This window comes from Chenopodium quinoa, unplaced genomic scaffold (assembly GCF_001683475.1).
Source record: "Chenopodium quinoa cultivar QQ74 unplaced genomic scaffold, ASM168347v1, whole genome shotgun sequence".
Classification (NCBI taxonomy): domain Eukaryota; kingdom Viridiplantae; phylum Streptophyta; class Magnoliopsida; order Caryophyllales; family Amaranthaceae; genus Chenopodium; species Chenopodium quinoa.
Genome location: NW_018745291.1, coordinates 822358 through 937882, shown reverse-complemented (window position 1 = coordinate 937882; position 115525 = coordinate 822358). Strand labels below are relative to the sequence as shown.

At 35.8% G+C, this 115525-nt stretch overlaps 8 protein-coding genes and 1 pseudogene across 9 annotated transcripts; 6 read left to right on the top strand and 3 right to left on the bottom strand.

Annotated features, from left to right (window-relative positions):
• Positions 1-1190: 1190 nt before the first annotated feature.
• On the top strand, positions 1191-12513 carry LOC110712210 (putative disease resistance protein RGA4). The gene is made up of 3 exons (XM_021890670.1): positions 1191-1832; positions 5692-5795; positions 9847-12513. The coding sequence occupies exons 1-3, from the start codon at positions 1577-1579 to the stop codon at positions 12352-12354; spliced, it is 2868 nt and encodes a 955-aa protein (XP_021746362.1). The 5' UTR covers positions 1191-1576; the 3' UTR covers positions 12355-12513.
• Positions 12514-15562: 3049 nt separating this feature from the next.
• On the bottom strand, positions 15563-30470 carry LOC110712209. Its single transcript, XM_021890669.1, has 2 exons — positions 29166-30470; positions 15563-17433 (listed from the first exon to the last, which is right to left on the bottom strand). The coding sequence occupies exons 1-2, from the start codon at positions 29779-29781 to the stop codon at positions 15827-15829; spliced, it is 2223 nt and encodes a 740-aa protein (XP_021746361.1). The 5' UTR covers positions 29782-30470; the 3' UTR covers positions 15563-15826.
• An 8344-nt stretch (positions 30471-38814) lies between these two features.
• Positions 38815-47686, top strand: LOC110712185 (putative disease resistance protein RGA3). The gene is made up of 4 exons (XM_021890638.1): positions 38815-42476; positions 42841-42938; positions 44448-44579; positions 44688-47686. Exons 1-2 carry the CDS (start codon positions 39056-39058, stop codon positions 42858-42860), a joined length of 3441 nt encoding a protein of 1146 aa, XP_021746330.1. The 5' UTR covers positions 38815-39055; the 3' UTR covers positions 42861-42938; positions 44448-44579; positions 44688-47686.
• Positions 47687-61063: 13377 nt separating this feature from the next.
• Positions 61064-65116, bottom strand: LOC110712211 (two-on-two hemoglobin-3-like). Its single transcript, XM_021890671.1, has 4 exons — positions 64454-65116; positions 64031-64161; positions 61530-61674; positions 61064-61451 (listed from the first exon to the last, which is right to left on the bottom strand). Exons 1-4 carry the CDS (start codon positions 64588-64590, stop codon positions 61355-61357), a joined length of 510 nt encoding a protein of 169 aa, XP_021746363.1. The 5' UTR covers positions 64591-65116; the 3' UTR covers positions 61064-61354.
• A 775-nt stretch (positions 65117-65891) lies between these two features.
• Positions 65892-70070, top strand: LOC110712224 (putative pentatricopeptide repeat-containing protein At3g15130). The gene is made up of 3 exons (XM_021890684.1): positions 65892-68658; positions 69454-69747; positions 69942-70070. The coding sequence occupies exon 1, from the start codon at positions 66248-66250 to the stop codon at positions 68330-68332; it is 2085 nt and encodes a 694-aa protein (XP_021746376.1). The 5' UTR covers positions 65892-66247; the 3' UTR covers positions 68333-68658; positions 69454-69747; positions 69942-70070.
• A 169-nt stretch (positions 70071-70239) lies between these two features.
• LOC110712256 (putative disease resistance protein RGA3) lies at positions 70240-72692 on the top strand. The gene is made up of 4 exons (XM_021890717.1): positions 70240-70786; positions 70840-71002; positions 71168-72305; positions 72357-72692. The coding sequence occupies exons 1-4, from the start codon at positions 70240-70242 to the stop codon at positions 72690-72692; spliced, it is 2184 nt and encodes a 727-aa protein (XP_021746409.1).
• A 14893-nt stretch (positions 72693-87585) lies between these two features.
• Positions 87586-91337, top strand: LOC110712255 (annotated as a pseudogene).
• An 878-nt stretch (positions 91338-92215) lies between these two features.
• On the bottom strand, positions 92216-97943 carry LOC110712141 (acetyl-CoA acetyltransferase, cytosolic 1). Of its 2 annotated transcripts, XM_021890571.1 has the most exons (16): positions 97786-97943; positions 97499-97681; positions 96798-96856; positions 95750-95848; positions 95457-95630; positions 95266-95371; positions 94781-94919; positions 94474-94551; positions 94329-94394; positions 93795-93880; positions 93578-93677; positions 93306-93416; positions 93184-93225; positions 92903-92989; positions 92559-92663; positions 92216-92339 (listed from the first exon to the last, which is right to left on the bottom strand). In XM_021890571.1, the coding sequence occupies exons 3-15, from the start codon at positions 96835-96837 to the stop codon at positions 92574-92576; spliced, it is 1218 nt and encodes a 405-aa protein (XP_021746263.1). In that variant the 5' UTR covers positions 96838-96856; positions 97499-97681; positions 97786-97943; the 3' UTR covers positions 92216-92339; positions 92559-92573. The 2 variants fall into 2 exon arrangements, with proteins under 2 accessions (XP_021746263.1, XP_021746262.1); XM_021890570.1 differs by having other exon boundaries at positions 97499-97943.
• Positions 97944-103160: 5217 nt separating this feature from the next.
• Positions 103161-107728, top strand: LOC110712254 (transmembrane emp24 domain-containing protein p24beta2-like). Its single transcript, XM_021890715.1, is given in 5 exon segments — positions 103161-103166; positions 106313-106499; positions 106591-106600; positions 106602-106696; positions 107482-107728. Coding segments are annotated over 5 exon segments (432 nt in total). The 3' UTR covers positions 107616-107728.
• Positions 107729-115525: the final 7797 nt, after the last annotated feature.

The following is a 115525-nucleotide window of genomic DNA, read 5'->3' as shown; positions in this document are numbered from 1 at the left end:
TAAACTACATGGCACATTGTGATTGGCTTGAATTTTACATATCATAATTTTTAATTTTATTTTGAAATGATAGAATGTAATAAACATCATCTTTCTAATTCGTTCATCAATTCGTCCTTGATTCCATGTTATATTCAACCAATCCATTTTGTTCTTCAATTCATAAAAATCATTTTTTTTTTTTTTTGTTTTTACAAAAAACTTTGATAATTAGGGAAAAGTTCTTCAAAATTTCATGAACAACGGATGAATTATCCTTGGTTAAGGAAGAATAAGCCGCACAATATTTCGTGGAGGCCGGAAATACAAAGAATAAGACTCCAATAATGGTGGATTTTGAACTGGGCAATCAAAAAATATACTACTCCGTACGTAATAACGTAACCATTATTCTTCTTTTTTTTGCATTTGAATATTTTATCCATAAATTTGTTTTTAGTTTTTGTGAACATAATGTTTTTCTTTAAGGTAATGACTTAAATAACTTTAGGTCATTCTTGAGCAAAACAATTTACTTTAAGGGTGTGTTTTATTCATCTGATTTTCACTTATTTGAACTTAATTGAATTTCTTACTTTGTATTTTGGTTGTAATTTGTACTTGAGTTCCCTTTATTAAAATTTATTTTTCTTGAACTTAACCATACTTATTGTGTTTTTTTTTTTTTTTTGACAAGAACTTATCTTAATTTATTAGACCTGAAATAAGTGAAAATAAAGTGAACTGAACAGACGTTAAGGGTGCGTTCTATTCACCTGATTTTTACTTATTTGAACTTATCCGAACTTATCTGATCTTATCTAAACTTAATTGAACTTATTTGATCTTATCTGAACTTATCTAAACTAATTAGCCCTTATTAGAATTTATTGTTAGTTATTAATTGAACTTGGCTAGCCTTGATTAACTTTTATCACAACTTATCTGAATTTATTTCTGTGAACTTATCTCATTTGAACTTATTTTTCTTGAAATAAGGTGAATAGAACAGGGCCAAATACTTCTTTCTCATATTCTAGACTTGACCAATTAATTTTTTTTTTTTTTTTTTTTTTTTTTTTTGGAAAAACTAGACTTGACCAATTATTTTAATATGTTGTCTTTTGGGTTTATTATTTTTTACTAATTTTAATGCAAAGTGTAAGATAATTTAATTTTACAAACATTAGTCAAAGTAGGTTAAAAAAAATAATGCAAAAAGTACAAATGGAGTAAGTAATAAAGTACGAACAAAGTAATAGAATGCCAAACATGGTTAACATTTTTTAATTTTTGATTAAGGCAATAACTTTATAAAACGAGGATGATATGCAGGTAGAGGTAGCCATTTTTTTTTTTTTTAATTCCAATAGGATTTATCAGATTTAATAAGTTCTGGGTAAATAAGATAAAGGGAACGTACCCTTAGGTTTATTGGCATGTAATGTTTGAAAAGGAAAATTAAACCACAAGCAACATACCATGCCTACCAAGCCTATATAAAGTGAACAGATTAGAAGATACATCGAGCAATAGAAACTCACCTTAGAATTTAACCCCCGACAAAAATAAAGAATTAAAAAAAAAAAAAATAAGAATGGAAGATTTGGTGCAAAAAAACCACATTATTCTTAGGGAAAATAAGGAGAAAATATCATTTTATAACGGGAGTGTAGCTTCTAGATTTGAGGGTGGTATGACTGGTATCGATGTGAATAGGAAGTTGAAAATGCTGGATTTTGTGGAAGCTAAGCTTAATATTGCGGATTCTACATTAAAACCAGGCGGTTCTCTTCACAAAAGGCTAGAAGAAAGGGTTAAACATGTGCTCTCTCATTTGGAATCCTCTCAAGGTAAGCTAACAAACAATAATTTATGATTATTTTTACTTCTATTTGAAACTTTGTTATTGAATGATTTTTTATTTTTTCAGGAATACTGAATGATTTTATTCTAGATTTAATGTTTAAGAATTTTCCTTAATTTATGTAGATTTACTTGTTAAAATAAAAGCCATTTATGTGTTCTTTTATAGGGAAATGCTAATAAACGTCCAAAAAGTGATCTTTTAATCATGGAAGTTAGCAATAAATTGATAAAGCTAAATGTAGAGCAATTTGAACTTCATTCAAGCACGTTAGGAAAATTTAACATAAACAGACAAACCTTTGGGCGGTCCTCTCATATTAGACTAACCTTTAAATCTACCCATATCAGACACAAGTTTAACATTTTTCTCCCAAAATGAACCCAAATGACCCGTGATCTATACAACAGGTCAGTTTTTTAATTTTCTTTGAATTAATTTTTTTTTTTGATTAAAAACCTTTAATTAATTTTTCAAATTAAAAAAATACAATTTTAAAAAAATAAAAAAAAAAAACACTTTCCCCTCACCCCACTGCCAACCACCCCCTCCTCTACCTCTCCTCCCTTTCCAGCCACCACTCCCCCTCCCCCTTCACCTCCCATTTTTGACAATCTCCTCCCACTGCATCTTTCGACCATACCCCACTCCCCATGAAACCCCTAAACCGAAAAAAAAAAAGTGAGAAATTGATGTAGAAAGAAATTAAAGAAGAATTGGAAGATTGAGAAATTAAGGGAAGATGGGATGATTTCGGAGGAAAGGTGGGTGGTGGTTATGGGGTGGTGTGGGGTAGCTTCACGGTGTGGACGCGAGTTAGGTGGGGTGGAATTCGGATCTTGGTGGTGGTGGTGAGAGGATGGTTATGGCAGGTTTCGGGTACGGTTTTTTTGGATGGTTTTGGTGGGTTGGTTGGTGGTTGGTATGGTGTTTTTCTGTCTTCGGTGGGTTGGTATGGTGGTTTCGATGTTTTTGGTGGGTTGGTATGGTGGTTCGGTTGGTAGGTATGGTGATTTCGGTGGTTTTGGTTGTTAGTATGGTGGTTTCTGTGGTGGTTGTTGCTGGTGGTGTACATAGGTGGTGGTGCAGTGGGTGGAAGTGGTGGTGGTGAAGGTTAAGGTGTAGGTGGCGATAATTCCAGCGGCGTTGAAGGTCGCCGACGCCGAGGGAATTGGTTGGCCGCTGGTAGGGGAGGAGGCTGGCTGTGGTGGGAAGGGTGGTTTTGGTTTTTTTTTTTTTTTTTTTGTAAAAATTATCAAAATTTAAAAATTTAAAAAAAAAAAAAAAAAAAAAAAAACTTCACCAACGATTTAATGACAAGTGGAATTTTACCTGGTATAACAGGTAAGGTAACTTGTTTGGTCCATTTTGGGAGAAAAATGTTAAACTTGTGTCTAATATGGGCAGATTTAAAGGTTAGTCCAATATGGGAGAACCGCCCAAAGGTTTGTCTATTTATGTTAAATTTTCCTTTTATTTATTGTTTCATTATTCTTGTATCTCATATTTTACTAAGTTTCATTCGTATCATTATCAATTTGATTTTATATATATATAAAAAAAAAAAACATAAAAAAAAATCATAAGTTGGTTAAATTACAGAAATATTTTACTCAAAATTAACTTAATTGCTATTCCTTTATAATATTTCAAATCAATATCATGAAGATAAATATTTTTTTTCCAACAAACGGAATGCTACTACTTTTTTATTTTTTGAGGACAATGTATGTCAATATTGTACAACTGTAATTACTGTAATGGTAATTATAATGTTAACTTTGTATGCAAGTCCAATTATTTTACAATCTCCATCATATTTTTCCATGTTTCTGAATCATAGCTTATTTCTGCTGTAATTAAAAGGTTGTAAAATCTTTGTGACTATAAGAGGTGATCATGGGCTGGGTTTTGCCAAAAATAACTGGCTCATTTTATGTTAATGCGCTAGGCCCAACTTCAGGTTCGAAAAGTCATGCTCAAACCTTAATGAGATATCATATACAGTACAATATTATGTTTGATATGCTCAAACCTGCTTCGCATAAAAAACAGAGGGTTTTTGGGCTGCCCAAATTTGTGGTTTTTTTGGATATTGTGCTGGGAAATTCGGGCCCAAAATCTGTTAGTTTGGTTGGGGGGGAGGGGGGGGGGGGCTTGGGGGTATGTATTGGTTATATACTTATATACGAGTATTAAACTTAAACCCTCTGTTTTTTGTGTAAAGCAGGTTTGGTTAAATAATTAAATAGTTTATAACTTAAATAATTAAATAATTAAACAAATAACCAATACATACACACATTAAATAGTTTGGTTAAGTTAAATAACATTTCTAATTAAATTTTACATTTTAAGTTTAATTAACATTATCATAGAAAATTTATTTTAAAAACATTACTAAAAATATAAATTTTGGAAAGTTTCAAATAATGTGTAGTGAATGTTTTTAGTAAAAGTTGCAATTAATATGAAACATAGGTATTACAATTAAATATTAGTTGTTAACTATTTCAGATCCGTGCATGCACGAATATTACGTTACAAAAAATTACTTTTACAACTAATTCAAAATATATATTATTGTATAATTATTTTCTTGCAGTTTTCAATAAGCCTACAAGGTACTAATAATGATGATGCATCTGCTTGTACAAGATAGAAGCATTAAGCGACACGTTATTAGTGCCATCGTGGCCGATTTGAGGATTGCAATGCCTCACGTCTAAAAAAGAGCATTTCGTGCAACTCGCTTCTAACTTAATTTAGGCGTTAGGGAGCAGACAAAGAAGGAATGTTGGTTCCTAGTGCTCACTGAGCCGGTACGGGGTTGCCAATTAAACAATTGATATATGATCACATTTTTTGCCTGAAATAAATAAGAATAAGTGAATAAGTAATTTTGTACACATAAGTAGAGATGTACATGTTTCGATTAATATAAAATGTTAAAATTTGAAATGAAAAAAAAAAAAAAAACTAACGGAAAAACTTTTTACCAAAGAATGACATGTGTTATTCAAGGTTTCGCCTTTAATATAAATGTTTAGGAAAAATTGCATTTATTAATCCCAACTTTGCACGATTTCATTTTATTAATCCCAACTTTGGAATATTCTGCAATAATCCCAACTTTGAGGTGTGTTTTCATTCTTCATACCCAAACCGGTCAACAAAAGTCAACAACCTTCTATTGTAGGTTGCTGGACACGTGTCGTCACGTGAGTGGTCCTTTTTTTTTTTTTTTTTACTGAACCAAATTATTTTTTTTAAAAAAAAACAGAAAATTATTTTTTTTTTTTAAAAAAAAAAACAGAAAATTAATTTATTTTTTAAATAAAAAAACAGAAATTTATTTTTTTTTAAAAAAAAAACAGAAAATGGGTCTTTTAAAAAAACAGAAAATTATTTTTTTTTTTTTTAAAAAAAAAAAAAAGAAAATTATTTTTTTAAAAAAAAAAAAAGAAAACAGAAAATGGGTCTTTGGGTTTTTTTTTTTTTTTTTTTTAATTAATTTATTTTTATTTTGTTAAACCAATTAGCATGCAACACGTGTCAAATAAATGGATTTAAATTTTTTTTAACCCTTTCTTCAAGTAACCGGTAATCCGGATCGAAGAATGAAAACACACCTCAAAGTTGGGATTATTGCAGAATATTCCAAAGTTGGGATTAATAAAATGAAATCGTGCAAAGTTGGGATTAATAACTGCAATTTTTCCTAAATGTTTATAGATAGATACTTGTGTCACATTTCTCGTAACTTGTGATATGATATCGAGTATAATGTGTGTATGTATTGGTTATTTATTAAATTATTTATTTTAATTCACTTTCGTCCATAGGTGATCAAATCAAAGGAAAGGCCAAGGAATCCGAATATGAAAGTCATGAAGAGAACCATGAGAATATCGGCTTGGAACGATTGTTCATGCTTTTAGAAGAAGAGGTGAGTGATGATAACATTTCTTTTCCAAATAATATCTTACAGATTATTATGCATGCTTCCCTACCTTATAAAATGTATATATAAGATAACTGTTACGCATAGCGTGCTACCGACTATACCAAATGTGTACACAAATTTGTACAAAATGTATATTTACATTTTTACCCTCATTAATATGTTTACCATTATTAATATATTAAATATTTTTTTAATTAAACATATCATTAATTAATTCAAGGGAATTTCTCATTGGTAGCCATAAAGAATTGCACATTATCTGGTAACAATTTTTTTTACAAATTCTCCAAAATAGCATTACTTTTATTAAGTTTCCCTAACATGACAATATTTTTGTATTTAACAACTAATTAACTTAATTAAACAATAATTAACCTAATAATTCACCAAAAAAAAAACCGGCCACCCCATCTTCCCTGCCCCCACCCCCGCCACCCTATTCCCCACGTCGACCACCCCCTGCCGGCGTGTATTACCCTTGAAAATTGTGCGCCGACACCGGCAACACCTCACCTCGACCCCACAACACACTACAACCACCATTCAACCGCTACAACCACCAATTCACCAACAACACACAACAGCGCGCAACCTCTCTTCACACCGGTCAGCACCAACCCCCCCCCCCCCCCCCCCAAGGCTCCGGCGAACACGATTTGCCCCACCCAAGTTGTCTCCACTTCGTTCATTCCTCCCCTTAAACTATCACTCGAAACAATTAAACCCCGAATAAAAAAAAATCTAGGGTTTCGATTTGCCACCGATCGTACTTTAAACTTCATACAATGAGGAATTCTTTGATTGAAAGATTGAAAATCGCGATTCACAGGAGAATTGGAAGATAGACGAAGATCTTTGACGGATTTTTGAGAGAGCGGATATTAGGATTTTTCAGATTAGTGATGATGAATGAGGAGCAAGCACGTGGTTCAAGGGTCGAGGGTCAGTGTCAGGGTCTAGGTAAGGTATAGTCGACGCCGGCGCGCGGTTCCATGGATAATACGCGTCGGCGTGCGGTGGCTGGGGTGGGAGCAAGGTGGCGGGGGTGGGGATAGGGTGGCTGGGTATTTTTGTTTTATATTTTTATTTTTAATTATTAGGTTAATTCTTTTTTAATTAAGCTTATTAGTTTCTAATTGTAAAAATATTGCTATGTTTGAGAAATTTATAAAAAGTAATGCTATTTAAGAGAATTTGCCAAGTATTTTGTTCCCATTGAGAATGTGCAAAACTACATAGCTACTATTGAGAATTTCCCTTAATTCAAAGTTTTTTTTTAACAAAAACTTGTAATGCTTTTTTTTTTTTTTTTTTGAATAAAAAGACTTCTAATGCTTTATACTTCATATGTTATTATTAATATTATTTAAAAAGAAAAAAAATTTAATCTACGAAGAGACGTTTTATTACTAAAAGACTGTTAATTTTTACTCCTTCGTGGTTGCTCTTCTTATTTACAATCTTGTCGTCCTTTAATTACAACTATTGTTTAGGTTTATTAGCTTTTAGTGATGTTTGAGCAGATGTTATCAAGAGATTTAAAGAAATTAAATATCCTAAAATCAAGGGAAATTGATGATAGAAAAAAATTGGTATTATGGGAGAGAAAATGAAGGAATATAAGAGGAAAAATATAACTAAGTCGTTATTGCTTTAGTAATGTTTTAGCTGCAGTATTTCACATATTACTACTACGTATGACCTAAACTCACAAAAAAATCATCTAAAGAAAACCACGCTAGAAATATTATACTAAGTATTATTGAAACATGCAAATCAATTAAGAGTTCTAAACTATTATTGCCCCTTAAGATATGAAGAAATGCAAATCAATTAAATATTATTTAATAATAATTTTTAAATAATACTGTCAAACTTTAGAGAATTTTAAAAAAATACTGTCATAAAAGATTTTGTTGGATTTCAAACGCATATAAATCCAATAGAACATATTATAAGTACCACCCGAACCAAAGGTGTAAACACACGCCAATACAACTTCTCTGCAAGAGCTAGCCTCTTTGCGCGCATCGCGCACGTTGGCTACCCTAGTAATTACGAAATGTTTTTATAGGTTATTTGCCATAGAGTTATAATAGCCTCTTGCTCAAGTTGTTGTATTTTAGTGGTCTCTTAAAGAAAATAAATCCACATGAAATCTTTTTATAGTTAAATTCCATATAAAATAGTGGAAAAACAAATCAGTAATATCACCTTTGTAAATTACTAGTTGTTTCGGCAAAAATTGGACTAACTGGACCTTGGAGCACTGCTTGTGGACCTCGAATTTGGGCCTTGAATGGTCCCGCAAATGAACCCTGAGCTCCGAGGGTTGACCCCGGGGCGGAGCCTTCGACGCCCAAGTTAGATGCCAAACAATGCATGTTTTGAGAGGGTTTTAGGGGAGAGAGAGAGGAGGAGGATAATCATCTTAGAGTAAGATTGACCTCTTTTTACCTTTGGCCCCTTGAGGGGTATTTATAGTAATGCATGAGTGGGTATTGTTAACGCTAGTAGTTCATATACGGGCAATTATGGGCCATATTAGTGCAGTTGGCTTATTTGAGGCCTTTTAGGCCTTTTTATGCCCTTTAGGCTTATATGAGTAGGATTAACCTTGACTAAAATGGGTATGACCATTTTAGCACCCAAACACTAGTAGTAACGGGTTCCAGAGTAATTAAGATGATCTTTCAGTGGCCATAATGATCAAGTAAGGTTGTATGGTTGAAGAGTTGATAGTTAAAGATAAACTTAGTCAAAAAAAATTTGCATTGCCATACGTGTTTAAGGGAAACATTTCCCTAAAAAAATGAAGGGAGTACACTTTTAACTTTATAAAGTAATTACTCCGTAATAATTATTCTTTTATCAAAATGAAACACTTGTGCATAACTAGGCTAATGTTTAAAGTCTCAATAGTAAGCCTATTGCTTATTCGCTGTATTCAATGATTATATTATTATCAGTTTTTATTACCATTAGGATCTAGGCTAAATTAGAAAATAACACCCAATAAAAACCCCGATTTTGATAATAACACTTCTAAAAAAAAATGTTTTATTATAACACCACAAAAAATCCCAAAATTTTGGTTTCACCACCCACTAACGAATTTTTGGATGGAAACCGTTAGTGGGGTCCACTAGGGACACGTGTCAGTTGTTTATTGGTTTTAAAAAAAGAAAATTAAAAAAAAGGAAAACCCCTAAACCCTAATCCAGCCACCAGCCCCACCACCGGCGGCTGTGACTCCACCATCGAAGAATCCCACTGCCGCCAGAAACCCTTCCTTCACCGGCGGAATCACCGGCCATCACCCCCACCGACATTAGCCCCCCCCCCCCCCCGCAAATCCCATTCCCCCTTCCCTCTGCCCGAAAAATCACCCCCACCCACCACAGCTGCCCCCCCGCAAAAACCACCTAGCCCGTTCAATTCTCCCCCTCGCCGAAAACCACCCTTGGAATTACCCCTCACCTTCAAACCGGTTGAAATCGACCTTAGAAGCCCCAGATCTATCGATTTCGCGGTGGAGGCGAATGGAATTGGTTGTTTTCGCCGGTTTGTGGTGGTGGTTTCCACTGATTGGTGGGATCTGTGGGGGGGGGGGGCTGATGTCGGTGGGGGTGATGGCTGGTGATTTCGCAGGTGAAGGAAGGGGTTCCGGCGGCAGTGGGGGTCTTCGGCGGTGGAGTGACGGCCGCCGGTGGTGGGGCTGGTGGCTGGGTTAGGGTTTAGTGTTTTTTTTTTTAATTTTACTTTTTATTTTTATTTATCTTTTTTTTAAGCCAATACCTTATTGACACGTGTCCCTAGTGGCCCCACTAACGGTTTCCATCCAAAAATCCGTTAGTGGGTGGTGAAACCAAAATTTTGGGATTTTTGGTGGTGTTATAATAAAACTTTTTTTTTGAGATGTGTTATTATCAAAATCGGATTTTTATTGGGTGTTATTTTCTAATTTAGCCTTACCCTTATGCTATTGTTTCGTTAAACATAACAACGATAACAATTTATTTTATTTTAACAGATACCCATGGAAAAGGATCAAGCTATAGAACAAGCACAAAACGAGTTGACTCTATTCATAAACAAAGCGTTCATCGATGAGCCAATCGATAATAAGATTTTGTCGGAGATTGCAACAGAATTTTTTAACAAGTATCATCATGATCCAACCCTCCTTGAGAGCATAGCTGCTCTTTTTTCGTCGAAACATACGGCAAAGGAATGGGAGGATTGTTGTGATATTGTGTTAAGAATCATTAGAAATGCATCGAAAACCAATCTGTTTAACTTGAAACTTGGTAGCTATGAGCAACTATTGTCTGAAATTCAGAAGTGTGTGCATTATTGTTCGTTGTTTCCGAAGGATTATATATTCAACAAGACTGATCTGATAAATCTGTGGGCTTCACAAGAGAACTTATTAACTACACCAGAAAGTCCAGAGTCTGTTGGCAACGAATATTTTGGGAAATTATTAAAAGAAGGGTATTTCTTTGAAATCTTTCAAGGAGAAGATACTAGTGACATAGTTGGTTACAAGATGCACTTCTTAGTGAGCGAGTTCCTTAAGGAAATAGCAAAACCCGAGTTTTGTTTAGTTGATGAGTCTCAGGGGGAAATTGATGTTGCCAATATTTTGCATTTAAGTTTTGTTGTTGACTCTTCATGGAAAGCACCATCATCGATGTTTTCTGCTAAGAAGCTGCAATCTCTTTTATTCTTGCCAAGAAAATCAGATGAAGATTCTATAGAAGTTTCGGCGATGGATGATATCTTGACAAGTTTAACATGCTTACGAGCATTAGATTTGAAAGCGGTGAATTGTGAAAATCTTCGGAGTTCCTTAAGAGAGCTGAAGGATTTAAGGTACCTCAAATTAGGTGTCTCCTTTGAATCTCTTCCTGAAAGCGTCACTAGGTTGGAGAATTTGCAGACATTGGATCTTCGGCACTCTAGTGTAATGCAATTGCCAAGAGATTTTCCCACACTAAGGAATTTGAGGCACTTGTATGTTGGAAGAAGATTGGTTGATATGCCATTTGAAATTTCAAAATTGGAATTCCTCAACATATTAGATGTGTTTGTAGTTGGAGAATATAATAGGTTAGATGCACGAGGTAGCTTGAAGCTTGTTGGGGAGCTGACAGTTCGTTTTGATAAGGAATATGACCATAACGAAGCATTGAAGGATAACGAACAAATAACGTGCTTGTCGTTGATATGGTCGACTTCGTATGGAGGACAAACCACTGATGATGATACGCATTGTTTCTTGCAGCTGCCTCGAAGCCTTAAAAGCCTAGCAGTTCGCAGTTTTAAGGGTGGAAGTTTCGGTAGTTTCTCTATCCTCAAGAACCTTGTTACGATATGTATTGAAGACTGCAACAACTGCAAATATCTTCCACACTTGAGTAGTTTTCCTTATCTGAGGTCCCTTCAACTTCGTGATCTTAAAGCCTTGGAGTACATAGAAGATAATGATGATAATAGTAAAGATTCTAATTCATACTTCCCATCCTTGAAGTATCTTTCGTTGGTTGATTTACAACAACTCAAGGGTTGGTCGAGTCGAACGCAGGAAGAAGAAATCAGTTCTGATTGTGTTCAACTTAGAATAAAAGGTTGCCCAAAGATGATGTCAGTGCCTCAAATTCCAAATCTCGAGTCTTTTGAAACACGTAACATCCATGAGACACTGCTGAAATTTCTCTTATGTACATCTTCAGTTTCCTCCATTAATTGGTCAAGGCGAGTCCCCATCCCACCATTCAAGCTACAACAGTCCACCTACAATGGGTGGATTCGGTTAGGACCATCATCATGGTCGCCACCTCTAACTTCCAGGCTACAGAATGTGGAAATTACCTCAATTTTTGAGCTTGGTTCGACTCTCTCATTCAATATTATCATGAAGTCTTTGACAATCAAGCAATGCCCAAAATTGAAAAAATTAGACTTCAAACCTAATATGGTTTCGCTCCAACAACTTATCATTCATGATTGCAATGGGTTGCAGGATATCACTAGCGCACTTTACCTTTCTGCCCTACAAAAATTGGAAATCAAGCGCTGTAAGAAGTTGAGTTTGGGGGACGACAACATGAGAGAAGCATGGGAAGGTCTCCAGAGCCTCCATACCTTGAAACTCATAGGTATCTCCAACCTGGCGTCCCTCGAAAACGGCCTTATGGCCCTTAAAAGCCTCGAGGAACTCTCTCTCCATTCATTTTATGAATTGAAAACCCTCCCGGAGTGGATTGGGAAACTCACCAAGCTTCAACGCCTCGCCATTCGAAATTGGCCGTACTTAATTACACTTCCTGAATCACTTGGTGACCTATCTGCTTTACAAGAGCTTCAAATTCAATGTTGCCCACTACTCAAACAAATTCCCGATTCTTTTGCTCGCCTAAACTCTTTACAACAGCTTAAGATTCAACAATGTCCAAAGTTGTTTGAAAGATACCAGAATACGAGTGATCCAGACAATCCTCTCAAATCACACACTCATCTCATTCGTTTAAAGTGATGTGATGGCCTTTTGTATGTTATGCCTTTTATGTTCTGATCTTTTACTTTGTATTATTGTACAATCCTTGCCTGAATAAAGTTGTTATATTACTGTTTACTAATCATTCCCTCTGTTTCTGAAAAATGTATTATTGTATTTGTTATGGGGTGTTTTTATTTGATACTCATATCTACATTACTCTATTTTGGCTAAGCTAATTTTTCAGAACACCATATCTTACTTTATTCGAGGCCAGTATAATATATTTTTGTTTTAATGACAGATTGGACATTGATGGTTTTAGTACATCAAATGACTAAATGAAAAACTACACACCTGTTAAAAAAAGAAAAGTTTGTTCAAAAGGACCAACACAAAAGTTGTTTAAAAGGACCACAAAACACACTTTGGGTTGTTGAGGGAACCACTTGTTATTTTCAGGCAGGTCAACGCCGGAGTCCGGCATTGACCGTCACGTTCCAAGTACGTGACTTAATAAGTTGAGTCTAACTTTTTTTCTCAGTTTTTTTTTCACGATTTTCACCCAATATTTCCGATCACCCCCAAATTTCTTCTTTCTCTATCCTCAAAGCATAAACCCTAGATTGACTGGAACATGCAATTGCGCCCTCTTTTTTCCTAACAAATTCATCCACAGTGCAATTAAGGACAAGTCGCAGAGGTTAAGCATTGTGAATTTTTATCGAATTTGTCAGAAATCTGCAATTTTGGTTGATGTTGTTCGTTTTTGTGTTTTGTTCAAAATTGGATTTACAGCAAAATGAATCTGGAAATGAAATAACTAAGGGTAGCTGAATATCAAGTCGTTGAAAATTGTGCGTTTTTTGCCCTTTCCCTTTCCTTTCTCCATTGATAAGGTCGAAAACAAAAAAAAAAATTGAATAAAAATGGTGAGGAAACACTCCAAAACAAGAAAAGAAAGTGACAGGGAGAGAGAGTAAATCGAAAAAGAATGGTAGACTTTAGTAAATGCAATGAACAATGCTTCGAGGAGAGAGAAAGAAGAAGAAATAGAAAATTTGGGGGAAATTGGGAAATTTTTTTTTTTTTTGGGTGGGGGGGGGGAATCGTGAAAAGTGGGGATAAATGAGAAGAATAAAAATTGACTCAACTTAATAATTCACGTGATGGTCAACATTGGAGTTTAGCGTTGATCTGCTAGGACTTGGTCCCCTCATCAACCCAAATAGTGTTTTGTGGTTCTTTTAAATAACCTTTTACTTAATTGGTTCTCTACTCCTTCTAAACAAAAGAGACCTTTTAAGTGTTGCTTTTAAACAAATTTACCTTAAAAAAAGTAGTGAAGCATATTAGCTAGAATTCGCGGCCTAGATATCTAGCAAAAATTAACAAGTAAATCATATCTTGTGTGTTTATCCTTGTACGATACTACCTATTTTCATTCATAATATCATTGAGCGTACTTAGTTAAATCTTTTCCATTGTAGATTAAGAAACTGCCATTGCATATGCAAATCGATCATTAAGCTTAGCCAACATCTACGTGTTAAAATTGAAACTAGCAGCCACCATATCAAACCCCTGTCATGAACAAAACTATTTTGTAAATCAAGAATAATATTTGGGAAGTGTGCACTATAATATGCTCATGTAAGTATTGTTTATTCAGGAAATTTTGATACTTATCACCTATTATTGTTATTGTTTTAGCAATTATCACCGACTGTGTATTTTTTTTTTTTTTTAATTTACCACCAACTATTTTTTAAAACACTAAAAATTTCCACCTAGTTGGTCTATGATGTCATGTGGGCCCACAAAATAACATCCCTCCCTTTTTCCAAATCTTTCTTTCTTTCTCACTCGAATTCTTACTCCATATTTGTACCAAACATTGTAAAAATTCCAAATTTGTACCTCATTCCAAACTTTTCAGAAAATTTACTCTCAGTGTCTTGCTCGTAGAATTGGCAAGCTTAAAATCTTCTCTCGGGATTTTGCTTAGTCCATGAAGTGAAATTTGAAGCCGGATATCCACACTTGCAGATGTGAAAGCTTGTCTGCACAAAATCAAACCTTGACTTAGGTGTAACTACTTGTAAGTTATAGAACCAGATAATAATTTACAAATTCCTCTTAATTAATTCACGAATTGAAGACCTTAACCCCTAATTTCAATTGAAAATCCTAATTTGAACCACATTAATTAAATCCCCAAATTGAAAATCCTAAACCCTAAACCGAATTGAAAGCCCCAAAATTATGATGAACAACATACCTTTCTTCGTGGAATCGTTGTCATGTTGCAGCAAGAGCAATGTTGTTCCTTAATTTACTTTGCCAAAATCAATTACAAGTTTTTGCCTAATTTTAAGAGAAGAAGGGAGACAGGGGAGTGAAGATTCAAGTGAGAAAGAAAGGGAGGGAAGGTATTTTGTGGGGCCCACATGACGTCATAGACCCAACTAGGTGGGAACTTTTGGTATTTTAAAAAATAGTTGATAAATTTCATTTTAAAAAAAACTATAGATGATAATTGCTAAAACAGCAATAATAATAGGTGTTAAGTGTCAAAATTTCTGTTTATTTATTATCATGTATCATATACACAAGCCATCAAAGATTGACTTCAATCACAATTTTGCTAGTAACCCAGTAACACTCTATAGGAAGACTTAAAGTAACAAACTTGATTAATAAAAAGTTTTTGGACATGTGAATTTGTGAGATTTAACCCCTTCCCTAACTATTTTGAAAACCGGTTATATGAGTTGCATTCACGGATCGAGTGTAGGATAAGGGGAATCCATAATAAATTAGCACAGGAATAGAAATTCCAATCAATAATTAACATATGAACAAGCTAAGTACTAGTTCCCTAACTTTTGCACTATTTTGAGACATCTTTATGTTTTACGAGTAACATGTAATGCTATCATCATGATTCATGAATCATGTATATTTTAACTTTAATTTTAAGATATAATCAGTTTGCTATCACTGTTCCTTCGAAAAAAGCTTACAAAGAATGATAAAGTGGTAGAATTATTAAAGTTTTGACGTACTAGTACTAAACTTGCCAACTGTCTTATGTGTCGTGCACAAAAAATGACTAGCCCCGTCTCCATCAATCTAAAAGTGTAGGATCTATATATCCCACAGCAATATTTTACTACGGGTACTACTCTGTATACGTCTATACCAGTATTTTGTAAATATCGTGTGATGTAAAATTAAAGAGATGGTCAATTTTCCTTTTACATTTTTGCAATAGTCTAACTTTGTACTTCTTCGATGTTTTATTAATCGCAATACAAGGCCATAAGAGGATGTACAATTTTCTTAAAAGTGACACGGATTAACTACCTGTCAAATGATGTAATGTTACAACTTATGTTAAGCTAAAAATTAGTTGACAAGGTAAGTTAAATGCCATGACTAAAACTATCTAGAAAAGTAGTTAAGAATTACACCAGCATCTAATATGTTCTACATTTACAATCAGTTTTCATTTATGAATAATCAGTTTAGTCCATCCAAACCCCTGATTTTGAAGGAAACGTTCTCCTAAACCAAGATGAGCCATCAACAGCCATACCAATGTGATGAGCTCACCACCTTTACTCAATTGCGCGACATGGGACTTGGGTGAGCAACGCGTAGCAGCATAGCACAGCAGCTCTACCCAAACCTTGCTTGTTATCTCCCATTGAATGTCACCGAATGTCTTTAGTTGCTTCGCGAGAAGACAAGCATCCAGCAGCACAGATTTGCTCTTTTCACACTTATTAGTTGTCATAGGCAGAACCTCTGCTTGCATCTTAAGGACTTTATTACAAAACTCCTGAAATATTAACTCATCTTTTTTTGGACATGTATTTTGGCCTTCTACTGATGAAATCTGACACATCAATTTCTTGGTTACAAACTTCTTAGCCCCTGCACATATTCTTGTAAACCAACCACTGTCTACGTTCCGGTTCATAACCTTCTTAGCCTCATCACACGTATCCTCGAATCGAATCTCAGACATTCCCACCACCAGTGATACCAATGACTTCTGCCTAAGCAAAAGATATGTCATGTAATCTGAAACTTGCTTACAGAAATTAGGATAGTTTGTACCTCGAACAGTGTCATCAGCAGTCCAGTAGCATATATCAGTAGCAAGATGCCAAATCAGTACACTCTCATCATATTCAACATCCAAAGTCCAAGGATTTAAGTACTTTGATACAAGAAAATAATCATTTTCCAAGACCAAATTACCTCTAGCAGAGTACACTTCTTTACTCGCCTTTATATCAGTAGCTAATTTTGCTTTCTTCTGCAGTTCTTCTATGATGAAATTCACAACTAGTTGTTCATCAACTTTCTTCGTTTCAACATATAAAAATCCCATAAGTGCATCCCTAATGCGCTTTATTATAATGAACTTCAAGACTGAAGGAGGATTCTTAAAACATCGATCTAGTAAGTTGTACCTTGAGATGGACTCTGCCCACCTACATCGACTATGACCTTTTGTGCACCTCAGAAACTTGAGAAACCGCATCATATAAGATCTCATGTGCTTCGGCAAGCCAACCTTGGGGGTGGTAATAACCCACCAATCCGACACCATGAGCATGATCACGACGTATACATCTAGGGCTATAGCACCCCCTAACAAGGCAAAGGTTATGCCAATATCGGTCTCATGATAATGGTTTTTGTTCTCGAAAACAAATAATAGTAGGGATGCCACAACCGAGAGGAAGCTAACTATACGAACATAAGCTTGTTTCTTTTGCAACAAAAATACTTTCGTATAGAAGATATCATACACGAAATTAAGCTCGATTTCTATTACTCTGTATACCTTTGAGGCAGCTTTATCAAGGAAAAACGAACGACTTTCTTCGCGATCCTCTAAGCTTAGAAAAGCATCAGCTAGAAGACCTTTAAATTTCATGTAATATTTATAAGCATCTTTGATCATTCCATCTTCCTCCTCTTCTGCATAAGCATCAATTCTAGCCTCCCGTGTGTTAAAGGACACTTCATTCCTTATGTAATTTTTCAAGTGATTTTGGTGATCAATTCCTTCTAACTTGTTGTCTTTCGAGGATCGATCTGTAGAAAATGTTACAAATCACCAACAAATTAGAATTGTGACAACTTAATACGAAGTATGTAACATTAATGAAATACTCGCGAGTAATATTAATAAAATGTGGCATCTTAATTAGTTGGATTGACCTTGCATAGTGCAAATTTAGTGAATCAGTGCTCTTGTATGAGCATTATTTGCATTTGCAATGTGTTCTCAAGTGATTATTTACATTATAGATCTATTTTAATATAAAAGCAGCATAACTAAAATTCGTGTATAAATGTCAATTGTTGTTGTTGTACTACGTCTCTTTTATTATTCATACCTTGTATTCATTCAATTCATATACATGTAATAACCTTTTTTGTAGTTAATTTTTTCTAGCCTCTTTTGATCAATTAGAGATTTAGAGTTACGTCCCGGAACATTTTGGTGAACTCCTAAATTATTTTGTATTAGACTAAGTATATAATGATATACTCCCTATGTCGGTACATAATGTTTCATTAAAAAAAATTAGAATACAAAAACTCTAATCATAAATTAACATTGATATAATTATATAAGAAATAATTATCATAAAGTAAAATATTCGTGCAACTTTTTACATATGATTTTTGTCTTATTATTGATAAATAACTAAAAAAAATTAGCTAGCAAATAAGTGTCTTAAATAACGTGAAATGTAAACTTGTAAAGGAGGATCCCTTTCTTTGTTAAAGCAAATCAATTTTCTCCACACAAATTATAAAAAGTCCTCCAAATTCCTACCATAAAGTTGCACAACACCTAGAATCTAGACTTGGAGGTTTGAGTCTATTAATAAATTACCAGCCACATATATGTACACGATTTTTTTAAAAACAAATCTTTTTCTGTATAGGTGGATGATGTTTTAGAGCAAAGGTATAACTTTTGCAATTTAGCAATTAGGTTGTCAGTACACTTCATATGGGTTAATACAACTCGTTTTGTATGCAGTTAGTCAAATCAATCGAATAATCCCTTAAACATTGATCAAGTACCCATAAAACACTAATAAAGTAACTCTTATAACACTAGCTGAGAAACCTCTATAAAACTAATAAAGTAATCTCTATATTGGATGGCCATATAAAGTGGTCAGACACATATAATAATTTGTATTTAAAAAGGTTGACATATTTCTATTAAATAAGTTGAAGGGTGTGTTCAATTCGATTCACCTCATACTTAAATTAGACCTTACTCTGTATTAAATTTACTTTAGTTATAATTTATATTTGTGTATTTCTTATATACTCTTATTAAAATAAGATGAATAAAACAAACCCTAAGATATTGTTAAATTACTTTTAAACCATGAAAGTTCGATTTATATTCCATTTTAAAGTGTTTTATTAAGCACGTCTTATTTTTAAGCTAATTAATTTGTGCTAACTTGATATTATCATTTCAACTATTTATTTACAATATCTACCCTTTTTCCCTCAATCTCTTTTACTCTAATTACTTTTTTCTTTGGTCCACTTACACTTTCATTGCATTTCAACTATTCAATCCATACATTTTGACAACCATTATCCCACTCACTAAACAAAGAGAGTAATTAAGCTATCAATGATCAAATTTATAAAAATAGTGTTTGGGTCCAATTTAGTCAAAATTGGGCCGGAGCACTAAATGATCCAATTAAAAGCCCAAGGTCAAGGTTCAACTCTCCAATTGCTCAAAAGTCAAAAGTCAGCCCACAAGTAAGCCAATTGGGCTAAAGCCCAACCTCTCCAAATATGATGAGGTATAAAAGCCCTCATATTAACACATTCAAGGGGACATCTCATAACATCACATACGAGATCAGACACAACAACAACACATGCATTATCTGATACACGGATTATTGCAACTCATATGCTCATTCTTGCATTGAGAAATACTCCACAAAAGCCTCAAGCTACAAACTCTCTTGCATAGTGTCTTCCTTTTTACACATTGTACTGACTTTAGCATCGGAGGGGCCTTCCTCGGAAACACCCCCGAGGCTAGTTTACGTGTGTTCACTGTGCAGGAAACCTTCGGCCCAACACAGCTTGGATCGAATCCAGTCTTCTCCATTTTAGTGGACCTTCGGCAAGGTCCCATTGTTTTCAACCGAAACAATTTGGCGCCGTCTGTGGGGAAGACTTTCAAAAATCTTTAAGCCAAATTCCTAACCAAGATCATCTTGCAATTATCTTAGCAGCCATGGCTAAGAACCGCAAGAGCAAAAGCCTCCGTCAAGGAGCGGGCGAAAAGCCTAAAACCCCTACACCATCGCCCTCGCCGGACCGGAACTCTCCCAAGGGTGCCGGCTCGGGAGGAGGATTCCCTATCTCCTATAATGCATGACTCCCAATATAGGCCGGACCACTCTCGGTCTAGCAGGGGTCAGTCTGATCATAGGACATATTCGGTGTCCCGAAGCCAACCATCGGCTGCACGGCCTCATGCCCACACTCGGCCGGGGACCCCTTTGACGGGGCCCAGTTCGGAAGAGGTGGCAAGAGCGCTGGCAGTACTCATGGAGGCAATGAGGGCACAGAATATGCCACCGCCTCGTGATCGAACTCCTCCGCATACCCGGCATCAGCGGAGGAAGTTAGACCATGACGGTGGGAAGCTTCCTTCCTTCCGGGAACTGGAAGAGTGGGAGGAGGATTCTTGGAAAAATGAAAAACAGAGGAAGAAGAACTCTCAATTATTTAAAGGATCCTCATCCTCAAGACCAGCAGCGCATAAGAGCAGCAGCTCAGCTTCTCGGCCAGAATCTGCTCGCCGGGAACCTGAGACTGCTCGCAGAAGCGTCCTTGACCGACTCGGCGGCCAGGAACCGAGCGTGCGTAGTCGCCTCACGTTCCCTGCAGCCGAGGCCCAGACTTCCCAGCCAGGGACGAAAACCACTCCTACCTCTCTGAGAGGGCGGAGCGCGGTCCCTTCGGCCAGGAACAAGGGCAAGGCCATTATGCTTCCCGCTAGTTCACCATTCGAGCAATGGATACTAGAAGAGCGCGTACCCACGGTTAAAAATACCGTCGCATATCACATATGACGGGACCACGGATCCGAAGGACCACGTGGCCTCGTATGAGACTCATATGCATCTTTGCCCCAGATCCGAGGCAACTTGGTGCAAATATTTCCCAACCACTCTCAAGGGGGTCGCGCAAGCGTGGATCTCCAAGGGAGTAAGGCAAGGCTCCATAACAGGTTGGGATGATCTGTCCTCCAAGTTCAGGAGCAAGTTTTCCACGGCAAACCGCCGAGAGAAGACTACCGCAGAGCTCATGGGTCTGCAACAGGGGGAAACTGAAAGCCTCCGAGACTACCTGACCCGTTTCAGTAACGAGTCATCAAGCGTCTCTCAGCTGGACCAGGGGCTAGCTGTTTTTGCAATGCAGAATGGCCTTCAGCCAGGAAAAATTCCTAGACTTCATGGTCATGCATACCCCGCAGACCTTGGAGGAAGCTCTTAGTGCTTCGGATAAGTTCATCCGAGCCGAAGAATGGAATAAAGCAAAAACCCAACCTCAATCCGGGGGAGGGAAACAGAGGCAAATACCTTTGTCTGAAGGCCAAGGCCATAAGGCAAAGGGAAAATCAAAGGCTCCGGAGCCATCTTCGGCCAGCGACCTAAAGAAGGACAGGTTTGCCTCATACACAGGCAGATACGAGTCCTACACTCCGCTCTCTCTTCCACGCGCCAAAATTTACAGTGTGACGAAGGAGGAGCAGAGTTACCGAAAGCCGAGACCACTCCCAGAGTGGTATCAGCGAAAAAATAAAAATCAGTGGTGTGAGTTCCACGAGTCTTCGGGCCACAACACTGAAGAGTGTATCCAGCTGAAGGACCAGATAGAAGACATGGTCCGGAAGGGATACTTGAAAAAAATACATCGCGGATCACCGCGAGAAAAAAGAATCCGAGAGGTTAGCAAAGGACTCTCGGCAAGACCTTGATTTCCCCCGGAAAAACAGTAAAAAAACGGAGGGGAAATTCCCTCCGATCAATGTTATCTCGGGAGGAATATACTCTCGGAGGGAGCACAAGCGTCACCTTAGAGCTTTGACTCACCAGGTGAACAACGCTGACATTCAATCTCCCCAGTCGCCGGTGCCGAACATGACGTTCACAGCCGCCGACTGCCGGGGGATTACGTTCCCTCACGAGGATCCGTTGGTGATCATCGCCACGGTGGCCAACCACGACGTCAGTAAGGTCCTTGTTGACGGTGGCAGCGGAGCAAACATTCTGTTCCGAAAGGCCTACAACCAAATTAAGCTGAAGCCCAAGCACCTTACGCCGGTACCCTATCCGGTATCCGGGTTCAATGGGGCTTCAACTTATCCAGATGGGAAGGTGACACTTCCTGTCACCATCGGTTGCGATGAGGCAGCCCGGAACGTCATGATTGAGTTTTTGGTCATCGACGCTCCTTCAGTGTACAACGTGATTTTGGGGAGACCCATAATTCACGAGATCCAAGGGGTCGTCTCAACTTATCATCAGCTGATGATTTACGTCTCAGACGCCGGCTTCCCCGAAAGGATACAGGGCAACCAGAAGGACGCCCGAAGGTGCAACTACCTCAAGCCATCCAGTAGTCGCCCAGATAACGACAAGGATGAGGAGGAGAAAGAAAAAGAAAGAGAGCCGAGCACAAAAAAGCCGAAAGGCCTAAGTGCTTCGGCCCAAGGATCAGTGCCCAGAGAAAAAGGTCCCGAAAGGGAAAAGGTTGACTCTTCATCTGAGCCGAAAGACTCAGAGAGCCAGCCGAAGAACACAAAGACTGGACACCTGCTGACATCGGCAGCAGACCAGATTCTGAAGAGTCCAGTCCATCAGCAATGGACATGGACCAACAGACTGAAACAGCAGAGTTGGCCGAAGGAGATGCTGAGAAATGTGTAACAATCGGGATGGACCTTGATCCTAACACCCGTTGTGAACTTATTCAGCTCCTGCGGGATAACAGAGATGTGTTTGCTTTCTCGGCAGCTGATATGCCCGGATAAGTTCAGACCTCATCTCCCATAACTGAAGGGTCCATGCAAGGCCTCTCAAAATTGGGGATCTTGTCCTTCGGAATGCTGCTGCAGTTCAGAAAGGCCGAATCCATGGGAAGCTCTCAGCTACATGGGAGGACCTTATGAAATTTATGATGAGCTTCAGCCAGGGACATACCGACTTCGGCAGTTGGATGGAACTGAGTTGAAGAATCACTGGAATGCTGATGTACTGAAAAAAATACCATGTGTAAACCCTTCGGGGCAGAACAATCTTTGTAAGTACATTTTGAACTAATGACAGGCCTTGGAGCCGCCATTTATATAAAATTTACAACTGTTTATCCTTTCAAAATTTTCTTTGTTCTATCTACTCTTTGAGGGTTTTTTATTCAGCCTCGTCTGAAGCCTTCGCCTTCGGGTAACTGGGTTTCAGATTGCTGACAAAACCTGTCTTTTTAAAGAACACTGGTCTTTCAGCTGAAGTCAAACTTCAGTAAGACTTGTTCTCCAAAGACATGAGTCCATGGACAATTCTGGGATATTGCCTTAACTGAGCCTTGTATCCCAGAGAGCCATTATCCGAAACATTGCCTTAAGTTGGCCCTGTGTTTCGGGTATCCATTTTTCAAAGATAGCCAGAAAATCAAGGATAACAGCAACAGTTGAAAATTTTTAAATCAGCCTCGTCTGAAACCTTCGCCTTCGGGTAACTGGGTTTCAGATGGCTTACAAAACTCAGTCTTTTTTAAAGAACACTGGTCTTTCAGCTGAAGTCAAACTTCAGTAAGACTTGTTCTCCAAAGACATGAGTCCATGGACAATTCTGGGATATTGCCTTAACTGAGCCTTGTATCCCAGAGAGCCATTATCCGAAACATTGCCTTAAGTTGGCCCTGTGTTTCGGGTATCCATTTTTCAAAGATAGACAGAAAATCAAGGATAACAGCCTTTTTAAATCAGCCTCGTCTGAAACCTTCGCCTTCGGGTAACTGGGTTTCAGATGGCTTACAAAACTCAGTCTTTTTTAAGAACACTGGTCTTTCAGCTGAAATCAAACATCAGTAAGACCTGTTCTCCAAAGACATGAGTCCATGGACAATCCTGGGATATTGCCTTAACTGAGCCTTGTATCCCAGAGAGCCATTATCCGAAACATTGCCTTAAGTTGGCCCTGTGTTTCGGATATACGTCTTCTTTAAGAACGCTGGTCTTTCAGCTGAAGTCAAATTTCAGTAAGACTTGTTCTAAAGAGGTTAGTCCCAGAAAGCTAATATCCCAAGCATTGCCTTCAGTTGGCCCTGTGTTTCGGATATCCAACTTTCAGACAATCTTCAGTAAGACTTGTATCCCAGAAGCATTGCCTTCAGTTGGCCCTGTGTTTCGGATATCCAACTTTCAGACAGTCAATCTTCAGTAAGACTTGTATCCCAGAAGCATTGCCTTAAGTTGGCCCTGTGTTTCGGATATCTATTTTGAAGAAGTTCAGAAATTGCTTATTCAACTAAAGTCATACTTCAATTTCTGTGGGGGCAAGAAGCACGCAGTGCAGCTATGTTCGGCAGAGTTGAAGAAAGAAACAGTAAAGCATTCAAAAATAAAGCAACTGAAGAAAAAATTTTTGAGCTACAAGTTCAATAATTCAGTATCGGCAGCCGCCCACAAGCGGAAAAATAACAGCTGCCGAAATACGTACATAAGCAAAAAAATAAAAACTGCTGTACGACAAGGCAAGCTGAAGCAAAAAACAAGGCAAAAAACTCAGAAAGCGGCAAGTCTAAAGTTAAGCACATGATGAACCGCAAGATTCTGAAGACGACTGCCCGAGTTCCTATGCTTCAGCCGGGGGATCAGACTGATCAGCGTTGAGTCCCATGGTGGCCTCAGCCCAGCAGCCGAAGAGGCGGGCTTTGCATTTTGCCGAGCCTCCCTTTCCCTCTGCTCAGCTTCCAACTCCAGTCTTTCAGCTTCCTCTTCGGCTTCCTCAGCCTTAAGAATTTCAGCTTCAGCTGGAGTTGCATACTTCATGTGAGGGTCTTCGGGATTCTGGACCCACTCAGCACATTTAGACCAGTCCAGCTTCGGCTCAGCATGAAGGCAGAGTCTTCGGCATTACTCGGAATCCGTTTCTGAAACCCATCTCATATTCCTCTTGGGTGTAAACACGGACTTTGAGTAAAGCCTCAGCATCAGCCAGCTTCTTCTGGGTCTCCTCCAAGTCTTCCTTGGATTTCTTCAGCTGTTCAGCGACTTTGGAGGAGGACCCCTTCAGCTCATTCAGCTCTTGCTGAATTTGGAAAGCCTTTGTCTGAGCTTGGGCCACTTCAACTTTCTGGATCAGCAGTTGATCCTCAGCCTCTTGGAATTTAGCTCTTTGAGCTTCAGCAGCAAGCAGCAGCCTCTGAGAGTTGGACGTCTTTGGCCAAGAGCAACTCTTCAGCAGCCATTCGGCTGGCTTCAAGAGCCTCTAGACGCTGCTGCACTTCAGCTTGTGCAGCAGTTCCTTCTTGAAATTCGGCTCTCAATAGCAGCCTTGAATTTGGAGACGTCCACTCCCATATGCTCCTGGAGGAATTTTTCCCCTTCCATCAGTGGGGGAAAAACCTCCATCTCCATAGCATCGCAGAAGGTTTTCAGAGCTTTCGGCAGCTTTTTTACCGTACTCCTCAACCTCCTGCTGCTTCTCTTCAGCTGCTGCTTGCTTCAGCTTAGCAAGCTTAACTTCCTCTTCAGCCACCTTCCTTTCGTGCACAGCAGCGTCTACCCTATCTTGTAGGGTATCAATCAGCTCTACAGTGAGAGTCTGATTGTGCACGAACTGAAAACAGGAAGACAAAAAAAATAAGTAATAAAAAAAAAAATAGAGCTGAATTTCGGAGGAATGAAGGAAAATTACCTGCATCATCAGCAGTTGGTTAGACCTGGCTGGGTCAGGAACTGATCTACTGGATTCGCCCATCCCAGCAGTGGCCTTCAGCGACAGATCCTTGCCCTGTCTACTTCGGACATGCCAGCAAAACTGCCGAAGTAGGCTTCAGCTCCTTTCGGTTTTGACCCATATGAGGTCCCAGATGTGATCTGGGATTGGAATTCGGGGGCGAGAAACCCATTTCTCCAGAATGCAGAGTCTGGAAAGAAGGGAAGGACGACGATGGAGCTTGATTAGCTTTGGTTGTCTCAGCATCGTCCTTCTCAGAGGAGTCAAGTACTATGACCTCCTCTTCTTCAGGGGTGAGGACGAAAGCCTCAACCTCTCTTGCGATATCTGCCGTGAAGCTTCAGCACTTGACATCACGGCATCTTTATTTCCGTGCTCAGCAGCACTCTCCTTGATTTCTTCTTAGACCCTCCCTTAGGTTCGGGAGTCTCTGATCCACCTCCATCTCAGGAGGTGGCGGAGGGGTCTTTTGAGGAGATTGGGGTGTTGGCTGGGGAACCCTCGGCGATCCATTGCCTTCCTCAGGTTCCTTATTGCGACGCCGATGGTCATCGGCCTCTGCTGAAAGTCATGAGGGCCGATGATGGCCATCCTTCGGCGCCTTTTCAGAAGGGGCTGCTCGTCCATATCTGAGTCTGAAGACTTTGTATTTGATCTTCGGGACGAACAGGAGCTTTGCCTTCTCTGTGTCTGTTACTCTCTTCAGACTGTAACAGACAGGGGGGAAGAAGAGTGTGAGTAAAAAAAAAAAAAAAAAAAAAAAAAGAAGAAGAAAAGAAAAAAGTTGTCTGAAAGCTCACCGAGGTTTTCAGCAAAGCCTCGTCTTCTTCAGCTGCTCTAGCTGCAGCTTCGGCTTCAGCAGCTCTGGAGGACCCTTCTCCTCCTTCACAAGCCTCAAGTACTCGTGCAACCTCTTCGGCTGTGCGGGCAGCTTCAGCTTCCTCGTTCAGCAGCTGAAACCAAGGGTCTCTCTTCTTCCACCAAGGCTTCTGCCTCTGATACAGAGCAACAGCCTCAATTTGGAAGTGGGAAGAGTCCAGATGAACTTCCCTATGCCTCGGCTCAGTGATAGACGGGGCCCGTTCAGTTACAACTCGCTCTCGGTTAACACCAAGACGAGCGTAGTTAATACCAACGTTGGTCTCGTCCCGCTCTGAAAAAAGGAAAGGGAAAAAGTTTAGCTCAGATATGTTGGCACAGCATAAAAAAGCAAAGCGAGAGAAGAAAAAGAGGTAGTTAAAAAGCCTCGGCCCCAGCCGAAGAAGCTTACCATCCTTAAACTTTCGGCTGAGGCCAACAGCTGCTAGCATATTCTCTTGGAAAACGTAATGCGTATCGGGGAGCCAAGTCTCCGGGATATGCTGCATTCGACCACTCCCCCCCGGGTTCGGCAGCTTGCCGAAGATATGTTGCTGATCCAGGTTCGGATCCGCCCCGTTATCTGCGGGGGGACCTAGACTTCCCATTTCGGGATCAGGCTCAGCTAAGTACCGGGGAGCGCTGAAGACACAAGGGTGGCCCGGATCTATGGGTGCCCTAACCCAAATCCATTGACCTCTCCAGTCCTTGTCTGAAGAGTCATTTGGCCACATGGTCAAATATTGGGGCCGAGACTCAATCCGATACCACCCAGAACCATGGCTTCCGTGCCCACTCTGAATATTTGGCACTAGCCGATGGAGCTTTCTGAAGCAGTGCAGGTTCGGCACGTATCTGAAGAACTTGCAGACCCATAAGTATGTCATCACCCTTCGGATACTGGTGGGGGTTAGCTGACATAGGGAAATGTTGTAATGGATCAGCAAGTCTCGGACGAAAACGTCCAAAGGGAACCTCAGCCCATACTGAAGCTGTCTCGTGTACACCCCCACATACCCCGGGGGTGGACGATGGATTCTATCGGATGCTGAGGGCATTCGGCACCAATATCCATCAGCTTCAAAAATGCCGTAGTGCAACTCAATTTGCTCAGCAAATCGATATTGATCGGCGTTCTCTACCCACCATGAGTAGGGGCGGTTCTTTATCATGGCCGAAGCGACTTCGGCATTCTCCCACTCTGAAAACCCAGGGAGGATATCCCAAAGGACAGCGGGAATTTCATCGTCCCGTCCAGAAGCACTCGGCTCATCCGTTCTTTGAGGAGGAGCCGAGGAAAGGGGAGTCGCCCTAATCCCATCAGCAGGGTCAGACTCCGGCCTTCGACCATTCCAGGTCCCAATCCTATTCCTAGGATCGGGAATCGGCCTTGCTCTTCTTGGAGCACGGGCTCTACCTCTAACTCCTCTTGCCATGGACTATTTCGAAGAGAAAAGTCGAAAGAAAAAGGGAAGGAGTTCGAATTCGAAGAAAAAATAAACTGAAATCAAAGGAATTTACCTTAATCTGAAGCGAAATTTGCCGATTTACGAGTTCGTAGTGGCAAGTCTCAGTTTCTAAGCTCAATGCTCGGGGGAATTTGCGAAGTTTTGACACGGATTCTCGGTTTCTCTCTCGAAGAATTCTGGGTTTGTGTTGGTGAATAAGTGAGGAGAATGACGCGCCTCTGTTTATATCTCCAGGTACGGGATACGAAGAGTCTGTGCTTTAATTTCTCTTAAGTACCCACTAAGTAACCATTAAACACATGTCTTGTGATTAAACTGCCATTATCCGTCCAACTTCCGCAAATCATTAACCGTTGTTATCTCATTAATTACGGTTTAAATTCAAATTTTGGATCAATTAATCATTTACTTCCCTCCTTTTCTGAGTTAGATCAAACCCGACCCGTCATTCTTCCAAATCGGGTCTGGGGGGCAAGTTGTTTGGGTCCAATTTAGTCAAAATTGGGCCGGAGCACTAAATGATCCAATTAAAAGCCCAAGGTCAAGGTTCAACTCTCCAATTGCTCAAAAGTCAAAAGTCAGCCCACAAAGTAAGCCAATTGGGCTAAAGCCCAACCTCTCCAAATATGATGAGGTATAAAAGCCCTCATATTAACACATTCAAGGGGACATCTCATAACATCACATACGAGATCAGACACAACAACAACACATGCATTATCTGATACACGGATTATTGCAACTCATATGCTCATTCTTGCATTGAGAAATACTCCACAAAAGCCTCAAGCTACAAACTCTCTTGCATAGTGTCTTCCTTTTTACACATTGTACTGACTTTAGCATCGGAGGGGCCTTCCTCGGAAACACCCCGAGGCTAGTTTACGTGTGTTCACTGTGCAGGAAACCTTCGGCCCAACACAGCTTGGATCGAATCCAGTCTTCTCCATTTTAGTGGACCTTCGGCAAGGTCCCATTGTTTTCAACCGAAACAAATAGTAAGTCTTGAAAGCCAACATGAAAGCCAACATGTTTCAATTAAAAGAGAAACAAAAAATAATGGCTAGTAATTTCATTAGATTTGTTTTTCTTAGATCACGCATATCATCATATGGACCATATGGTCCGACAACCAAGAAAATATCTTTGGCAATTAGACTTGTCAACTACCAAGTACTTGACAATCCAAGCAACCTGTTAGCCAACTTTACCCAAAAGAAAAGGAAAAAAAAAAAAAAGGCCATTTTCACAAATAATAACTGTTGTTTTTACCAAACATAATCATAATAACCGAATAATATCCATAAACACATCAAATTGAAAATATTTGACATCTTTCATGTTAATTAACCACAACAAAAACAAAACTAACAATATAATTAAATTTGTTGAACCACAAGAAATAATATCATATAACAAACTAACACCTTAAATGTGTGTATATATACAATCTACGTATACGTACCTTGAATATTAATCGAGACATGGGCACTACCGTTGCAACAATGCTCCTCCTCCTTGAACCTAGCGTAGTCGGGTCCAGACTCAGGCTTACTAGCAAGAGATTCTCTAAAACTATTCATGCTAGCAAAGTACAAAGCCTCAGTTCTCTCAGTATACTTGATACAACCATCCACATACATAAGGACCGTCGGCATCCACAACCGGTTATCGCCTCTTAACGATTGTACAAACACATAGAGCGTGACAACAAGCTGGATTGCGAGCTGCAGCGCGTGCCGGTGCCATAGCTCGTTATCTTCCAAAGCAAGAGCAGTAATAGTGTCCGGACCACCAAGATGTAGCAAAAGAAATGGTGCCCAAAATGCTAGAAGATCTTGCCTTTGCGGCGAGTCTTCGCCTTGGCTGCTTGTGATCAATCCAATGGTGAATAATGCAACCGCGTCGGCTGATAAATAGAGCAGCCATAGGCAGAATTTTAGTATGCGGCTCGCACACCGCTTTCGATACGGTGCTAGGATTGTAAGCAATGCTTGAATTAAGAGACTAGTAAGCATGAAGAATCGGTCGTCCCATGTATTCCATAGCTGCATTACTCTCTCTACCGTTATTTGCCCCATCGCGTGGATCGGGTGAACAAAAGCCGTATAGATCTTTGTTTTGTAATAATCGCAATGTGAACGAAATTCAATTCACTTCTATTTACAAAATTTAAAAAGTGATCAAATAAGAGATTGAAAAGAAACGTATAAATAAAAGAATGTTGTAAATAGTATGAAACTTTTTTAAAAAATAAATTAAAGGAGGAACTACATTATATATAGAGTGTTGTATTACTCGTACTAATAAGTGTGAATGGTTGAGAAAGTCCTAAATTAAGAAAAAGTTGGAAAATAGAAAGGACCAATAAGAAAGACAAATAGTTTAGTCAGACAAAGTAGGGCCTGAAATGACATGGGAATTAGGAGGGAAGTATTTTTTGTGTTGTATTTTTCATTCTTTACATTGATTTTGAGTGGCCAAGAGTCTTAAGTGTTTTTGGTTTGTACTCAAATAAAATCTTAATGGTACTGCTTCATTTTGGACTTGCGGTTGGAATTTGTTATGCTATGGTCCTCATTAACGCATGGCTGTTGAGGAATTGAAAGTCTATATTGAGGTGGCTTTGTGAAGTTACTCGTCATACTAAATCGTACTACTTCTTTTGTTTTATTAAGATTGTAATAGTCGTTAGGTAGAGATATTTTTTAAAATTTTGCATTTCTAACTTTTACAATTAAAATGGTTTTTCCTTCTACTTATAATTGTTACTCCCTCTATTCCTTAATTATATGCCTATTTCTCTCTATTATGTGAGTAATAAATAAAAGAAATAGACATATAATTAAGGGACGAAGGGAGTAATTATAACAGTTTGATTAATAAAATTTGATTTCACGGTTTCAGTCAAACATTTGCAATAATTATAAATTATCGAAAAAAGTAATTTATTACTTCACGTATACTTTTAGCTTGACCTACTCTTCATTTTTATATTGTTCTATATGTTACTTAAATTACTTGTATAATATTTGTACTTATTATTTAAACTATCAATATGGCCTGGGTTAGCAACCCATAAACCTCATTTTACTTAGCTAAAATATTAAGATGTTACACAAAACTAGAAATAAAATTTTGTCTACATAATTAAAGAAGGTGATATGGATTTGGAGAAAGAAATGATGAAGATATTATGAAAATATGTGGTAGTGGGTTGCTGTTATGTTATACCAATATGAAACAAAATTACATTACTAAAAATTGCTTGTGAAATGAGTTATTATATGCAAGCAATAATTCCTTACAAAAATGCAAGACAGAGTACTTTATACGACTCATTCATGTTCATTTTGATATATTTCTTTTGTTTTATTTTAACGGAACATTTGGTATGAATATTCAAAATGGATTGAAAACGAAACAAATAAGAGAGAAACTATAAATGAATTTATTTAACTCTTAAATTAGATTTTCATTTGTTTGGTTTTACCATAAAAATGAATCACTTAGAGCTTCTTCCGATTTACTGAACTGAACTGAATAGAGATGAAATGAATTGTTTATGATAGAAGGAAATTAGGAATTAAATTGAACTGATTGGAGCTTAACTGAACTGAACTGAAATTAAGCTGAACAGAACAGGCCCTTAATTTCAGTTCAGTTCAGTTCAGAAATTAAGCTGAACTGAAATTAAGCTGAAGGAAATTAGGGCATGTTCTGTTCAGCTTAATTTTAGTTCAGTTCAGTTCAGTTCATCTCCAATCAATTTAGTTCAATTCAGTTTAGTTCCTAATTTCCTTCTCTTATAGGGCCTATTCACTACAAGAAAACAGCTGGATTCCGACGGAAAAATTCCGTCGAAAACATAGGAAAATCCGTCGGAATTCCGTCGGAATTAGTTTGTCGCAACACCCTTTGTAGGAAATTCAACCTTTTCCGACGGAAATTCCGTCGGAAGGCGTTATTCCGACGGAATTTTCGACGGATTTAATTCTGTCGGCGCTGTTTTTGACTTTAATTGAAAGTCCGTCGCAATTTTCCGACGGAAATTTCCGTCGGAGTTGGATACGTTTCCGACAGAAAATTCCGTCGGAAGAGTCATATTCCGACGGAAATTTCCGTCGGAAAAGTCAATAAAAAAAAAAACAGCCCCCCACCCCACTTGCCCAGACCACCCCCACCCACACCCACACCCAGCGCCACCGGCCTACATCCCCTGCCCTCTACCCATCCCCTGCTCCCTACCCCTTAACCGCCACCACTCCCCACCCCACACCACCAGCCCACGGCCTCACCTACCCCTTAACCGCCACCACTCCGCACCAGCCCCCACCACTGCACCAGCCCACACCACCCACCTTAACCCACCAGTCCCCCTAACCTGTACCACCAACCCACACCACCCTACAACCACCACCCAAACCCGAAACCTTCCAAAAAAAACCCGAAACCACCCGAAACTACACAAAAAACCCGAAACCACCAAGATCTATAACAGACGTCCACCCAAACCCCCGCCATCAAACCCACAAAACCACCCACCACCTTCAAAAATCGCCACCCACCACCAGCCCACACATCACACACGCACACACGACAACTTTACACCCAAAAAATTAAAAAAAAACAAAGAAAAAGAATCAGAAAATCGAAAAATTAAATAATAAAACATACCTTAAATTGAAATGGGCTTGAATTTCACCACGAAAACGGTTTAACAAGGCCAAATTCGGCCATAAAAAGTCTAGATCTAGGCTTTTAATGGTCGAATTTGGCCTAAAAAACCATGAAAATAAACAAAACAAACCCCGTGGTGGCGGTGGTGTTGGTTACGCAGTGGCAAAGGTGGTGGTAATTGGTTACGCAGGGAGAAGAGAGGATAAATGAGAAGGAGAAGAGACGAGAAATGAGAAGGAGAAGGGAGGAGAAGGAGAAGAGAGAGAAAGAGAGGGCGGAGGAGAGAGGAGATCGAACTGAGAAGGAGAAGAGAAATGGAGGAAGGAGAAGGAGAAGAGAGAGAAAGAGAGGGCGGAGGAAAGAGAAGGGGGAGAAAAGAGAAGGAGAAAGGGGCCGGGAAGTGGCGGAAATGGGAGGTGGGCTGTTTTAGGGTTTAGTTTGTAAAAGAATTTGTTTTTTTTTAAATAAGATTCCGACGGATTTTAATTCTGTCGGAAATTCAACGTTTCGAAGGAATATTCCGTCGGAAATTTCCTACGGATTTTATTTCCGTCGGAATATAAATTTTCCGACGGAAGATTCCATCGGAAAGCCCATAAATTCAGATGGATTTTTATTCCGTAGGAAATTTCCGACGGAATATAAATCCGCCGGAATATAGAGGATTTCCGACGGAATTTTGTGTCCGTCGGAATCTGGCCTTTTTCTTGTAGTGATTCTCATTAGCTAAATTTCAGTTCAGTTTAGTTCCTAATTTCCTTTTCTCATAAAATATATTCAGTTCAGCTCAGTTTAGTAAATCACAACAGGCCCATATACAATTCATTTCAGCTCTACTCAGTTCAGTTCAATTCAGCCCCAATAAGTTCAGTTCAGTTCAGTTGTTTTCAATAAACCAGAAGAGGCCCTTATTTGAACTCCCTTTCTTTTTGTTTGAGGACAGTAAGGGTAATTGTTATATTAAATGGAAACCATTATATCCTTTTTACCCAAACCTTTTAACTAAACACTTTGTGTCGGTAATAGTTAAATTAAATTCATTTCCAAAAAAAAAAAAAAAAAAAAAAAAAACACTTTTACCAAACATGCTCTAAATGTTAAAATTTAAGTAAGAAACATAATTAAAAAAATACTTGAAAAAATAAAATTGAGACGAATTTAACAAGATATCACATGACTGTGTTTTAAAATATAGGAAATAATTATATCATAAGATTTCATTTGCACCATAATATACGTACAAGATTCCAAATGAAACAAATAAAAAAAAAACACGAGTAATAAAAATCACATGATACTCCGTACTAGATATCATAAACATAATAATTCAGAAAAAGACACATAAGGAGATTATAGGGTGTGATAAGGATAGGGTTTTTTGTTTTCCAGGATAGGGAACTAGTTAATCAATATGCATAAGATAATGATATTTTCTTATTTGATATGAATTGAGAATAATATCTACTCTAGGATAAATGGTTCATAGTTGTGAGAATATGCTTATCTCCCCCTCTCTTCCTAGTACCTTTTAATAAAGGTATGATTTGCATTTGTATTCCCATTATGTATCCCTTCTTTACATACTACCCTTGTATCATCAAACTGAGATAAGAAAAATGTATATTGTTATTCTCTCCTCGCATATTTGGTGGATGGTCATGGGTTTTTTTATAAAATATACATACACTTATGATAATTACTCTATTAAATTCCTTTTGATATTCTTGTATGGAATATTATAGCCATTCTAAATTATTTTCAAAATGAAAGATGTTATAGAAGTTATAGTCATAGCTTATAGGGCTTTGTTTGATTCGTCATATTAATAACCGATAATAACCGATGTGTATTAATGTGAATGGTCAAAACAATAAGAAAAAGTGGGCAAAAAAATGTATATTTTGATATTTTCTACATGTTTCTTTATTTACAACCTACTCGCTTCATGATATAAATTAAAGCACATGTAACAAAATTTGACACGAATGTATATTTCATTAACCATAAATTATCAAAGTTGATCTAATTAAAGCTTATGTATAATGCACGGATCAAGAGTTTTTCAAGTTTAAAAATAAATTGGGATACTTGGAAGTGTAAAATTCAATGTTACTATTCTGTTAAATAGGGTCTGGGCTGCACTCACAACCAAGAGAAAGAGAGTTCTCTTCATAAGACCAAAGGAGGTTACATCCCAAAATCATATGGCAATAGGTGGAGTAGCCCCTTAGTCTTATAAAGTGATTAACTCTGTCTTTTTCAACCAATGTGGGACATTTATATGTGGTGATACTTGAGAGATCTATTCTTCAAAATATTCCTATTTAAATATAATTTAAATTAGAGGAATATCTAGTTAATCAAGAGGCTTATTTACCATAGTTGTAAATCAACCATCTTTAAAAAAACACAGTGGATAAAACGACTAAACTATCCTTCATTTATCAAGTGAAATGACAAAGCTACCTTTATCTATCACCTAAAATGACTATACTACCGCTGATTTACAAGAGTATTTTTTTTTGTGCATCATACTTTAACCTTGAGTTTTCTCGTTTTGCTTTGCTATTATCGACTACTTTATCTGTTTTGTAATAATTGCAATAGTAGGGTGGGCACAAAGTTGTAGGAAAATCATAGAATAGGGTTCAAAAAGTAAAATTTATAATATCAATAACATAATATTAAAACATACACCAGGAATGATACGTGTCATATTATATGTTATGTATTATCTTTATAACGATAAATAAAAGCGAATAATACAACTATAATAGTATATTATTCCTAATGTTATATATTATCTTTATAACAATTGTATTCATTTTATTCCGTGTTCTATTTACTTAAAATAGTTACATAAGATTTTGAGACCTTTTGATTAAGGGAGAATAAACTATAATTTAGAAGGTTAATGTATGGTGGAGATTATGCCAAATATACAATATTAATAGTTAAATTACCATTATATAGTTGTACAATAGTGGGGTTCAAGGGAAACATTTCTATTCATGGTGTTGATTTGAAACCTCATGACATAATAATAATTGAGTTAGCTTTCTGTAAAATAATTTTGTAATAATTTTACCAACTTTTTTCCCTTCAAAAATCTATTAATTATTACTAAAACAGGTTATGTATACATCGATCATTTTGGACATATGTTGCTATCATTAAAAAAAATATCCCACCATATGATGTTAGTTTTAAGATTTTTTAATCTTAAAATTATTTTACTTAGCTTATTTTTTGGAAGTACATTGTATAGTTTTTTTTTTTTTGGTTTTGTTTTTATTTTAACTAAAATTAATTCATTAATAAAAAGGCATACATACGACATCTACGTTGTATAGTTTTATTGGGAATAACATGCATCATATAAATGTAATATAATGTATACTATTTTAAAATATTTTCAACACAACTAATCAAACATAACCATTTTTTTTCTTCTCAATGTAGTTTTAATAATTTTTACTATACCTTATTATTTCATCTTTCTTATATGCATTGCATTTATTCATTCTACATGAGTTGCTTCATTTTTATATTATATCACAATTTAATTATGGCAAAAAAAATTATAACTACCGTGCATCGCACGGGCACTAATCTAGTAAGTATAAGTTGGTTGTCAGAAAGAGAAATGATAAAAGATAAGTGAGTCTTTATCAAATAAGGAAGTGTTTATTATTATAAAATAGATAAGAAAAAAAATATTGCGATTATTACAGAAGTATTGAGTATTAGACTTAGGCCCTGTTAAGTTCACCTTAAAATTAATTTCAGTTTAGTAAAATTAACTAGTATAGTACCCGTGCAATTGCACGGTATAATAAGTTCATTTATTAAATATTACTCTAATTATCAAGGTTATGTTCAATTCAACTTATTTTAGAAATAATCAGATTAAACCGTCTAGCAAATCATATTATATTTGTTTATTCGCTTTTATTTATCGTTGGACAATTATATTTTCGAAGTTTAAAAAATGGGGATTTTTCTGTGTGCGTGACTGACCACACCGTGTGGTGGTTGGGGTTACTCGAGTTACTCCTGATCGAGTAACCCCTTAAGTGACCCCTGACCGAGTAACCCCTCGAGTAACCTTTGACCGAATCCCTCAAGTAACCCCTAACCGAGTAACTCGAGTAACCCTTGACCGAGTAAACCTTCAAGTAACCCTTGATCGAGTAATTAACCCTTCGATTAATCCTTGTCCGAATCCCTCAAGTAACCCCTGACCGAACCCCTCAAGTAACCCCTGACTGAGTAACTTGGATAACTCCTGCCACACGGTGTGCCCAGCCACATACAAAAATTTGTCTTAAAAAATTATAAATTGCAAAGTGCAAATCAAATGACATCTCATTGAATAAATCTGCAAATCAGATCAAATAATAATTTAGCTAATCAAATAAAAAAAATGTGGTGAATTGAACATTACCTAAGTTTTGTCAAATCTAGTCAATCAAACATATCCCAACTATAAGTTAGGTCCAATCTATGAATTGAGCATAACCCAAATCTTAATATATTGATAATATAAAAATATTTAATTTAAAGATATACATAATTACATATTAAAGAAATTTAGGGTGATTCTCTTGATTTTTACTTTTAGTTGTAAAATTAAGTTAAGTGACCCTTATTAACCCTTATCATAACTAATTAGAATTTATGTTTCGTGAGCTTATATTATATGCAGAGCCGACTTGAGACCCGAGCCCAATTCAATTCGAACTGAGACCGATTAAAAGGATAAGACCCAAGCATACCCGACCCAAATAATTCCGTCACATTGTGGGTTAACTCAAACTCCATCCGGCTACTGAATTAACACTGCTAATACTCTGTAACTGCAAACATAAGTTAAATTATGCAATTAGTAATTTTTTCAGCAATTGAATTATATATTTTTTGTTTTACTTTTGTGTCTTTATTTATTACCTGAATTGACACCTCTAATACTCCATATATAGCTGTTAACATAAGTTAAAATATGCAATCAATAATTTTTCAGCAATTGAATTATATATATATATATATATATATATATATTCTTTATTTTTTTTCTTACTTTTTTTTTTCTTAATTTTAATTATTTATTTTTCACAAGTTAAAACATGTTGCGTGACTCGAACTTTTTCAAAAAATATGAATCAATCGTTTTATTTGAATAAAAAATATGCTTTGGTCTAGTACTAATCTAGTTTAGTCTTCTTTACTTTTCTATATTTTACCCACTTCTTTAACGAATTTTCGTTATATTAATTAAATTTCTTTTTAAAGTAAGTGTTAATGTTTTTTTTTGACAAGGTGTTTCACATTACTGGTATTTTGATGAGAATAATTGCATTATTACATGTAATTTAGTTTTTCTTAATATAAAAAGAAAAAAAAAAGATTTGGAATATTTTTTAATTAATATATACAAGTATATAAAGGGAGAATGGTAATAGAGGAAGAAATATGTAATAGTGGATTATATATCTTATAAGAAGATTTGTAAAAAAAATGGATGGAAAGTGTCATACGGATTATATGTTTATAAGAAAGATTTGGAATAATACTTTAATCTATGATTTCACCTTTAATACATATTTATAAGTGCATGGAGATTTCTAAATTAGTACTATATACCAAGTATATATGAATGATTGTTGGGGAAAAAAAAAGTATATATGAATGATATGAACAGATAAGTGATGCATAGGTTTATATTATTTCACCAAAAGTGCGGGTTAGTTTAGGCATAAAATCTTTTTCAAGGTTTTTTTGTTCAATGTAAACTGTACTATTAATTGTCTATTATATAATGAATTTAGACTGATTAATCCTTGTCACATATCACTTATATAGTATATTAGTCATGATTGTACGCAATTATAAAAAGTGGACAAAGTCGTCCTCGTGTCGAGATTTTTCAAAAGTGTTAGTAGTTGATTTTAGGTCAGTTTAAGTTGCCTTGAGAGTATGAACAAGAAAAGTAACACTCGCATAGTGACTTTAATACACAGCAAAATCATTTGTTATATTGATTACGAAATATCTGATATTTTAATTCTTCCTTACAGAAAAAGTTTTTAGTACAAGTAAAAAAGAATTGAAGGGCAGACGTCGTTCAGTCACTGGGCATCAAAGTGAAGTAAGCTCTTTAAGTAGGGATATTGTTGTATTATGTACACCTTAAAATTATAAATTTGATATATGATGAATATTGGCTGTTGAGAAATTAGATTTATTTCTTAGTTTTGTGATTTGACCTCTTGACATTATTACTTTTTGTTATGATACTTTCTTTGATGTGCTAGATATTGACATACTGTTAAAATTTAGAAATATTGTCATACATCTGAAAGAATTGTCAAAGTTTCACATTATATATACTAGTATAATATTCCTCATATTAGTCCAGTAGGACTATTATTTCAGCCAGTTGTCAAGATCAAAGACTTTTCCACAATTAAGTTAACATACAAACTATCTTACCATATAGGATTGAAGCTACATCAATCCCTTCACCGAAGTATGTATCCTGATCCAAGTGATACTTTGTGGAAGTAAAAAAAATAAGATTAAAAAGACAATATTCTGCTTGAGCTGTAGTGAGGTTTCGAAGATAGCAAAGTTGAAGGGAAAAAAAGGCTAGAGAAAATATAAGGGGAGAAAGAAATGGCTGAAGTCATAGTGTCAGATGTTGTTCTAAAGCTTCTGGAGGTTTTAGGCAAATCAGCTCATGAAAAGATCGCCCTGTACTTTGGTGGGAGAAATAAGGTCGAAGAGCTTCAGAAAACAATGATGATGATCCAAGCTCGGGTTCTTGATGCGGAGAGGCGAGGGGAAGGAGAGAGTGGAGCTCTTGTAAAGTTGTGGCTGAAAAGACTGAAAAATGTTCTCTACCAAATGGAGGATTTGTTTGAAGAGGTTGCAATAGCTGATAAAGAGACCCAGCTGATTGCTGCAGGGAAGCTGACTAAACCGCTGCACGTTTTGTTTTCTAAGTTAAGCCCTTTTAGCCATTTCAGGAATAGCAAAGTTGCTTATGAGGTTAAGGCTGTTATGAAGGAGTTTAAAATCATAACTTCAGAAATGCAAAGCCTTAATCTCGGGGTGTGTTCTGTTGAGGAACAACCTTCAGTTAGTTTGTCTAAAAAGGAACGTACCTGTTCTTTCATCATGGAGGAAGAGGTAGTTGGTAGAGATGAAGATAGAAAAGCACTTATAGATATGGTTTTAAACATTGATGATGTTGAGGGAAGATATTCTGTGATCCCAATTGTTGGGATTGGTGGTTTAGGGAAAACAACTCTTGCTCAGCTTGTTTATAATGACAAAAATGTTCAAAAACAATTTGAGCTGAGGGGTTGGGCATGTGTGTCTGATGTTGTTAGTATGGAAGAGTTCGCACGAAAAATTCTTAGCTCGGTCACTGGTAGTGATTGTCAACATTTGAGTATGGAAGAACTTCAGATCCGCCTTCAGAATGCTGTCGATGATAAGAAATACTTGCTTGTATTAGATGATGTATGGGACGAGGATCGTGAGAGGTGGCTTTCTCTGAAGCGCCTTCTATGTGGTGGTAAACAAGGAAGCAGAATAATTGTAACCTGTAGGTCTAGGGTAGTGGCTCTTAATATGGGCACTGTTGTACCCTATGAATTGAAAGGCCTGTCTGAGGGGAAGTCTTGGGAGTTGTTTAGAAACCTAGCATTCAAACAAGGACAAGAGCCTAGAAATCCAAACTTGACAAGCATAGGCAGAGAGATAGTTAAAAGATGTGCTGATGTTCCACTTGTCATACGGACTATAGCTGGCCTTCTTTATTCTAAAGATGCTGAGATAGAATGGAAGATTTTCAAGGATAAGGAGCTGAGGATGATAACTCAGAATGAAGATAGTATTATGTCAACTTTGAAGCTAAGCTATGATCACTTGCCCTCACAATTAAAGCAATGCTTTGCATACTGCTCTGTCTTTCCCAAGGATTATGTTTTGAGAAAGCAACATCTGATTGATCTTTGGATGGCCCAAGGATTCATTATGTCATCACACGGTAGTGAAAGTGCTATGGATGTTGGCGATGTATATTTTATGGAACTTTTGAGAAGATCTTTTTTACTAGAGGATGTTAGAGGTGAGGATGGTGATATTATCAGCTGTAAAATGCATGATTTGATGCATGACTTGGCACAATATGTGGCTGGAGAGTTTACTGCTGTCCTAAATGGATCAAAGCTACAGATAGATGAGAACACAAGGCATGCAAGCTTTATTGTGGGTTCCTCTTGGAAAGTTCCATCTTCTTTGCTTGCTACCAAGGAAATGCGATCTGTTCTTCTCTTATCACATACTACATTGCTAAATATCAATGAATTTTTTTCCAGCTTGAGGTGTTTACGTGCGTTGGATTTGTTTAAGGCTGATTGTGAGTGTCTTCCCAGCTCCGTCGGGAAGCTGGTGCACCTAAGGTATCTTAGACTTGGTTGTTCCATATTATCTCTTTCTGAGGCCATCACAATGCTACAGAATTTGCAGACTTTGGATATTCGGGCATGTAAGTTTCTTAGGGAATTTCCAAATGGCTTTAACAAATTAACCAATCTAAGGAACTTGTATAATTATAAAATTGGATTGAATGATATGCCATCTAGATTTGGGATGTTAACTTCTCTCTGCACATTAGATAAATTTGTAGTGGGCAAAAGTAACGGTCTAGATGCTCTGGCTTGCTTAAACAATCTTTGCGGAAGATTGGTGATCTATCAAGTAAAATATCGGAGAGAAGCTGTATCTGAGGCAATGGTGGGCAATTTAAAGGATAAGAAAATTGTTGACCTAGTATTAAGATGGTCATCCGTGTATGGAGATCCAACTCGTGCTGATGAGGATGAAGAGACTTTGGTGCTAGAATACATGCAACCTCCTCCAACTCTTAAAAGGCTACATGTGATGGATTGGACAGGAGTGAGATTTCCAAGGTGGGGGATTGATGAGTCCCTTTGCTTACTCCCTAACCTTGTTTCTTTGTGCATTCAATTTTGCCACCGATGCAAATGTCTCCCTCCCATGAGTCAACTCCCTCATCTCAGGTTTCTTGAACTTGGTTTTCTTGAAGTATTAGAATATGTAGATTTTGGTGGCAATGATATCTCTTCTGCTGCAGCATACTTCCCATCATTAGAACGTCTGGAGCTGCAGCATCTCTGCAAACTTAAGGGATGGTCAAGAATAGAAGTGAAGGGTGATGTACATCAACAGAGACATGACCGGAATCAGCAATACTTTCGAGTTTTTCCCCATCTTTCGTGGCTTAGAATATACAGTTGCCCAAAGCTGAGGTCAATGCCTCTGGTGCCAAGACTTGAGTCTTTGGAGGCATATGACATCCATGGAACTCTGTTAAAGCATCTCTTGTATGGAAAGGATCCGTTAAGAACATTGTCAGAACCTTGTTTGGCAACTCCTTTCACATTAAAGAAGCTGGACATTGAATCTGTTCATGAACTGGATTCATTCACTATTAATATTTGTTCACTGGAGTCATTTTCAATTAAGGGATGCCATGAATTGACCAATTTAATTGCTGAATCCCCATCATCTCTCAGGCAACTTATAATCAGTGAATGTGGGAGACTGAGAGACATTATTGGTGCATTGCAGCATCTCTCTTCCCTTGAGGATTTGAAGCTCTGGCACTGTGAAGATTTGTGGGATGTCAAGAATGATGATGATGGTGAAAATGAGGCTTGTAGTGGCAGGCCGGTTGCTTTGCAAAGCCTGAAGAGCCTTAGCTCCTTGAGTTTGTATTCAATTTCGAAACTAAAATCGCTTCCTAGGAGCCTATGTTATGTCACAAGTCTTCAAGAAATTTATATTGATGAGCTCTCTGAATTAAGGGGCCTACCAGAATGGTTTGGCAACTTAACCCAGCTTCGGCGGCTGTCAATAAGGAATTGCCATAATTTGGTGGCACTCCCAGAATCTTTTCGTGAACTCACTGCATTACAAGAACTTAACATTTGGAAGTGTCCAGAACTTGAGAAAAGGTGTGAATGGCCAGATGGCCAAGACCGGTCCCTTATACCATCCACTGGCAAGTACATATCCCTTCTATCATCTTCACCATTAATCAGCTCTTTTTGCATTAGTAATGCTCAAGATAGGCTTCTGTCTATTTTGTTTGTGAAAACCATTTCTGATTATATAATATGGTTGCAGACTTGAAGCTGTCAGTGCTATTTATTGTTTTTATGTTACTTGATATTATTATTTGATGGTCTATTATCCACTTATGCTCTTATGGACTTTCATCAATTTAAAATATAATCGAGATTTGCTTTTTTTTTTTTTTTTGTCCTCCATTGCAATATGGTATATTCGATTATAGATTGTCATACTGGGAGCAGCATAATCAGTGCCAATTCTGATGTTCTCTGTTTTCTTTTCCCTACATGCAGCGTCCATATGTCGGTATTGAGACATCTCAGGGGCATTTTAGCTGCCTGGATCAGAATAACCATATTATTATTCTAGGTTAATTCACATGAAGGTTGAGGTTAGTTGACTGTTGATTCTTAAGTTTGTCATGCATTTCATTTGCTACTTAGATCTGTATCCTGTTATCTGTGATACTGCCAGTCTTTTCTCTCCGCAACCTCAGTTTTTGGTCCAGCCAGACTCTTGCTTGATCCTTTTTACTTAAATTTACCTCATTTTTTGAATTTCAAATGCATGAGGAACTGGAAGCCCAGTAGACATCAAGGTATATTGAGTTTACAAGGTTGATTCTTTAAGTGATATGACCCTGTTCAAGTGATTGCTGGTGTTAAGGGAGCATTCTTTTGGGTTCTGATGTAGTCCACCCCAGCAACTCTTCATGTCATCTTCCTGGAATACTACTATGGTCAAGAAATATTGAAACAGCTAAAGAACATTTTGCTAATGTTTGTCCAGGTAGAATTATCAATGTAGAATATTAGCTGCAAGGCCAACCTATAATCAGGAGAATACAGCGAATCAGATTCAGCTACTGAAATTATTGATTTTAAATGGAATCCAACGAGGCAACGGCCAAAAAAAAAAAACCTGTGTTTTGTAGATAAGTTTTATTCTCGATTCTAAAATTAATATGTATACGTAGTATGCCTTGTTTCCCTGAGTACTTGGTATGTACAATATTACAATATGGAGTAATTGCGTAGAATAAACAATCCCTGAATACTACCTAAGTCTTTCTTGTTTCCTTATCTTTTAATTCCAGGAAAAAAATGTTGATATGGCTCTAATTGCTTTCCCCCTATATTTTTTCTAGCTTGTTTTGTACTGATTGTCCATTAGGAATGTCAATTCATTTGCCTACACTTTGCTTCACATTAGTGCTGTATTTAGGTGTTTATTTTAATTTTTGTGTAAGTGGGCTGTCATATAAATCTCTATTTCCACTCAAGTTTATTGATCGATCATCAGACATGAATTTTATTAGAGCAATGTACGGATCTAGTATATAATATGCGATACAACTTGTGGAAAGTCTACTAAATGATTGGCTTCCTTTCATATAATATGTGGGCATGACCTATGTTACATGGACTCGGGAACCGGCAAATTTCAAAATTTTACGACACGGAGGCTATGTCTAGTACGTCCCTTAAGTTTATATAAATAAATTATATATTACAAAAGCTTTGAAATATTCATTACGTCCACCCCTATTTTTTTTTTTTTTTTTTTACTTTAATTCTTTCCTTCGTAAAATTTTCCAATAATTGGCTTTCTTCTTCTCTTCATCTTCTTTATTTCAGTGGTGGTCTTCGAAAAATATGTGTTTTTCTTTCATGCTTCTCCTCTTTTTTCCTCTCCACTCTTAATGGTAGTATCCAAGTGCATAGTGAAGGGTTGGACACGGATCTCGTGTCCGCTATTTTAGCCATGTCCGAATGTCTGATTAACATAGGGCATGCCGGCATGGAATTTGGGTGGAATACACTTGATAATACTTTATTACTTTTGTCAGAGATGATTTGCTGATTTTCTTTTCTAACAGTCATGTAAATTGTAAACGTAGGTGCTATGCATGGAGTATAAGGCAAGAAGAATGTTGGTGAATTGTCCACAGCCACACGGCCAACATCTAATCAATGTTAGGCTAGTGTATTTATATCTGAATCTACAAATGATGACAGTCCATATCTTAGTGGTGAGTTTGGGCCATTTCATCAATGACTAATCACGTTTTGAAGCATAGCACTTAGATTCATATTAGGTAGCTAATCACTCCCTTACAATGAGTAATCTTATGTTTCAGGATATCAACTATATTGAGGACGTTCCCCTGATATTGAAGTGGTACATGATGTTTTGAAGAGGAATGGAAGCTTGCGTGCTGACATTGACTTAAATACCAGCACTTCATGGCTGTAATAACGGAGCCAAAACAGAATATTGAGGTGGGAGATCTGTTTGCGCAACATCCAATTGCTATACAGTTTCCACCAACCTGCTTCATGCTGCTTAGAACTCTCTATGTGTTGTTCCAGTTTCCAGATGTGTTCATAGCTTCTAAGTTTTTAACTGCGATGTTGTGGCAGCTATATATCCTATAAGTCTTAGCATAATACTCATTTATTCACTTTGAAAGATAGTTTTTCATATGAATCTATTCTTTAGTATGGATGTCCCATATGTGTTCATGGGCCATCTTGTGTTTTGTTCAAAGAAATATATTCTAAACTGGATTTTATTTACAATGGAAAACTAGAATTCAAGTTTCAAAATTCATTTTCTTTTCCTTGTTTTCTTAGTGTAGAAGAAAGAAAAGGAAAATAGGATATGAAGGGAAAGCTATGGAATGATGAAAAGGCTGAGGGGGTGAAGGATAGGGAAGAAAATGCGGTATTCCTTTATAAAAGAAAATAATCTTCATCCTTTGGGAAGTTTAGCAAGACAAGGAGTATTACTTCGGTTTACAAACAAATAGAGGAAAGTTGAAAATTCAAATTCCTTAAAATGATATCTAATGAGCAATTGCACCAAACATAGAGACTCTTCTTAGGCCCAAAGAATTTTTTTAATCCACAACATGCCCGAGATACCAAACCCGGTCCATTTCCATTCTACATATGAGTAAATAATATCTGATTTTTGTTTTTAGCTTTGATCCTTTTTCAGTGTATAATTGTGAAAATGTGAGACTTCTTTTGGATGGTATTGGGCCTATTAGCCATTATAAGCTTATAGCTAGGTTAGTAAGGCCTAAGAAGTAAGAATTAATGTTGTGATGTCATCACATGCATGTTGCAATCGTACTCAATCCATTTTTATACACTTACCAAATGCAACCGTTTTTATTTTTAAGTTACACTTTTATTTTTAACAAACGACTACATAAGAAAAAATTATTTTAATTCCCTACTTTTATGAAAATGGCAAGGAAATCAATTTTTTTTCATTGGTTAATAGTTAGCACAAAACAGTTAATTAACTCAGTTAAGTTAACATTGGTAAACCGTAAATTGAATTAGCGGTTTCTTTCTAACTAAACCCAGAAAACCATTTCGTCACCAACACAACACTATCCCCAATAATCTCTCATCTTCCCAGCAAGCTATTGGGATGATAAATAAGGCAAACACATACTAGGCTAGCTAGAGAAATATAACAATTAAGTAATTGACAAATTAAAGGTGGAGATAGTAAGAGGTTGAATTAGAGTGCAGCTCCAATTAGATAAAGATTTTCTCGGCGAGTTTTGACGATTGTAATTATGGTTGCTCGGAGTTGGTGTTGGTAATTGTGGGCCTGTGGGATTGCAAAGGTAAAGGGAAATAGAAGACTAGAGGATATTTAAGCTATTCTTTTAATCTCTCCATGGTTATGCATCTCTGGTTCTTGCTACAAGACTAGTGTTTGCTTTATTTGATATATATTTTTTTTAAACTACCAATACATAGCGGTTTGTGCGTGAACAAAAAAAGTTACTTGTTAAGTAATTGCTGACATGGACAATATAGTGGGAATTTTGTTAAAAAAGGGTGTAGTTGGGGAATTTTGATATTTTTGAGCGTTTTTAGCAGAATCCCTCTCTAAGACAATACTTCATGCAGTTTTTGAGTGCACTGCTGCTCTAAAAATCAGGCAACATCATCCCCTTGCTAATGCTCTAACTGATGCACCAAACCAATCCTTCCCGGTTCGCTGGCCGTGGCTTGCGAGTAAACTAAGTTGTGAGGAGTTGAGAACTGCAGCAACATTAATGTAGGCGTCCTGGGCTTGCAGAAATTAATTTTTTCTGAGAATGGGAATCCAGATGCTGTCATGATGGCAGCAGGCTATGTGAAGATGGTGGAGGAGTACCAAAGCTATGCGAAAAAGGTTTACAGCAGGCCCATCTTAGCTGCTACTCACCCAGCAATCACTTCATGGAAGTGCCCCCCTCCTGGGTATGTTAAGGTGAATACCGATGCACATTTTGTGGATGGTGTAAAGGCGGGGCTGGGGGTGGTTGTGAGAGATTCTGCAGGAGTAGTTTTGCTGTGTGCTACAAAGCGTACAAGGGCAGCAAATTCGGAGTATGCTGAAGCGTTAGCAGTTCGATATGGCATCCACATTGCTCGTCATATTGGTTACTTGCATTTTTGGCTCGAAAGTGATTTTGCAAACGTGATTAAAGCTATTAATAGCAATGCTGTTGGTTTCTCACCTCTATACTTGGTGTATGATGATATTAGATATAACAGTGCTATTTGTGATGATGTTTTATTCACCCAGGCCATGTCATGTTAAGCGGGCTTGTAACACCGTTGCCCACTATGTAGCTAGGTGGGATACAGATGGTAATCTTGAGTACATTTGTATTGGCAGATTTGACTTGATGTATATTTATGGAACTTGTTAGAAGATCTTTTTTACTAGAGGATGTTAGAGAGGGTGGTGATATAATCAGCTGTAAAATGCATGATTTGATGCATGACTTGGCACAATATGTGGCTGGAGAATTTACTGCTGTCCTAAATGGATCAAAGCTACAGATAGATGAGAACACAAGGCATGCAAGCTTTATTGTGGGTTCCTCTTGGCAAGTTCTATCTTCTTTGCTTGCTACCAAGCAAATGCGATCTGTTCTTCTCTTATCACATACTACATTGCTAAATATCAATGAAATTTTTTCCAGCTTGAGGTGTTTACGTGCGTTGGATTTGTTTAAGGCTGATTGTGAGTGTCTTCCCAGCTCCGTCGGGAAGCTGGTGCACCTAAGGTATCTTAGACTTGGTTGTTCCATATTATCTCTTTCTGAGGCCATCACAATGCTACAGAATATGCAGGCTTTGGATATTCGGGCATGTAAGTTTCTTAGGGAATTTCCAAATGGCTTTAACAAATTAACCAATCTAAGGAACTTGTATAATTATAAAATCTAGATTTGGGATGTTAACTTCTCTCTGCACATTAGATAAATTTGTAGTGGGCAAAAAGCAACGGTCTAGATGCTCTGGCTTGCTTGAACAATCTTTGCGGAAGATTGGTGATCTATCAAGTAAATTATCGGAGAGAAGCTGTATCCGAGGCAATGGTGGGCAATTTTAAGGGTAAGAAAATTGTTGACCTAGTATTAATATGGTCATCCGTGTGTGGAGATCCAACTCGTGCTGATGAGAATGAAGAGACTTTGGGAAAAAAAATTGATTGATAAATTTGAAATATTTATTGAAACGAATCTAAATGACTATATTTTTTCTAATGTAAATCTCACAAAAGTGTAAGTATAGTTAATTAAAACTATAGAAGCGTAGTTAAAGGCACAGTCGTCGGCTTAGTTAGCTACTCCATGCTTTTGTTTACAAGCCTCAAGGCGGAGTTAAAAACATTTCTTTGGCTAGCTGGCAAACAGGCTGATTGCAATGAAATCGGTATTAGGTACCACATGTGTACCATTTTATTATAGAACTACTTCCACATCGTTATTACCACAAGACTCAACTATGAGATCAAACTAGCATTGTAGCATAGCTAATTCCTTGACCAAAATTTTTGGTCGTCATATAAAAAATACTTGTACAAACGATAAATGATATAGGGGATTCGAGCCCCACATCTCCGGAATATGAGATAAGATTCTTACCAAGTGAGCCTCAAGCACCCTCAATTGGTGAATAATCGTGTATATATTACTCCGTATATGATAGCAAAGTTACTAGGTAGAAAGCTATCCTACACCATACTGAGTTACTGACCCATGAGGTAAAAACCACACGTCCACATTACAGCCCAACAGAAACATGTGCAATCGAATAGCAGTTGGTCGTCCATCTAACAAACCCGTGTACAAAACACACAATGTAAATTATGTAATGGTCCAACCTTTATGTCAATCCAAAAATAATATGGCCCAGAAAGATCACATCAGCCCAACAACGCAGCAATATTATTTTTTGATCTTCTCCTGCGCACTTCTCCGTAAGAAATTATCCATTTGGATATACAATCGAAGCCCAATACATTCACAACAGTTTGGCATACAAATCTTAAATCTACAACACATGTAATGTAGAAGTAGGTGTTGATGGATGACTAACATTTTGACTTATACAGTTTATACTCTATTTGAACTAGCTTTAATAATTTATGATTAAAGAAAAATATAGTTATGAGAAATCTGATTAGATTCATCTATATTTATACTTTCATAATATTAAAAGATACATAAAGTATTCTGTGAAATTCTTTGAGCGTGAATCCAGTTACTCAATAACATAAAATTCAAAAAACTAATATGACCTATGATTTATATAAATTTTTCAAAAACTTATACTACCTCAATTAAATGGGTTAGTTTTCATTTATATACAAATCAGACTATATATAAAATGAAACATATTTCTATGAAATATTGTTAGGGGTAAATTATTAGATACATCAAGCATCACATGTAGACATGTAGTACTTGCTTTCTATTAGCCCGTGCATTACACATGTCGGATATGTGCATGAGAGGGAGTGTGCACTACATCGGTCCACCCCTTCACACTAGTAATTTAGAGCACACCGCTGCAAGCTTGGAGCATCATTCTCGGTGTCTCCTAGTGTATAGTATAAATTTTGCACTTCTACTTAGTCACCCTCCATTAATACTTCACGAGCACCTTGATGTAGCACCCATATATCTTTATTGGTTCCTAGTTGCAGTCAATGACTACTACTTGAAGCGCTTTGGTCACCCTTATTGGTTTATTTGCATATCCTTCTACTCCGTACTTTTTATTCAGATCTTCTAGTTGTTGTTCTTGAAATGCCTTTACATCGACCAGAATTTAGAATTACCTATATAATATAGGCAACAGATGTACTATATTCAAATAAATGATTAGTACTCTCAAATTCAACTTTGCAAATGTTCGATTGTTCTATGTGTTTTGAGACTAAATTTGTAGTTCACCCATGTATCCATGATTCTTCATCGGTTTCTTTTAAATTTTAGTATTTTGACTTTTACATTTAATTGCTAACAAATTACTTTGTTCATTAATATCTCTAATTATCGAAAGACAAAATAATATACAAAGTTTTCATCTTGAAATAGAGGAAGTATGCACGTTTTTGTCATATGAATGGAATTTCTACTAAAGGCACTAACTTGACCCCAAAAGCAAAAGCCAAGTTGAGCCTTGAGCCATATGCTCTCAAAATTAGAGCCAGTGATTACTGATTAGCAAAAGAAAGAAAAATAAACAAGATAAAAAGAAAAGCTAAGAGAATATTTATAAAACAAAGCAGCCTTTTTCAAATCCCTATAAAATTCTCTATAAATAAACTACACTTCTTTTACCTCAGTCTCACACCACTCAACTAAACAAAACACACCAAAACTTCCAAAAAAAATGGGCATCAAAGAATGGAACTCCAAGAAGAGCCAAAGCTTCACATTTGGAAGAAGCATTTCATTTATTAGAAGAGAAAAATTTAACCAACAACAACAATGTATCAGATTAGGCCAAAAATGTGATCAACATGATGATGATAATCATGATCATGATCATGATCAACGGTCCAAATGGAAGGTGTTATGGAACAGGATTAAGAGAGAAAAACTGAGGATTTTACGCGCTAATTACAGCTTTAATCATCATCATAATCATGGCTCAGCAATTTCAGCTTATGACCCTGAAGCATACGCAAGGAACTTTGATGAAGGGTTAGAGTGTAAGGAGCCCGAGTACTTGACCCGCTCATTTTCTGCCCGATTTGCTGATCCATCTAAGATTGTTCATAAACATAGGTTCTAGCTTTATGTATTCCTCTTCTTTTTTACTTCCTCAACTTTGTGTTAAGCTTGATTAGTGGGTGATTAGTGTTAAGTAAAGGGCAGTAAAAGTAATTAGCATAGTTTGATGCTGTGTATCAAGATACATTGTGTAAAAGTTTTGATCTTGATATAAAATTATGCTTCCTTAAATTTTTCCTGCCCAATATATTTGAGGAATACAGATAGAGTGTAATAACTTTGAAGAAGTACTATGAAAATTTTGAAATTGAAAGTAACAAATTAGCTTATTTAACATTCATGAGGAAAAGTTGTGTATATAGCACAAACATAATCTTCATCATGAATGAGTTGATTAAATGTCAACGAACTAGCTAAATTGGTTACACTTCTAAGCATCCTCTAATTATACTTCATCATGTGTTAGAATATGTTGTTAAATGAGCAATGTGGCTTGGTTTGTACTTTTTTCGGAAGTATAATAAGTCTGTTATCTTAAAATCATTTGAAATTTAATTTAATTCATGAATGGAGTATATGATATTAGCCCTCGAGACAAATATTAAATTTGCATCATCAATATAGTTAAACACCCTTATTCTTAGGTAATTATCATCAATGGTCAAGTACATTTGGTGAATAAGTAACTTGATTAAGTTATATACCAGTGATACGAGGTTTGCCAATTCTATGCAAGTTTATTTAATGATATTGAACGAACAACAGTACAAACGTACAATATGGATATAATAATATCAATAGGATCTAGATCATGAAATATTATAATATCATTATTTGATTTGTACAAAATTTCTGAATTTATTGATGTGACAAATTCCTTTTGCTGTGCATAAAGTTTGAGCTTGTGATTTAAGTGCTTCGCATGATCCTTTGTGTTCTATGAAAGCAAGGTACAAATTTATACGTAAGACAAAAACATAAGTATAAGATTAACTTAATTACATTATTATTGTTTACCCTTAAAGTATGATGGTTTCTTTATTTCAAATTTAATAAAGTATAAAGATGCTTTTTGAGGATATTAGAGGCCTTCACATGCCATAGCTGCTGTGAACCTGTGCGTGATCCTAATTAATTTATTTTCATTATTATTTTTTTTTAGCATTTAATTACTAGTATAATCCTATAAGAGAATACTGTCTCTGTTTTATAAAGATCTTTCTTATATGACCTAAAACCATTGGCTGTCCTCTACGGACATGATACATGTCTAAGGTTGTGCCGCTTTCCAAGGTTTCTCGGGATTTGAGCTTTTAAGGCCTTTATGCGCATTTTCATCGGCCAGCGCCACGTGTCAATACAAGATCTAATTTGGCATTAAACAGGTGTCACGCAAATTGAGACATTTCTATAATTTTTTTGCCACACCTCAAATTATATCTTCAAAGACTAAAAGTCTAAAATGACTCTCAAAACCTTAATAGTGCAATAAAGTTTATTTCAATTGAAAATATATGGTCTAGTGGTAACGTTTGCTTCTCACAAGATGCACTTTGGGGTGGGGATTCCCTTACCTACCCATTCCCTCCGCTTTCAAGTTTCAAAGTGCCTAGCCCTCTAACCCGGGCAGGGAGGACCTATGAGAGGTTCCGGCCCGGTAATCCTTACCAACCCCCTCCCCCAAAAAAAAAAAAAAATCAAACCTCATTAACTTCAATTTTAATTTTCATTTTGTAATATATTATTATTATTATTATTATTATTATTATTATTATTATTATTATTATTATTATTATTATTATGGCAACAAAATTTTTTTAAGAAATTTTCAATTCCAAATTAAATACATGTTTATATTTTATTGTTCTACTATTTAAAAGTCATATCAATAATAATATGGGCACCAACCTAAAATTGTTACAAATTAAAGTAGTTTTTAAAATTAAACCCTTAATCCCAATTTTTTTTAATTTTTTTTAATAAAGTCTAATGCATCGATCAATATACCACTACTACATTTTCAATCAAATGCAACGCCAAAAAATGAGCTAATGCAACGCCCTATTCAATGTCGTCACAATAGATAGCCTGATGCAACGGTATGATTAACTACTAATACAACACTAAATTATATATCATATCTAATGCAACGGTCCCTTATATGTCGTTGCATTAGATTGGATAATACAACGGCAACAAGAGCTAACGTAACGACTGCTAAATTTTCAATATTATATTCTTTCCCTCCGTATTTTATACCCAAAATTTTGAAATTCGAAATTAAAGACCACATATATTTTAACTCCCGATGTTCTCTTATCTCCGTTATCAGAGTTACAAATTAAAAAACTCCAAATTCCCGGACTTCTAGAAAAATGTTGATTTTTAGAGTGATTCCAAAGTTCCTAAATTTTCTTTCAGATCAGATTGGAGTAATAGATATTCACGCTTTTCTTCATTTTTTGGTGGATTTTCAATTCATATGGTTAGGGTTTCCTATAATTTATGGATTTGAGTTATCTCGTAATGAGGGGCACCAAGGGTTTGTATTAATCCGATAGATCTGGTGCGGCGGCTTCGATTTCCGACAATCTGATGCTACATCGGTGTGTGATGCGCCTATGCCTTCAACACTCTTACTATATCCCTCCAAAAATAGCCCAGTCAAAAAGAGGAGAGAGAACATCGTAGTAGGAAGAAGAAGAAAAATTAATTTTGCTAGTCTTGCAAAGCTCTTATGGCGGTTGTGTTCAGGGTTTTGTTCTTAAATTAGTTGTTGCTACACCTTCTGATAACACATTTATTATCAATTTCCTTTTTATTGAGTATTTTTTTGAGTTTTGAATTTAGTAACGGTGATTATTGTTGTTTTGGTATTAGCTAGAGTGAATAAATTTGAATTTAGAAATTTGTTTAATTGATAATTGCTTACTGATGTGCCACCTTGGTGCCCCTCATTATGAGATAACTCACATCCATAAATTGTATTTAACACTAGATAAAAACCCGAAAATTATTTTTAACACCCCCATAAAATATTTTAACACCAGACAAATTATACAAAAATGGTTTTTACCACCACTTAACGGTCTCCATCCAAAAATTCTGTTAAGTGGGGTCCACAGTGCCACAGTGACACGTGTCACCATTTTACTTGTTTTTAAAAAAATAAAAATTAAAAATAAAAAGAAAAAAAAAATCCTAAATCTACCCAGCCCCACCACTGCGCACCCAGCCACCTTCACCCAACGCAGCGGCCAGCCAAACACCTGCGCATCCCCTCCCCCTCCCTTACCCAACACACCTAAACACTCCCCCTCCCCCTCCACAGCCCTAATCCGCCCCAAAACCACCAAACCACTAATGGATAAAACCCTAATCCGCAACCCTTCTTCCCCAAAACGACCACGAATTCGGCCATTAATGGCTGAAATCGGCCGGTTTTGGGGCTGAGTGGCCTTCACCAGCCGATTTCGGCCATCAATGGCCGAATTCGTGGCCGTTCTTAGAGAACGCTGGCTGTAGGTAGGTGGTTTTGGGGTGGTTTAGGGCTATAGGAAAAGGGTGGGGATGGGTTTAGGTCGGTCGGTGAGGGAGGGGGAGGTGGTGCGTCGGTGGCTGTGGGTCGAGGTGGCAGTGGTGGGCGGTGGTGGGTAGTTTTAGGTTTTTTTTCTATTTTTGGCCAATAATAAAGCGACATGTGGCTTCATGGCCCCACTTAAAGGATTCCTAAACGGAATCAGTTAAGTGGTGGTAAAATCCATTTTTTTTAAAAATTTGTCTGGTGTTAAAATAATTTTTTTTATAGGGGTGTTAAAAACCATTTTCGGATTTTTGTCTGGTGTTAAAATACAAAATATTCTATTTTCTATCTAATGGTAATATTAATCTAGTACCTAAACCTTGGATTTGTCCATGTATTGTGATGATAAAACATCCATAATGTTGCTTTGCGAAAATTGGTTTTCATTACTATAACTCTATAAGTCTATAAGACTAAGAAAGAATACTTGAATTGGGAATCTGCTTTTGAGATTGAGAAAGCCAGAAAGGGATAGGCCAAAAGTATGGGAGCTGGAACCTTGAGTTGGCTTTGTAACTTGTGTATTTCATCATTCTTGTGTGGTGAATTTACTGTGCTTGTGTTTGGTTTTCTTGCTGGAATAGATCAACTTCTTTTTGCTTTGGGGTCACGAGTGTCAAGGAAACAAATTGAGCTACTCTTGGCTTTGTGATGCTATATGTATATAGCTTTAGCCTCTAAGGGCATGTTACTTTCCTAGTTACCTGGCTTGAAGAATTTGTCTCATGATTGAGGGCTTGCATGAAGGCCGTCATTGTTGTGTGAGTATTGTTTTTATATATGGTGCTGAGAGAGAGCAAAGTGTTTTTGCTCTGGAATCATGAGTGTCAAGGAAATGGCTTTCGTGAGTCCCTGAAATATTTACTAGCAATGATGCAACCCTTTTAAAGCTGTAGTACTGACACATGTGTATATTATCTTCCCTTAACTGTCACCGACCTAAGACATACCAAGGCTTGGTGGACAGTATGTTTTTGTTTGGTGGGTTCATTAAAGTATATGCTATTTGCTATAACATTTGGTAGGTCATTCATTCCAGGGTTGTTATTGAGGAGCCCCAGTTTCTCATAGTGAGAAACAAAATTTGTTTCTCATATGACATTTTTGTAAATAAACCAACAACTTTATTTAACTTTATTCAATTGTAGAGCCCACAATAATGAAAAAGTTGTTGATTTATTCACGAAAATGCCCCCATGAGAAACAAATTTCGTTTCTCACTATGAGAAATAGGGAATTTTCCGTTGTTATTATGTGGATGAGTCCAGTGCTGATCATGGCGTAGTATGGATGCATCTGCTCCGTGATTATTATTGTTTATTCAGAGAGTCTTACCGCTTTACCTTGCTTTGTAGCTTTGTTATTGTATATGAATATATGAATGCTTGTTTGCAGATAAAAGTGCCATGTTTGAATTTTCAAATGGTTTTGCATAAACACTAGAGATCTTGCTGATGTCTGCTTTGTTGGCAGAACCGGAAGGTCTGTGTTCTTTGCAACTTGAAGCCAGCTTCCATGAGGGGGATAAAGTCTCACACTATGGTCCTTGCGGCTTCCAACAGCGAGCACACCAAGGTCAGTTGCAAAAATATTGAAATTTTACCCATCAACTTGAGTTTGTGTCAAGTAACATTATTTTCTTTGTTAATAGTAATGTAACTATATGTCCACCCTTAAATCCAGGTTGAATTAGTTGAGCCACCTAAAGAAGCACCTGTTGGGGAGAGAGTCAAGTTTTCAGGTTTTGATGGTGAGCCAGATGAAGTTTTAAACCCAAAGAAGAAAGTGTGGGAGACACTGCAAGTGGACCTAAACACAGACTCTAATTTGGTGGCCCGGTTCGAAGATTTGCACATTATCTATTTATTTTTTTTCACATTATCTATGATTTTTTTTTTTTTTTTTGAATTTTTTGAAACTTTGTACACGAGTAAATATATTGGTATCTATTATTTATCTTATCATCATACTTAAGTAAAAATGCGGAAAAGATAAAGTTAATTAAAAGAGTTGAAAAGATGAAATTTTAGATAGCACACTGCACTGCCATTAACCCCTATGGCCTATATATACTTACATAATAAAATTTTCTAACATCTCAATTCATCATTAGTCACCTATATTTAGCTACTAAGTATTGATTAGGTCAAGAATTAAGCATCAATAATACCTCATTAGCTTCTTCAATTCCATCGTCTTCATATCATCAATATCATATTATGGCTCTTAGAAACCTAGCACACCCAAATAATCGTTTAATGGTGGGTTTCATCTTTCAACCTTCCATTACCGATATATTCTCCTACTTCCTTCCTCAAAGACTCGTCGTCGGGCAACCTGTTTTGCCTCCTCCATATGACAGGTATGTAAGAGATATTGATCTTTACGGTGAGATGTCACCGCAACAACTATTTGATCGTCAATCCACCGGTGATGAAACCGAATTCTACTTCTTTACGACTTTAAAGAAGCAAAGTGAGTCGAACAAAAGAGTTAAACGAGTGGCCGGTGGAGGAACTTGGGATGGAGATAGATACGAAGAATGTAAAATTGTTGTATAGGGCAAGATGGTCAAAGTTGGTATCAAGAGGTCATTTAAGTTCAAGAACTCCAAAAAGAATGAATGTGATAGTGTTTCTTGGATCTTGCATGAGTACAAGATGGATAAAGATTACTACATTAAGACACACCACAACAACAACAATAATATCGATTCTAATGTAAGCATTAATTCTTGATATTCTATGTGATTATTATTTGATTTAGTTCTAACTCGTAATAATAATGATTTATTTTTCTAATGATAGGTTGTTGATAATATTGTATTTTGCCACGTTCACAAGAAAGTGGAGAAAGACTTGATTGAGATGAACAAGAAAAGGAAAGAAAGCTTCAATTGCGAAGAGCAAAGAAAGAGAGTTCGCAATGAAGATAAAAATGTTGAAAGTAGAAAAATATTGGACAACAATAACCCTCCTACACAAAAAATGGACGACAACAACAATATAAGTGAAGGTACATCATGTGTGGAGTCGTCAATAATAATCAATAATAACAATGGATATGACAACAATGATGGAGATTTACAAAGTATATTAATGAACCTGGATTTTGATGATGATCTAAATTGTGATTGGGAATCTAACCTTCAAGTGTCACTGGATGATCAAACTACTAACGAAGATGGAGTTTCATTAGAGGAATTAACGAAGATGAATTGCAGTCAAGATGCCACTATTCCTGATCCGTTAGTTGATTATTGGTTGAGTATTTTTTTTGGAAATTATAATCTTTAGGTGAATTAAATTAGCAACACTGTTGTTATTGTTCTTGCTAGAAGTTATAACGTACGTATTTCTTCAATACATTTGAATTGTTTATCTCTGCTAGAATTATATATCTTGCATAAGTTGAATGATTTTACTTATTTGGGCCAAATAATTAAGGATGGTACATTTCGAGTTTTAATATCTATGGATGGATAATTCAATAATTGCTATATACTACGTCTAAATTAGTTGATATTTAGTTAATAGTGTTCACTTAGTGCATGCATTTTATAGACTACAGTGATACGACATTAAATATTAGTAAAAATTATTAAATAAATTTTTTATAAAACTTTATGTTAATACTTATATAATAATATCTTTCATGACAAATTATATTTTTATTTTGTTTGTAAAAAATTATAGTTGAAGTGAGTATATAAATAATGAAAAAAAGTCTAATATGTTGATTTTTCTGAAACGGATAGTAAGTAACCAATTACAGCAAACAACAAAATAAAACAAATAAAATAATAGAACATGTTTCTACAAGAATTATAGTTCTCCGACAGTCCGAATGTTCCCATTAGTAATGGTGCTATGTTCTGATAAAACCTTGGCCACCTACTGATGTAATTGATACTATACATTGTTTAAAATTATGTTAAATTCAGCCAATTACGGAGTATAAGTTTTGCCATGCCATCTTTTTGCCAAGTGTCGTGCCACGTAAGTGACAAATAGCATAGGTATTATTGTGATTAGATTAGATGGCATGTTAGATAAGATTGGATAGATTAGTTTAGGATAAAAAAGTATACATAAAATAATTTATAATTCTTTTGAAAAAAATTATCTTTTTATTGACAATAGAATTTTACTTATAGCAACACACCCCCATAATATAATTAATATGAATATCCAATTAACAATAGAATTTTAAACTTATACAAATAACCACGTAATTATAATTATAATATGGTCATGTATCATTAATTTTTTTTTTAGTCTACCATTGATTTACCATTAATGCTTTTGAAGCAAGTATTCTTCATATTTGGTTGTAATATTTTTGTGTATGTTTGTGATTTTGTTAATGAAATTAAAGAAGTAAAAAAAAAAACTACTAAAATTAGGACACAAAAGAAACTGTACAATATAAGAGAATCTTGAAGTGAATTCAGATCAATGTTATTAAGGTATTAGAACTTTACGGGTTTTACAAAGGCGTTGTAGCCCATTTACCAACCATATACTTCGTATTACAAATGGTCCAATTAGGCCAATAATATAATCTGTTGATTTTCGTTATATATATATATATATATATGTTGATTTTACATGTAAAAAAATATGTCGACATAGAACTTTGATAAACAATATCTTAATTACATATTTTTTATGTATAATTTACAAACATTGGTCGTAGTAGACCAAGTGAATATAGTGCAACTTACAAAATAAAAAAAAAATTAATAACAAACGTAAAAAAAGAATAATAGATAGTGTTTCTACCCTCTTTTGCATCTAACATTTAAAAAAAAAAAAAAAAATTGTTATTATTAAAATTACAAAACATGCCCATAAATAAGTACACTATTTAAAATGGGTATCTTGGGCAATGCCCGGGGCATTCCAAGTTTTCACCAAATGTAGAGCCACGTACGTCACCAATAGATATTATTGTGATTAGATTAAATGTCACGTTATATTAGATTGGATAGATTTAAAAAAGGTTGTTCGGCATGTACTAACATTCTCCCAATTACTAACATTCTCTCAAGTTCATCTCTATCTCTCTCATAATTGTAAGTGAAGTCATGTGGATGAAATTGAAATTTTTTGGGTTGAGTTGGATCACTAGATGGACCACCACATTTTTTTATATGTCTACTAAGGTGTCCCGTCCGTCCCTTGGTTTCAGCCGAGTAAATTTTGCTACATGTCTTACACTTGTCTTTGGTTCCATCTCTGCTTAATTGAAGATATCCCCAAACATTACTCTTTCAATTGGTATTGACAAGTTCCTCTTCGGTACACCATTCTAATGTGTTTGGAATTTGGGTGGATTGTTCACTTGACTTGGTGGCATTTGTTTGGCTACATTGGGTACTTTGATAAGAAGGTTCATGTTGTGAGCCGTATAAATGAGGTGAGAATTGGTTTAGTTGAAATCCCGAACTAGACATATTCCAAGGAGAATAGTCAAATTATTCGAATCCTTCCATTGTTTGGGGATGGAAGAAGGGGGTGGAAGTGTTTGGATTGGGCATGTTGGGGGGCATTGAAGTGTTTGGATTTGGTGATTCCCTACTAGTACTAGTACGTTTTGACTTGGCTTTCCTAGAGGAGGAAGAAGGGTTCAGGTTTGATGCCATGATTAATAATAATAACAATTATAATATCAACAATAATAATAATACAAATAATAATAACAATAATAAATAATAATACAAATAATAATAACAATAACAATAATAATAACAACAATAATAATAACAAAAACAATAATTATAACAATAATAATACATTAATAATAATAATAATAATAATAATAATATAATAATAATAATAATATAATAATAATAATAATAATAATAATAATAATAATAATAATAATAACAACAACAACAACAACAACAACAACAACAACAACAACAAATTAAAATAACGTTGAGTTAGATCTTACAACGACGTTTCAATTGCTGTCTGCTAATTAATTTCCCGAACTTATATATATTTTTTTTTAATTTTTATAATTGAGAGAATTAGAGAATTAAAGAATATATGAGATTTTTTTTTTTTTTTTTTTTTTTTTTGAGAAGTAAAGATTATAAGAGAGTAGGAATTAGAGATTAAGAGAATAAGAGATATGAGAATAGATGAGTTGATGATTTGTGGAAAAAAATGGAGGAAGAAGTGAAGTATTTATAGGAATTAGGGAGCTGAAAGTAGCCGTTAATATAGCTGTTTATGGCTGTTGGAAGAAAGTAGCCCTTTTTTTTGTTGAGAAGTAAAGATTATAAGAGAGTAGGAATTAGAGAATAAGAGATATGAGAATAGATGAGTTGATGATTTGTGGAAAAAACTGGAGGAAGAAGTGAAGTATTTATAAGAATTAGGAAGCTGAAAGTAGCCGTTAATATAGCCGTTTATGGCTGTTGGAAGAAAGTAGCCGTTTATGGCCGTTAATTCGTTATGCACGGGCCGTGCCTGGCTGGCCGCATGCCGTGCTGGGTCGTGCCTGGCCGTGCCGCGCCTATGGGCCAAATGACCGTGCCTGGGACCGTGTCGTGCCGATTTCCAAAAATTTTGTTCACAGCACGGCCCACGCCTAGGCCACCATGCTGTGCCTGTGGCGAGCTCGTGCCAGGCCGTGCCACCATCGTGCCGTCTGCGGGCCGGCACGGCCCATGCCCACCTTTATACATCCTAAAACCAATTACCGATAGGAGTAACTCCATGAGCTAGAGATTTTATATGGGTGATGCTAGATTGCCAGCATTACTGTACTCTTTGTCTTGTGTCTTGTCCTAGATGACCAAAATGTACTATACCAATTATATCATCAGCTGCAAATGCATAGAACGTAGTCTCTACTGGATAGTGAATACTGCTTTCAAAAGCACATACTTCATTAGTATTAGAAATTAGATATGATAAATTTCTAGTAAAAAATTATTACAAATTCCATAGGAAGACCAATCACCACACCTTCTTTAGATTTTGTGAATTTCATCTGTTTTAAGACAAATGAGAGTATAATGCTGAAAAACTCCATGCTTTCCTAATTCCTATTACTACAAGGCTTTTGCCCCTTTTGATCAATAAGCAGCTCAAGTAACTGTTCGTAATGAATGTTCGCATTAAATATTAATCGAGCGAATGATTTCCTCAGGATGTCATTCTTCAGAAGGTTTATTAGCTGCATGCTTGCATGCAACTGGCTGGTTTCGAGATTTCAACTCATCTCCTGCAACGAGAAAAAAAGCTGTGTGCCTGGGAAATACGCAAGTCATCAGAAATTTATAAGAAAAAAAAATTAGCGTGTTTGACATCCAGGAAATTATATGTTACCTGAAGAAGTTCATCATCTTAGTTTTCGAATCAGAATCAATGTCCGGAGTATTGTCCAGGGCTTGTTGCATATGATGCAGCCACCTTTCAGCGGCTTGGTGAGTCACTGAAAATGGCCTGTGACGTGCAATCAGAGCAGGATGACCTGAAACCAAAGGCCTTAAGTTTAGCAAATCCAGGCTACCAGAAGACTTGAATAATACACAAAAAACAAACTTTAAGTAGAAGACCATGATTCCATACAAGAATCCCTGAAGATGAGAACACATTTTGGTTCCTAAATCAGAATATGAGAACACAAGGAGAGTCCCAAACATCAGTGAACAACGACAAACAGTGACCCTGTATGGTGACAAACAATTGAGCATGTATGCTGATTTGTCCTTAAAAAAGTTGTGCATTATGTTGCACCCGAAAACAGTCATTAGTGATCAAATTTTTTTTAAGCTGACAGAGTTCCACTCACAGAAAGGTGCAATATCTAATTAGAAGTACAAGTTGATGGAACCAAGAATATTTTAGTCTAAATGTTTCGATTGCGTTCCAGAACTTCACAAGGAACTTTGACGACTAATGTCTGGTGGCAACTGTCAAGCAATCTATGCCTGCACAACACTTTCAACCAATCTAACATTTTTTAGACAAAGTACAGCAACTGTGTAATTATACAATATCCACTAGCTAAGATTTCACAGTTCCTTTATATTAATAATATAATCTGATTTTTGGAATATGACTCGAGAATCAATTGAGGTTTGACATAGAAGCTAAGGGATGAATTGCTTGTGATAAGCAAAGAAGAAGTGAATGGGTCAACTTCAACTGGGCCTATCTCTCAAACTACTTTGAACTTTAAGATGGTTCAATTGGAGGTGAAAGCTTGTATCAACAGCTTTACAATGATCGGTCATAAGCTTGATTTTGATAAGAAACAAAAAAGTTATAGCTATTTTACTATGAGCTCTCTGTACTGACTCAAACAGGGGCAGCATGTCCGTGCTGCTGGTGTCCAGAACAATCAATAGCTTCTGTTTTATCTACTAGGCTAACACTCAGTTCTGATCTGATACTCTGATTAGATATGTCAGGGGTATAAATACCCATTTGGGGTTATTTTGTTATTTATCCACAAATTGAGAGAAACACATTGAGAGCTAGGGTTTTTGTTTCATAACCCTTGTGCTTTAGAGTGGAAATTATTGAGTGATTACTCTTATAGACACTTATTGAAATCAATACAACAATTCTCCTTGCTTTGGGTGGGTTTTATAATCTTCAAGTAATTTGCTTAAAGGACTTTCCCGCATTCCAAATTCTTGTCTCTTTTACTATCTTATTTCTTGATTGTGCTGTTTGCTTTTTGCTAACTACTTCAACCATTTTCTCTAATAATGGTATTGATCACTTTGACAAGGTAGCAACCCGCTGGGAGATGAAGATCACAAGGCTCAAATGGAAAGGGAAATGGATTTCTGGGCATTTTCAAGGAAAGAAGAATAACACAGCAAACATCACAGATGTACAACCGCTTCTATTAAGCATGCACCTAAAAGAAAGTAGACTCTTGCAGAAGAGTGGATCACAATTTCACACTTTGAGGTTAAACTTTGGCCAATAATTTTTTCAACTTATACTCCCTCCTCTAAAACGCTCTTCTTTTTCGGACATGATTGTATCACAAAAAAGTCAAAACAAGAACATTAAGAGACAGAGGGAGTATATAATTATTAAGTTATTAGAAAAGTATCACTCTTTGTATCACTCTTTGAAGCTATAATTTAATTTCTAAAGTTCAGCAAGTGCTTCACCTTCAAACAGTCAGAACAAGGGTTTGATAGTTTTCTCAACAAATAAATAAAGACGCTCAGCCTCCTGACCTTGTTCACCAGAAAGCAGAATAACATCTCTATCATACAGACAACTAAATCAACACAAAACGATCATTTCACTGATATGAAAAGCACAATTTGTTTACTAAACAAAAGCATAGAACGTGCAACTTCTTCCAAGGAAGAATTCTGTATTTCTACTTCCAACACAACAAAGAAAGTGGCTTACCTGATCCCCCTAGCTAATTGGAGTGAAATTACTTGCTTTCTTTATCGAGCCAAACATGAAACGAAATTCCTTGGAATCTTTCCAAGAAGTGTAACTTTCCGTGTTCAACCAAACGACAAATTACTAATACAATCAAAATGTCTAAAATCTTTTCTAGTTTTCTTTTTCACACTTTCCTCTAATAGCTCCATACAAATTGCAGAACAACCTCAACACACCACAAATACATCGGATACGAAATCTCCATCCGAGCATGAAATCAAAACTAAGATAAATAGTTTTACAAGGCTAATTTTTGTGCAATTTGTATGTTTGTATGTTACTCAAGATAAATAAATAAAATCATTAAAAGAAGTCCAAAACTTTACACCAAAATAGATTAAAATGAAGACAGTGAAGATTAAATTAGAACAAAGCAAGTAATTTGGAAGGCATAATAGTACCTCTTCTCTGAGAAAACAGAGGTGGGCCACCCATTCTCTGAACAAAGAACTCATATTGATTCTGAATTGCATCCTCTTTCTTCGAATTTGCAAATATCGACCTAAACCATTCTTCCTCATCATCATAAACCCTGTCATCATTAACCAATTTCAAAAAATTTGCCAAATTTTCCCAATTCAATGAAGTTGCAAATTTTCGAGCAAGAACACATTAATAATCAAGAACCCCACATCAAAAAAGTTGCAAATTTCTCTCAAAATACCAAATAAGTTGCAATTTAAAACCCAATTCACAAAGTTGCAAAATTTTTGAATAATTAATCAACAAGAACACATTAATAACAATAATAATAAACCAACTCAAAAAAGTAGCAAATTTCCCTCAAATATACCAAAAAAATGAACTAAAATAAGAATTAGAACCTGGTATAGAAATTGGTGGAAAGATCAATGAAAGTTTGAAGGCCCAATTTTTCGAAAAGATTGGTGTCATCAATTCCAAAAGCATCATCAGTATTAATTCCACTGTACTCGGAAGCCTTCTGCTGAAGTGACTGCATTTTTTTTGGGCTATTTTACAAAAAATTCAAGCTGATTTGGGAATTTGGGAAGTACTTCTTGAATAAATAGAAGCGTAGAATTGAAATATTCTTACAAAATAAGGAAGAGATGTGAATATGCCTTCATTTATGCATGATTCATGATGGTATTTATGAGTTTATTATGATTAAGTTAGAGAATATATTTGGGGGGAAAACTGTGGGCTGAATAGAATATTTGATTGGGAGTTTGCGTTAAAAAGGAAGGGGAATTTCTCAATTGATTTGTTTTTTTTTTGTTTTTTGGTGTTTATTTCTCAATTGATTATGGAGACATGGTGAGGTTAGCATGGTGCAAAAGTAAAAAGTTTGCGTTTTAAACCGACCAATCACCAATGTGACAACTTCACTTATATTGGTGGAGGGAAGCCCATAGATACCAATCATACCACGGCCCATGGGGTGAATAATTTGAGTTTTTTTAATGTTATTGAAGTTAATTTTGGTGTTGTCGATTATTAGTGAAGCTAAATGAACCATAACTGAGCTTTGGTTTTGGGGTGGACTGAAATTTGAATGAATCAGTATTTTTGTAGTATGTTTATCATCAAAATTATGTTATTCATTCTTAAATTAATATTGTGTCTTTAAAAATGTAACATAAATACATAATGGTTATATAAATTAAGGTCAAGCCAAACCTTCCTCTAATCCATCCCATCATTTTAAACGAAGAAGACCAAAAAGTATTGACTTTTGATCAACTCGGAGTTGAAATGTTTTAACTTTTTAGGGCTTTTTTAATAAAAAAAATAAATAATAAAAAACAAAAAAAAGGGAAATTCTACCCCATAATTCTCAAGTATCGACTTTTTCAAAATGTGCTCCCCTCCTTTTGAAAATACATACCGTAACCTTCAACTTACAATTATGTCTCAATAGTGATTTTGCCGTTATCCTACCGTAACGGTCACCGTTAGTGGGACCCACTTTGCACTTTATAATATTTTTTTCCTCGATTTGCGTGTTGAAAAAATATTCCGTTAAAAGTTTTAGGGGCTATTTTGGGCTTAATGAACCAAATTGAGCTTGAATTTGACAAAAAAAAAAAAAAAAACATAAAAGCCCCGTTTTGTAAATGTTAAATTTAACTACGGAAATCCGAATTCACAAAATGGGGTTTCTACGTTATTTTTTTGCAAAATCCGAGCTCAATTTGGATTCATAAGGGTTAAAATAACCCCTAAAACCATTCACGAAATATTGTTTAGCACGAAAATCGAGGAAAAAATTATATAGGTGTAAAGTGGGCCCCACTAACAACAACATGTAACGGAAGATTAACGGCAAGGTTTAGTCAATAAATGGACCTTGAAGTTACAACGTGGAATTTTTAAAAGGGAGGATGCAGCGTGGAAAAGTGAACTCCTTAGTATTAGAATTTCAAAAAAAAAAAAAAAAAAAAAAAAAAAAAAAGACTTGGTTTTTTTCGAGTGGTTCTGTATAAAACATATAGCTTCAGCAAAATTCTGCTAAATCAAATCATTTTGTATTGAATTGTATTTTCCTCTCTTTATTCACTGGGTGTGATGAATTTTATCTGTTTATCTAACAATTGTAAATAATTGTGATACCGAATTGAATCAAAATTTCTAGTCACGTGATAACATAATCTTCAATGAACCAATCTCTAAGCTTACTAAGGAGAGAACAGTTGAGAATTTCAAAGTTTTTGAGGGAATGTTCAAAGAATTTGTGTCTCGAACAAGGGAAGCAGGCTCATACAGCTGTAGTGAAAATGGGTTTTTGGTCTGATATGATTATAAGCAATGATCTTGTAGATATGTACTGTAAATGCCGAAGTGTCGACAATGCATATAAGGTGTTTGATAAAATGCTTCAAAGAAATGTTGTTTCTTGGACAGCTCTTATATGTGGAATTTTGCATCAGGGTGATAATGCTGAAGGTGCATTGTCCCTTTTATATGAGATGACTTTTTCTGATGTTAGACCAAATGAATACACTTTCTCTGCCTGTTTTAAGGCATGTAGTCGTTTAGGTATCCCTGAAAAAGGAATGCAAGTTCATGGGTTTTGCGCGAAAGCTGGGTATCAATGGTTTCCTGTTGTGGGTAATTCTGTTGTTGATATGTATGCAAAGTGTGCAAGAATTAGTGATGCAGTTCAAGCTTTTGATGAGATGGGTGTGAAGAGTCTCATTGCTTGGAATACTATTATAGCAGGGTATAGTTCTCAAGGCGACGGCAAGAGTTCTGTTAAATTGTTTCAGAAGATGCAGAAAGAGGGCATGTTTCCTGACGAGTTCACTTTTACGTCTGTCCTCAAAGCTTGTGGCGTTATTGGGGTGATTTTCGGTGGTACTCAAATCCATGCTGCCTTGATCACAAGAGGATTTCCTATTTTCGCCCAGACAGCTCTTGTAGGTGCACTTATTGACTTGTATGTAAGGTGTGGGTGCTTGGTTGAGGCCCGGAAGCTATTTGATCTCATTGAAAATAGAAGTGTTGTTTCCTGGGCTTCTCTGGTTTTGGGTTATGCACAAGAGGGCTATTTTTTGGAGGCTATAGATGTGTTTAGACAACTTAGAGAGAGCAACATACAAATAGATTCATATACTCTGTCAGGTTTAATTGGAGTCTTTGCTGATTTTGCTTTCGTGGAGCAAGGGAAGCAGCTTCATGCTTATATTATTAAGGTACCCTCTGGTTTAGAACCTGAAGTTGGTAACTCAATTGCTGACTTGTATCACAAATGCGGTTTGATGGAAGAAGCGGAGAGATTTTACTGTGAAATGCCTGTGAAAAATAGAGTTTCGTATACAGTTATGATCACTGGCTATGGGAAATATGGTCTAGGGAAAGAAGCAGTAATTCTCTTCAATAAAATGCTGTCAGAAAATGTAAGGCCTGATAGGGTAACTTACTTGGCTATCCTATCAGCTTGTAGCCATTCAGGGCTGGTGAAAGAATGTGAAGAATACTTTTCTATGCTGTGCAATGATCGTTGGATTAAGGCAGAGGTGGAGCACTATTCTTGCATGGTTGATCTCCTAGGTCGAGCTGGGCAGCTTTCTGAAGCTAGAAATCTCATAAAAAGTATGCCAATGAAACCAAATATAGGTGTGTGGCAGACATTGTTGAGTGCTTGTAAAGTTTTTGGGGACTTGGAACTCGGAAAAGAAATAGGAAAGGTCATCTTGGAGTTGGACGGAGATAATCCAGTCAATTATATTTTGATGTCAAACCTTTATGCTAATGCTGGCTACTGGAAGGAGTGTCAGCAGCTTAGAGAAACAGTAAGGAAGAAGGGGTTAAGGAAAGAGGCAGGCCAGAGCTGGGTTGAGATAGACAAAAAGGTCCATTTCTTCTATGGAGGAGATGATACACATCCACTCACTGATAAAATCCACGATTTGTTGAAAGAATTGGAGAGGAGATTGAAACAAGAGTTGGGTTATTCTCAAGAAATAAGATTTGCATTGCATGACGTTGAAGAAGAGTCTAAGGTGGAAAATTTGAGACTCCACAGCGAGAAGCTGGCAATTGGACTGGCACTATTGTGTGGTGGAAAGGAAGAAAACACAAAAGTGATTAGGGTTTTCAAAAATTTGAGGGTTTGTGGCGATTGTCATGAGTTCATCAAAGGTTTATCTAAGGTTTTAGAGAAAGTGTTTATTGTTCGGGATGCTAATAGGTTTCATAAATTCCAGGATGGGGTATGTTCTTGTGGAGACTATTGGTAATTTAGATTGTGACTTCTTTCATATTCTCGCCAAATGGAGGAACTTGTGGATGCTGTGTTAATGACTTCTGTATACTCCTGCTTGAATGGCTTTCATGATGATATCAAATGCTAAGAGTAAAAAACTGAATCTGTAAACATTGGAATCACATGATTATTTGTAATTGATCGTTGGTCAAAGAAGATTCTTTGCAGTTCAGCATTTTCTACCTTGTCCTTCCCAGGCTGATGCTGTTCTGTATGCATATAATCAGTGACAATGAAGGTTTACCTGCCTTTTATCCATATATTTTGCAACATAAGGAGCAGAACCTCAATGTCATCACTGTAAGAATCTGAATATAAGATATTATTGGTGAAACTTGCAAACCTGAGTTTATGTTATTATTCTCAGTTTCTCCATGTGTCATCTTATACTAATCACGTTTCAGCCTGTTGAATAATGCTTATATAGTTATATACTCAAAATAACTTAAGTTGATACAAAGGAATTCACATATAGGCTCAGCTTTTGTGTATGTAGCTATTCTCGTGTTATAAAAAAACCTAGCTGTGATGCCTGTTTGTTTATTTATTATTTCTTTTTTTTTTTTTTTTCTCTTTTTTTTCTTGGTGTTTCACCCAGTTTACCATTTGGGCTAATCCGGATTCGGGGCTCAGTTCTGGGTGGTTAGCTTACAGAATCCAGTCCCCTCCCAATTGTTGTTGCGGGGGATTGAACACGCAGTCCTCCCTACCAAGTGCAGTCCCAATCACCACTGCACCAATAACCAATTGGTTGTGATGCCTATTTATTGATCTCAAGAACGGAGTATCTTAAGCACAGTAGTGTTTTTTTTTTTTTGTTTCCTATGCTATTGTGATCAGTAAAAGCTGAAAAAAGTAAAACCAATGATGGGTTTTTGCCTTACTTTGAACTGGTTTGTCCTCTTTTCTGGATAAGTCTCTGTAATGTTACACTCATAGTTCATAGAGGCTCTCTAGTAGATGTTGCATGTTGCTCTTCTGTTTTTTCCCTGTTAGTATGACTTAGGCAAGGAGTGCTCTGAATAAGTTACATATAGCATCCTCATACTATCTCTGGTACGTCTATCTAAAAAAATTGTTTTTTTGATTATGCAGAAAATCTGTTTCACAATGGAAATTCAACATTGAGCTTTGAGAAGCCATGAGAATAAACCCACTGGAGAGAGGCCATTCTTTACTTAGTATGAGATGATGTATGTAGAGGTAGAATTATGGACATAGAAATGGATGAGTTTGATAAGATCATGCGTATTATTAGGTCTCTGCTAGACTGTTGGCAGAAGGAAATCCGAGTAATGAACAGAGAAGCTTACACAGATCTCATTATCATAGACATGATCGTAGTTCCCTTAAAAAATGTGGAGGACCAGCTGCTCTTGTTATGTGAAGGTATGCATACCACACTTCAGTTTCTACATTGATTTTTTCATGAACTGACTAGCTGATTCAATTACATGACCTGCTAGCTAATACTAGTATTTATTTTGTCTAAAAAGTTTTTGCAAATGTAGTAAACTGAGATAGATTAGGATTATAAGTTAGCAGGTACACGATTGTTGTAACTCTTTGTTTTTTAAATGTAGGAACTAAAAATGTAACTTATTCAAGAGCAAATGATACATATATGGATCATCTGCATGATGTCTCTAAGAGTTTAATGTTAGTCGGTGACAGTTTGTATACAAATGAAAGAAAGATATTGAGACCAAAGGAGATAGGAAAAATGATATTGAGACCGAAAGAGATGGAGGACATTGCTAGGTTGTTGTTGGCCTCAGATTCAAATAATTCTTCTCGAGTCTCAATTTTTATCATTCATGAATTCCCGGCTGCGGCATAACTTCTTTGGTGTACCATCTTTATCACCATGAGGAAGTCAAAATGCTTTTTGACGATAGAGACTGGATCAGATGGGAGGACATTTCTGGAGTTCGTAGCAGTAAAGAGATTTTACGGATAATAGATCATCAATCACTTGATTACCAAAAGTATTTGCTTGTATTGGAAGACATTTCAAATGAGGATGGTGAAAAGTGGTTTGATTTATTAAAGCCCTTATTGTCTACTTTTGCCTATTCTATGCCCGGATCCAAAATATTAGTCACCTCCAGCTCCACATCTCTACAACCTCATGTCCTCCATAAACTCCCACTGGCTAATGGAGCACCCTTTCTATTGAGACCGCTCCACCATGCCGACTACTTAGCTTTCTTTCAAAGTATAGCATTCAGAGAAGTAGGAGAACAGGACATAAATTCCCATTTGAGAGATATTTCTCTTGAAATTCTTAAGAGGTGTAACAATAATCCCCATGTCATAAGAATTGTGGCTCTTATTCTTTCTTCTCAACCTCTTTCAAAGTGGCAGTACTTCAGTGAAGTTGTTCACAATGTACACGATCTTGCAAAGCAAATTTTATCAATTCACAGTACTTGTATTTCATTTTGCTGTTTCCACTTGATTACGAATTCAACAACGTAGAATTTTACCAGCTTTGGGATGCTCAACAGAAGTTCACAGAGCCTTTCAAAGAAGTGATTGAGGCCCTTCTTGGAAACAAAAATTTATTTGATAGTTGCAGAAGAGATAAAAATGGTCTCATAATCTACTACAAGGTCCGGGTTTTAGTACATGAGGTAGCGAAGTATTTGACACGACACATGAGGCAACTATCGTTTAATTGAAAATCCTACTGAGGAAGTTGATCATGCAGAATTCAGCATATGAGCTTTATTGTTAACTCATATTGGAAACCACCACTCTGGATTAATGATGCCAGACATCTGAACTCTCTCTTTTTCCTTCCTAGGAAATCATGTGAGTTTATTACTATTCCTAACTTGAGTTTAATGCTGGAGAATAACAAGGGTTTGCAAGCTTTGGATTTAGCCGTGGTGAATTGTAAACATTGTTTGAATTCCATAGGCGAGCTACAACACTTGAGATACCTCAGACTTGGTTTCTCCTCTGAAACTCTTCCTGAGTGCATCTCAAACCTCGACTTCTTGCAAACTTTGGACCTTCGACATTCAAGGGTTCGAGAGCTACCAGTAGGCTTTCATAAGCTGTGTCATTTGAAGCACTTGTATATTGGAGATATATTAATTGATCTTCCGCCTAGGTTTGGGGAATTAACAGAGCTACAAAGCTTAGATGCCTTCATCGTAGGAAATAACAATGGGTTGGATGCACTAGCCCACCTCACTCAGCTTGCTGGAAAGCTTAAAATTTGTTATCAGAACGGTCATGAGGAGCATGTGATACGAAAAGGCACGCCATTTTTAAAGGGTAGGAAGCTTCACGAGCTCTCATTAGAATGGCCACATTCAAATGTAGAAGCAGCTGCTGGAACATATCAGAAGGAAGATGACATGCAGATGGAATTGTTCCAGCTCCCTTCCACTCTCAAATTTTTAACAGCTAAAAACTGGAAGGGTGAGAGGTTTCCAAAATGGGCGATGAATCAGTTCTCTTCTCTGCTCAGTAATCTTGTTTTCATACACATAGCTGATTGTAGCCGATGCAAACATCTTCCATTCTTCAGTGAAAGTAGCTGTCTTAAGTCTCTTGAGCTTTGGGGGCTTATTGCCTTGGAGTGGATAGAGACTGGTGATAATAATAGAATGGTTTCATCTGAAACACCATACTTCCCATCTTTACAGCATCTGAGTTTGGTTAATTTGCCACAACTAAAAGGATGGACAAGGGTGGAAGAGCATGATGCAAATCGTGAACAAGATAAACACGATAATCATCAATATGTATCATGCTTAATTCTCCCTCACCTTTATAATCTTAGAGTAAGTGGTTGCTCAGAACTGAAATCAATGCCTCAGATGCCAAACCTTCAGTCTCTGGAGGCAAGTAACTGCCATGGGGATCTCCTGCTACATCTTTTCGGTGCCCAAGCATCTTCAGTATCTTCATCAGCTTCACCAGTAGTTCCAGTACTCCAGAATCTCTGCTCTCTTTGAAAGTGTCAGATATGTCAATACCAGAACCCCTGCCAATGGGCTTTGAGTGCCTCACAACACTTCAGGAACTCTCTCTCAGTTGGCTTTATAATCTCAGAAATCTACCAGAGTCAATTGGACACCTCAATCAGCTTCGCCAGCTTGTCATTCAATATTTGCCAAACAATAGCTGATCTTCCTGAATCAATGGCTTCCCTATCTGCTTTAGAGCATGTTGAGATTCAATATTGTCCAAAGTTGAAACAAGTTCCAAAGTATTTTTCTGACCTCACATCTTTGCAACGACTTGAGATTAAGGAATGTGTGAACTTAGAGAGGAGATGTCAGCAACCAGATGGCGAAGATTGGATTCTAATTTAATACAATCCTAATGTTCATCTGGGATGAATGAAAAAATTGGTAAATAAAGTTATTTTTTTTATCTGTTGCCTAGCTAATTTTTCAACCTGTTGAATCATATGCCATAGGGAATTCACGTATTTCTTCAGGTGTAATTATTTGTCATGTTATTAGGAATTCAAATACAGTGCCTGCCTTTTTTTTTTTAGGATGCTCACACCACTCACCTAAATCCGGATCCACACTGGCTTATGTTGGATAAGTCTCCTAACAAGAAATTCTACATACGGTGAGGCTCGAACTCGAGACCTCCCTTAAGCGACATCAAGGTGCTTACAATTTATGCCAACTCTTGTAGTATTTCTCGGATAGCATTGCCAATCTCTATTATATAAAGGAAGGGGACTACCAATAATACCCCTCCATTCTTTTTTATTTTTTTTAGAAAAACTTTAAAAGGGCGATATAAAATCAATGATTGATAGAACTATTAGAGGTTCGATCGTACACTTGGTAGCATTATATATAAACTTGATAAGGAGTAACAAGGTCATGTTTAGTTCAACTTATTTTTACTTATATTCAGAAAATATAAGTTCAATTCAGATCAGATCAGATTATATCAAAAAAAATAAGTTTAGACCAAATCAAATCAGAAAAAATAAGTTCTGACACACTTTATTGTTTTATATGCGGATTTTTATCGTGAAATATCTATAATCTCGTAATGAAAAAATTATGAAAATTTCATACGGAGTATTAAAAAAATATACATTATTACGGATCTAAGAAGACCCCACTTAGGACGGATCAACTTAGTTTAGTTCAATTTTCAAAATGGATGCTCTTAAATCCTTCCTCCTAATTAGGATGGTTCGAACGAAAAATGTGTCATGTTGCAGTAAAAAAGTTCCTGGAAAAAGCAGCACTCAAATATACATGAACTGGGACAAAAAACTTATGTTGGGTGTGACCCAAATTTTAATAGGCCCATTATTTTGATGGAGTGTTTGTTCATGTTTTAGAAGCTTTTGAATACATGTAGCATGGTTGGTATTGCTCCTCAATTTTCTACTGATTTCTCTACTAGCTTATATCATGCAAGCCACTAAAATGATCTAGAGAATTCTTGACATTGGAAGTAACTAGAAATATGGTTCATGAATTTTCTAGAACATCGTGTATACAAGAATGATGAAGAAATTTCTAGAATCTTCTGACCATTTCTTCCATGCTCCATCCACAACTATAAATATATGTCATTGGCATTCAATCAATATACATACACACTAGAAGTCATACTATACACATAAGTCTTTCACCTCCTTATAATTCTCTACCAATATACTTTCTCTACTCTAAATCCACTAATCTTATTTTTTCGGTGCTCATTGTTCATGGGTTTTTTTTTTATGATTTTTCCCATGTTAAATATTGTGTGTCTAATTATTTTCTACTTATCTTGCCTTTATATTTCTGCTAATAATTTTATCAATCTCTACGTCTTTAATTTGCTTCCGTTGTGCACTCACCAGCCCTAATTCTGAAATATCCGCCGGTCCTGGCTCCAAAAATAAATAAACTAATTGGACTTATTGGAATTTTATATACAAAGCAGTTAATGGCACCAGTCCTAGATCCCAAAAAAAAAAAAAAAAAAAAAAAAAAAAAAAAAAAAAATTATGTTAAGATACGGTTGATGGCTTCTACCTTTTCGTTAAAAATTTCGCCAATTCACTTAAAGTTCTGTTTGCATTTCTTCTGATTTAATTAACTTTAAGTATTATTCTATAGTACATAACCATTGATCCAACTTGTGTTTTTTTGTAATTATTAGTGAAAAAAAAATTTATATATATACTAATTTTTGGGCTTTTTTTTTTGGCCCTGAGCTATTGCCCACCTTACACCGGCCCAGCCCTGCCACTGCGTAAATGAACAAGCATTATTTAAAGAATGAATATCAAGAATAACCTGAAGCCATCTTAATACTTGAAATTTTGCACAAAATAAATTCTACTTTGGTTGATTTAAGCCTCTTAAGAGTAAATAGCATTATTTCTATATAATAAAACCTGGATACTCCATTTTTCATGGTATTTTTTCACATCATTTCTGTGCATATGCTTCCTGAACCCCTTTGATCTCACCCCTAACATGTGTCTGCATTAGTTAAAAACCTCAATCGGATTTCCTCTTGGTGAAATTTATCGCAATAGTTAAAAACCTCAATCAGATTTCCTCTAGGTGAAATTTATCGCAATCAGATTTCCTCTAGGGTAAAATTTATCGCACCTAGCATTGTAAGGATGACCTAATTGAATGATGATTAATCCAGTTTCTTTTTCATATAAGTTTTTGCCGTAAAAAATACATTTCCAACTGAAGGGGAAATTAGTAAAATAAAAATGTAGTCCACAACTCCACTGTTTAGAAGCAATGACTTGTCAGACGTAGTTATAGTTTGAGAACAACACAATTGCAAGCATTTATACAACAGCTGTTTTCTCACTTGTGTTTTTTCCCTTGTTGAATAACATAGCTCTCTGTATTCAGAAAATCCAAACGGATCAACCAAAATCTACTGATAAGACTAATACTAAACCTTAACTCATGCTTGTTACCTTGCCACATTTGTGCTTCTACGTATCTGTAGTGGAGATCCTGATCACGACTAGAAAATTTGAGGTGCCATTTGGTTTGATGTTGGAAAATATAGGAAATATAAATTTCTTCATGTATTTGAAATTATAAATTTTCAAAAGAAATGGACTTCGATGTAAAGAACTTGGTCAGTTGGTTGTTTTAGAGGACTTTACAGATCAGGGTGTTGAGAACTGCTTTGACTTATTAGAGCCCTTGTTATCTGCTTTTGCTAAATGTAAACTTGGAACAAAAGTTATAGTCACCTCCAGATCCATGTCTCTAGAACCCACAAACTGTCCCAGCTCCCGCTGGCTTAAGGCACGCCCTATCAACTGAGACTGCTAGAGCAGCAATAAGACGACTCTCTAGTTTTCTTTGAAGGCATAGCATTTAGAAAATTAGCAGAAGAGGACAGAAATCCCCATCTAAACAACATTGCTGTTGAAATATTTAATAAGTGTACCAATATTCTCCCTATCATAAAAATCATAGCCTCTATTCTTTCTTCCCAACCACCTTCCAAATGGAAGTATGTATTTCAATGAAGCTGTACTCAACATACCAAATCCTGGAAATCATATTCTTTCAATTCTGAATCAGTTGATGCAACTACCAAAACTATTAGATTACCATTCCTTGTTTCCACCTGATTGCAAATTTAGCAAGGTAGAAATTTATCAGTTTTGGGATGCTCAAAAGTAGTATACTGAACCACTGAAAGATACCAAGGTACAACTGTTTAAGACACTTCTTCAAAATGATGAAAATTTAATTGAAAGTTGTAAAAGAGAAGAAAATGGTGTCGTAGTCTATTACAAGCTCCAGGTTTTAGTGCATGAAATGGCTAAGCATTTGGCACGAGATCATTACCATTTGATAGAAAACACTACAGAGGAAAATCCTAGAGTAATAGAACATCTTAGCATGACTGTTGACTAATGTTGGAGGGATCCAATATGGCTGAAAGGTCCATGGAGCTGAAGTCTCAGCTCTCCTTTTGTTACCTACTAGTAGATCATGTGAAATCGTAGCCTTGCCAGCTTTGGATTCAGCCATAATAGATTTTAGAAATCTTCTGATTTCCAAACTTGAGGTAATTCAAGTTTGGTGTCTCCATTAATCTCTTCCTGATTGTGAATTTTAGACCTTCGACACTCCAACGTTCAAGAGCTACCAGGTAGCTTTCATAAATTGAGACGTTTGAACGAAGCATTTGTATGTTGGAGATAGATTGATTGATCTGCCACCTAGATTGGGGATTAACAGAGCTACAAACCTTAGATGTCTTCATCGTGGGATATAATAATGGGTTAGATGCACTGGCTTGCTTTGCTCATGTTACCGGGAAGCTAAGGATTATCAAAAAGATTGTGAGGTGCATGTATTACCGGAGGATACAACATTTTTAAAGGACTAGAAGCTTCATGAGCTCTCATTAGAATGGTCTTACTCAAATGCCGAACCAGCAACAGCAGAGAAATATGAAAAGGAATTATTGCAACCCTCTTCCACTCTCAAAATCCTAACAATTAAGATTTCCTGATTCACTTAAAAAGGATTAAAGCAGGAAGGAACTCATCACTCTTATGTTTAAAACGTGAAAGCTCTTTGGAAACTTTAGACTCTATGAACTGAATGTTTTACTTTGTTGCTCCACCCTCAAATCAGAACTTCGTTGCATGCTTTTATAGAGAGATTTGAGAAGCCTCGACCGTGTTCCCACTCCTCCCATGATCTCACGTATACTATAACTGAAAGAATCAGAGTAACGTTGAGGGAGTGAGGGGTTATGGTTTCCCTGACTTTTCTCTGAAGCTTCAACGCACTTCCCTAACCGATTTACTTGGTCAAATACAAAATCATTTTTTTTATTTATTAAAAAAATATTTATTTAAAGATAAAGACTCTAAATAATTATTTAATTTAAAACAACAAACTTATCTTTTAAATTAATTAATTATTTATCCTTTATTTATTTACAAAATATCTTTTTAAAACTGATCTTATTATATCCTACAATTAAGGAATGAAGTTGATTTAAAAACTTACGTTCAAACTTTTCTGAATAAAACACTAAGTTCCTTTCAGAAGACTAAGTTCCTTACTGAGTTCCCTCTGCACATAAAACCTTGTAGTGCTTACAGTGACTTACTAAGGATTGTGATTGTCTTATTCTACTTGAAAGCTTGCCTACGAATGTCACAACTTCCAAATTTGTTGCTCCTACTCCGGAATAAATTTGTTATTGCCTGAATCTTTTCATTCTACCAAAGACTATCAAACATCGTTAGTCAAAGCTTGTTTGTTTGTCAATCATCAAAATACCAAGAGGGTCAACAGTTCCAGAGTAGGAACAACAATGGAAGCCGTAGTAATGAAGCTTTCAACTAAAGAATACACAAATCCATACCGATTAGAATCTGTGTAAGTACTAGAGGTTGTGTTAAGTTTAGGGAACTCAATAAGGAACTCAGTGAGGAACGTCGTTAAGCAATAATAACGTCATATTATAATCTGGGATATTATTTTAAATGATAATCATATTATTTCTAATATTTTGGTCTGATAAATTGGATTTTAGTTTAAAAGGATTATTTAGTAATAAATAATATATTAAAAGATATTTTCTAAAATGAGTTTTTGATCTTATGTTTAACTGGCTAAATAAATTAAATAACTATTTTTATTTATTTATCTTTTAAACTAATAAAAATCTTCTTAAACTAATAAAAATATCTTTTGAAGATAACTGTTTTATTATCTTTGACTGGCCAAACTAAGTCCCTAAATATTAGGAAGTAGTTGGTAGTTTTTTAGGAAGCTTAGGAAGTCAGTATTCTACTCTACACCTGCCGCATAACTCCTGAACTTGGGCAATGAGTTTGGAGGACGTGGGGTGTAATGGTAGAGTGGGATGTTGGTTAATGATTCAAGCTTCTCTATATAAATGCATCAACATAATCTGATTCATAAACAGACAACTTGTATATACATAGAGCATAGAGCATAGAGCATACATATTTAGCAGCTTCACGTTATATAAAAGAGAGTTGAGTTCCCAAGTCTTTTCACATCTTTCTAGTACAGTAGGAAGTCATGTAATTACTAAGTTGTAATTGGGGACTTGGGGTTTGTGAGTGTTGTAAAAGAAAGGCTTGAGTGAGTCTTTGTGAGCTGTAGAAAATTTATGAGTCGAAACTTTCAGAGTGTAGAACTACGGTTGAGTGATCGTAGTTGGGAACAAGTGGAACTTAGTACGGGTTGAGTATTCATTTTGTAAAAGAGTTTGATTTACTTAGTGGAAATTTCGAAAAGCCCATATCATTACTCTCGATTGTTTTACATTGTTTTAATTCCGCAAAAAGTTTACTACAACCTCACTATTACAATTCACCCCCCCCCCCCCTCTTGCAGTAGTCATCTAAACTTTCAAAGCTTCTTCATGGTAGGTCCTATTCCATCCTAAAATTAACATATGCAAAATTATTTAGTCACTTCCACACATTTGCTACACTAATTGTACGGGGATCCTGACTTCTCCCTGTTTCAGTTTTTCTAGCATAACTCTACCTCATAATCATTTCCACTGCTGCACATTTTGCGCTTCCGGTTCATACTCCCCATTGATTTTGTTGGAATAGAGGAAGGAAATTCAAGGTAGTCTGATCCGGGCGCCCGACCGAGCGTGAGAGGAATCGTAAAATCTGGAGTTCCGTCGCCCGATCGGGCGAGCTCCGCCCGACCGGGCGCGAGAGGACGTTTGGACTCCAAAGGATTCCTTGGATTCTTCTTTTGGTTTGATTCCTTGTAACCCCCACTTAAGAGGTGTTTTATGGTGATTAACTCACCAAATTTATTCTGATTTTTTCATGCATTTGACTTCTCTTGATCTTCCATCTTCCTTAATTTCCTCTATATATTTTGAGGACTGATTTTCTGATGATATACATTTGAAAAACACTAGCTAAACACACTCTTCTTTTGGGCATAAGTTTTCATAGGCTCCACCTCTCACTCTAAAGTGTCTTAGCGTGAGAGTGGTGTGTAACCTTAGGGGACAATCCGGAGAATACAATTGAGCACCCCGGTTGCGCCGGAATTCGTTTTCAAAGGCAGTGATTCTTCACGCCACACCGAATTTCTTCTTTTATTTTTTTCTTATTTATTTTGTTGACTCTTGCTTTTGACACTAATTTTACAACAATTTTGAAAACGAATTTTTCTATTGCAAATAGTACTATGAACAAGACTCTTCAACAATTTTGGGTATTGGTCGAAGGATTGGATGACGTGAAGAAAAATATTTTTGAAGGGAAAAATGTTGTTCACGTTTTTCTGTGAGCAGTCCCAAAGATGGCCCCCTATCGAAGGTCATTTGTTGTCGGATTTGGATGAAATTTTTGGATCTTGTTCGTGACATAATGAGGCTTCATTTTCAACGGTTGGATCGTTGATATCTTCTCACATTTTGGATTAATGACGATATCTTTGAGCTGCAGTATTTGGAGAGCGAGGATACTTGGGCGTACTACGGAGAATGCTCATCTTTTTGACACTTGATTTAATTAAAGGGAGGTCCTTTCTAAACTAATTTTAATTTGATTATGCTTAGCATGTGATTTTAATTCTAATAATCTTTTGACAAATATATGAGTTGTTTTTTTTTGGCATTATAATGTTGGATGATTATTTTGCCCGTAACGTATTATTTATATGATTATTAGTTTATAGGCTAAAGTATAATCCATGTTACATATGTGTGATTTTACATGGTATGTTTATCTCTTTTGTTGTTTCAATACTTGTGTTTGGACTTAGTTTTAGAGATACCCCTTAATTGATTTAAGTATCAATTTTATTAGAGTTTTGGAGTAATATATATGTATGTCTATTTCTTTGTCTTTGTTCAATGGTTGTGGTTTGAACTTAGTACATAGAAATATGTTAATTGGTTTTATTTACCAATTTGTTGGCTCTTCTTAACATAGGTATTGTTTTGTTCATTGAGAAAGTATATGTTAGGGATTTTGTTTTAGATTAATTTCTATTAGCAAAATGGGGAGTACCCAATATTTACATGCCTATGTTGATAAATAGTTCATGGTTAATTATGACTTATGACTTATAAAAGTGGATGTCTTCTATATTTTACCATAATTTTGTATTGAGTATGTTTTCAAAGTATACTCACTATTTCTTATGTGGTGAAATATATGTTTTGTGAAAACTTTGTTCATGCTCAAATGTTTACATATTTCCATATGTATTGAACTTGTGTAAGTTTTTATCAAACTTTAGGTGTGAAAGTTCTTGAATGGGAATTGTATGATTCTTTTGTGAAGAATCATATGCGTATTTTTCTCCATAGGAGAATATCATTATGGTTGTTTTTGTAACTCCTAGTTGTGTCATATTTCTACGGTTCTTGTTGGGGAATACATGACTACTTCTATTAACTTTACTCTTGAAATTCTTTTGGTGACTATTTTTGATATCTTAGTGCGTTAACTAAGTCGTGTTAACCTTGTGATGATTTTTATGAAGTATGATAATAATTGAATTATTTTAAATTCAATGGTTAGATTATTTTACTTCTTTAATTGTCTACCTTAAGATCAGAGAGAGTTTTCAAAAGTTATTAATTCTTATTTCATGTTTTGCTCGTTTTTGTTCTTACTTGGTCCTATTTGGTTTAGTATTGGCATTTGTTTTAAGAATCATTATCGATTGCTTTATGTGTGGGAAGTGATTCTTAAGAATGTTATTTCTTTTGATGCTATGTTTAGTAAATAATCTCCACATGATGCCAATATGATTCCAGTAAGGAACATAGGTCCAAATGTGCTTCAAGAAGCTCGAAATACTTAGTGGATGCACAATCACTACAAGTGGTGGTCGTTGGGTTGTTCATCATTGATCACTAAGGTAAATTATTAGGGGCACCATGGAGATATGTTCGCATATTCTCTCCTCCATAATCAACTACGTTTTGTTTTTAGACTTAACCTTGACATGTGGGGGTTATGATTCTATGAGTGTACAGAGTTTTGTAGTAGGGATTTAGTTCTTATACGTCCCATGTGAAAGGAGTATAGTTTACCGTGTCTAAATTCAAATGCTTAGTTGAAGACTTATATCGTCCAATGTGGGGGAAAAGTATAACAAAAGAATACATGTTGGACTCAAAGTCTTGGTTTGTATGTGAATGTTGTGTGATTTTTGGGTTATCTCCATGTACCATATTATTTGGCATCCTTTACTATAATAATTCGTTTTTTAGCAATTCTATGCGTTATGTCATATTTAAGTGACAAGTGATTGGCTATGCATATTGAAATTCTCATTTCTCTTGGTTGCTATATTCCCATCTATATACCTATCTTTTGTTTATGGAGTAAACAAGTTGATTATAAGAGGAATAAGAGGCATTAATTTTTTTGATGCAAAGCATGAAAGTGACTAGTTATGCTAAAAACTATTATTTGTTTGCCTTGATTTCTTATTTTGGTAACTCTATGTTTGAAGAGTGTTTCCTTAACTTAATGAGTTGATGATGTGAGTGCTTATTTACCTTGGAAGAAACTATTGAGGATAAATTAGATCTTTTCCAACATGCTTAGAGTTTTTTTTTTTTTTTTTTAGTGTGTTTCCTAATATTTCTTCTAAAGTTTTTCAACGTCAATTCACTAAGTGCTGTTGGGAGTGTTCAAGGCTAAACTTGTGAGTAAAGGTTATTTTGTCTTTCTTATCTTAATGGAACAATGTAGGTTTTACTTAAATGACTTATTTAAATTGGATCCTTGTCCTTGATGATAAGTTTTCCTTTAGTGATTGAAGTTTGTTAAGCCTTCTAAGTGGTGACTTAAATGAGTTGGTTGGGGAGTTCCATGTTGAAGATAAGAAATGTGAGTTAAAAGTTCAAGTGTGAGTTGACTTGAGATTATTACCTAGGAGATGGTACAAGAGTTTGGTTAGTACTTTGTGAGAATACAATACTTATGATAAAGTTTGTTTCTCACTGCTTGCTTCTAGGTAATATGTTTTTGTTTTATTTCTTCAAAGTGAGTAATGTGACAGTGTTAAGAATAACATTTGTAATTGTAGTTAATAACTTTCTTGAACTTCAAATCTTTCCAATTTGTTAAGCAATTTTTCACGAATTTGAAAATGACATGTGTTTTATTATTTTGATAATAATAATAATTATTAGGAGTTTTTGGTTTTTCCAAAGTGTCATACATGTTTCGTGATTGGAAAGTTTTTGCAATGATATGATATTTGTTGTTCATGTCATCATTTGACTGGAATATGTTTTGTATTAGCATGAATCATGTGTACTTTAAAGAGGTCTTAAAGTATGTCTTGAGTGGAATATGCTAGTACGTCTAGCAATATGATAAATAGTGACATGCATTGCAATTTATTTTAACATAGCATACATTTGTGAAATGATTATAGTGCAATATTTTACAAATTTTATTAGTGGATGATTAAAGTTGTTTAATTTCGCTTCATCTTTTACTAAGTATCTTTTACGTACAAAGGTTGTGAAATACACTAGCTTCCGGGAAAAGTTGTTCAAAGTTTCTGGAAGGAAAGTGTTGAAGATCGATGATCAATGAAGTATGTTCACTAATGCGGTGACTATGTTATTTTCACGGATTGGACTTGATCGAATAAGTGTTTGGAATTTCAAGGTTTGAGTTTTCTTGTTACTTTATTTACCTAATGGTGAACGTGACAAATTACTCTAAACCATTTGTGCAAATTAAGTTGATGTTGATAACATGCTAGTTTTCCTTATTGAAAAAGTATTCTAGCAAAAATAATTGTGCACTATGGTAAGGAAATTTGGGACATGTAACAATCCTTGATAATCTGTGAAAAATGTCGAGGGGGATAGGCCTTAAGCCCATATGGAAACATTAAAAGCATTACTTTTCTATCCCTATGGCATGTGTTGTAATGCTTGATTGAGGTTGAGCTCCTTTGAGTACTTAATGGAACAATAAACTGTTTAGGTTAGTGCTATTTGAAACGCACTTGATTGATCCACCGCTTAAGGTTGAGTCTTTGACTCTTAATGAATCCAAATGTTTGAGTGGACTCACTAAAACTTTGGAATCACCGTTGTTTATGATTATTGTGAGGTTGAGCATTAAGTTCTTAATGAATCCATGGTCTTGTAGGGGTTAATGGCTACAATGTAGCATTTATTGAGTTCTTATGAACTTATTTTAACCCCATTGACTAAGTACTTTTGAGAAGTTCTTGTGATTCACCTATGTAGTTGTGAAGACTAGCCATCTTCTATGAAAAACTTGGGCGGATTTCCTAGAGCCTCCACTAGACCTAAGGTTAGCGAATATGCTTGGCTATAAAAGAGCATATTCCTTCGCGGAGTCTGTGTCAATTTTGGAGTGATGTATGTGTTGTGGGGTCTAGATTTAAATCTTGGAGTTTCAAGGTGAGTCCACTCCATGATCAAGAGTCTAAGGATTTCAAGGTACTATCCACCCTTGTACTTGTAGCTCATTACCTCATTTCACTAAGCACTTAGATTTCAAATTACTTATGTAATATCTTAGTGTTATGTATTAAACTCCTGTTATGCCCAATATGTTGTCATTCTCATCTTTTGTTGGCTTATCTTCCCTTCCTTTAGTGGGGGATTGTTGGAATAAAGGAAACAAATTCAAGATAGTCTGATCCGGGCGCCCGACCGGGCGCTAGAGGACGTTTTGACTCCAAAGGATTCCTTGGATTCTTCTTTTGGTTTGATTCCTAGTAACCCCCACTTAAGAGGTGTTTTATGGTGATTAACTCACCAAATTTATTCTGATTTTTTCATGCATTTGACTTCTCTTGATCTTCCATCTTCCTTAATTTCCTCTATATATTTTGAGGACTGATTTTCTGATGATATACATTTGAAAAACACTAGCTAAACACACTCTTCTTTTGGGCATAAGTTCTCATAGGCTTCACCTCTCACTCTAAAGTGTCTTAGCGTCAGAGTGGTGTGTAACCTTAGGGGTAGATCCGGAGAAAACAATTGAGCACCCCGGTTGCGCCGGAATTCGTTTTCAAAGGCAGTGATTCTTCACGCCACACCGAATTTCTTCTTTTATGATGTTCTTGTTTATTTTGTTGACTCTTGATTTCGACACTAATTTTACAACAGATTCCACACACTACCTCCTCCTAGTACCTGTTAGATTAATCACTTTACAGCATTATTACTCCAACAATCCAACTTAATTTTATGACTAGACTTTTAATGTACAAGTTCAATTCAAAATGAATCCGTAGCTGTTAAGTTCATTGTACAACACAACTACATCAATAGCATCTATAATCGAAATACCAATTACTACAAAAATCAAATTCAGCCTAAACGCTTTCTATGTAACCATGAATCCAAATTAAAGCAATAATCACGACACTTTTTTAGTGCAATCAACACAAAACTTCTATGAAACCAATTCACATGAGCAATTCAGGCCACAATCACACGGTTATCCTGACTTAAATGATTACTACAACGAATCCAAACTGACCTTAAGCGCTCCTAAGTCACAATGAATCCAAATTAAAGCAATAATCACGACACTTGTAAATGCAAGCAATACAAAACTCAGAAGTACTATTCTCTTACTTTGCTTCTCTTTACTTTTTCTCTCGACATCTTTCTCTCCATATTTTGTAAAATTTTCTCTCAAACCCTAATTCCCTTTTTTTTCCTTCAAATTTGCAAATGATACTATGCCTTTCTGTTACTCTTGCGATGGTAAAACTTTCGATTCTGAACGAGCATTGCAAAAGCACAGTGAAGCTGTACATAGGCATTTCAAACACAAGTGTAAGCATTACAAGGCCCGATTTCGCAAAAAGGACCAACTTTTCCAACATCTTAAGGACATTCATAATCGGAATTTGAGTATCTGGTAAGTTTTCTGGGTTTTTAGTTATTTTTGTTGGAATCTTGTTATTTTTTGTTAATCTTGAATGTTGATGATGTATGTTACGTAATTTTGCTTTGTTTCAACTAATTTTAGTTTTTGTTTTTTTTTCCTTTTTGTTCTCGTTGTGATATAATTCAAGAAAGGAGTTGTTATTCGTCGCCCGTATTTCTCCACATAACGCCTACAAATTTTAGTTTTTTTGACATTTTTGTCCTTTTCATAATTTTCTCCCAAAACGCAATTTTACATCCTGAAAAAGTTCCGCTCGCATGGATCATTATACACCAAAAACATTTTATATTACATGAAACAAATTATACAAACTCATTTACATAAGCTAAATCAACAAATTACGTGAAATTATAATATATTATAATCTCACGTAATTTGTTAATTTATCTTACGTAAATGATTTTGTATAATTTGTTTCATGTAATATAAAATGTTTTTGGTGTATAATTAATGATTCACGCGAGCTGAACATTTTTCAGGATGTAAAATTGCGTTTTGGGTGAAAATTGTGAAAAGGGCAAAAATGTCAAAAAAACTAAAACTTGTGGGCGTTATGTGGAGAAACGCTGGCGAGGAATAACAACTCTTTCGTGGTGATGTTAGGCACACTTAGCTCCTTCATCTATATAATTTGTTTTATGTAATTATAAAATAGTAGATGCACTAGCTCTCCCTTTAGATGTGCTAGGATTTCCATCCTTAGCTCCTTCCGTGGCACGAATCCCTTCTTCAATGTGAAGATGGGTGGCCAAACCGGACAATGTCATGTCCTCTTTCTTACTTGATGCATCTTCCGCCATATACTTGCTCTCTAAGGACTCCCAAAGCTCCTTAGCCGACTCAATATTTCGATAGACATCAAACAAGTCATCCTCCATTCCATTCAAGATATGACCACGACAAATAAAATCATCGTTGTCCCATTTCGATCTTTCCCGAACGGATTCCAAGGTCTCATTATCATGTTCACCAGGCCTTGGAGTACTTATGACATAGGCTACATTCAAAGATGTAAGAAGAAAATACATCTTCTTCCATCTTCGAAACTCCACACCGTTAAACTTTTTAAGTTTAACAAAATTTGTGGTCAATTCTTTCACACTAGACATGCTTGATTAAATTCCAAAAATTTAACCTCTTTAGATGGTTAGGTTTTACAGTAATCTAAATAACAGAGAACTACTTAAAATTGTGGGAACAAAACCTAAACAGTGTATGATTAATATCAAATTATACAACAATCCAAATACTAATTAAAGTATTACAAGCCAAGCACCAAATATACTATGTAATTCAGAAATTACAAAAGAAAACACTAATGTGAAAAATTCTATACTTGCCTCAACTCCAAGCCTTCATCAAGAACATGAACATGAGAATGTTGATGACCACTTGAGTCTCAATCCTTGATACACTGTCTTAGGCGTGTAAAAACTTTCCTAAAGAGGTTAATTTCCCCCACAACGGTGTTTGGGTTCAATACGGAAATCCTCTTTGAGATATAAAAGACAACAATTTTGTTCTTTGCACTAAGAATCGAAATAAAGATGACAAATTCACAAATTTGGCTAAAGTATTAGAGTTTTTATCACAAAAGTTTACAAGAAATTTGAGAGAAAATGCGGAGAATTATCTTTGGAGAGATTAAGAAATAAACTTGTGTATCCTTTTCTTTACGAAAAGATGTCTTTTAATAAAAGACTCAACCGTCAGAAAAAAACCGCAAAACAGGGAGGCGCGGGCGCTCCTCAAGGTGGAACGGGCGCTCCTCACAAAATCTGCGAGATTTCACAAAAAGGCAGTGAGGGGCGCGGTTTAGGCGCGACCAGCAGCGCGGGTGCGCCAAGCAGGACGCGCGGGCGCGCCATCCTCACCCTTCCAATTTGCCAATTTCCAGAGAGGTGCGCGGTTTAGGCGCGTTCTCTGCGCGGCCGCACCTACCTTGCGTGGGCGCTCTTCATGGTCGCGAGCGCGCAACCATCAACACTCTAAATATCCAACACGCACTAGCGCAATACATGATAATAAATTGCTAACTTGTTAATTAAATAGAGCAATGTGGGCATTCAAGCCTAATTTCTAACTCTGCACCAGTAGAGGTCCTTTTTTCTCAACAAATCACCTTGACAGACCACCACATCCACAGTCAAGTACTTTGTGAAGAAAACACAGTAAATGTGTAAAGTATCTTAAGTGTGGACATGATACTGATACAATTGATTCCTTTGCCCTAATCGAGGATGAGGTCTTAAATCCCAGAGGTCACATTCTTGGTGGAAGCAATTCCATAAATGATGAATTTTATAGCACAGAAGACTGGCAGTTCTATTAGAAATTGGGTGTCATTTGGGACCTCAAAGAACGGTGAATAAGTCATATGAGTGATAAGTCTATTTTATATATATTTTTATTCCCCGTCCCACGGTCATATTTGTGCTTATTTGAGCTCTGCGGAGCTATTTTTTATTAGTAATATACGTTTTCTAGTATTTTTGTAGAGTTGCTATTTTTTTGCAGGAATTTGCGGATTTATAATAATTCCCGAGCTTATTGAGCCACTACGAAGATATTGGAGTTTGATCGTATTTATGACCGTTTATATGAAGCCCAAAATCGAGTTAAAGGATTTTGGTTCGATAAACTAAGGGCTCGATTAGATAAGAGAATGGTTCAAAGTTCTCACAAGAAATATGGACCAAACTACTAATAGGAAATTGAGCTCATTCAAAAAGGCCCAGATACAAGAAACTTCAAAGCCCAAGAGAATGTTGCTGGGCCAATCACCTGACCGGGCCCGGTCGGGCGGTAGCTGGCCCGGCAGGGCAAGCATGTTGCTGGAGGCTTGGAGCTTTTCACTTCATCATAGTGGGCTAGTGTTTAGGCCCACTTAGTTCTAATTCTCGGTGGACTTAAATCTAATTTGGCTGGAGGAGTTTTAGTGGGGTGGGGGGGGGGGGGGGGGGGGGAATTAGTTTTCCTAGGCTTTTTAATAAGATAAGTTTTTGTTTATAAAAGGGGGAGTAGTAGTAGTATTAGGGGGAGTCCGTAGTTTTAGTTTTGTTTTTTTTGGTAGTTTTAGTTTTCTTTTCTTTGAGCTTTAGTTTAGTTTTCTTTTAGTTTTACTTTAGTTTTCTTTTCTACGTTTCATATCATATCAAGATTTATTATTTTATTTTAATACTATTATTCTTCTTCTTATTTTAATTATTGTTTGTATCATGTTTAATTTAATTGCTTTGTTTAATTTAGATTTAATTATGTGTGAGTAGATTTTATTCTAGGGTTAATGGGGATCCATGAATAATACGAAGGGATAAATTATTATTGTTGATTATTGATGATTGATTAGTTTCCTATTGATTGATTTAATGCTATGCAATTAGATTTGCGCAGGTTAAATTGTATGAGTTTTGCAATATTGATTCGAGATTTGAGAGATGAGAATTGATGTTTAGACTTAGTTTCAATAGGCATGTTAGTCTATAAATGGTTAGGTCAAGATTCGAGAGATGCGATTTAATACCGGTAGAATAATTATGTGATTATAATACGTAGCGACAACCCTTTATAATCTGGTTAATTTATGCATTAATGATTTATTGTTATATTTACCCTGGAGTGTTATTTATTGGTGAACCTATACCCTAGAGCTTTTTATTATTGATTATTCCTTTGATTTATTTGCTTAGTTTAATTATTAGTTAAATTCATACAAATACAAATTAGTTACTCTATAATCTAGATTATAATAATTAATTAGGAGTAAAAGAACATTGTTTCCCTGTGGAATCGACCCTACTTCCCTATCTACTTTAGTTAAAGGACTTAGATAATTACTTTTGATTAGGTTATACGACTAGAACCTGTCAATGAGTAGGCTAATGAGAAAATTGTCGTCTTTATGCCAAAGTGTAGCTATGTATTTTGTTTTGGTTGGAGGAGAAAGGAGGTGTGGTTATCAAGGATAACTTTGAGTGATGGCACTTATAGCAGCTCATTGCCCATGCGGCCGGGGTAGTAATTTCATAATGTGTATACTTGCTATCCTACTTGTGTGATTTACATCTATATGAGCCTTATGCCCCCCGCTCTAACACAAATAAAGCCTTTGGTTTCATGGAACTTGTACTTAATGCTCTATACAAATGGTCTACGTTTTTTATTTGCAACCAAAAGTGAAATTGTAGTTTCAATCCAAACTCCCCCTTACAAGGCTTTTAGTTAAAAAGCTCCGTAAGATTTTTTATTTTCATACGTGCAATTTAATAATGATTCAATATTATCTTTTGATTGAACTTCATGCTTTGGACAGATTATTATTACAAAAATATGGCAAAGTTTTCTCTTACTCTTTATTGGCATATTGTCTTGATGCCAGGTGAAAGAACCTGATGGTGAACAAATCCATGACACTCGTGACAAAACTAATAAGAAGTTTGAGTTTATCGCCCCCAAGAAGGGGGTCTACAACTTTTGTTTTACCAATGGGTCCCCGTATCATGAAATCATAGATTTTGATGTGCTTGTCGATCACTATGGATATGTTGACCATCATGCAAAAGATGGTAATAGCTCAATACATTGCCTTATTTGAACAAATTTTTTCTACTGTTTCATTTAAGGAAAATCTTATGAGACCAATGTGACAATTAGCAGAGCATTTGAGTCCAGTGTATTAACAGATTAATAAATTGGAGGAGGCTCTCTACAACATACAGTTTGAACAGCACTGGTTGGAGGCTGAGACCGATCGCCAAGCAATAAGTACGTTCTTTAGGAACATATTTTTATTTCAAATCATGCTTTATTTAAAAAAAAAAATATGTTTCCGGTGTATTCCAAAAGTGAACCTTAAAGTAACTAAAAGTAGGTTTAGATCAAAATTTCCAAAATTAAACCTTTGCCAAAAATACGCAATTATCGAGAAAATGTTATTCTATGAATACTATTATTATTCGTGAGAGACATTATTAGATTAGTTCATCTTTTAGGTCCTGCAAGCTATATATATATATATATATTTCAGACTTGTTTTTAGTCCCCTGCCAATTTTGATTAAACATTAAGTGAACTATACCATGAACTTGTGATTATGTATTGTTTGATGTAAAATTCAGCTAGCTAAGAGTTGTTCTCTATGCCTATGCATAATAAAATTGAAATTGGATATTTTTGTTGTAATTCCCATTTTGCACTTACCTAGAATTTGCTTCCCTATCTTGGAAGTTATATGACCAAATAACATCCTAAATTACATGTTTTTTACAAGAAAAATAACTAATAATTTGCCTTTGTAAACTCTGTTAAGGATAGGCAAGAATCAGTCTTATGCATTAGGGAGTGAAACTTATAAAGAGTTAAAGTTATCTCTTGCTGGTTGTAGAACGAGCTGTAAATTGAAATGCGGAATTCTCCCTTATCATTAAGCTTAGTTTCTGTATGTTTAAGTTTTTCTCTCTCCCCGCATACTTAAAAAAAAATGTAATTCTTGTGTACATTGTTAACAGCATGAGAAATATGACTTGAAATTTACCTGATTTGGATGCAGTTAACGAAGGAATGAGCAAAAGAGCAATCCATAAGGCAATCTTTGAATCAACAACACTTATTGGGGCGAGTGTTCTCCAAGTCTATCTGCTCAAATGCCTATTTGAACGTAAGCTTGGGACATCCAGAGTTTAGTGTTTTGTTGGTGAATGAATACCTGTTGCCCCCAATTTTAGAGCAGCTTCATATAGTTCCCACTTTTGTGCTTTTGTCATTCCTTACTTTTTCCCTTCTTGTTATATTGGAAGTTCAAAGTAGAAGTTTGGGCGGCAATTATCACTATATGTTGATTTTTTTTTTTTAGGTTTTGGTTTCTTGTAGTCTATAACATGTGTTGTACTAGTATCAAGTATATCTTGTATCTCTATTTATATTTGGTTAGCCGCACTCTCTTGAGATGTTAGTTGGATGTGCAAATGCACTTGAAAAGTCTCACAAAAGTGTTTCGTGATTTCATATACTCAATTGATATTATGCCATTTCTAATTTATATTTATTTTTATGGTTTCATATAGACATATAGTAAAGCAATCTAGCCCATGTCAAAACTTTTGTTTAGATCTCCTTGTTTCCTGTTGTTTTCATTTTATATTAATGTCTACATATATATTAATGTCCATAATTAATATTCATAATTATTATTAATGTCTGTAATTAATGTTCATAATTATTATTAATGGCAAAAGCTAACGAATGCCCGACAAGATAAATTAAAGTAGAAATATTAACTTGAAATACTCCGTAAACATTAATTACATTGATCACTGTGCGATTTTGGCATGTATTTTCAAATTAATATTTCGTACCATTTTAGGAACTATTTTAAAGGGTTATTTAACGCCCCGGAGGCGTTCGTTAGCAAGATCTAATGAGTATTGCATTTCAGTTTTTATACCTTTGTGATAAACAAAATTTATGAAAAGTATTATAGGCAAAGATGAGCAATTACGCCCCTACAAATTAATGATTAGCTGCCACTCTTAAACAGTCTAATAAAAGATGATGGAATTTGAAGTTGAAAACCATCACTTTTCACCTGTCAATGATAGTAACACAAAACCAACTGTTTAATAATCCAGCTGATGGACTTGCACTCACCATTCAGGTTAATTGCAATATGTAATGGATCCAATTCCATTTTCGGAATCAACATTCAGCTTATTATTACTTAAAATCAAGAATAGACATAAACTTAAAGATGAGATACAAAGAATACAGCTTATGCCCCCATTCAATTGGTCGGTCCTAGTACAACATAAAACAAATACTATCATATCATCTAAACTTCCAAACGCCAAGTAAGAAAAAAAACAAAAACCAAAAGCTACCGAAGTACGAAAACATTTGTACCACTATTAATTTTATTTTTTTAAAAAAAATGCTTGCATTACTGGAGCCATATAAAGGGGGGCATAAAAAATGTCATAAATGACAGGTTGCATACAACTTATTTCTAACAGCTCCTCCAACGTTGTGATGAGCTAAGTCCTCAATAAGCCTGCAATTTAAAAGCATAATACAACACATTTCAGAGTTCTCTCCCAGTCAGATTTATTTTGTATCCTTCACTGAATGATACTAAAATATACTGCTGGAATTTCTATTTCAGAAAGTACAGAACTATATAAGGGCCAAAAGCAGGAATGAAGATGCCCAAAGCTTGACGAAATATTATTATTCAAAACTGCAATGAGTGAGGACTATTGCTTGGGGTTACCTTAAATATCAAGTCTTACAAAAGCTCTACAACAAGAGCAGATGCACCACCTCCACCATTACAAACACCAGCAACACCATATTTCCCACTTTTCTGTCGTAGTACCTGTAAAAGCAATGCAATTACAATCAGGAAAGAGTCAATAACAACCCTGTAAAAAGGTACAGCCAACCAAAAAAGGGTTGCATTCAGATACTTTTGATAACTCGTCTTAACCTGATATACCCACTATTCATTGTATGAGGATAACAAAATTGTAACTGTGTCAAATGAAATGATTTTGAGATACATTTTTGCACCAAACTATACAAACATACACCGTAAAAGAGCAATTAGAGTTATACCCCCAAGAGTGTCACGATGATTCGTGCTCCACTGCACCCAAGAGGGTGTCCCAAAGACACAGCTCCACCATGCACATTTACTTTTTCCTGCAGAATTGAAGGTAGAAAGTCAACAAACACCATCAAGTCGAATGGCTCAGGACCTTGTTAGCATATGAAGAAACCACAACACTAACGACGGCACAATGATGTGGACATGACACAACTTTATGCAAACATAATTGAGCGTGAATATATTGTTTTTTCAGTGTGCAAGAAGTTTTAGGTCCCAGGAGACTGACCTCAGAAAGTCCAAGCAATTTCATGTTCGCAACAGAAACAACCTGCTCATGTCAGAAGAAGATTAATTAAAATATGACAGTTGCTCATAGCTTCAAGCATGACAAAGAAAAAGAGCACATACAGCGAAAGCTTCATTTATCTCATAGTAATCAATCTGAGAAGCATTCAAGCCTGCATGAGAAATGGCCTTTGGTATTGCGAGGGCAGGAGCTGTCGTAAAATTCTCTGGAGCCTGACCATAAATTAGGATTCAGTAACAAAAAAATGCCATGATGGCAAAACTCAAAATGCATATTAAAAAAACTTATTACTTTATAGGTAATAATAATCCTCCAAACTTTTTACGTAAAACTCTAGAGTATGTTGTCTACAAGTAAAAAGTTCATACAATACCTGAGCAGCATCTCCATAACCACTAATCTTAGCAATCACCTCTAACCCAAGCTCTAGTGCCTTCTTTCCACTCACTAAAACAATTGCAGCAGCACCATCACTGTCATCAAACAATAAAAATGTTAGAAAAGAGTGCATGCACTGCAAGTTTGCAACATTTGACTTCCCTACATATATATCACCTAACAAGCACAACATCCACGAGTAAGTGACAAACCTTATGCTAGAAGCATTTCCAGCAGTAACAGTGCCTCCATCTGCTTTGAAACTTGGTCTAAGTTTTCTTAATTTGGCAGGGTCATACTGCAACACACAAGAGAAGAAAAAAGATGAACTCAAGCAGCCCCTGATAAAGATAGCATAAACAGAAATGAAAACTTTGGCAGAATACAGATGTAAAGTCAAATCAGTCCAGAGAGCTTATAGGCTTTACTCAAATCAAAATGAGCCACTTGATGACCAGTTTTTTCATTCATTTTATTTTGACATAAGAAATTGAAAATTACATAGAAGGGGTACTTCTTGGCTACACCAGGACCACGTCAATACTCTCCACAAAGGTCATTGCATTTTGAAGGCCATAGAAAAAAAATTGAATAGGAATAGGAAAAGGATTTTTGGTAAAATAATGAAAAGACATAGAGCATCAAACAATCAATATAACAAAGGGATAAACAAACATTAACGTACACATAAATAATTACTATTCAACATGAGATGTCATTGACAATGTTACTTATCAATATTATACCTTAGTAGGGCCTTCATCTTTATCAACGACTGTTGTTGGTTTTCCCCTTCCACCGGAAACTTCAACCTGCACCGATACATATATATCAGTATGAAACAATCACAGAAAAGAGAATGAAAATATAACAACAAAGTTATGCCCTTACGGGAACTATCTCCCATGAAAAAGCACCAGCCTCCTGAGCAGCAACGCCACGCTCAAAGCTTTGGCAAGCATAGTTATCCTGTAGCGTCATGCAAAACAAGTATTTATTCATTGTATAAAATAGAGAAGAAATGCAATAGCTTTTACCACATAGGTTTAAGTTAAAGGTTTATTTATAAATTGTGGTGATAATATGGATCAATCTCCAACTTTAAGCATAATTCTATCAAAAAGCAATTAGTTAGAGCAAGACATAGTTACCCTATATATGGATGGTACAAGCATTAAAAATGGAGTCAAGACTTTACCTGATCCTCTCTTGTTACTGCATGATGTTCTGCACATAATTCAGCACAAACTCCCATGCCACAATCATTGTAAACATCCCACAGCCCATCTTTGAGCATCCCATCAACAAGTGTGTCATGTCCAAGACGGGAACCCTTCCTGAAATGTTGGCATATAAGGTGAGATGTATATTACATGCGCTAGTTTATGGGACATGAGAACAACAGCTCTAGACAGGTAAACATAAGACAATAATACATCATTCAGATAGTACTGTGGGGCGGTCTAAAAAGGTAAACATAAGACAATAATACAACAATGCCCTTCTATTCATGGTTTTGGTTATTTGCCTAATAAATTCACTTCCATTGTTTATTTATTAATTATATCATTATGGGGTATATATTTATATTGATAGGAAAGGCTAAGGGCACTTTACGAAGTTACTAAACCAATTAAGTAATTGGATAGCAAACACTAGAATTAATAAGAATGTAGCATCAACCTGGCTTCAGCTATGTATTTAGGGGCATTTGACATGCTTTCCATGCCTCCTGCCACAACAACGTCATTGAGACCCAATTGGATACTTTGTGCCGCAAGCATCACAGCTGTAAACAAAGAAAATAGGCAAATATGTTTTCAAACTCGTATTAAATGCAAAGATTTAATGGTATATGATAGTGCACACTATACCTTTCATCCCTGATGCACAAACTTTATTGACCGTGGTACATACCACCGTATTTGGTATTCCTGCCCCTAATGCTGCTTGCCTTGCAGGAGCCTGACCTAAATTTGCACTAAGAACATTTCCAAAAATCACTTCTTGTACAAGGGATGGGTCGATGTTTGCCCTTTTCAATGCACCTACATTTTTTGCAAGTGAAAATCAGTCACTTTATTTAATTAATTTATTAGTTAAAAAAGGTAAAACAGCAAAAGACTAGTACAATCTAAGACTATCCAATAAATAGCCATAATCTTACCCTCAATAGCAACGGATCCAAGCTTAGTGGCCGTCAAGGATGAAAGTGTACCAAGGAAACCACCCATGGGTGTACGTGCAACACCAACAATGCAGACATCTGCATAAAGAAAAACAAGACAATTGTATGGACAATATAGATCTCAAATCTCAAGAATCTATAACTCATGAAAGACTAGAAGAATCTTTATTTATCAATATAAGCTTCAGATTTCTAAACACAACGAAAAAAGCCGAGAAATTTCTTCCACGGCTTCCACTATCGACCTTTAAAAAATAAATTCCAACATTTTAAATCATTCATTACTACATCAAATTCTATATCAAAATCAATTTCCTCAAAAATCAATAATTTCTTAGGGAAAAAAGGGGTCTAATTATTCTAAAATCAATAATTCCTTGCATAATTCTAAAACCATTAATAATCAATAATTATTACTTCATATTATCCTTAAAAAAAGGGGGGGGGGTTAATAATTCCAAAATCAATAATTCCTTGCCTTATTCTAAAACCAAGTATTATTATTATTCTAAAAAAAATGGGATCTAATTATTCTAAAATCAATAATAATCAATAATTATACTAAAAACCAATAATTCCTTACAAAAAAAGGTCTAATTCTATATCAAAATCAATTTCCCACATTTGAAATGCTAGGAATAAAATTAAATTAACAAGTCTCATATCATTTCATATAATATAGCATCCCTTGCATTTGCACGGGTACACTCTAGTGTGTGCAAGATTATAAGATGATCATCAAGCTTCTTCAAAGTCACACCAAGCAAAATACCAGTATAAATCACTAAACCACTTCAAAAACCAGTATAAATCACTTCACAAACTAAAATGTGCAAGAACAACAATTTATTTAAGACCCATAATGCAAGCCAATCATCGATGTATTTCATATAAAAACTAACTTAGGTGGTAACTTCTTAGGGGTGATACCCAAGACCCGATACCAAATCTCGTCTACTTCAGTGTCCTTTACATCGAAAACAAAAAAGAACAAAACAATGCAAATCAATAGAAGTAAAGATTTAACCTTTGGGATTGATTGACTTGGAATCTGGTGCAGGAGTCATAATTCAAGTCGACGAATAACTACAGAAACAAAAACACAAATCATTAGTCATATTCCCAAATTTGACACAATTACAAGAAACAAAACACTACAAAATTCAACCATAATTTATGAATGACCCCAAAAAACAGCAGAAAATTCTACAACCACCACCCAAATTCACAGAAATTTGATGACAAATAAAAAGATTATAAATTTAACATTATTTCATGCAAATCGAGAAATGAAATATGACCCATTTAATCATCCTAACAAAAAAGTCAATGAACAACAGTATTGACTCCATAAATCACAGATTAAAAGAGCGTAAAAAACAAGAAGAGTTGATTGAAAATGTGATGAATTAAAACTATAAATGGAATTACTTACTCACAAAAACAGGAGAAAATAATGCAATCAAAAGTTCACAAAATTAACTATACATTTCATTATTTCAATAAATTTACAAAAACAGAAGAAAAAAACAAGTAATAAACCAATTAACCAACAGATTTCAATATTCAGAGATTTCAATAAGACAATAAACCAACACATTTCAAAATTTCAATAGTTCAATACTTCAAATCTTCAATATCCAGAATAATTGAATAAAAGTATAAACTATAAAACAATTAAACAAGTGATAAACTAATAATTCAGAGATTAAATTCAGATTTAAATACCGTGAATTGGGTCTAGCGATTTAGCGAGGTCGAATGGAGAGCAGCGAGTCCAGCGACGAGCCGACGAACGGACGAAGCAGTGAATCACGAAGCAGCGACGGCGCTGAGTCGACGGACGGAGGGACGGAGTGCCGGGAGTGGAGCCGACGAGCGAGAGCGGCGGACTGGCAGAGGATTTTCGAACTTCGAAGAGAGAGGAAAGAGGAAAGTCAGGTATTGACTCCAGAAATCACAAGAAGATATGATTGAAAATGTGATGAATTAAAACTATAAATGGAATTACTTACTTAAGAAAGAGAGGAAATCAAAGTACTTGAAGAGCAGAGAGAAAGAATTAATGGGAAGAAAGAGGGGGGTGGTAAAGGCAGACATTTATAGGACTTGAAGAGTGAGGAGAGCACGAGGATCTCGCAGATTAAATCAAACAAGGCGTCCATCTCTATATTCCAACTTTCTTTTTTTTTTTTTTTATTTATTTATTATTTTTAATTTTAATTAATTTAATAAAGAACCTAAATGTGTTGTGTTTAAGTTTCTAAGTTGGAGAGCGAGAATGGTCGTAGCGTTGTACTTAGGGGTGTACAAAAACTGGACCGGACATGAAACCGGACCTGAACCGACCTGAACCGGACCGGACCTGACCCGGACCCGTTGATTCAGGTCCGGTCCCGGTCCTTGAAAATCCAGGTTTCCGGTCCCGGTCCAGACCCGGTCTAAACCCGGGGTTTTCAGGTCCGGACCTGAAACCCGGGAAAATTGTATTTTTTTTTAAAAAAAAAAAAAAATTCAAAAATCAACGCTGACTCTTCACTTTTCTCTTTCATTTCTAAGTTCTAACCCTAAGTGCTAACTCCCTGTCTCCCACTATCCCTCACTCTCAACTTCTCAGAATCTCAAGTCTCACTGAGTCACTGTCTCTCCGCCCACCGCCCAAAATCGATCAATCCAAAAACCCAAAAAATAAAAATAAAATTCAGTAGTACTAGAAGTAGTAATTGTACCAATAATGAGGCTGTGATGATAATTAATCGTTTAATAGCAATCAATTTTCAATTTGGTTTTTGTGGGCATTTCTTGTTTTGGTTAATTTGCCATTTGGCTTGGCAGCAATTTGATGGGTGTTTGCATGTTGCTGGGTTGAGATTTTCTCTCTCTTCAAATGCGCATCTTTTCAGGTTTGGTTTGCCGCCATTGTTGATTTTTCCCTTGCTAGATTTGCCACACCAAATTGTTTGTTTGATGCTATGCCGATCTGAGCCTCCTGTCAAAATAATTTCTTTTTTTGGTCTGTATTTAATATTAATCATGATAAAAATTGTTTAGATGAATTGAAGATGGACAAATTTGAGGTTAAGGTTGTTGGGTTTTTTAGTCGTTGAAAGTTAGATATTAAAGTTTGGTTCTTTATGCTTAAATTTGATGAAACAGAACTAGAGTGGACATCCAGAGATGAATTGGCAATCTTATGAGGTTAGAATCATCTTAAAGTTATAGTAATTCTGGATCACAGCCTTTGAAACAGGTTATTTATTAAAAAAAAAAAAAAAAAAACGAAAAAATCACAAAACAGGTCCATTCAGGTCTAAACCCGGACCGGACCTGATTTTTCAGGTCTGGCCCGGAACCGTACCTGTTAAATCAGGTCCGGTCCCCGGTCCTCAAAATTACCTAATTCAGGTCCCCGGTCCAAACAGGTCCGGTCCAGGTCCGGTCCGGTTTTGGACCGGTGTACACCCCTAGTTGTACTTGTACTTTGTAGGACGTGATAAACGATTTCAATGTCAACAATGGACAATTTCAATTTTCTAATTGGGTGATCTTCGTTATCTTATGATTTTGTTGTCTTCGTTATCAAATATTTGTTTAGTTTTAAGATTTGAGATCAAATTTTGTGTTCATCTTTTGTTATTCTTTTGTTTTTCTTACCTATATATCGTATGATGGTCAAATTAAGGTATGTGAATAATATACAGATCAAAACATTGTAATTTAAAGTCTTTTTTTTTAAAAAAAAAACATTGGAGAAGCTCTAATCAGTACTTTTTAAGTTTATGTGTGCAATAAAAGCGCAATATAATAAGATCTCCAACTTCAAATACTCCGTACCTGATAAGATTCGAACATTAGATTTCTAAGATATAAAATAAGATTATTACCAAGTGAGTCAAACTTTGCTTAATACTTCAAACAATATATCCATCATAGGATATTATACTATTAGTATAAGTAACATATAATTGTCAAATTAGATAGATTGTCAACTTTTTAACAAGGAAAATGTAATACTCCCCCCATATTTAAATAAATGAAACGTTTTCCTTGTTCATATATGTCAATGCGCGCAATACTTTGACTGATAATATCTTTAATTATCAATAAATAAAAATATAACAATTGAATTTTAATAGATTATTCATTGAAATGATTTCAAAAAGTACGCACAAAGACTTTTCTTATTTTTATGTAATAATCACAAACATTAGTCAAAGTGAATTAGATGAATAGTGCAAAAAGTTAAAACGTTTCATTTATTTAAACACGGAAGGAGTAGCATATACAGTCAATCTACAATAAGGTAACATTTGATTTTCAAACAAAGGATGACCAGGCCATATGGGCTACCTGGTTTACAAAAGAGATTATAAAAGTCACTAAAAAAATGTGATAAAGGAAATCAATAATAAGGATGTTGTTTATCACCACATAAACAATAATGATGTTCACATAAGACATGACCAGAAATAGTAAGAAACTTGTCAAAATACAGGGTAGGGTTGGGTCAAGTCGGGTGAAGAACATTTTTATAGTTTCAAATATTTGCAAATTATTGGTGTTTATTTAAACAGAACTAAATTTGTACGGAGTATAATCTATACAGAACTAGAGATGTATAAATTTCAAGTAAAATTAGTTGAATTCTCTTAAGAAGAATATGTAAAGAAAATAACACTTAAGAACTTATCAAATATAAAAGTAAACGGGCAAAGGGTAGTGACATCAATACATAATAGGGTTAAGCAAAATTATCTGAAAATTCGAAAATCCGATAATCCGATCCGAAAATTGTGGATATCCGATCTGATTGATTTCGAATCAAATATCACCATATCGGATTTTGGATATCCGATATCCGAAATAAAATTGGATATTCAAATATCCGATCCGATATCCGGAAAAATTAATTACATTATTATTTCATTTTTATTTTACGGTTTCAAACTTTCAGTTACTCTTTAGTATTTACCTCATTCTCCCAAAAACCCAAACCCTAAATCCATTTCCTAACCGCCTCTCTCTCTTCTCTCTCCTCTCAGATCCCCTTCACCGCCCCTTTCTCTTTCCTCTCTCCATTATCTCCTCCTCACTGCCTCTCAGATCTCAGTCATCTCACGGTCATGGCTCCCCCCTCCTCCTCACGGTGGCTTCCCTCATCTCTCTCACTCTCGCGGTTGCTCCTACTCCACCAGCTACGACTTCGCTCGGTCCTCAAGCTCCCATGTATTAATATCTTGGGTGGCTGGTTGACCTCGTTCGTTCTTCTTGAGATTCTTGACTTGGTGGGTAATATCCTTGTTGCAATTAGTATTAATTGTATAATTAAATTAGTAGCAATTGGTATTGATTGTAGCACATTGGTGGGTAATTTGTAAAAATTAGTTACACTTTAATTCCTACTGTATTTTACGATTTTATCTATCAGTTTGTTCTGCTAGGTTTTTTTTTTTTTTTTTTTTTTTTTTTTTTTTTTTGTCGTTGTTGTTGTTTTTGAACTATGGTTCAGGTTATACTCCATAAAACAAAAAAGTTAAATGTATCTTTTTCCTTTAAAAAAAATCAAATTAGCTATTAAAATAGCATTTAAATAATATATTTTTAAAATATCCGGATATTAGATATCCGAACTATCCGATCCGAAAGTTTTCGGATCGGATACGAATATCAAATACAAGAATTTTCGGATTCGGATATCCGATCCGTGATCACCCCTATACATAAATACTAGAGAGTAAAATTATTATTTACTTTATTTGCCTATCTTAAACAAACTTAATTGGCCGGATTGAATTTGACCCACATGTATTCATTTTGGTGTGCATGATCTGTGCACCCGAGTGCACCATGCACATGGTACACCTGGTTAAATTAAAAAAAAGGCAGAAAGAACATTTAACTGTTCGAAAAAGAACATGCAGGTTTTTGAAAAAGAACATGTTTGACATTACCAAAAGAACGTGATAAAAACTTTATTAAAATTTTATGAAAAATTACACATTAATGAAAAAAATCCTTACCAAAGACATCATTTCCCAAAAATTGTTTTTTCTCTCTCCAAAAATTAACTTTCCATAATAATTTTAGTTTTCTCTCTCTAAAATATTTTCAACTAAGAAAAAAATCAAGATTTCATTTTCAATTTAAATTTCAAAATAACATATGTTAAAATAGCATAAAATATAATGTAAAGAACATATAATTCATACCTGAAAAAACACACTGATCAAACTCAAAGAACATACGATTATAAAGAATAATGATATATGATAATTCAAAAAAGAATTTGTACGTCACTCGTTACCTCAAAGAAAATATGAGCCAAATTCAAAGAACATACTTTGTATTATTGAAACCCAAAAATCTCTTTAAAATGTTTTTAAAATGAAAAATGTTCATTAAGGATAATAATTTAAAACTGAAAGTAGTTTAAAGGGAATAATTCTAATTCCCTATAATTTCGCCCAGAAATTTTTTATTTTTTTTTATTTCACTAATTTTTTTTTTATTTTCCATTAATTTAATGCTAATTAGTTATGCCACATCACCAAGTGCACCATGAGCGTGGTGCACCCTGGTGTATTATACAATTTTCATTCAATTTGTTCATTTTTGGGTTTTGGTTTTTAATTTCGTATACAAGATTCAGTAATACTTCGTATATATGTGTTGATTTCCAGGTTGTGTCAAAATGTGTCCAATTCCAAGTAAAATGTATGAAAAAAAACATTACCCATGCAACTCTGGTATGATATGATGGCTAAATTAAAATTAAATCATTTACATAATTTAAATCGGCAGATGCAAAAAAAATCTTCAGCATCACAGAACAAAATACTTCGTAGAAGGGATCCAATAGCCAATGCATGGTTCCTACAGGGGTCTGTATGATGCGCCTGTACAATGTGCATCGTACAGTCGTTTCATTAAAAAAAAAGTGGAAAGAACATATTATAGAAATGTAATGAACATATAGGTATAGTGAAAAGAATATACTATTAATATGTAATGAACATATACCTAGAGTGAAAAGGATATATTTGCACCAAAAAAGAGTGAAAAGAATTGAAGAACATATGTCCATGTTCTTTGATTGTCAGTGTAATGTACTTTTATTTGTGACAATTTATTCATTGCATATTGTTAAATGTTCTTTGAATTTTTTTTTTAAATTATGGTGGTATATATAAATAATGTTCATTATATAATATTATTATCATGTTCTTTATTAATATTACAGATGTTCTTTAGATATACAAAAAAAAAAAAGTTGGATATTCTTTACAAAACAGCTGTATGTTCTTTACAAAACAATTGTATGTTCTTTCTGCTTTTTTTTGTCTGTACCAAGCTTGATACAGACGCCTGTACTATAAAACTGTAACAAACGATGGAGGTGATTTGGTGAATCAAAGTAGTAGAATTATAACTTTTTTTTAATTTTAATTTTAAAAGGATGACTATTATTGGCTAAAATTAAGTCTTTAGATTGTACCTTAATGATATGTCGTTACTCCGTAATTTTATTTTTCTAAGAATGACCTTGATTGTGTCCCAACCATCACCATTTTTTTTATTCTAATATTTGTGGGTCAGACTCTTGAAAAGTGAGGGAAAAGAATAAGAGATCCTCACCCTCAAATACCACAACTGAGTGGATTGATCAACCTTGTGACAAAAAAATTACAAGGTGAATTACTCATAGAGTAAACATGGGTAAGAATTTTCACCCGGCATTGGGTGCAACTAGGCGCATAGCAGCTATTTATTTGGGATGCATGCATATAGGAGGGCTAACTGACAAATTCACATGACACTGGATAAATTTTGTATTTCTTATGGTTACAATAAATTCCTTAGTACCATGAAGTACAATAAATTTGTTGGGTTTCGTAGCGTTCAACACTACGCGGAAGAGAAACCCACCCAAGACCCGCCCACTAATTAAAGCAACTAAGCATGCAATCACATAATTAAACAACAAAAGAAAGAGAAAGGGAAATGACATTCTTACCCTCGACGCGTGCTTCGCTCCTATAGAGCTCGGACTTCAAAGCCTTAGCTCCGCAAGCGCGAGAGCCTCTGACGGAGTCCACCCTCAAGACCCGACCCGAACGGCCTCTACCCCGAAGGTTAGTCGGGGCTAGACCAAGAAAAGACTAGAGTATTACGAACTTAAAGGTTTTCTCACCTATAGGGAGATGCCTTATTGAGTTCAACTCAAGTGGTTTTTCCCAAACCCAAAACTTGGGTATATTTATAGGGAAAGGAGACTTGATCTCCCTTCTCCCATCAATATGGGAGAATTGCATTTTTCCACCAATTTATTTTAATCAAAAAACAAATTAGAATGTAAGGCAATCAACAAGATCTAAGTGTCACATGGAGGGAGAAGGTTGGTGAGGACCCCCAAAGGGGGGACCAAAACACCTTGCTCCCCAAGCCAAACACCAAGCAATAGTCCCCTCCCTTGACCAGGTTTGACCTCGCCACGCCAGCCAGCCTCTGCCAAGGCTGCCAGCTGGCGCTTAGCACTAAGGCTGGGCAGCCCAGCCAGCCAGCACACTCTAATTCCCCCAATGAAGAAAAGGAGAAAGGAAGAAAACCATAACCAATAGCCCTGCAACACGCCCCATACTTGTCCCTCTTCCGCTGAGCCGCAACTGACACAACACGACCAGGAACGAAGTCAGACAACCCAAATTGTGTTAAAGGAGAAGACCCTGTCAAGTCAACACATACATCAAGGCCTCTGTCCCAGGAATAAAGCAACACATCTGCTGGTCGAAGAGCCCCGTCGTTCCCTCCATTCAACCCAACGTTAACCTCCTTTCTTGCAGAAATCCCAAACCGAAAACAAATATCAACAAGGGTATCATGAACAATGTTATGCCGATGTTTAATACCCACCATCCTAGCACAAGACACTACATGATTCCCATAGATATCCCCATCAAAAACCCTTGAGCAAGCAGAACACGGTGTCAAAACGGAGAACAAAGGAACACCCAACTGGTAGAAAAGAACACAACGGTAAGTCTTACCATTCATAGTCTAACCAAAACCTGATGTTGGGACTGCTCGCAACCAGGCAAATGTGTGATCCCCCTGCTAGGACTTCCACAAGGAAACCTGACGCGGAGATAAGGAGAAAGTGGAAACTGCAGATGCAGTGACCTTCGTGAAATATATATCTGCCAATTTCTTCATAGTTTGGGGGCAGCGATCTCATTATGGTTACTCATTAGCGATTTGCCAATTATTATTAAAAAATGAACAAATTAAAGTCAATAAAATTACAAAAATTAGTGGAAAGCCGAGATACAATGTGGGCTCCACTCCTCTAGTTATAGCAAAGCCTATGCTGGTGAAAATATGAGCAGCAGCGCGAGCCCAATGTCCAGAGTCGTAGAGAACTTCTGAACCCGCTTCATCAGCGCAACATCATCCTTATCCAGTTCCCCTAGAGATGAAAAAGAGAAAGGAAAAAAAACCATAACCAATTGCCCGACAACTTGTTTCGTACTTGACCCGCTTTCGATTAGCCGCACCAGTCACAACCCACCCCTGAACAAAGTTAGACAACCCAAATTGTGTCAAAGGAGAAGATCATTTCAAGTCAACACACGTCACGACCTCGATCCCAAGAATAGAGTAACACGTCTGTAGGTCGGAGAGCTCCACCATTTCCTCGAGACAGTCCAATATCAACCTCTTTCCTTGTCGAAATCCCAGGCTGATAGCAAACATCAACATATTATTATTATTATTATTATTATTATTATTATTATTATTATTATTATTATTATTATTATTATTATTATTATTATTATCATTAAATCTCTCACCTCTGATATATATATATATATACAATTGATTCCTTTGCCCTAATCGAGGATGAGGTCCTAAATCCCAGAGGTCACATTCTTGGTGGAAGCAATTCCATAAATGATGAATTTTATAGCACAGAGGACTGGCAATTCTATTGGAAATTGGGTGTCATTTAGGACCTCAAAGAACGGTGAATGAGTCATATGAGTAGGCTGATGAGAAAGTAGTCGTCTTTATGCCAAAGTGTAGGTATGTATTTTGTTTTGGTTGGAGGAGAAAGGAAGTGTGGTTATCAAGGATAACTTTAAGTGATGGCACTTATAGCAGCTCATGCCCCATGTGGCTGGGGTAGTAGTTTCATAATGTGTCTACTTGCTATCCCACTTGTGTAATTTACATCTATATGAGCCTTGTGCCCCCCGCTCTAACACAAATAAAGCCTTTGGTTTCATGGAACTTGTACTTGATGCTCTATACAAATGATCTACGGTTTTGATTTGCAACCAAAAGCGAAATTGTAGTTTCAATCCAAACTCCCCCTTACAAGGCTTTTAGTTAAAAAGCCCCGTAAGATTTTTTTTTTTATACGTGCAATTTAATAATGATTCAATATTATCTTTTAATTGAACTTCATGCTTTGGACAGATTATTATTACAAAAATATGGCAAACTTTTCTCTTACTCTCTATTGGCATATTGTCTTGATGCCAGGTGAAAGGACCTGATGGTGAACAAATCCATGACATTCGTGACAAAACTAGTGAGAAGTTTGAGTTTATCGCCCACAAGAAGGGGGTCTACAACTTTTGCTTTACCAATGGGTCCCCGTATCATGAAACCATAAATTTTGATGTGCTTGCCGGTCACTATGGATATGTTGACCATCATGCAAAAGATGGTAATAGCTCAATACATTGCCTTAATTGAACAAATTTTTTCTACTGTTTCATTTAAGGAAAATCTTATGAGACCAATGTGACAATTAGCAGAGCATTTGAGCAGTGTATGAACAGATTAATAAATTGGAGGAGGCTCTCTACAACATACAGTTTGAACAGCACTGGTTGGAGGCTGAGACCGATCGCCAAGCAATAAGTACGTTCTTTGGGAACATATTTTTATTTCAAATCATGCTTTATTTAAAAAAAAAATTTGTTTCCTGTGTATTCCAAAAGTGAACCTTAAAGTAACTAAAAGTAGGTTTAGATCAAAATTTCCAAAATTAAACCTTTGCCAAAAATACGCAATTATCGAGAAAATGTTATTCTATGAATACTATTATTATTCGTGAGAGACATTATTAGATTAGTTCATCTTTTAGGTCCTGCAAGCTATATATATATATATATATATTTCAGACTTGTTTTTAGTCCCCTGCCAATTTTGATTAAACATTAAGTGAACTATACCATGAACTTGTGATTATGTATTGTTTGATGTAAAATTCAGCTAGCTAAGAGTTGTTCTCTATGCCTATGCATAATAAAATTGAAATTGGATATTTTTGTTGTAATCCCCATTTTGCACTTACCTAGAATTTGCTTCCCTATCTTGGAAGTTATATGACCAAATAACATCCTAAATTACATGTTTTTTACAAGAAAAATAACTAATAATTTGCCTTTGTAAACTCTGTTAAGGATAGGCAAGAATCAGTCTTATGCATTAGGGAGTGAAACTTATAAAGAGTTAAAGTTATCTCTTGCTGGTTGTAGAACGAGCTGTAAATTGAAATGCGGAATTCTCCCTTATCATTAAGCTTAGTTTCTGTATGTTTAAGTTTTTCTCTCTCCCCGCATACTTAAAAAAAAATGTAATTCTTGTGTACATTGTTAACAGCATGAGAAATATGACTTGAAATTTACCTGATTTGGATGCAGTTAACGAAGGAATGAGCAAAAGAGCAATCCATAAGGCAATCTTTGAATCAACAACACTTATTGGGGCGAGTGTTCTCCAAGTCTATCTGCTCAAATGCCTATTTGAACGTAAGCTTGGGACATCCAGAGTTTAGTGTTTTGTTGGTGAATGAATACCTGTTGCCCCCAATTTTAGAGCAGCTTCATATAGTTCCCACTTTTGTGCTTTTGTCATTCCTTACTTTTTCCCTTCTTGTTATATTGGAAGTTCAAAGTAGAAGTTTGGGCGGCAATTATCACTATATGTTGTTTTTTTTTTTTTTAGGTTTTGGTTTCTTGTAGTCTATAACATGTGTTGTACTAGTATCAAGTATATCTTGTATCTCTATTTATATTTGGTTAGCCGCACTCTCTTGAGATGTTAGTTGGATGTGCAAATGCACTTGAAAAGTCTCACAAAAGTGTTTCGTGATTTCATATACTCAATTGATATTATGCCATTTCTAATTTATATTTATTTTTATGGTTTCATATAGACATATAGTAAAGCAATCTAGCCCATGTCAAAACTTTTGTTTAGATCTCCTTGTTTCCTGTTGTTTTCATTTTATATTAATGTCTACATATATATTAATGTCCATAATTAATATTCATAATTATTATTAATGTCTGTAATTAATGTTCATAATTATTATTAATGGCAAAAGCTAACGAATGCCCGACAAGATAAATTAAAGTAGAAATATTAACTTGAAATACTCCGTAAACATTAATTACATTGATCACTGTGCGATTTTGGCATGTATTTTCAAATTAATATTTCGTACCATTTTAGGAACTATTTTAAAGGGTTATTTAACGCCCCGGAGGCGTTCGTTAGCAAGATCTAATGAGTATTGCATTTCAGTTTTTATACCTTTGTGATAAACAAAATTTATGAAAAGTATTATAGGCAAAGATGAGCAATTACGCCCCTACAAATTAATGATTAGCTGCCACTCTTAAACAGTCTAATAAAAGATGATGGAATTTGAAGTTGAAAACCATCACTTTTCACCTGTCAATGATAGTAACACAAAACCAACTGTTTAATAATCCAGCTGATGGACTTGCACTCACCATTCAGGTTAATTGCAATATGTAATGGATCCAATTCCATTTTCGGAATCAACATTCAGCTTATTATTACTTAAAATCAAGAATAGACATAAACTTAAAGATGAGATACAAAGAATACAGCTTATGCCCCCATTCAATTGGTCGGTCCTAGTACAACATAAAACAAATACTATCATATCATCTAAACTTCCAAACGCCAAGTAAGAAAAAAAAACAAAAACCAAAAGCTACCGAAGTACGAAAACATTTGTACCACTATTAATTTTATTTTTTTAAAAAAAATGCTTGCATTACTGGAGCCATATAAAGGGGGGCATAAAAAATGTCATAAATGACAGGTTGCATACAACTTATTTCTAACAGCTCCTCCAACGTTGTGATGAGCTAAGTCCTCAATAAGCCTGCAATTTAAAAGCATAATACAACACATTTCAGAGTTCTCTCCCAGTCAGATTTATTTTGTATCCTTCACTGAATGATACTAAAATATACTGCTGGAATTTCTATTTCAGAAAGTACAGAACTATATAAGGGCCAAAAGCAGGAATGAAGATGCCCAAAGCTTGACGAAATATTATTATTCAAAACTGCAATGAGTGAGGACTATTGCTTGGGGTTACCTTAAATATCAAGTCTTACAAAAGCTCTACAACAAGAGCAGATGCACCACCTCCACCATTACAAACACCAGCAACACCATATTTCCCACTTTTCTGTCGTAGTACCTGTAAAAGCAATGCAATTACAATCAGGAAAGAGTCAATAACAACCCTGTAAAAAGGTACAGCCAACCAAAAAAGGGTTGCATTCAGATACTTTTGATAACTCGTCTTAACCTGATATACCCACTATTCATTGTATGAGGATAACAAAATTGTAACTGTGTCAAATGAAATGATTTTGAGATACATTTTTGCACCAAACTATACAAACATACACCGTAAAAGAGCAATTAGAGTTATACCCCCAAGAGTGTCACGATGATTCGTGCTCCACTGCACCCAAGAGGGTGTCCCAAAGACACAGCTCCACCATGCACATTTACTTTTTCCTGCAGAATTGAAGGTAGAAAGTCAACAAACACCATCAAGTCGAATGGCTCAGGACCTTGTTAGCATATGAAGAAACCACAACACTAACGACGGCACAATGATGTGGACATGACACAACTTTATGCAAACATAATTGAGCGTGAATATATTGTTTTTTCAGTGTGCAAGAAGTTTTAGGTCCCAGGAGACTGACCTCAGAAAGTCCAAGCAATTTCATGTTCGCAACAGAAACAACCTGCTCATGTCAGAAGAAGATTAATTAAAATATGACAGTTGCTCATAGCTTCAAGCATGACAAAGAAAAAGAGCACATACAGCGAAAGCTTCATTTATCTCATAGTAATCAATCTGAGAAGCATTCAAGCCTGCATGAGAAATGGCCTTTGGTATTGCGAGGGCAGGAGCTGTCGTAAAATTCTCTGGAGCCTGACCATAAATTAGGATTCAGTAACAAAAAAAATGCCATGATGGCAAAACTCAAAATGCATATTAAAAAAACTTATTACTTTATAGGTAATAATAATCCTCCAAACTTTTTACGTAAAACTCTAGAGTATGTTGTCTACAAGTAAAAAGTTCATACAATACCTGAGCAGCATCTCCATAACCACTAATCTTAGCAATCACCTCTAACCCAAGCTCTAGTGCCTTCTTTCCACTCACTAAAACAATTGCAGCAGCACCATCACTGTCATCAAACAATAAAAATGTTAGAAAAGAGTGCATGCACTGCAAGTTTGCAACATTTGACTTCCCTACATATATATCACCTAACAAGCACAACATCCACGAGTAAGTGACAAACCTTATGCTAGAAGCATTTCCAGCAGTAACAGTGCCTCCATCTGCTTTGAAACTTGGTCTAAGTTTTCTTAATTTGGCAGGGTCATACTGCAACACACAAGAGAAGAAAAAAGATGAACTCAAGCAGCCCCTGATAAAGATAGCATAAACAGAAATGAAAACTTTGGCAGAATACAGATGTAAAGTCAAATCAGTCCAGAGAGCTTATAGGCTTTACTCAAATCAAAATGAGCCACTTGATGACCAGTTTTTTCATTCATTTTATTTTGACATAAGAAATTGAAAATTACATAGAAGGGGTACTTCTTGGCTACACCAGGACCACGTCAATACTCTCCACAAAGGTCATTGCATTTTGAAGGCCATAGAAAAAAAATTGAATAGGAATAGGAAAAGGATTTTTGGTAAAATAATGAAAAGACATAGAGCATCAAACAATCAATATAACAAAGGGATAAACAAACATTAACGTACACATAAATAATTACTATTCAACATGAGATGTCATTGACAATGTTACTTATCAATATTATACCTTAGTAGGGCCTTCATCTTTATCAACGACTGTTGTTGGTTTTCCCCTTCCACCGGAAACTTCAACCTGCACCGATACATATATATCAGTATGAAACAATCACAGAAAAGAGAATGAAAATATAACAACAAAGTTATGCCCTTACGGGAACTATCTCCCATGAAAAAGCACCAGCCTCCTGAGCAGCAACGCCACGCTCAAAGCTTTGGCAAGCATAGTTATCCTGTAGCGTCATGCAAAACAAGTATTTATTCATTGTATAAAATAGAGAAGAAATGCAATAGCTTTTACCACATAGGTTTAAGTTAAAGGTTTATTTATAAATTGTGGTGATAATATGGATCAATCTCCAACTTTAAGCATAATTCTATCAAAAAGCAATTAGTTAGAGCAAGACATAGTTACCCTATATATGGATGGTACAAGCATTAAAAATGGAGTCAAGACTTTACCTGATCCTCTCTTGTTACTGCATGATGTTCTGCACATAATTCAGCACAAACTCCCATGCCACAATCATTGTAAACATCCCACAGCCCATCTTTGAGCATCCCATCAACAAGTGTGTCATGTCCAAGACGGGAACCCTTCCTGAAATGTTGGCATATAAGGTGAGATGTATATTACATACGCTAGTTTATGGGACATGAGAACAACAGCTCTAGACAAGTAAACATAAGACAATAATACATCATTCAGATAGTACTATGGGGCGGTCTAGAAAGGACTATCAATAATAAGGTTCTCTCTCTACTTTTGCATGAAGCTCCTTGAATGCATTAAGGACTTGGTCTTTACTTTTCAAAAGATAAACCCATACTTTCCTGGAATGGTCATCAATAAATGTGACAAAATAAGATGCCCCACCAAGAGATTTTTCTATCATAGAACATACATCTGTGTAAATCAAATCTAGAATACGTGGTCTTCTAGATGGTGGATTTCTTCGAAATGAAACTCTGTGTTGTTTTCCAGCTAAACAATCAACAGAAGATTTCAAATGAACAACCTTCGACGGAAGAATTTTCTTTCGAGTGAGGATTTGCAATCCTTTCTCGCTCATATGCCCGAGCCGCTTATGCCATAACTTGATAGAACATTTTTCGGCTACATTTAATTGTGTGTTGAGCTTCCCATTTGTGACATAAAGGGTTTGTTGCTTCTTTCCATGAGCAATGATTATCGAGCCTCTAGACAACTTCCACTTTCCATTAGAAAAGTGATTCGCATACCCTTCATCGTCAAGTTTGCCAGCTGAGGTCAAATTCAGCCTTACATTTGGAACATGTCTAACATCATGTAAAGCTAGCTTCTTGCACCCTACATTGGTTTCCATGCAAACATCTCCAATACCAATTATTTTGCAGGATCCATTATTTCCCATCCTCACAAAGCCAAGATCGCCGCTAGTGTACGATGTGAAGTAATCTTTGTTTACAGTTAGATGATATGAAGCACCTGTATCAATCACCCAGCTACAATCTTTATTTGTAAGGTTATAACTTGAGTCATCACCTGCAAAATAAACTTCGTCACCAACTGCTTAGCCGTGACATTTTTCTTGTCTTCATTATCACTACTCTTGTCATTCTTTGATCGCATGTCCCTCTTCCATATTCGACATTCACTTTGCTTATGCCCTGCCTTTTGAAAATAAAAGCAAGTGAACCTCTTTTTAGATTTCGATCTGCCTCTCAATTTATCTTGACTTTGGGAGCCTCTAAACATCGATCTCCCTCGACTTTCAACAATGTGTGCTTCAGTTTGATTATTTGTGGAGGCAAATTCTTTCCTTCTAGCTTTTCATTGAATAAGCTATCTTTCACCATGTCAAGGGTACGGTGAGTTTACCATTCGGAGCCGAATTGCTCAACAAGATAACAAGAGTTTCCCAGCTATCGGGTAATGAGCTAAGGAGTAATAAGGCTTGGACTTCATCTTCAATTGTCATGCTAACATTTGTTAGCTGATTAACAATGCCTTGAAATTCATTCATGTGTTCTGCCATATTTAATTTTTACCTTCTTTGTATAGAAGACGAACCAACCTTCTCACTAATGTAGCTTTATTTAAAGTTGTCTTCCTCTCATACATTGACTCAAGCTTTTTTCAAATCTTGTAGGCATTGGTATCATTAGCAACATGTTGAAAAATACTTTGATCAATATGTTGTCGTATCAGCCCGATTGCCTTTCGATTCTCCAATTTCCATACAACTACGGTTTTACTTTCTGGTTTATTTTCTTCCTTGATGGGTTTATATAAATCCTTGCAATAAAGGATATCCTCAATTCGAGACTTTCACGTGGAATAGTTGGACGACGTCAATTTAATCATTCCCAATAAGCTTACCATCGAATCTTCCATTTTGTTTTATACAACGTGTATATATGTAACCGGCTCTGATACCAGACAATTGGGAAAGATCACAAATAATCTTGCAACGGAAATAATATTTACTTTCCCTTTGTGTATAAACAAAATAGGTAATAATTATATCTCTATAATATACTAGATTAACTCACAAAGTGTTTATAAACTATAAACTAATATTTGATGGTATATACTCTCAAATTTAAATTGTATTTCTATTTATCAAAAATAATGTGATACAAATTCAATCTCAATTTTCAATTAACAAATAATCTGATTACATATTTATAATCAGCCTATATCTAAATAACTAATGGTGCAAATTATCGTTATATAATTTGCCATTGATTATTTCTTATTTTGCTACTACTCTCCTTTTTTTCTCCTTTTATTCCTCTTATCCTTTTTCTCTTCTTTCTTGTAAATTCTCCTTTATTTATTTTTAGCAAACTCTAATAATAAGGAGGAATATTATCCAACAAATAATAATGGGTTAGATGCACTGGCTTGCTTCACTCATCTTGCTGGAAAGCTAAGGGTTCGATATCAGAATGATCGTGAGGTGCATGTATTACCAGAGGATTCAACATTTTTAAAGGGCAAGAAGCTTCATGAGCTCTCATTAGAATGGTCATATTCAAATGCAGAACCATCAGCAGAGAAATACGAAAAGGAAAGATGGCATGGAGTTAGAATTATTGCAGCCTTCTTCCACTCTCAAAATCCTAACAGTAAGGAACTGGAAGGGAGAGAGGTTTCCACAATGGTCGGTTGATCACTTTTCTTCTTTGCTCAGTAACCTTGTTTCCATACATATAGCTGATTGCAATCGATGCAAATATCTACCCTCCATCAGTAAACTTGGTTGTCTCAGGTATCTTGATCGTTGGGGACTTATTGCCTTGGAGTAGATAGAAATTTGTGATAATAATAGTATGGTTTTATCTAAGACACCATACTTTCCATCCTTAGAGCATCTGAGTTTGGTTAATTTACCACAACTAAAAGGATGGTCAAGAGTTGAAGGGCACAATGCTGATTATGAACAAGAGAAAGAAAGGAATCTCCCTCGACTTAATGATCTCAGACTAAGCGGTTGCCCAGAGCTTATATTAATGCCTGATATGCCAACTCTTCATTCACTGGAGATAAGCAACTGCCATAGAGATCTCCTAAAACATGTTCTCAGTGTCCAAGCATCAGCAACGGTATCATCATCATCAGCTTCAGCAGTAGTTCCGGTACTTCAGAATCGCTGCTCTTTGAAAGTGTCAAATATGTCAATAGAAGAACCCCTGCTAATGGGCCTTGAGTGCCTCACAACACTTGAGGAACTCTCTCTCAGTTGGCTTTATAATGTCAGAAGTCTACCAGAGTCGGTTGGACATCTCATCCTGCTCCGTCAGCTTGTCATCAGATATTTGCCTAATCTGTTGGATCTCCCTGAATCACTAGCTGGCCTCTCAGCTTTAGAACATGTGGAGATTCAATATTGTCCGAGATTGAAACAAGTTCCAAGCTATTTTTCTGAACTCAAGTCGAAAAAACGACTCCAGATTAAGGAATGTGTGAACCTGGAGAAAAGATGTCAGCAACCTGATGGTGAAGATCATTCAACACATCCCTAATGTTATTCTGGGGTAAATCGCCTAAACTGGTACAATTTCTCCCTTGTGAATTTCTTTTTATTTCAGTAATCATTCTAAAATTAAATTGGCTATGAAACTTTTGTTTCTGATCCTCCCTCTGTCTCAGGACAACCCTGGCAATCAGCGTCATCAGTTTTTAAGCTATATCAAGGTTAGTTGTATTATTTTTTAATCTTTTGAATTATGCTTGCTTACGAAAATTAACTTCAACAGCAAATGCAGATGAAAATTACATTTCACTTTAATTTGTCTGTAAATCTCTTCAAATAGACCTTTTGTGTTAGGTTTTCCTAGTACAAAACTTCTAGTACTACAAATTTGTGGGAACAAAATCTAAAAAACAATGTTCAATTACAAATAATAATAATATACAAACCAAGCACTAATAAGTTTAAATAAGTAAATTACAGGAAATTTACGAACTAAACAACAAGTATGAAAGATATTAACTAATTGATAGAGATTTAGATGAAGAGATTGCCAGTTTCTTCAAATAAAGTGTGTAGAGAATAACTTTGGGGAGGAGAGAAATA

Bases quoted from the DNA above. Each gene is read 5' to 3' on its own strand.
- LOC110712210 (XM_021890670.1), top strand. From the start codon at position 1,577: ATGGAAGATTTGGTGCAAAAAAACCACATTATTCTTAGGGAAAATAAG. The intron at 1,833-5,691 runs GTAAGCTAACAA...TTTCGTCCATAG, and splicing joins TCATTTGGAATCCTCTCAAG to GTGATCAAATCAAAGGAAAG. The intron at 5,796-9,846 runs GTGAGTGATGAT...TTATTTTAACAG, and splicing joins TCATGCTTTTAGAAGAAGAG to ATACCCATGGAAAAGGATCA.
- LOC110712209 (XM_021890669.1), bottom strand. From the start codon at position 29,781: ATGGGGCAAATAACGGTAGAGAGAGTAATGCAGCTATGGAATACATGG. The intron at 17,434-29,165 runs GTACGTATACGT...CATTTTCTACAG, and splicing joins TGTCTCGATTAATATTCAAG to ATCGATCCTCGAAAGACAAC.
- LOC110712185 (XM_021890638.1), top strand. From the start codon at position 39,056: ATGGCTGAAGTCATAGTGTCAGATGTTGTTCTAAAGCTTCTGGAGGTT. The intron at 42,477-42,840 runs GCAAGTACATAT...CCCTACATGCAG, and splicing joins GTCCCTTATACCATCCACTG to CGTCCATATGTCGGTATTGA.
- LOC110712211 (XM_021890671.1), bottom strand. From the start codon at position 64,590: ATGCAGTCACTTCAGCAGAAGGCTTCCGAGTACAGTGGAATTAATACT. The intron at 64,162-64,453 runs GTTCTAATTCTT...TAATGATGACAG, and splicing joins TCCACCAATTTCTATACCAG to GGTTTATGATGATGAGGAAG. The intron at 61,675-64,030 runs GTACTATTATGC...CTTTGGTTTCAG, and splicing joins TCTGTTTTCTCAGAGAAGAG to GTCATCCTGCTCTGATTGCA.
- LOC110712224 (XM_021890684.1), top strand. From the start codon at position 66,248: ATGAACCAATCTCTAAGCTTACTAAGGAGAGAACAGTTGAGAATTTCA.
- LOC110712256 (XM_021890717.1), top strand. From the start codon at position 70,240: ATGCTTTTTGACGATAGAGACTGGATCAGATGGGAGGACATTTCTGGA. The intron at 70,787-70,839 runs GTACTTGTATTT...TCAACAACGTAG, and splicing joins GCAAATTTTATCAATTCACA to AATTTTACCAGCTTTGGGAT. The intron at 72,306-72,356 runs GTACTCCAGAAT...TGTCAATACCAG, and splicing joins CAGCTTCACCAGTAGTTCCA to AACCCCTGCCAATGGGCTTT.
- LOC110712141 (XM_021890570.1), bottom strand. From the start codon at position 96,837: ATGACTCCTGCACCAGATTCCAAGTCAATCAATCCCAAAG. The intron at 94,395-94,473 runs GTAAGGGCATAA...GTATCGGTGCAG, and splicing joins TTTCATGGGAGATAGTTCCC to GTTGAAGTTTCCGGTGGAAG. The intron at 92,664-92,902 runs GTATAACTCTAA...TTGCTTTTACAG, and splicing joins TCATCGTGACACTCTTGGGG to GTACTACGACAGAAAAGTGG.